This window comes from Sciurus vulgaris (genome assembly GCF_902686455.1).
Source record: "Sciurus vulgaris genome assembly, chromosome: 1".
Taxonomy (NCBI): Eukaryota; Metazoa; Chordata; class Mammalia; order Rodentia; family Sciuridae; genus Sciurus; species Sciurus vulgaris.
Window position 1 is genome coordinate 122,358,519 of NC_136461.1, and position 139,009 is coordinate 122,497,527.

A 139,009-nucleotide genomic window follows, 5' to 3' on the forward strand; every position below is an offset into this window, starting at 1 on the left:
TTTTGAATCCATTGAGGTCTGCATCCTGTCCTTTTGCACTTACACCCAACCTATCTCCAGCACTTTTAAAGTTTTTGTTTTGCTTTTTGAGAGGGTTTCACTTGAAAGAATGGACATTTTTTTAAGCTGTCTGAGGTTACCCTCCCAGTTATCTTAACTCCCTAAGGTCACCCTCCCAGTCATCTCAACTCCCTAAGGTCACCCTCCCAGGAATGGAAACAAAGCCCTTAAAGCTGTTCCAAGAAACAGCCCCAAACAGAGAATAAAAGGATAAATTGAGCCAGATAGCCAGATAGTGATCAAACAGAATGATTACCAGAAACTATTGACCAGAATCTACGCCCTATTGTAAAACATTGTGAAACATGTTGTATGTTATCAGCAAACCCAGACCCCCCTTTGAAATTTCCCGGCAGCTTTGTCCCCCCTTTTCCCCCTTTCATGTGTGACTCCTCCCGATGTGTGGTTTCTGCCTTTATAAACCTACAAGATTTTCTGCTAGGGACTCGACTCCTCGAGTTGGGTCCCAGCGCGCTGGAATAAACACCTCTTGCGGTTTGCATCAAGTGACGCCTCCTGCGGTTGATTGGGGTTGCCGTCCATCCATGGGACAGAGTTGGGGTTTCCTTTTTTGGGGGCCTTACATTTGGGGGCTCGTCCGGGATAAGATGGCCCCCCCTCATCCGCGGAGTCGACCTTGGAGGTAAGAAGGGGTACCCCGAAGTTGTCTGTCGTTGTCTTGTGTTTTGTTTTGTTAGTTGATCTGGTTCTGCGAGCGCGCTTTCGGTTTCGGTGGCAGCCGTTCGGTGACCCGTGAGGGTGGCCGAACAGTGGCCGGCAGACGTGCCTGGGGGGCCACAGGTTGCAGCCCTGGGGGACGCCCTAAGGGTGGAAGGAGAGCCAGGGACGCCTGGTAGTCTCCGTCGGTAAGGGCGCTGATGGGGTTCAATTGGTGGATCAGAGATTGGCGCCCGTCTGTATCTGGTTCTGTTGTGTGTTTGTAGCGGAGGTGGAGGAAGGGTTGGAACAACTGGGGGGTTCTCGGCCCGGGCTACTCTCGGGTGGACCCCAAAGGTTCCTTCTCTGGACTCCCGCTCCCAACAGCCCTGAAGGGTAACTTAGCAAAGTAGCTTCAGTCTCAAAAGTAATGAAAAATAAGGTCTCATAATTTTAACATCCAACCTGTCCTGATGAGATGGCTAAAATGCCTTAGACACAGAGTTTCTGTTAAAACCTGTTAGATCCTTCCAGATCTCAGTCAAGGCTTACATTGAAATATAAATAAAAGAAGCCTAAAGGCTCAGTAGGAGACCGGTCTCAAACCCAGGGAAAGAAAAGGTAAAAAGAGTCTTTAAAACTCCAGCAAAGTAAATTTTATGGTACTTTACTAAAGTAATTAACGGCCGTATGATTTTTTTCCAGGACTCTTGGTTTTTTTTAATTATATGTTTTTTTGAGCTCATGATTTTTTTGACCAGTTCTATTTTTTATTCAACTAGAGTTTTTGAACATCTGTTACACTGCAATGGAGATTCACCTATGAAGTTACAAGGGCTTGATTTTGTGTTATTTGTATGTTGTGCTGTCTGATGTCATGTTTTGTCTGTATCAAAACTGAGCGCTCCTAAAATTAAGATTTAAAAATGGATCCAGATACTTTTAATTCACGTGATTTAAAAAGGTTCAAATTGGGTAAACTAATAAGAGTAAAATGTCTTTGAAAATAACTTGCAAGTCTCTAGGTGGTCAAGCTAATAAAATATTGATGTTAATAAAATGTCTAATATCAATTGTTTCTAGGACTTTTCTTCAACAGGGAAGAGACAGCAAATACTGTTCAGGACACTTGTCTGATATCTTGGTTTTTACAGAATAAGTGAATTAGAGTTAACATGTATGGGATTACTCTAATGTGTTTGTAGAGACATCTGATTAATTTACAAAGTTAAAATGCTAATTGTTAAATAACATCGAGTACTTTTAACTCCTTGAATTCCATGGGGTATCATACTTAAACATTATTTGTGTTTTCATAGGTTGGTAAATAAAAGGGTTTAAACTTGCTTTGTGTCATCACTAAACTAAAAACAAGGTTACTAAGAGTTATGTCCTAACAAGTGCAATTCTATATACAAAGGGTCCCAAAAGTTTCAACTGTGTTTCAATTAGAGTACTATAAACAACAGAATATTTAATCTTATTAAAATAGAGTAATTTATCTAAATTCAGAAATTTCATAAGAGTTGTTTCAGAATGTGAACAAAAAGGGGACAACAAGTAGGAAAGAGAAAATAAAAGGTTCTGGGTATGGAAATATATTTAGTAAAAGGAAAAAGGAAATGTTTCTGGGTAAGAAAGTGCTTGTGTGATGAAATACATGAGGGTCTAAGTAAGTGCTAAGAAAGTCTATGTAAGTAAAGGGCAAGTTTCAACAAGTTTGTGTGTAACTAAGTTGGTTATATGTATGTGAGACAGCTAAAACTATTGAAGGTTTTTCCTAAGGTGAAATACTAACGTTCTGATATAAACCAAAGTTTAATCTATATGGTAGAATGACATGGTAAAATGACAAGGATTTGAAACACTAATTTACTCTTAACTTTGTGTCTATTAAGTTTTATTCTTTAGAACAATTAGTCTTAAAAATTGGGGTGTATACAATTATGATTAAACAACTATTATAGAGTATTGTACTTTGTTACAGAGTATACATTTCTCTTTAAAAACTCAATTTGGTAAGATAAAAGTGTCAAGGTATTTGTGAAATGGTCACTAGTTGTATATTAAATGTGTTCATATTTTTCAGGACCACAAGTTTTTAAAGCAACTAATTTATTAAGCTCTGCTATCCTCCAGATTAAACTTGTCTGTAATGGTAATCTTAATCTTATAAAGAGTAAATTTTATTGGGGATTTATTTCTATCATTTAATGTTCTATTATAGGACCTGCTATCAATAGGGTATGTGTAAAATTTGTTACTTTTTACACTGGGATAAAGAATTTCAAATGTAAATGTATTTCTAAACATTAGAGTCTGATTGTTTAAAGGTTAATATTGTGAAACATGAAAGAAACATGAAAACATTTTGCCATTTAATCACAAAAGGAAAGTTAAAAGCTCTCTCAGTGCAGGCCATTTAGCTCATCTCGTACGTAGAGTTCCTGACTCTCAAGCGGGAGGCCTGGGTTCGAGTCCCAGCACTCTCGGATTGTGGAAATAACAAAAGTTCTTTCAGCCTTTCTTTGATTCATGTTTTAGATACTATGTTAAATTGTGTTAATTATAAAGTTTATATAGACTCAGGAAACAGTATATGTAAACTACTTAATGATATTTAAGGAAGAAGCAAAGATCAACATCAGAATTAGAACACTTAAGATCTGTAAAGAGCCCTGCCTTACCTGAGATAAGGCTCTGCCTCCCACCTTACTGCATGTTAGAGTGACTCCAAAATAAGCCAGACTTCAGCTTATTTAAAGTTATAGTCAAAAGATTGGTTCTTGTTGTAAAAGTACTGTGATCTCAAATAGGGGATAGAATATAGTTCTCAATCAAAATTCAAGATAGCTATTATACAAGCTGAATATATTTTTACTCTTGCTAATTTCATTTTGTAAAACTGTTACCTGTTAATGTTTTGCAGAAGTAGCTGCTTCAAGAATATACAACCTAGGTAACTTGTGATAATAAGCCATCACCTATAGAATAGATAGTGGTAACTTCCAGTACTAATGCAGACTCCAGTTAGATAAAAGGGTAAATAACTGTAAAGTTATGGACATTAAAGTTAAAGCCCATTACTCTTAATTTATGACTGGTGAGACTGGCTTGCTGGATAATTAAGATCAAACTTAGAAATTGGAGTTAAATACAGAGGTCAAGAAAAGTCCATATTTGGGTCTTGCCCTCAACATTAGCCTGAACCCAGGGAATAAGAGAACTTCTCTAAGGAGCGTTGCAACTCTGGGTCACACAACCTCCCGATCAAGGAGATTGTTGACTAGAGGATGAAAAATCATCCAGTGCATCTGCTGCAGAGGAGGGTCATGGAAAAGGGGAAACATCCCTTGATGTTTCTAAAGGAAGTCACCCCATCAAGAGACCCTGCCTAACCAAAGTCACTGGTGGAGCTGAGGAGCCGCTCTTAAGTTCTGTACGAGTGACCCCTGTGGGACTCAGCTGACTCTTTAACAAGACAGGAACCAGGTCAATTTGACCAGCTTGATCTTAGACACCCAGCAAAACAGTTAAAACCAAAGTACAGCCATTCTTGGGCATTTAAAGGAAATAATAGTTAAATGTAACTTTAGATGTAGCCTGATAACTATCAGAGAAACTGCCAGAGTCAGAAGTTTTTAGTCAGTTTAAGGCCTGCAGACCTTCCTAAGCTACACAGGTAGACTTAATCTATGTTTGCCAGTATGATTATCTATTTCTAAGTAACAGAAGTATAGAGATCTCTACTAAACACAGGTTATACCAATAAAGGGATATTTTACAAAATCAGATGACATTAAGTAGCTTAACTATATTTTTTGGGGACATCTATGGCAATGTTAAAGTCCCCAAATAAAGGCCTTGTCCTCTCCAGCCTTTGCTAGGCCTAGTTATGGGAACAATTTCTCAGTTCTTCCACCTCCTGGTGAGAGATTAACTTCTGTCATTTTCATGATACTCAGTGGCATATTTCAGATGCTGCAACATTTACTTTGTGCTAATCTCATTTCAGTACTCATGTCTTTTTGTTCTTCTATCATAGAAGCAGCCACCCCCAGACGACTTTACAACCTGCTCTTCTCCAACCAGGCTTCTTCCTGGGACCCCTCGATTGACCCGATTTTTTAAAAAGAAGGAACTCCAAACTGCTTGCCCCTCGCTGCCCCCATTCAGCTTCGAAGCAGCCAGAATGACCGACGCCCCTTTTCATTTTCTTAACAAGCAGTTATGGGTTCCTAAAGCTAAAGGGGGGAATGAAGCCAGAATTGGGAATAGGTAGTTAGTGTAGAAATAGGGGATCGGGTCAAATCGAGGAAATGAAACCATGAGGTCATTTGCCTCTGCAAGTTGGAGACTGCCCCTGGAAGAATGGAATGTCAAGGATCTCCGGAGGCCATTGATTACCAAATTTACCTGCCTTTATCAAGGACTGTTTATCAAGGACTGAAAACAAGGGGCTGCTAATTGGTTGCCCGCCCCCTCGGCTCTTGCCTGCCTGAAATCGCCTAGTCACCTTCATCAGGGAAAGAATAAGTGCTGTACAGGTACTAATGCTTAGGCAACAATACCAGTCCCTCCGCCAAGGAAATAGCTTTGGAGAAGAGTATATAGAGACAGAAGTTCCATGATTAGAACTTACCAGAAAAGAAAATGGGGAAATGAAAGAATGGACATTTTTTTAAGCTGTCTGAGGTTACCCTCCCAGTTATCTTAACTCCCTAAGGTCACCCTCCCAGTCATCTCAACTCCCTAAGGTCACCCTCCCAGGAATGGAAACAAAGCCCTTAAAGCTGTTCCAAGAAACAGCCCCAAACAGAGAATAAAAGGATAAATTGAGCCAGATAGCCAGATAGTGATCAAACAGAATGATTACCAGAAACTATTGACCAGAATCTACGCCCTATTGTAAAACATTGTGAAACATGTTGTATGTTATCAGCAAACCCAGACCCCCCTTTGAAATTTCCCGGCAGCTTTGTCCCCCCTTTTCCCCCTTTCATGTGTGACTCCTCCCGATGTGTGGTTTCTGCCTTTATAAACCTACAAGATTTTCTGCTAGGGACTCGACTCCTCGAGTTGGGTCCCAGCGCGCTGGAATAAACACCTCTTGCGGTTTGCATCAAGTGACGCCTCCTGCGGTTGATTGGGGTTGCCGTCCATCCATGGGACAGAGTTGGGGTTTCCTTTTTTGGGGGCCTTACACACTAAATTGTCCAGGATGGCCTTGAACTTGAAATTCTCCTGCTTTAGCCTCCCAAGTAGCTGGAATTACAGGTGTGTGCCAGATCTGACGCCTTGTCATTTTTTCAAAATTACTTTTTAAATAATGTATAAAAATAACAAAATAAATAAAATGTTTATTTTTATTTTTGAGAGTCTTGCTAATTTGCTCAGGCTGGACTTGCTCAAACTTGGGATCCTCCTCCCTCAGCCTTTGGAGTAGCTGGGGTTATAGGCAGGCGGCATTGCATTCTTGTTAATTTTTTTAATGTACAAAACATTAACATGTTTCCAGAAGTCTTAACTAGACAAAATGATACAGAAAAGTGAGAATCCAACATGTATCTCTCTTTTTCTTTTTTGGTACCTGGGATTAAACCCAGGGGCACTTAACCACTGGAGTCACATTCCCAGCCCTTGTGTGTGTGTATGTGGAGACAGGGTCTCCCTAGTTACCTAAGGCCTCACTAAGTTGCTAAGGCTAGCTTTGAACTTGCAATCCCCCTGCCTCAGCCTCCCAAATCTCTGGGATTGCAGGCATGCACCACTGCACCCATTCCCTCTTTTCTTATCAAACAGGTTGCTTTGCTATTTTACCTTTAACAATATATCCTGGGAAATATTTCAAATTAGTTTGTAGAGACCTTCCTTGTTATTTTTACAGTTGTAGAGTATTTCGTTGAGAATATACCATAGTTTATTGAACTAATTTCCTGTGTTTGAAAATTTTTAGTTTCTAATATGTTGTAATTATAAATGTTGCAAGTAACTTTGTGCATATGCATACCAATATGCATATTGGTAGGGGTATATCTTTAGGGTAAATTCCTAGACATGAGATTGCCCAGGTAAAATGTTGAATGTGTGTGTACTTTTATTAAGATACTGCCAAATTGCCCTTCATCAGTTATATCTTTTTGTATTCCTTCCAACAATATGACAGTGCTTGTTTGTTTCCCCATAGCCTTGCCAATAGAGTGCATTGTCAAGCTTTTGAATTTTTGCCAATCAGATAGGTGATGTTATTTTTAACCCCATACTTAACTGCCAGCAAATCAGGCAAGTAACCTAGCATCATTGTTTAGATGCCAGAAGAATCTAGCTCCACCTGCAGGTAGTACATGTGATTGCAAGAAAAGTTCCCTTCACAGTATTGACTTTTACCTATTAAAATTCCTGCCACCTTTTTCCTAAATTAAAACAAAACCAGTATCCTAACACCTTTCTTTTGGATTGAACCACACTTCAAACTTGATGAAATTTCAAATAACTAGACATACCAACTTAATAAATATCTTTATGTTACCTGAATCAGAAGTTGTGCGGCTCTCAACCAAAACTGACACAGAAGCTGGTGGAAGAAAACAGTTTATTCAAAGCTGGTACAGAGGAAAATAGGAGACTTTTTCTGTTCCAAATCCCCATTTTATTTTTTTATACTGGGGATTGAACTCAAGGCCTTGTATATGCAGGGTAAATAGTTGGCCACTGAGCTACATCCCTAACCCTATTAAATCACCATCTTCAGGGGGCTCAGAGACACTGAAAGCTTTTATAAAAGAAAAGGGGGTACAGTTGCACCCAAAGCAGGAAATCCATGAGCCAGGTGGGGGGGTTATGTTTTTCAAGAATGCCTCCCACTCTTGAGTCTCTGTTCACTCCTCCTCACATCAAAGGAAACTTAGAATTTCTGGGGCCAGCATCTGCATGTTTGTTCTTTTTTTCTTTATTTGCAGTACTGGGGACTGAACCTGGGGACACTCCACTACTAAGTTGCATCCCCAGTCTTTTTTATGTTTTATTTTGAAACAAGTTCTCACTAAATTGCCCAGACTGGCCTTCAACTTGTGGTTCTCAGGCCTCTGTCTCTGGAATTGCTGGGATTACCAGCATGTACCATTGCACCTGTTTAGAGTCTTCATTTTTTGAAAACTGGACAGTTCTTTGTGTTGTTTGTTTTGTTGTACCAGGATTGACCCAGGGGCGCTTAACCACAGAGTCACATCCCCGACATCCCCGCCCTTTTTTTTTTTTTTAATTTTGAAACAGGGTCCTGCTAAATTGCTTTGTATGTTGCTAAATTGCTGAGGTTGACTTTGAACTTGTTTTTTTTTTTTCCTGCCTTAGTCTCCCAAGTCACTGGGATTACAGTTGTGTGCCACCTGTAATCAAACATCTTGTTTTTTGTTTTTAAATATGCCTAGGTGGGGCTCCCAACTTAAAAAAAAAAAAAAAAAAAAAAACTATACATCTTGTTGTACGTAAGACAAGCCAAATGGCCCTTTCTTGAGATTACAATAGCTTAAAATGATTTCAATTTGAAATACTCAATGTAATAATTTAGCATATTTTGAGATGGTATGCATGTCCCTAACTCCTTCAGTGATGAGGTTTAAATATTCAGGATTTGAAGGGGTAAGGATGTTGTTCCATGGTAGAGAACTACATTCTTATGCCCATGCTTATTTTCATTAGGCTTGCATACCAATAACAGGTGATAATGCTGGTGACAGAGAAGCACCTTAGTTATCTCAGCTTGTCTCATTCAGAGTTTGGGATTTGATACTTATTCTTTCTCATTTAATTATTGGTAGGATGAACACAAGACCCCTGCACTCAAGAAAGTTAGTGACAACAATTAAGGAGCCATAAGTAGTACCAGATGTATCCTTGAGGGCTATTGTATTGTTTTTACCACATTATTTGCTCTGAGAATCAACTAGAAAGAGAAACTGGTAGTGGTACACACCTGGAATCCCAACTACTAAGGAGATGATGCAGGAGGATTACAAGTTTGAGGCCAGCCTGGGCAACTCAGTGAGATCCTTATCTCAAAATAAAAAATAGAGAGGACTAGAGATAGATCGCCCCTGGAATCAATCCTCAATAAAAATAATTAAAAATTAAAATTAAAAAAAAAAATCTCTGGACTTATACAGAAAACCTGCCAACCTCTGCCTGTAATTTTTTTCCCCACCTATAATTTCCTGTTTGAAATTGACCATGAACAGCTTTTTTTGTGACATATTGCAATTTATATCAAAACCTCAGAGGATAGTTATAATCGCCATTTTTTAGATGAAAAAAATTGAGGCTGAGACAAAACTTTCTCACAGTCACAGAAGAGTCTGGAAATCTTCACACTGTGCAATATCTTCTCCCCAAGCCTCTGAGGACAACAGATTATGAATGACCGAATTCCCTCGGGTATCCATCCATTCATTCTGTCTCCCTTGAGGTCATCCATACTGTAACCTTCAAATATCTAGGTTGCAATTTCTCTTGCCACAACCCAACCCCTGCCATTTTTTGCAGTAGTAAGGACTGAACCCAGGGGTGCTCTACCACCAAGCTACATCCCCAGCCTTTATTTTTCATTTTGAGACAGGGCTTGATTAAATTGCTGAGGCTGGCCTTTAACTTGTGATTCTCTTTCCTCAGCCTACTGAATTGCTAGAATTACAGATGTGTGCCACCATGCCTGGTCTTTGACATTGATTCTTTCAGAAATTTCTGTGTAGCATAGTTTTAGGTCCCTTCCCATCCAGATAACACTGTGTAAACTTTTTTTTTTTTTTTTGCAGTGCTGGGGATTGAACCCAGGGCCTTGTGCTTGCAAGGCAAGCACTCTACCATCTGAGGTATCTCCCCAGCCCTCTAAACATATTTGGTTTTAGTCCTCTTAACATTCGACATCTAAGACAGATCACTATGCTCTACCTTGCTTTGACCAACATAGCTAGTGTCTTCATGGGATCTGCAGATTTAGGCCAGAGGAGGGAATAGTGGAAGAAAATTTAGTTTTTTTTTCCTTCTTTTTTTAGGGGGATGGGAGGGGGAAGTACTGGTAATGGACACCAGGGATGCTCTACCACTGAACTATAGCCGCCCCCCCCAATTTTGGGGGGTGGGCACCAGGGATTGAACCCAGGGACACTTATCCACTGAGCCACATCCCCAGCTTTTTTTCATATTTTATTTAAAGACTAGATCTTGCTGAGTTGCTTAGGCCTAAATTGCTGACACTGGTTTTGAACTCATGATCCTCCTGCCTCAGCCTCCCAAGCCACTGGGATTACAAGCCTATGCGACCTGGCCCAGCTCCAGCCTTTTTTTATATTTATTTTCAGACAGGGTCTCATCAATTTGCCTGGGCTAGTGTCAAGCTTGTGATCTTCCTGCATCAGCCTCCCTAGTAGTGGGGATTACAGGTATACAAGTTAGTCTTTTTGAATAGAGAGGAAAGTATGTTCCATCAGGCATATGACAGCTTATTAAAGTGGATGAATGAAGAAAAAGTACAATTTTTAGCTTTAAAAACAGCTGTAATTCTCAAGCTCCTCCAGTGCATTACCCCTTCCTCTCTGGTACTGTGAAAATCTGATGTCTAATGAAACATTTTTCTTATTCTCTAACTTACTAGGTACTATTTTTCACATATAGGGAAAGTAGGCATAGAAATGCTAAGAAACTTGTCAAAATTTACACCATTGTAGTAAACAAGTGGTAGCTCTGTGATTAATATACCATGGGAGGTGGGCACCATGGTGCATGTCTATAATTCTAGCAACTGGGGAGACTGAGGCAGGATCACAAGTTCAAGGCAAGTCCAGGCAACTTAGCGATGCCCTCAGCAACTGAGACACTATTTCAAAAGAAAAATAAAAAGGGCTGGGAATGTGGCTCAATGGTAAAGTGCTTCTGGGTTCAATCCCTGATACCAAATAAATAAATAAATATCTAAAAATAAAATGTTAACCACCCAGCTGTATGGAAAGAGACCCCTAATCTCAATTAACAAGACTATCAGGAAGATTTTGAATTTTGAAGGCCCTCGAAGAGTCACAATTCTCTTCTTAATGTAGAACTTCCAGATTTAAACAAACTTGACTTGAAAAATAAACATTTATTAGAAAAATAAGCTTTGACCTTCTAAAATGAAAGCAGACACGGTGTTTTCCAATTCTAAAGGGCTTTAGTAAGCTGGAGAGATAACTCATCACAAGTGGCTAAGTGAGGAAACATTCACCTCAAACCTACAGAGGCCACAAATCACCAGTTCTGTTGTGGTTTTTCCTCCATACTCCTCCCACCACATCCTCCAACCATGACAAAGAACTGAAACATACTTCAAAAATTTCATCTGTACTGAACTGTCTCATAATTTTTTATTATCTAATTGAATTTTATTTCCTCTGGAAAATTTTTTTATTGGCACATGACCCTTAACTAATGGTTTTATTTTCTTCTTTAGATCCTTAGTAGAAAATATAATTGTTAGAAGCTTTTACATAAGAAGACAGAATATGACAAAGTGACACTGTCCTCCAAAGATAGAAATAAGCAAAATCAAAACTAGGATACCTTCTTTGCCCTCTTGCTAGTTAATAAACAGATTGGGGGATTGTGATATTTGACAAAGAGAAATGGGGAGAAGGAAAGTGATGACCACCAGGCCGATCTTGCTCATTTCTGCTCCTGTCTCAAAATACCTTCTCTGAAACCCACTTGCTAAATAATGTAATAGTTACTACTTGAAGCTATTAGTGAAGAAGGGATTCTCCCAATGATCTGAGAAATCCCCTTTGGCAGTCTCTTTCCCTACAGTCTCAGGAAAGTACATAAATACCCAGTTGGGCAGGAGGCTGGACACTTTGTCCTCTTAGTTGGGCCAAGTACAACCCTCAAGCACAGTATCAGCTTCATCCTAGGTACCCTCCCACAAGAGAGGAAGTCCTGGCCATGGGATGCTCTGGAATGAAAATCGTAAATCCAGAAGCTCTTCCCTGAGTTAAGAACCAGGAAGGGGTAGCATACAGAGACAAGACGGGGCCCAAGGGACTGGCCCCAATGTGTTAGGAAGTAGGGTTTTGAGGCCATTTTCCTCTATGTACAAAGAAGGAGCCCAGGGACCCTCCAAGATCTAATTTCTCCCATCCCCAACAAAAAGAAGCTTTCATAAACCAAGTTTTTATTTCCAGTAACATCTGGTTAATACGAACACACAGAAGCACAATCTCACAGAGGAGCTAGATAGCCCTCCAACACATCTCTTGATTTCAGCATACAGCTTAGAACACACACACACACACACACACACACACACACTCAGCAAAGAGCCAAGACTAATACACATCCACGCCCTCACAGCTCTACAGACATCTTTAAAGGGTCTGTCCAGTTATTCCAGCTGAGGGAAGGGTGATGGCTTGCATAAACAGCTTTCTTTTGTTTCCATCAGTGATTTTTAAGTCTTTGCTCCAAGTCCCCTGAAAGTTCACTATGCCCTCCCACTTTCCTATAGACATAGTGTCAGTCTGCTTGTGTTCAGGAGGAGGATGCAGCAAGGAGGATCCCGGTGGCACTTTTCGTGGGAAGACAGAAGAGTGGGCTCCAGAGATGAAAGAGAATATCGTCATCAAACAACCACTTCAGTTGCTCTGCTCTCTTGTCCCCACTCCAGAGCAGGTGGCACCAGTTGTCATTATGGCAGGAGAAAGCCTAGGAATTAGGCTCAAGATCCTTATTCAAAGGCCATTACAAGCCAGGTAGTGATTTCAAATTCCTGTAAACCATGCCACTCTTGCTGTCTACTTAGAAAGGGAGGGTCAACAGAGGCATGCCCAGAATTCCTGCCTGCTCCCTGCCAGGGACAGGGAATTAAAAATTACACAAGTCTCAGGCCACTCAACAGTGGTAAGAAAGGTAGGGAAGACAGGAAAGAGGGAGGGCACATAGCTGACGTTATTAAAATCACATTCTAACTAAGATAAAAGTAGAGTGTCCTGTGGGGTCTAGAGGACTAATAAGGCATCCTGTGAAACTTGACACTAGGGACCAGAGTCTGGCAGCACCCGAGTAGGGCAAGCACAGAGGACAGGTGATGAGCCAGGCCAGGTCACACCAGGAATGACGAGGTCTGTTTGAATTCCCCCTAGGGAAATAAAGGATCTGGTCAATTCTATAGTCTTGTTTAGCTAATAAATTCCCAAACATATAAACACAGGCTTGGAACCCCTCTCCTCCCAGGCAGGCTTACTCACTTCACTTCGAGCAGCAGGCTGGCTGTAAATCACCTTCTTACTTGAAGTCCTGTGGACAAGGCAGAAGATGAAGACACTCAGTCCCCTAGGTGCTCATTAACCTCTCCTTGCCCATTTTAGAGGCCAGAACTGAAAACTTCACAGAAGCAGAGTGCTTGGTAGGGAGGTGTAGGTGGGCAGAGGGAGAAAGGACAAGCCCAGGGTGAACAGGGGTAGAAATATAGTTGTCAGTCAGGCTGGGGATGTAGTTCAGGGATAAAATGCTTGCCTACCAGCACCAAAAAAAAAAAAAGAAAAGAAAAGCAAAAGAAATTGAAAATCGAATTGTCTTCCCTCCAAGAGTTGGTCACCTCTACCTCCAACCCATCCCCCAAGCACATCTCAGCTTCAAACCACATGGAACAGCATCTCACTCACCCTTTCTTTGTTCCTGAAAGAGAAAAATACCATGAGTATTAGCAAGATAGAACACAGTATGGCATAAGAAGGTAGGGGACTATTACACTTTTTTTTTTTTTTCCGTGGTGCTAGGGATTGAACCCAGGGCCTTGTGCATGCAAGGCAAGCACTCTACCAACTGAGCTACATCCCCAGCCCCAGCACATAGGGGTGCAGTATCAGGGCTTGTACTTCAATGGTACCCACAAACCATGCCCTGGATTGGGGACAATGCAAAGGAGAATCTCTGAAAGCAAATACTTACTGTCAAAGTAGCCTCGAGTATAGGCAAACCAAATGCCAAAAATTAAGACTCCAAGGAGAATCAGTGTTACAAGGACAGCTGCTACAATGCCCCCCACATTCAGCTCCACTGTGAGATACAAATGAGAGGTCAGGCACATGGATGTTCAATCAAGGTACTGACAATGGCAGGACAGAGCAGCCCCCAGTCCCCAGTCCATGTTTTCACTCACCAGCTTCCATGCGTACAGTTTTTGACTTCATGGATGTCCCATACCCATTCCGTGCCTGACAAGTATATTCTCCAGTGTCAGAGCCCGACACAGGATCAAAGACCTAGAGGGAAGAAAATAAAATGGCTTCACCTTCCCCCCACTTTCCCCCAGTACAGGGACACTCCATCACTGAGCTACATCCACAGCTTTTTTTTGAGATAGGGTCTCACTAAGTTGCCCAGGCTGAGATCTTCCTGCCTTAGCCTCCTGAGTAGCTGGGATTACAGGAGTGTACCACCTCGCCTAGCTGGCTTCCTACTTGAAGAAATCAAGTAGTTATCTTTTATGTCTCCTGATCTTAACTCCAAGTTCACCTTGTTGCTTGTTCTTCCTCCCCACTATCAACAGTTCTATAACAGTGCCCTCCCTGCACATCTTCATTCCCACCCTATGCATACCAACTCCCCTGACTTCTGATTCAGAGTATAGGAAGAATTGATGAAGGCACGGTTGTTCTTGGGATCTGTAGGCATCTGTACCCCATCCTTGAACCAGGTATATTCAGAGGGCGGGGAACCATCTTGTTCTGAGCAGGTCAGCACTGCCCGGTTTCCGATGGTAGCAGAGGAGGGAATGTTGACTGTAGGTTTAGATGGAGGAACTGGGGAGAGAGAGAAGAAAAAAAGGCTCTGAAGTATATTGCAATGGTGCACACCTGTAATCCCAGCAACTCAGAAGGATGAGGCAAGAGGATCGTGTTCAAGGCCAGCCTCAGCAATTTTGTGAGACCCTGTCTCAAAATAAGAAGGGCTGGGGATGTGGCTTGGTGGTATAGCACACCGGTACTCAAACCTCATTACCACCATAAAAAATAATAAAGAAAGAAAAGAAATCATGTTTATCCAAGCCAGGCACATGCCTATAATCCCAGGGGAGGCTGAGGCAGAAGGATCTCAAGTTCAAAGCCAGCCTCAGCAACTTAGCAAGATGCTGTCTCAAAATAAAATATAAAAAAGGGCTGGGGATGTGGCTCAGTGGTTAAGAGCCCCTGAGTTCAATCCCCAGTACCAAAAAAAGAAAAGAAATTTATTATGCTTATCCAACCTGTGAATCCAAGTTAGGAATGAGCGATCAAAGAAAGAGGGGGAAAGGCACGGAACACAAGGGCTGGCTGCCTGAGTGCAATAGACCATGATGACACCCCCATCCAATTAGCTCTAGCTGCCCTCAGTTATGCCCCTAATTTCCACCTAATCCCTCATCCCTGCCCTTGTTAGCACTGACCCTGAATAACCCAAGCCACTGGCCCCTCACCATCTGTAGAGTCTGCTAAAGGTTAAGGGAAGCAATTGATTTCAGGCCCACGTGGAAGACACATACCAATCACAACAAGCTGGATGCTGTCCTCCCCATAATTGTTGCCACCTTCCTCAGAGACCATACAAGTATACATCCCATTGTCTTTTCGGGTCACATATTGGAAGGAGATGCCAGTTGGTGAGAAGGTGACACGGTCCTCATAGGAAGCTACCAGGAAAAGGAAGCAGAGGCAGAAAGACAGTGAACAGAGAGCTAAGAGACGCTGATGAAGCTGATACCCAAAGTATACAGGCACCTTCTTCCTCCTGAAAGAGGAATGGGAAGGCCATGGCATTGAGCCCCAGGGTATGCCCCACCCCTGGAATCCAGGCCCAGGTCAACTGTTCCACAAACTCAGTAATCAGGAAGGAGGTGGAACAACTCACCTGTGATCTTGCTGTTATAGCAAACCAAACTGGTGGTGTCACCTTGGACAAACTTCCACTCCACACGGGGAGAGGAGAAGCCAGAGTAGGAGCAGGGCAACTTGACCGCTGCAAGAGAGGATAAAAATCAGAGGGAGGAAGGAACAATGACACGTGGAGAAGGTGAATAACAGCCCCAAACCACAGTCTAGGCTAAATGTTCTACTGGCCCCCAGGGATCTCATACCTGTTCACTTTTACACCCTCCCTGCCCACCCTACGCAGCCCAGCTCCACTCACAGTTATTCTCAGGAACTCGAACTTCAGGTTCTGGTATGTGTACTGTACCCTTGCCCAGCACCAGGGGACCTGAAAAGGAAAGAGACAGGCCCCATCAGAAAGGGATGAACACCATGAAGAGGGAAGAACAGACCCAGTGGATGGGGTTGAGATCCTAAGGTGAAGGGAGATTCAAGCTCCTCCCAGCTCAGCTTCTGCTGCATCTTCTGACCAACATCCTAAATCCCTCTTTTGATTTCTGAGTGTGTGCATGCACACGTGTATGTTTATAGGTCAATACTTCTTCTATCAATGGAAATAAAGCACTCTTTCAAGTACAATTTCTTTCATTTTTTTTTTTTTTTTTTTATGGTTCCCTCTGTAACTCCCCATAATCTAATTAAATTCCCACTAGTCCAAGGGCAGTTTCCAGAATGACATTTCATGGTTCAGAGAAAGCTCCTCAAAGGATTGCAGCCACTTGTCAAGACAATCCTGGAAGGAAGCCAGAAAGCTGGAGGCAAGGGAGGGAGGGGGAAGGAGGAGCAATAATGAGGATAATAATAATACTTGACATTTGTAGAGCATTTGGTGCTTTTTAAAGTGTTTTCAGATATATTGCCATCGTTTGATCCTTGAAATAAGCATGATATATCAGCAGGACAAGTATTATTATCCCAATTTTACACAAGGAACTGAGACTACAAGAAATAAACGTGCCTAAGATCACACAGCCCATGCTGAGATGGGGCTAGGACTAGATCTGGGCTCAGATGACCTCATTAGAATCTCCTGCTTAACTAAATGGAGAAAGAAAAGGTGGTATAGGATACAAGTGGAAGAACTGAGGAATAAAGAAGCTAATTAATGGGGGGAGGTGGTCAGGGTTCACAGGAGGGGCACAAACTGCCACCTGTACAATGATCTTTGTTCATGTTTTCAAAGCTCAAATTTACCATCTATGCTTAGAGTCCTGTCTTCTTAGATAAATGCATAACAATGTACAACGTAAGCAGATCTGTTAGGTTCAGATAAATCTTTCTTTATCTATGGACATTCTTGCCCAAATCCCCAACCTTAGACATCACTGAAGGGTCTTTCTTGCTCTAAAGCTCCCTATGGGGTAGACTGAAGCCTCCTTAAAACCACAGCAAAACTCAACTTCTCTGTCCAATTTTGTTTCCTTCCCCTCTTTTCCATAGGTGTGAATCCTAAGAACACTCCTTAATAAATGTCTTAAATGATAATTGATATTTCAGAGTCAGCTCCCCAGGAACCCAACCTGGGACACCACCCAAAAAATAAGCAGCATCTAATTAAACTAAAAACTAGCCTCTGAAATAGACACACACTCACAACAAATGAATTCGATGGTTATTCCTGTCACTTCTGACTTTGGCTGAAGTTCCTATTTGAGGACACTGAGGTCACAAGATCTAAAACACATTAGTAATTACACAGATACATTGGGCTACAGGCATATTCCCACTTCTCCTCATTAATCCTGACTTCATTAGCTGCTCTGGACTTTTCTTCTGTTAAAAATACAGATTAGCTGGGTGCAGTGGCAAACACCTGTAATCCCTACAACTCAGGAGTCTAAGGCAAGAGGATCAAGAGTTCAAGGCCAGCCTCAACAACTTGGCAAAACCCTACGCAATTTAGTGAGACCCTGTATCGAGAAAAAAAAAAAAAAAAAAAAGGCAGGGGAGCAACTCAGGAGGCTGAAGGAGGATGATTGGAGGTTCGAAGCCAACCTGGGCAATTTAGCAAGATGCTATTTCAAAATCTGAAAAAAATAAAATAAAAAATGATGGGGATACAGCTCAGTAGCAGAGTGCTTCTCTAGCATGCACGAGGCTTTGGGTTCAACTCCCAGTAGCAACACAAAACAAAAAGACTGGGGATGTAGCTCTGTAGTAGAGGGCTAGTCCACTATGTATAAGACACTGGGTTTGATTTTTAGTATAGGGGATGTGGGGATTGACAGGGACCTCCACCTCAATGTTCACCCACCTTCCTCTGATGTGAGACTGCCTGTCTGCTGTGGCCCAACTGTGTCAATGCTCAAAAGTCTAATGTGCCTGCATATCACTTGAGGCAAGTCCAGCCTCATCACCATGCTTTTTGTATTCACCTCTTATTCCTGAACATGTCTCCAGAACCACATTGCCTGTGTTCAAATCCCAACTGTGTTACTGTATGACCTGGGCAAGCCACTTAGCCACTTTGAGCCTCGGTTTGCCCATCTGTAAAATGGGGATGATAACAGTTTCTACATCAAAGGTCTGTAGTGAGGGTTAAACAAACTAATAGAAATAAACTTAGAGCAGTGTCTCACCAACAGGAAGTGCCAAATATGTATTATGTCTTATTATCATCATCTAATCTATAGGCCCTTCCATATGTATTTCTAACTTAAATGTTTGTGTGTGTGTGTGTGTGTGTAGTTGTTGATGGACCTTTATTTTATTTATTTATTTACATATGGTTTTCAGAATCGAACCCAGTGCCTCACACATGCCAGTCAAGCACTCTACCACTGAGCCACAACCCCAGCCCCTTACAAAGTTTTCTTTAGCAAAACATATAAATAAGTAATAAACAGTGCCTGAAAAGTATTTACATGTTAGCCTGCTAAACCATATTTCTCCTATCATCTGAACTGCCTTGGGAAGGGTGACTTCTCTAGAACCTTCACAGATAGACCATCAGGGATAGGGGCTCTTCTTCAAGGAATCCCATCTAGATCAAGGCAGCCTATTTCTCTGCCCATTCTCCTCATCTATTTTATATTTTACCTGGCTTCACCAAAGCTCCCTCTTGCACTTAACCTTGGACCTATATTTTCCATACTATGTACACACATACAAATGTCCTATTAATGCATGTGGTAAACCAAGAAAGAAGGAAACTTTATCCTTTCCATTGTGAAGTTTGATTTACTTTCCATTGTGAAGTTTAAGTTCACGATGAGAAAAACCACAAAGTTAAAGGCATCAACAGGTTTTTTTTGGCATGTTTAGGTTTTGGGTATATGTATAGAAAATCCATCTTTCATTCCACTGCCAGATGAAGAGCTAACAGTTATTGACACTTAGTATATGCCAGAAACTGTTGTAAGCACAGGACACTTACTATCATTTAATCCTTTCAACAACCTTTAGAAGTGGGTAAGGGTATTATTATTATTACCCCTATTTCCTACATGGAGAAACAGAGGCCCAGAGCAGTTAAACTTGCTAAAGGCCAAATAGTTAGTAGTAGTAGAGATTCAAAACAGTGCAGTCCAGTTGCAAAGGCTGTCCTATACTATACTACACAACTTTCCTAACAATGCAAATCTGACTACTACAAGCTTTAGTAGTAATAGTAGTAGTAGTACTGGAAATTGAATCCAGGGGCACTCTACCACTGAGCTATATCCCCAGTTCCTTTTATATTTCATTTTGAGACAGGATTTTGCTAATTGCTCATGCTGACCTCAAACCTGTGATTCTTCTGCGTCAGCCTCCCCAAATCACTGGGATTACAGGAGTGCACCACTGTACCCAGCTTGCTTCAAGTTTTTGATGATTCCACACTGCCTATATTATAAAATCCAAATTTTTATGCACACTAAGAAAGTTCCAGCACTAATTGCCCTGTGATAAGCTTATCACTTTCCTCACTCACTATGCAGCTGTGATTTACCCTCTAGTAATACAAAACTATTTATACTTCCCAGCAAAGATTGGGCTGTTTTTCAGCCTCTACCTTTGCTCATGCTATTTCTACTATATGGAATGCCCTTTTCTTCTCTTCATCTGGCTGGCATATTTATCAACTTTTTTTTCTGGGAAATGATCTACCACACCTCAATCCTTACTATAGCCAGCTTAGGACTTCTTTCCGAGCCTTTCATTATTCCATGCAAAACACTGTCAAAGCACTTCCCACATTATATTGACATCATCTGTGTACTTGTGTCTCCCCTACCAGACAGTAAAGCCCCAGAGAGCAGAGACCACATGCTATTTATTATTCTGAGTACCCTTAGCATAATTCCTTGTACAAGATGACATTCAGTAAATGTTTGCTGAACGTTAGTTACTGAGCATTAAGAAATTAGGTCACAGTAGATCGTCAACTGTAATATCTACTTGTTAAAGTTGATTTTTGCAAGGTTAAGTTCAATTTTCAAACTGGCAGATAAGAGTATGACCAAGTGAAGAGGGGGAAAAACAAAACAAAAGAACAAACAAACAAGGGCCAGGGATATAGCTCAGTTGGTAGAGTGCTTGCCTCTCAAGCACAAGGCCCTGGGTTCAATCCCCAGCACCACAAAAACAAACAAACAAGCAAACAAAAAAACACCTTGATTCTGGACTTAAGCTTTAAAAAAATTTTAATACCAGCATAGTTTTTGGTTTTTTTCAGCACTAGGAATTACACTCAGGGACAGTTTAACCACTAAGTTAAACCTCCAATTCTTGTTATTTGAGACAGTGTCTCACTAAATTGCTGAGGTTGGCCTAGAATTTGGCAATCATCCTGTCTCAGCCTCCCAAGTGGCTGGTACTACAGGCATATGCACTTGCCCAGCATGTGTGAAGCACTGGATTCGATCCTCAGCACCACATAAAAATAAATAAATAAAATAAAGGTATTGTGTCCATCTACACTTTTAAAAAATTTTAAAAAAGAAGAAGAAGGCATGATGAATCTGGGCAAGGTGGCTCTTGCCTGTAATCCTAGTGACTCAGGAGACTGAGGCAGCAGTATCACAAATTTCTGGCCAGCCTGGGCAACTTATAGAGACCCTGTATCAAAATAAAAAAAAAGAAAAAGGTCTGGGGATGTAGATCAGTGAATTCCCTGTACCAAAATGAAAAACAAAAAAATCTGTAAGAATACACTCCAAACAATTATCTGAGAGATGAGAACATGGGCAACTTTTATTTCTGTCATAAGCAAGAATATATGTTAACTCATGTCTTAGTGTATCAAATATTGCAAAATTAATTATGGGAAGGAACCAGAATTTAGCAGCGTCATTAACAAAAGGCCATATAATGTCTTTTCTTAAAACTTTAATTTCTGCTGGGCATGGTGACACATGCTTGTAATCTCAGCAGCTCAGGAGGCTGAGGCAGGAGGATCATGAGTTCAAATCCAGCCTCAGCAAAAGTGAAAAAGCCCTAAGCAACTCAGTGAGACCCTGTTTCTAAATAAAATACAAAACAGGGCTGGAGATGTGGCTCAGTGGTCGAGTGCCCCTGAGTTCAATCTTTAGTAAAAAAAAAAAAAAAAAAAAAAAAAACTTTAACTTCTAATTTTGATTTATTACCTTTAAGGAAAAATTTTACATGTTTTTTTCTGTATGCCCAAGTGCCATATACAAATTTGGAAGAGCCAATGTAGTCATCTAGTCATTCATCCAGAGAGGTGACCTCTGCTCTCTTGCTCCACCAGCAGACATTTTGTGGGACTGGTAACTTTAAGAGTGTTACACTGAACTGGGAAATTTTTAAAAATGCAAACTAGTATTCTTTATAAATTATCACAAAGTTAGAGTAAGAAATTTAATAAAAAATTTATTTATTAAAAAAAGAATATAATTTAGAGAAAAGGGGTGAAGGAAAGAATTTAAAAAGAGGAAGTTAGCCAGGTACAAAGGTTAAAGCCTGTCATCTCAGCTATCTGGGAGGCTGAGATAGGAGACTGCAAGTTCAAGTCCAGCCTGGACAATTTAGTGAGATTCTGTCTCAAAATAAAAAATAGTAGTTTGGGGATATAGTTCAGCATAGAATACCCCAGGTTCAATTCCCAGTACCACAAAAAAAAGAAGGAAAAAAAAAAAAAAAAAAAAAAAAGGATATCTGACAGATCACAAGAAGGAACAAAGTCATAAAGGAAAGGCAAACACAATGGCCAAAAGGGGAGAGGAATGTAGCTCAGTGGTAGAGCCTTGCCTAGCATGCATAAGGCCCTGGCTTCAATGCATAGTATCACAAAAGTGGAGGCGGGGGAGAGGAGAGAACACAAAATATCCAAATATCCAAATAGTTGTACACCAGGAAGCAAATGTTCAAATAAACTTAAAAGTTTATTTGTGAAATAAGGTAATAGATAAGCAAGAACTGTGAGATGAATACATCATCAAGATCCTGGAGCATGTATGTGTGTCTGATAAATGTCAAGAAGAAAAAAGAAGGAAATCAGAGTACAGATAGTTTGGAGACTCTTTGATTGAGGACAAGGAGGTAGGTGGGTGAAACAGTACAAGGGTAGGAGGATGTGAATGAGAAAGTGAGCTTAAAGAAAAGAGGAAATGGGTCAAAATAAGCATAAGACATTGACAGAGAAATCAATCCCTACAGATTCTCATAAGAGATGTTTTCAAAAAACAGCTGGGAGTCAGTCATAGTGGCACACTCCTATAATACCAGCTACTTGGGAGGCTAATGCAGGAAGATCAAATTCAAGGCCAGCCTCCACAATTTAGCAAGACCTGTCTCAAAAAATTTTAAAAAGGGATGGGGGATGGGGTTCAAAGGTAAAATGTTCCCAAGTCCAATCCCTAGCACTACCAAAAAGAGAGAGAGAGAAAAAGAGAGAGGGTTGGTAGCATTTACCACCCTTTATCCTGAGGGGATACATTCCAAGACATTCCATGGATGCCTGAAGACATGGCTAGGACTGAACCCCATATAAACTATGTTTTTTCCTATACATACATATTTATGATACTTTATAAAGTAGAAACAAAAATTAGTAATAACTTAATAAAATAGAGCAATTATAACAATATACTGTAATCAAAGTTATTTAAAATTTGTGAATTATTTCTGGACTTTTCCATCTAATATTTTCAAACTGGCATGTAATCCAAGGTACTAGGGAGGTTGAAGCAGGAGAATCACAAGGAGGTCAGACTCAGCAACTTAGTTGAGACCCTAAAAATAAAAAATAAGAAGGGCTAGGGATTTACCTCAGTGGTAAAGTACCCTGGATTTAATTCACAGTACCAAAAAAAAAAAAAGTGAAATCAAGGATATAAGGAACTACTATATAAATCTGTAATGTTGCTATAATTCTTGGAAATCACCATGTATATGAATAATAATAAAGAATAATAAAACTTAGTACTTTCAAAAATGGTCATAATTATCTCCTCTTACGTGTTTTTCTTTGTGACCAAGGTAGAGTCTAAGTTCCTTCCCCTTGAATCTAAACAGGGTTCTGTGACTGCCAAGAGCAATGTTAGGAGTGAAATACTGCGATATATTAAAATTAGTGCTTCATATGCATTTTCTCATTAAATTCTCACAAAAACCTTTATAATCCCATTTTACAGATGGGAAAACCGAGGCTTAGAACAATTGCCTCAATTCACACGGATACAAATTGCAAGGTAGGAGTCTTGACTCAAGTCTGCCCAATTCTGAGGCTCCAAAACTATTTTACTATACTGCATTTTCACTGGGAAAGCAAGGAAACCCCATCCATTCTTCAAAGTTCTGTTCAAATATCCCTTGATCGATTATGCCTTTCCCCAATTAAAATTAGTCTCTTTTCCCAATCTCTAAGAATATAGTGTAGGAAAATAATCAAAGGTAGGTATAAAGTTTAATACGCACGGACAATTTAATGTTATTTAATACAGCAAAGAAGCAAAAGAAAAACCAAAAACTAGATGCCCTACAAAAGGTAAATAGTTAAATAATTTTTTTTTTTTTTTTAATTTCATGGATCAAATCCAGGGCTACTCTACCACTGAGCTACATCCCCAACCTATTTTCTTTTTTTCTTTTGAGACAGGGTCTCACTAAACTGCTTAGACTGGGCTAGAACTTGCAATCCTCTTGCCTCAGCCTCCTGAGCTGCTGGGATTACAGGAATGTACCACCGTGCCCATTTTACAGTTATGTAAATTATGGTGCATACAATAGATTATAGAATAAATATTATTATTTAAAGCATATTTTGCCATATATACTTTTGAAAGTGTGGGCATATAACATTAATTAATATTAGAATAAAACAAAGGGGCTGGGAAGATAGCTCAGTCGGTAGAGTGCTTGCCTTGTTAGTACAAGGCCCTGGGTTCAATCCCCAGCACCAAAAAAATAAAATAAAATAAAAAGAATAAAATGAAACAATGAAACACCAGTAATAAGTGTTTAGATAATAAAATTCCATGTGCTTATATTTTCTCCATAGTCCTTGGTATTTTCCTACATGAGTATGTATCCCTTTAACATGGGTTCTGGGTTGGGGGAACCTCTTTAAAAGGTTACTCCCTTCCCCTTATGCTTTGATGACAGCCCCTGGCACACTCTGCTCTGTATTCTTAGTCAATGTGCCTGTACTTCCCTGGGAACAGATAAGATCCTTTGCATCCTCCCCAGTTCCGATCTCTGTGCTTGCCTAGGGGAAATAGACCCTGAAATGCTCTGAAGCACTATTGGGATGAGAAGGTGGTCATAAATGTTGGAGACCTCTGGACACTGAACAGATACCATCTACAAGGATGCCTTGTACATGAAAGGGCCCAGTCACAACAGAAATGACACTTCCTTCCACTGCTTTACGAGGAAACCATTTGTTTCCTGTATGTAACCTGTTAATTATTAGAATGTTCCTGAAGTTGTTTTTGTATCATGAATTTGTTTGTACTAAGAAAAAAAAAGTAAGAAAGAAAAAGAAAATGAAGGAAGGAATAGAAGGGAAACTAGCCAACAGGTTTCTCTAAAAATGCATCCAAAGTTCCCATCTAGGTACATGAGTCTCAGAGGACCCTCCAGCTGTAAAGGAGCTAAAGCACCTTAAAGAAGCCACCAGCTATGGTGTACCCACAGTTTACTTAATATATGCTGTTACCATCACCTCCAGGCCCCTTAGATCTTCTTGACAGCAGGTGTTATACACCACCCCCCATCTCTAGCTAGCACAGTGCTCACAACAGAGTAAACACCAATGCTTGTTGGATTGACATTGCAATACAATTTGAACCTGGACCTAGGGCTTCCATCCCAGCTAGCCCTTTCTTCCCTACCACTAAACCCAGAGAGGCTGAACTAACTCCTGTAAGGACTAGCCATACTAGTAAAAACCAGGGGTAACACCCCACCAGAAAAGATCCACAGTTGGCAGGCTCTTCCTGAGGCTGGAGTGGAATAGATATGGAACACAGGGGCAAGAGGAAGGCTCTGTGAGCCCAACAACAGGCTGGGCTATATCTAAACAGCCATAGTTGGCTGCACTTTCAGTGACATGAATGAGCAGGCTAAAAAAAAAGGCAAAGGCAGTGGAAGAGAGAGCTTTCACTCCAAACTCCCTTCTGCCCTCTCTCGACAGATTTTCCAGTTCTACCTGCTTAGCTCCGCCTCCCCCACCACCCCATCTCCCCATTGCAAGAAAGGTCACGCCTGCCAGTCCAGGACTCACTCCAGGGGCCTGGCATCCACTTCCTGTCAGCCAGCTGTTTCCTCCTATCCCACCCCCACACTGTGAAACAAATAACACAAGTTGGACTTTAGACTGACACCCTGCTTATCAGGGAGTCCCAGGCAGATGGACTCTGGGTTTTCAATGCCTGGAAAACCCCAGTTTACATCCACTCACACTGTCTCCCACAACCACCTCATAATACTGAAACCTCTTCCTCAATCACATTCGCCCTTGTCATCCAGGTCTTTCCGAAGGCTCTGAAAAGGAAGCAGGTTTGAGTTTGGAGATTCCCAGGGGTCTCTCTTCAAAACTAACAGATGTGAAAAACAAGCCCCAATCATTTCCTAATCTATTACATGGAATGTGTGCAGCACTTCCATCTATCTCTAGGAGCGGGTCAGACAATTCTGTGTCTACAGAACAGAGCCTTGAACTCCAGCTGACTCTGGGGATGGAGTTGGGTGAATACTGATTGTCAAGGTTACAATCCCTATAATAGCAGTATAAAAACCTGCAGGATACACTAAGTAAAAAAAAGCAAGATGTAATCATATATACAGCACATTTCTTTTTGTGTAAGCAAAGGGACAAAAGACAAATAGGCATTTTTTTAAAATACATATTTATATACATGTACTTGCCTAACAAAAACAATGGTAAGATACATAAGAAACTTGGGGGGATGGTAATGAGGTGAATAACAGGGGGAAATGAGATGCCCCACCTCTTTGAATCTCAAACCCCAATAAACTAACCCATTCTAAATAATTTTGTTTGTCTATTTTATTTGTATTTTTTATTTTGCAGTACTAGGAATTGAATTCAGGGGTGCCTTACCACTGAGCTACATCCCCAGTCCCTAGCCCCCTTTTTTGAGACAGGTATTGCTAAATTGCTGAGAATGGCTTTAACTTGCAATCCTGCCTCAGTGTCCAAGTCACTGGAATTACTGGTATGTGCCACCGTGCTCAGTATTTTATATATACACATATATATGAGTTATAGTCCCAGCTTTAAATAATTTTTAAATCACAGTACCTCTACCTAGTGCTAGGCTGGAGACCCCAGACAAGCCCTAATCACAAAGGAGATAAAGAGAAACATCACAAGGTAAAAACATTCCAGAACCAAAAAAACTAACATACCAGAATCACAACACCACTCATTTCCTACTTCCAACTGACATTACTCATTAGTTTCTAGTTTGAAAGAACAATTTATTTTCTTAGAGTAGAAGGAGGGGAAAGTAGGAGTGACTCACTGATCTACAGTTAAGTCTGCCCCTGAATAGTAAAAAAAAACAAGTATTTACAAGAGCTTGAGTCAGAAACATCAGCAGGAAACATAAGGACTTGGGAGATTGACCCAGACACAGATCAGCAGTTCCACCCACCTGGAACACCTCAGTATGAACCCCACACTGGAATAAGGGGGAAAGGGCAGGAGAGTGGGGAGGACAGGATTCCATCCCAGGTGATTACACCAAAAGTTGATACATCGACTGGCCATGGCCACCCTACTAAGCAGAAATTCCTCTCCTGCCTGGGAGATAGCCTAACCTTTTCTAAGAACAGGTTCTCCGGGGAAAGGGAAATTGGTACTATGGATAACCAGTTTTATTTTTCCCAAGCCCAGCTCTCACAGTGTGTCTCCAGATCCCTGCCCCAGCAGTGTCAGGCCTTCCAAGTTCCCAGGTCAGTGTTAGGACTTCACTTTGACTTTCACTTCCCTGCTGTTTTGCCCTTTTTATTCCTTCCTGATAGCAGAGCCCACTATGAGGAACAGTCCTAGGAGGAGGGGAGAACACAGGAGTAACCCACATATGCTTCAAACACCCAGGAGAGCACAGACCAGTAACCAAAGAAAGATCCCCTAAATTTTTTACCAGGGGTTTAACCCAGGGCACAATACCATTGAGTCACATCCCCAGCCATTTTTATTTTTTATTTTGAGACAGGGTCTTGCTAAACTGCTTAGGTCTTCCCAAGTTGCTGAGGCTAGTCTGGAACTTGTGATCCTCCTGCCTTACCCTTTCCAATTGCTGGTATTACAGGTGTTTGACACCCCATCTGGCCATTCTCAATCCTTTAAAAACAATTTTTTTTTTTTTTTTTTTTTTTTTTTTTTTTAATTTTAGACAGGATCTAGTTCAGTTGCTGGCCTCAAACTTGCAATCAATCTGCCTCAGCCTCCTGAGTCACTGTGATTGCAGGTGTGCCCAGCCCCCCCCCCCACTCCCCTCCCCCCAGTACTGAGGATTGAACCCTAGGCCACTCTACTGCAGAGCTATAGCCCCAGCCCTTTTTATGTTAAGATAGGGCTTCACTGAGTTGCCCAGGCTGGTCTCAAACTTGCATGTCTCCCAAGTCATTGGGATTACAGGTGAACACCACTATGCCCAACTGAAAGAGCCCCTGTTTTCTGACTCTTGCCATTTGAAATCTCCTTGCTTCCTTTGAATGCTGGGGATAGCATTCTTTTATCCTTGCAAAACGCAAAGGGTATAATAACTGCTCAACAATAATCCCTTCATGTACAAGTAATGTAGCTATCATCCCCAATGATCCTCATGATGAGCATAAGACACACATTACTCCTTTTTACAGATGAGAAGACTGAGCTACTTAGCCTAAAGTCACAAACAAGGAAGAGGAGGAAATTAAGGTAGTACCCAAATGAGGTTACCTGGCTGTCATTTCCATCCTCATTTGCACAAACCAAATCACTTCCCTTGCCCAGGTCTACCTTGATTGAAGAATTGCAAGGTCTATTCCTCCATCCCCTGGACATGTTCCTTCCTGAGACTCACTGTCTCTCACTCAAGCTGATACAACATCACTCCAGGTTCATTTTGAATAGCTGTTTCTTATTCCCTGAAGACACTCTCAGCCAAAATAGTGCTATCACAATCCTTTCAGTGCCAATATGTGGTGATTGTGGACTACCCTAAATAATATAGGAAATTAGGAGAACAGAGAAGAAAGGAGCTCGAGGAAATTTATAAGCCTAAGAACTACTATCACTGACAAAAACTGTTACTAATAGTCACTGACCCAGAAGAAACTTCTGGATTTGGTTTGTACTTACACAGTGCAAGAGTTGGCAAGACTTAAGTTCTAAGTACCACACAGAATCACAAAATGGCCATTACTAGCATTTCTAAGATATGGACAGATATAAAATAGTAGAAGGAAAGGAAATTGAGGAAAAGGGGATATAAATGAGTATAATGAAAGAGAGAAGTGAGCCAGGAATAGTGCCACACATCTGCAATCCCAGTGGCTTGGGAGGCTAAGGCAGGAGGATCTCAAGTTCAAAACCAGCCTCACCAACTCAGCAAGGCCCTAAGCAACTTGATGAGACCCTGTCTCAAAATAAAAAATAAAAAAGGCTGGATGTGGCTCAGTGGTTAAACACCAATGGGTTAAATCTCCAGTACCCAAAAAAAAAAGAGAGAGAGAGAAAGAGAGAAATGGAGAAGTGAGACAAGAAGAACCTAGTGAGACAAGAAAGAGTAGATTCTCAAGCAGTATCCCAGATAGTTCTTGGGCCATGGGGTGCCTAAAATGTTGGATCCAGGAGTGGAATAAAGAGAAGCGAGTCAGGAGACTGGTTCCATTCCAATTTTCCACCCCTTATTAACCTGAAAAAATCATTTCCCCTCTTTTTAGACCTGTTTCCTTATCTGCACAATGGAGAGAATTACAATTGCCTCTGGTCCATTCCACCCTAAGGGTTTATATTTTTGTGATAAGGGACAAAGGAGTGGGTCTATCCATCTACAGCAGGAAATCTATTCCTGCTCTTCAAAAACTGAGCAAATGAATTTCCTTTATGACACCAATACCAATTTTAACAGTCTGTTTCTCTTTCATTTCCTAAAACATGAATTTCCAGGGTAAATACACTCATACAAAACACTGACATAATCACCCACACAAGTACATGCACAGACCCACAAGTATCAGACATAAGCATGCGCAAGGCCCTGAGATGATCCCTAGCACCACATTAAAAAAAAAAAAAAAAAAAAATCAGACAGATAAACATACAGATGCTGACACAGGTTCACTAAGGTACAAACCTCCTACTACACACTCAGCCCCACACCAACACACCTAGAGACAGAGGCCTGCCCCAGCAAGTGAGCCTCATTGTTCTTCAGGAAAGGGAGTTTACAAAGGAAACAAAAACTCTCATAACCGGCCAGAAGGCGGGCAAAGTTCTGGCCCTCTGAGAAGCCAGCCAAAGACACATCTTCCCCCTGGGAACAGTCACTTAGTCAACATTTATTAAGGATTCCTCGGTTGTTATTCCAGAAAGGGATTTTGAATACTGTGCTGTGCAAAATATAAGATTTTGATTTCATTTTCTGCTCAGACTCTACACCCACTTTTCCCAGAGCAACCATGGAATCCAAAGATTAGGAAGCGCTAGAGACCCGCTTCTGCAAAAGGCAGGGAAGGAGGCTTCTACCCCACCCACCTTCATTAGCCTTCCTCCAAGGGCCTTAAGGGAGCCAAGGGAATAAGGAGGTTAAAAGATTCATGGCTTCTCTTTCGTGGATGTTGGAAAGACAGGATGGCCCTTTCCAGGTGCGTGTGGAGGGGGATGGCTGGGTAGATGTATGTGGGAAGGGTGCCCGCGCCCTACTGCCCTCGCCATTAGGTGAGGGCTGGAAAGTGGAGCCAGCCTTCCCAGTTATTTTTGGTGTGTGGAGGAAAGGGCAGCTCCTACCCACTGTGTGACGGGAGGGGTCATCCACCGATGTGGGGGAAGGAAGCCAGCCACTCTCAAGAGGCGGGGGATGGGAAAGAGGGACGAGTCAGGGGTGGAAGAGAACTGGGAGGGTAAGGCAAAGAGGTTTCTGAACTCCACCCCTCCCCGCGGGCAAGAGGCGTGGGGAACGCCTTCCTCCAACCTCTGACCGACCCACTAATTCCTCCCGAAACTCTGGGAACTTACACAGGATCGCCGAGGTAAAGAGAAGCAATTGTTTTCTTCCGGCTTTCGCCTTTGTCCCCATCACGATTTAGGACCCCTACACAACAGCAGCAGCAAGAGCTCGGGAACACACAGCTTCGGGAACTGCAGCGCCGGGATAAACTCCAGCCGCCAGGTTGAGCCCCGCCCGGCCCTTCCCTCCACACCGGATTGGTCGGCGCCCCGCCCCTACACATTCTGATTGGTGAAGAGAGCCGCCGCTCCGTTGAGTGATTCACCGTCGCCAGGTGCAACGCCGCCCATTACTCCCCTCTGAAGACGCAAAGCTCCTTTCGCTGCTTCAGCTGCCTCTGATTGGCGGGGGAGACTGTCACGTAAGGCAACGAATTCCTCACCTGCTACAGGTAAAGGACCCCTGATTGGGCAGTGTTCCTCAAGTAGGGACTCTCTGAGTGGCTGGGTTCTTAGTTGAAGCTGGAGGATGAGAGCGTTACCTTTAAGGCGGAGGCAAGGGTAGTCGCTCACGGGTAGTCAAGAGAATGGCTTGTTTCGGATTTTTTTTTTTTCCCCATGTTTACATGAATGTAAATTGCTTCTTGCTGCAGAAACTTCGATCCCATTCCTCGGCAAATGAAGAACACATATTAATATGATAGTGGGGCGGGAGAGAACTGGGAAAGTGGAAAGATAACTTTGACAGCACTCCAGAACCGGGTTTCTCTGTTCACTCACATAGCGCATTCACTATGTGCTAGGCTTTGAGAGGGAAGAGAAAATAAAGGGTAAGGGAGCGCTCATCTCCAAATTGGAAAAAGCGGGATTACATTATCTCAAGAACATTAAGTAGGTAGATACACAAAACATACCCAGAGCCAGGCGCTGTTGGCGCACATCTGTAATCCCAGCGGTTTGGGAGGCTGAGGCAGGAGGACCACACGTTCAAAGCCAGCCTCAGCCACTCAGCGAGGCCCTAAGCAACTTAGCGAGACCCTGTTCCAAAATAAAATACAAAAAGGGCAGTCTTTCTCAGTGGTTAAGCGCCCTTAGGTTCAATTCCCGGTACTACTCCCCCATCCCCCCCAAAAAAAACATTATAGAAACTGATCTACACATGCTGTACACACATCTCTGTGACTGTGGATATGTGCTTTACACATATTTGATCTGTCAGCAGGACCTTACGTTTAAGAATCATTTAGCTTGTCATTGTGACTAATGGACTAATGACTGGGTGCTGACTAAGCCTCTTTCCCTGCCCCCAATACTGGGAATTGAACCCAGGGGCGCTTTTTCACTGATCCACACCCCCAGTCCTTTTTATTTTTATTTTGATACATTCTTGCTAAACTGTCCAGTCTAGCTTCCAATTTACGATCCTCCTGCCTCAACCTCCCACGTGACTGGGATTACAGACGTGTTCCTCCACACCCAGCTCTCCTAAACCTCCTTTTTTTTATAGATCATGTTGATTCCCAAACTTTCTATTAATATTTATATTGTTAAATCGTTTTTAGTTGAAATTCCTGCCCAGCAGTTTCACTATTTGTGGTTTCTGTCTTACAGTGATTTGATTTTTTTTTTTTTTACCATGTTAAGTATATCCCAGTTAGCGGCAGGGACAAGCTGAAAAACCTCATTGCAAGTGGAAAGTCCACACTTTTGTCTAAAAGATGGATTTAAAAAAAAAATTTTTTTTTAAACTTTTGCCTCTTTTATCTTTGCCACGTTTTACTTTTCATTTCTTTGTCCATATCTCTTGAGCCAGTTTCCACTTCTGGTTCCAACCAATTTAAAGCAATGTTTATCAAGCACCTACTGGGGTGCTGCAGGGAAATACAAATAAATAGAACCCACAATTTTTAACTTCATCACTTGCCATCTACTTCCAAGACCAATACAGGAAACAAAACAACATGTAACCCAAAGAGATACTTTGTGTTAGTAAATTATAACAAGTATTTGGGTGCCTGCCAAAAGCAAAGCTGTTCTTTACTCTGAAAGGAATTTAAAGTCTTTGGAAAAGAGATGAAGTTAAGTATAAAGAACAAAGAGCAGGACTGGAGATGTAGCTCAGGGTAAAACATTTTTCTAAGACCAGTGAAGTTCTGGGTTCTAATCCCTAGTACAGGAAAAAGGAAAAAAAAAAAAAAAATGTGAAAATGTGAAGGACCTTTCACATCCTGTACTTGAACTTTTCTTTTTTTTTTTGTCTGTTGTGGTGCTGGGGCTACAATCCAGGGCCTCACACATGCCAAACAAATGCTATACCACTGAACCATATCCCCAGCTTTCTATAGCTGCTTTTAAACTAAAATATATATTGTATTTATATTTATTCAATTTCATATTTGTTTTGAAAATGAAGTATTAAGACAAGTATACATGAAATGTTAATTATCAATATTAAATGGTAAAAAGTAAATACAATTAGTATACATTCCAGTTATTATTATATAAAACATTTGTGTACATATTTACAAACATAAAAGTAATTTTAGAGACTGCAAATAATTTGATATTCAAATAATTTGACATTCAAATTATTTTTCCATAAAGTTGCTTAAATGAATAAATTTTTAAATTTCATTGGTATTGATATTTGTTTTTTTTAGTCTTTCAAAAAAGTGAATTTTAAAAATACAGACTGTAGGGCTAGGGTTGTGGCTTAGCAGTAGAGCACTCGCCTAGCACGTATGAGGCACTGGGTTTGATCCTCAGCACCACATATAAATAAATTAAATAAAGGTATTGTGACCACCTACAACTATATTTTTAAAAAATACAGACTGGTGAGTTTGCAAGCAAAGAGTGTGACTATAGGATTTTGCTGAGAAGGGCAGCATAGCAAAGGAGCAGCAGCTGAAGGGACTGTTGGAAGAAGGCAGGGTAGGTATTTTTGCTTAGAAGAAAATATTTGTATTACTGATGGCAACAATTTAATAAAGAAGAATAAATTAATGATATGTTTTGAAACAGAGTAAGAAATTGCAGTACCAAGATCAAGCAGAAAAGAGATGAGCTCCAGTTAGCCTTAAAAGAGAACAGAAATGCCCACATGCCATAACATAAAGGAAGTAGGTCCTGTGATCAGTACCCTTGTTGGTGGGAAGATGTTGGAAATTCAGTCTAATTTCTTCTGTTCTCAGGAGAATATTAAGGGAAAGTTATCAGCTGACAATACAGAGGAAGAGGAAGTTTAGAAGATCTGAAGAGTGGGAAGAAGTGGAGACTGAAAAGGAACACTCTAGACCAGTGTATTAGAATTGGTGAGCAGTAGATGGGCATGGTAGCTACCTTGAGAAGCTGAGCTAGGAGATGCACATTCATTCAAGGCCAGCCTCAGTAATTTAGTGAGACTCTGGGGTTGGGGATTTGGCTCATTTGTAAAGTTCCCTTGGGTTCAATCCCCAGTACCAAAAAGAAAAAGTAAAGAACTGGTGGGTAGTGCTGACGATATAGCCCATCTCCGCGGGTACTTGCCTAGCATGCGGAAGGACCAGGGTTGGAATCCCCAGCACCACAGGATGGAAGAACAAAAAAAAAAAAAAAAAAAAAAAACCAAGAACTGGTGAGTAGTGTTGAGTTCCTACCAGATATCTTGAACACAAATTTAAAGAGCTACCAGTGTGAACTTTACACTAGCTGTTTGGTCACAAGGAGTAAGTGGTTAGTTGGACTTGATCATAGTTGGGAATTGTCTAAAATGGTGCTGGAGAGAGCAGCAAGGATGCTAACAAGATTTGCAAGGGAATGACTTTATCCTCTGTGTCTTTCTTTATGCTAATACAAGCAACTGTCAAGTATATATCCATGTTATATTACTCTTTCTTTACACAAAAGGTAGTATACTATATTGTTTGCACCTAACGATGTGCCTTGGAGATCTTTCTTGAGTACACCAAGAGCTTACTCATTCTTTTTTTTTTTAAACAACCACATAACATTCTATATTATGCTTACAATGTTTATTTAGCCAGTTTTAACTTATAAACACTTGTTACTTTCAATCTTTTGCTAACATAATAAAATAAAGACATATATTTCACACAAATGGTTATAACTTATTTGCAGAATAAATCTCCAGAAGTGTGAATGCTGAGTCAAAGAATACACTCATTTATTATTTTAATTCATATTGAAAAATTGCCCTCTCTAGGGGTTATACCATTTACATTTGCATAATCTATCAGCATGCCTCTTTTCCCACAATCTTGCCAAAAGACTGCTATCAAACATTAATTCTTTGCCAATCTGATAAATGGCAATTGATACCTCAGTTTGGTTTTAATTTGCATGTCTCATTATATGTGAGATAAACATCTTCCTAGGTTTAAGAACAATTTGTATTCTGGAAATTGTCTTTTCATAGGCTTTGCTCATTTATTTATTGGGATATATATGAGTCGGCTTATTGTCACTATACAAAATTTCTGATAGTCCTACTTCCACCTCCCTTCCCCTCCCCTATCCCCCTTGATGGGGCTTGAACCCAGGGGTGCTCTCCCAATGACCTTCATCCCAGCCCTTTTTCATCTTGATTTTTAAAAAATTTTAATAGAGGGAAAAGAGGGGTGGGAGGGGTGGGGGGGGAAGAAAAAGTAACAGAATAAATCAAACACTGTTACCCTATGTAAATGTATGATTACACAAATGGTATGCCTTTACTTCATGTACAAACAGAAACAACATGTATCCCATTCGTTTACAATAAAAATAAATTAAAAATAAAAATAAAAATTTTATTATTTACTTTTTTTTTTTTTTTTTAATTTATATGTGGTTCAGCTGAGGGCTGAACCCAGGGTCTCATACATGTCAGGCAAGTGCCCTGAGCCATAACCCCTTTCATTTTGATTTTGAGAGAGTCTGCCTAAGTTGCTCAGGCTGGTCTGAAATTTAAGATCCCCCTGCCTCTACTTCCAGAGTAGCTGAGGTTATAGGAGTGTGCCACTGTGGTGGTTTTGTTTTGTTTTGTTTTGTTTGTCTCCCCAGTGCTAGAGATGGAACCCAGGGGCTCATGCACTCTGCCACTGAGCTATATTCCCCACCCCAGTCCTAGGCTTTGTCCTTTTATTTATTTCTTCTTATTATTATTACTATTATTACTTTTTTTTTTTTTTTTTTTTTTTTTTTTTTTTTTTTTTTGGTACAGGCAATTGAACCCAGGGATGCTTAACCTCTGAACCACATCCCCAGCCCTTTTTTAAAATTTTGAGATAGGGTCTCACTAAATTGCTTAGGCTAGCCTTGAACTTGCAATCCTTTTTCCTCAGCCTCCTGAGCCACTGGAATTACAAGTGTGGGTCACTGTGCCTGGCTGACTTCCTCCTTTTATAATAGCCTTCTCCCCAGAATTACCAAGGGGTCACAGGATAAATACTATAATTACTTTAATTCCCTTTGAGGGCCCCCAAGTGAACCCAGGCTCTTAAAGGCCCACCGAACCTCCCAATACTGACACACTGTTGACCAAGTCTCCAACACATAGACCTTTGGGTGGCTCCCAAACCATAATCAAACCAAAGTTGTCTTTTTCTTATCTATTTGTATCTGTTCTTTGTATGTTCAAGGAATTAACCCTCCATGTGTGCTGAGTTAAATTTTTTCTCTAGTTTGCTGTTTGTCTTTTGACTTAAGTGGTATATTTGTGGGAGCACCTGCCTGTGTTTGCATGCATCATGAAGAATGCTTTGGGCTTGTTTGTTTTGTACATTTTGTACAAATGTTTTCACCAGTTAAAGGTAATGAAAGAATTCCTGGTAGTTTCCATTCATTTAATATTTGATCCATTTGAAATTTATCTTGTAGCTGGGATAGTGGCACAAGCCTGCAATCCCAGCAACTCAGGAGCTGAGGCGGGAGGCTCTCAAGTTCCAGGCCAGCCTGAATAACTTAGCAAGTCTCAAAATGGGGGGAAAATTTTAAGGACAAAATCAGAAAAAAAAATTTTTTTTGGCTGCATATATATTAAATGAGAATGCTATGGAGATTAGCATGGCCCCTGCACAAGGACACACAAATTCACGAAGTGTTCCATGTTACAAAAATAAAAAGAAGAAATTTATCCCATATATCATATGGGGTATAGAACCCATCTACCTATTCATTCAGGGATATTTGTTTGTTCATTGTTTTGTCTTTTTTTTTTCTCTCTCTCTCTCTCTAATACTGGGGATTCAACCCAGGGATGCTCTACCACTGAGCCCCATTCCCAGCCCTTTTAATTTTGTATTTTGAAACAGGGTCCTGCTAAATTGCCCAGGCTAGACTTGAACTTCCAATCATCCAGCCTCACCCTTCTTGAGTTGCTGGGATTACAGGTGTGTACTACCCCATTTTGTTCATGTTGTCACTGTTGTTTGGTACAAGGGATTTAACTCAGGTGTGCTTAACCACTTACCCACATCCCCAGCATTTTTTATTTTGAGACAGGGTCTCACTAAGATGCTGAGACTGGACTCAAACTTGCCACCCTCCTGCCTCAACCTCCCAAGTTGCTGGGATTACTGTGTATCACCATGCCCAGCTTTTATTTTAAGACAGCGTCTCACTAAATTACCCAGGCTGGCCTTAAACTTTCTTTCTTTCTTTTTTTTTTTTTTTTTTTTTTTTGTTGTTGTTGTTGTTGTTGTTAGTACTGGGGATTGAGCCCAGGGGGACTTAACAGTGAGCCGTGAGCCGTATTCCCAGCCCACACACACACACACACAGATATATTTAGAGACAGGGTCCCACTGAATTGCTTAGGGCCTCATTAAGTTTCTGAGGCTGGCTTTGAACTTGAGATCCTTCTGCCTCAGGCTGCTAAGTCACTGGGATTACAGGCATGTGCCACTACACCTGGCTTGACCTCAAACTTTCAATCCTCCTGCTTCAGTCACCCCAGTAACTGAGATTAAAAGGGTGAGCCACTGTGCCCATCTTGATTTTTCTTGATAAGTATATTTCATAGGTATGCAAAATGATGATAATGATGAATTGTGCTTAGACTCTAAACTGGATTAGAAGGAAAATAAGGGGATGAAGAAAGTAATAAACATTGAAAGGTGGGGCATGATGGAACATGCCTATAATTCCAACTACGTGGGAGTCTAAAGCAGAATTGCAGATTCAAGGCCAACCATGGCAACTTAACCAGACCCCATCTCAAAATAAAAATTAAAAATGGGCTGGGGATATAGCTCAGTTGTAGAGTACTTGCATGAAGTACTTACATGCATGAAGGCTTGGGTTCATTCCCCAGTAAAATAAATAAATAAATTGTTTTATTTTATTGGTACCAGAGATTGAACCCAGGGACACTTAACCACTGAGCCACATCCCCAGCCCTTTTTGTATTCTATTTAGAAACAGGGTCCCACTGAGTGCTCAAGGCCTCGCTAAATTGCTGAAGTTGGCTTTGAACTTGCGATCGATCCTCCTTCCTCTGCTTCCCAAGCCACTGGAATTACAGGCGTGCACCACCACACCGGGCTTAAATAGTGAAATTTTTTTCAACTTTTTTTGATTGTAGATGGACACAATACCTTTATTTTATTTATTCTTTTTAGTTGTCAATGGATCTTTTTTTCAATTTTATTTTTTTATATGTGGCGCTGATTATCAAACCCAGAGCCTCATACATGCCAGGCAAGTGCTCTACCACTGAGCCACAGCTCCAGACCCTTAAATAGTGAATTTTTGATAAAGCAAATTAATTAGAGACAAATGAAGGAATACAATAGGAATAAAAATACTGGTGGAATGGGTAACCTGGAGATTTCTCATTAGGAAATACCAACAGGTCTAGTTTCTGAGAATTTTTCCATTTTCTTGACTGATATTCTCCATGAGTTCAACCTAAATTTTCTTTGGATTTTAAAAATCTGCTTTCCTATAGTCTACTTCTTGTGTCTAACTGTGCCTAGTGAATTCTCCCAACTCATTCAGTTAATATGAATTTAAGAGGCATGATCTACTATTCCCCATGTAAATACTAACCAAAATGAAGCTGGTATAGTTGTTCTAATATAAGACAAAATAAATATTAAGGAAGCATCACTAGAAATAAAGGACAGCTGGGTGCAGTGATGCACACCTATAATCCCAGCAATTTGGGAGGCTGAGGCAGGAGGATTGCAAATTCATGCAGAATTGCAAATTAAAGGGTGGCCTGTGCAATTTAGCAAGCTTCAAAATAAAGAGGGTTGGGGATGTAGCTCAGTGGTAGAGCAACCCTGGGTTTAATCCCCAGTATCACAAAAAAGTGGGGGAAGGGATACATTGAGAAAAGGATCTACCCAGGAGGAAGCACAACAAATCTAAATTTGTATATGTCTAATAACAATCAAATAACATAGCCTCATAGCATCTATAAAGTAAAACTGACAGAACTAACTAAAAAGAGAAATAAAATTCCAGTCACAGTGAGAGATTTAAATATGCCTCTTGCTTCTCTTGGTTGGCACTCGGGAGGCTGAGGCAGGAGGATCACAAGTTTGAAGCCAGCTTCAGCAATGGATGGAAGTAAGGAAAGAGAGAGAGAGAGAAAGGGAAAGGGAAAGGGAAAGGAAAGAGGGAGGAAGAAGGAAGGAAGGAGAAGGAGGAAGGGAGGGAGGAGAAAAGAAAAGAGAAGAAAAGAAAAAGAGGGGCGCTGGGGAGATAACTCAGTTGGTAGAGTGCTTGCCTTGCAAGCATAAGGCACTGGGTTCGATCCCCAGCACCAAAAAAAAAAAAAAAAAAAGAAAAAGAAAAAGAAGGCTGGGGATGTGGCTCAGTGGTTAAGTGCTCCTGGGTTCATTCCCTGGTACCAAAAATTAATTAATTAATTAATTAATTAAGCAAGTCAGCCTCTCTGAGCCAGGCATTGTGGCACAAGTCTTATAATTCCTGCTACTCAGGAGGCTAAGGCAGGAAGATCACAAGTTGGAGACCAACATGGGAAGTTTTTTGAGACCATGTCTCAAAACTAAAATAAAGTAAGGCCACGGGATATAGTTCAGTGGTAGAGTGCCCCTGGGTTCAATTCCCAGTACTGAGGGGAAAAAAAAGGACAAAAATGCCTTCTTGAGTAACTGGTAGACCAAAAATCAGTATAAATTTGAATGACAAATATAAAATACCTTAAATTGCAAAAATATAAACCCTCTTTTCAAGTGTTCATGGACCATTTACAAAAAATGGCCACAAATCAAGTCTCAACACTGTTTTTTATTGCAAGGGATTAAGTTCAGGGCCTTGTACATGCTAACCAAGCACTCTACCACTGAGCTACATCCCCAGCTCTTTTTTAAATTTGTATTTCAGGACAGGGTCTCAAAAAATTACCGAGGCTGACCTTGAACTTTTGATTCTCCTGCCTCAGTTTCCTGAGTAGCAGAGATTACAGGTGTGTGCCATTGTGACAAGTTATGTTTTGTTAGACATAGTTTACTTTTATTATATCATACTTTTCCACTACCAATCATATGCTCTGTTCCATCAAATTTCATTGATATTTATGCTACTGCATTTACCTTTCTGTTTATTATATATACGCTTATATAGATATCTATAAATCCATATGTTCTATATGATATGTATTAAACTCTTACAACAATCTAAGGAAATCTCTCTCTCTCTCTCTCTCTCTCTCTCTCTCTCTCTCTCTCTCTCTCTCGGTACTAGGGATTAAATTGAACTCAGAAGTTCTTTTACTACTGAGCTACATCCTAGGCCTTTTATTTTATTTTATTTTTGAGACAGGGTCTTGCTAAGTTGCTAAGGGTCTCACAAAGTTGCTGAAGCTAACCTCAAACTTGCGATCCTCCTGCCTCAGCTTCCAAGGTAGCTGAGATTATAGGCATACTCCACAACATCCAGCTAAGTCTAACAAGTTCCATTTTACAAATAAGAATAGTGGAAGTTTAAATAGTTTAAAGTACCAGAAGCCGCCTCAGTTGTGCTAAACCAGAACTGAGATTCAGAACTCTCTCAGAACCTTTAGTCTTTCCATAGTAACATGCTGGCACTCCTGAGTACCATTTTCAAGTTTTCACCTCACGTTTTCCCTTGGGAATTACTAAATGCCTCACTAAAAATTCATCTATGAGTATCTCATGTGTGAGAGGTTCTGGTTTCATTGTTGGCCATAACAATAAAATAAAAAAACTCTCTACTTAAAGAGCTCAGTCTAGAGGAGAATGCAAATTATAATATAGTGCAATAAATACTACACTAGAGGTATGTGCTTTATCTACTGTCCTGCATCTTGTGTTCTTCATGGAATCCAGTTATATAATTTTATCTGATATTTTTCTCCCTTCTCCTTGAGTTTAAAAGCCCTCTTGATGAGACCAGCAAATCTCCTGCCAAATACATTCTTCTAATTCTTGTGAAAGTCAGAGGGTACTAAAGACTGGAAGTTTCCCAAACAGAGGAAATGGTGAGCAAAGTTCTGGTCTAGAAAGGAGGAAGGTCTACTTAAGAACAAAAAGATTCCTGAAGCCCTGGTTTTAATCCCTAGCAACATGTGCGCGCACGCGCGCGCGCACACCCACACACACACACACACACACACACACACACAGTCTCTGAAAACCAGCCCGAGCCAGCGTGATGGTGCATACCTGTAATCCTACCTACTGGGGAAGATGAAGTAGGAGGATCGCCAAGTTTGAGGCCAGCCTGGGCAATTTAGCAAGACCCTGTCTCAAAAAATCAAAAGGGCTGGGGATGTAGCTCAGTATAGTGTACTCCTAGATTCAAATCCCAGTACTGGAAAAAAAAAAAAAAAAAATCCTTATGGGAGTGGGCACTGGAGGGCAAGTTTGAAAAGGAAGGGCGAAGTCAGATCTAGACTACAGATTGCTCAAAAGGCCAGGCTGAGACACGTGCTCCAGTCACTAGGCAAAGAAGATCTATTGTATATTATCAATTCTTACTGATAAGATAAAAATGTTATTTTAAGATTGGCTAGGCAGCGATGCCTCAGAAAGACTGAAATTAGAAGGTTCTGAAGGTCAGGAGGCTAATAAAGCTCAACAAACAACTACTGAAAATGCACATTCAAGGCACTAGAAGTAAGAAAACGAAAGCCAGTCCCTACTTTTGAGGCACCCAGCCAATTAGGAGGGGAAAAACAAACAAACAAAAATGTAAAGTTGGGCACAGTGGCACACATCTATAATCCCAGCTACTTGTGTAGCTGAGGAAGGAGGATTGCAAGTTGGAGCCCAGCCTGAACAATTTAGCAAGACTGTCTCAAAAAATTAAAAGGGCTGGAAATGAAGTTCAGCAGTAGAGCATCCCTAGGTTCAATTCTCAGTACTCAAAAAAAAAAAAAAAAAAAGTACAATACATGCATATGGTAAACACAAACCTGGTATAAAGTAGGATGAAAAGGGGAAGTCCAATTTAGCATGAAAAGGAAGGCAGAAGATGGCAAGTTAAGTGCATATAGCTGGTAAGCCCTAGTGCCTGAACTTCACCTGCTGAAATAGTTAGCTATGAGGAAAGGGAAAGAGAACTTTAAAGGTAATGGACTGGAACTGCCTGTTAGGGTTATTAACCAAACAGTTAATGAGGGAGAAAGAGGAATGTTCTTTTAACAATGATCAAACCAGAGGGCATGGTTATGTAGTAAGCCAGGTCACTTTACTTCTAGGATTCTAACTCTCAACTGTAAAACAGAAAGAAGCAAGACAGATGTTGGCAGGCCAGGAAGGGTGCTAGAAAACTCATTTATAGTGATAGAAAGTGGTTGCCTTAGAAAGGGAGAGACTGACTGGAAAGGGCACCTAGAAAAATCCTGGGGATTTCAGTGTTCTAAGTCTTATTTAGGGAAGTGGTTACAAGGGAACATACCCCAACTCAATGAACTAAACACTTAAGAATTGTGCATTTTATTGTAGGTAAATTATGTCTCAGTGAATAATAGTAATAAGGAAATGCTATAATCTATCACAAATACTGAAGGAGGGGAAAAAAGAAACTAGAACAAAGACTCAAAGACAGAAATTAGACCCCAGGAGAAACTTCCCAACCTGTATGAAAAGCGAAAGAATTTGGTTATTTGAGGAAAAAATAAGTGACACCTACTATTTGCCAGACCCTTTCAACTTTATCTTCAGACCCAACAATGTCTGGCTAAACTCAGATCACCTCAGGGAGAAAGTAGGATAGCTCTGTGGCCTAGAAGTGGGGGAGCCCAGATGAATGGAAGATTTTATATTGTGGACTGTGAGATAAAAGATGTAGGAAGGCTGGCTATAGTCCAGAAAGCAGAAGGGAAGAGGAAAAGTAGGTGAGGAAAAAAAGCAAGGAATTTAAGAAATGTAGGAAGGAATTTTCTCAGGAAGTTGAAAAAACAGAAAATTAAATCCATTTCTGACCCAACCTTCTCTTTCACAGATAAAAGAATAAAATTTTAAAATATCAAACTTAAGGAAGAAAAACTCTGCCATTAAAAGGTCTCAAGGAGCCAGGCACAGTGGCACCTGTCTATAATCCCAGCTACTCAGGCAGCTGAGGCAGGAGGATTGCAGCCTTAGCAATTTAGTGAAATCCTGTATCAAAATTAAAAATAAATAAAAGGACTGCAGATGTAATGCAGTGGTAAAGACCCCCTGGGTTCAATCCCCAGTACCAAAACAAAAAACAAAGTCTCAAAGGATATACATCAAACTATGCATCATACTAAAGAGAAGTTATATATCTACTGCATCATGTTGAATTTAGTGTCAATAAGTATTTGCCATTTCTTTTTTTTCTTTTAATTTTTTTTAGATGTTGATGGACCTTTATTTATCATTTATATGTGGTACCAAGAATCAAACCCAGTGCCTCACACATGCTAGGCAAGCACTCTACCACTGAGCCATAACTCCAGCTCCTTAGTTTTTTGTAATCAACTAAATTTTGCTAAATTTAGTTGGAATCAGAAAACAGTAATGACAAAAACAGGGAAGTGTTCAGGATGGCACAGGAAGGGCTCCTCATATTTGTAACATGTATGTGACTCATAACAGGGATGAAGGCTATCATCAATTCCCTTACCCAAAGGTCTCAAATTGCCTTTCATTTTCCCAACCCTATGACAAAGTCTGAGGAAAGTGAGGTTGGGGCTCAGGAACTGTAGGTCTAGAGCAATGTAGGCAAACATTTCTGTAAAGGGCTAGAGTAAAAAATTAGGCATTGAAGGACATATAGTTTGTCAGTATTCTGCCAGTTTTGCACAAAAGTAGCCATAAAAAATACATAAAGGAATGATCACAGCAACATGGACAGTTGGAGCTAGACCTCTGGCCTAGAGCAGTGATACTTATTTCTGACTGCATGTTAGATTCAACAGAGGGACTAAAAAAAAATTCACAAATGCCCAGGTCCTACTTCACCCACATAATCTGGGGTTGGGCCCAATTTTTTTTTTTTTTTTTTTTTTAATATGAGGGTTTGCTGTGTAACCCAGGCTGGCCCTGCTGGGCTTACTGCCTCAGGCTCCTGATAGGGTGGGATGTAGGTACATGCTACTACCCCTAGACCAAGCTTTTTTTTTTTTTTTTTTTTTTTTTTAAAGCTGCTAGGCCAGTTGTATCTTGAAAACAACTGTTCTAGAAGAATTATAGTTACCCAGGGAACTGGGAATTTGGGGGTGAGGCTGGATAAATAAATGCTGAATTGAGTTGTAGATTAATATTAGAGATGTTTTCTTTTTCTTTCTTTTTTGCCATACTGTACTAGGGACTGAACCCAGGGACACTCTTTTTCAATTTTTTTTTCAATTTCTTTTTTTAACTACAGGATCTCACTAAATTGCCTATTGGCTTTGAACTTGCAGTCCTCCTGCCTTAGCCTCTCAAGTAGTTGATATTATAGGTATGTACCACCACACCCAGCTAGACTCATTTTCTGCCTGCCTAACAAATTAAGTACTTCCAATACTTGATTAAATGCTCTTTATTGATGTTTTGTGTGCAAAGCACTGTAAGGAGTTGCCTAGCCCAGCAAATCAGCTCCTTCATCATCCTTTGTTAAGGTGGAAGGAGAGATAATAAGGGTTCTGCCTAACCCTCTTTCTCGAACCATTCCTTATATGCCCCAGCATAGTTTCGAGCCCTGTGGAAACAAACAGGGGTGAGGGAAGGACAGGTCCAGTAAGCAGTCTGCAATCACTTCCCAGCTAGCAAGCCACACCTTGCCAATGCCCATACCCTGTGTATCCAAGGCGCCGGGCCAGCTGTGTGGCCTGGAAGCCCCGTTTGCCCATTTGACAGAAGAAAACAAGATTCTCATCTTCTTGCTTTGGTTTCTCAGCGCGGTACAATGCTTGGAATGCAGCTGGCTCCATCTGCAGGGCACTTTCCAACTCGGACACTGGGAGAGGAGTACATTGGATAAATGGAAAGCCAGTTGTGACACTCTTAGTGTCAGAAATAATGACCCTCTCGGGGTCAGAAATCGGGCCTGAAATAGCTGGTCCTGGCGGTGGAACAAATCTCCAGGGGCCCAAAAACAACATATGGTGGCCACCTCCCACCCTGTCAAAGTCAAGAAACAGCTTACCCTTCAGGAAGTCTGCCAAATGACCTGTGAATGCGAGTCACTTCCTGAGTCCTGGCGGGGCAGCCAGGAGGAGCAGGCAGACTCGGGCATCTAGCTTCAAGGAGGTCAAGCATATAGAACCTGTCTGCCCCTCTCCTTACCCCCTGCTATCCCCTCAAACTGGATAGGCCAGTTCCGCTGCCAGGATCCGCCTCCAACCAGCCCTTCTCTATGGGAAGCTGAGGGCTAGCTTGAAATGTAGGATCCCCCTCATCCCGCCTGTAATCATGCTTTCCCCACGCCTTTCTGAGGTCCCATTAGCCAAGACCCTTCCGGACTGTCTCCTCCAATCCCATACCCGGGATGTTGACTGCCCCTGGGATGGTCCCCGCTGCAGCCTCCTCCCGAGATCTCACATCGAAGAGCCGGGCCCGACCTGATGTTAGGAGTGAACGGAGTTCAGGGAGCGAGACTGTGGACGCTGAAGAAGAGGGCAAATGGACCTTCAGAGGGGAGACTATAAACAAGGGTGCAACTGTACCCCCACCACTAGCAGCATCCTAACCGGGTGGGGATGCGCATGAGGACCTCTTGGGTCATGCCCCTTTACTCCTCCCTCCACATACACCTGCACCCTGGGGGTCTCACACATTCCCAGGGCCACAAGTAGGACAGGACATCCCAGGTCTCCCTCACAGGTACCTCCAGCCATGGTGCGGACAGCGATTGTGAGTCGCAGGAATGCCGCCCAGGCCCGCCCCCTTGCCGTGGGTAGCATCTCTCCCTCCCTTCCTTCCAGAGCCCAGACCGGAACCGGAAGCAAAGGCACCGCCTCCTGCACTGTCGGCCTCAGCACCTGTTGCCTCTCAACATCCCACTGGAGAAATCCTTGCTATTGCCAGGGTGGACCGGAAATGACACCAAGTCTGGCACACGTACCAGAACTCAGGGTAATGAGTACAGGAATGGCACCCCACCCTAAAGTTGGCACAGCCCTTATTGGTCAAAGGGTAATGTGCCCCCTCCCAACTTGGGGCCCACAAAAGGAGGAAAAAGAGACAACTGTGGCTCCGAACAATTTTATCTTTAAAAAACAAAAAAAAGGAAAGAAAGAAAAGGGGGGAAAACACCCCCACAAAAGGAAAGGCCCCAAGTGGGCCCCTGCCTGTTATTCTCCCTGGCTTTAGAGACTTCTACATAGACAGGCCTTAGCTGCTTGCTGGCCAGTTTCTTTGTAGGACAGTGGACACTGCTAAGCATCCTTCCCCGACTTCTTCATTAAGCCTGTTTCCCAGAGTTGCAAGACCACATCTGAACCTCAGTTCCAGGGAAAGGAAGAACCAATGGAAGCGCCAGAGTCCTGGGGCAAGCCAGAGTATTACCTGTCAGCAGACCCTCTGCTGAGTACTCTAAGCAAGCACAGGGCAAGCCCCCCCAGTTTAGTGTGTCCAGTATCCAGCACATGGAGACAGCACATGCATTGTGCAAGAGGAGCGCGAGGACCCAGGGGCTGCATGGTAAGGGTAGGCAAGGCTGTCAGTGCATGTCCACAATGTGTGTTTCACACCACTGCAGGCTGCCACACCACAGGGCCTCAGTTCAAAGACATCTTCTGAACTCCCCAGAGTCCCATGCCAAAAGTGGGCAGTGAAGGAAAGGGGCACGGAATAAGCTGTCACTCCTGGGCTATTTGCAGCTCTGGGGCCCAAAGCCCCTGAATCCCCATAGTTAGTTGCTGTCATTCTTGATGACGACCTCTAATCCATGGTGCCGCAACTGAGCTCGTAGCAGCAGATTCTTGTTTTTAAGATCTTCCACCTAACATAGAAAGAAGGCAGTCAAGGGAATGGGTAGAAAAGTTGGCCCTACCAAGCCCCTGAACTTAATCAGATGTCCATTGGTGAGGAGGAAAATATGAAGTGCCTTCAATGGAGAATTAAGTAGGGAGTCAGAGGCTATAGGTGTCCAGGGGGCAAACCTGGGATCAGGAGTCTGACCTGCTGTCGAAGCACATCATTGTCCAGCTGTAGTTGATCTAACCCCTGCAGTTCTTCAGACAACCGGTGGTTACTCTGACGAAGCTCCTGGATATAATCACATGCTTTGGATAGAATTCCACCTTTACTCTGCAAGACAAAGTCAACAAAATGAGGACTTAGGATTTAGGATATCTAGCTCTATGCTTTCCAAAACAACATTCACACTTTGGACTTCATATTCCCCTAATTATGGTGATATAACATTTCCCATGGACATAGGGACCTCAGAAAAAGATATGAAGAGTAAACATGAATGAAAAGAAATGAAAAATGTGTGCCCCATGCTCTACTATTTCTGGAAATAATACCAAGAGACAGAATTCAAGCCTCCCAACCACTACCAGGGTCCTTCCATGACCTGGCCAGACTTGGTGCTCTCCATTGAGCAGTCTGGGATGATCTTGGACAGCTGCACAATCCAGTTGTTGATCTTGTCTCGGCGGCGGCGCTCCACTGTGGGCCAAAGTGGAAGAAAAAGAGACTCAGTGAACACTCACCATGAGCCCAAGGGTAAAATACCAACCCCTCTTCCCCTCAGAAAAGACCAGACACACTAAACTAGAGCACTTGCCTTGTACTTGCTTAGAGTGCCCAAAAGAGGGTGTGATGGGTGATGCCCTGGCTTGCCCCAGGACTCTGGCACTTCCACTGGTCCCTTCTTTCCCTGGAAAGTCCCTGGCCTTATTAGACAAGTCCCTGGCTTCACATCTGGAGCGTAGGACCTACCTTCATTATGCTGAGCTCTGCGTTTCTCATCCCGGGTTGTACGGGGAGCTTCTGACTTCCTGACAACAGAACAGGATGGTCAGAGTGAGGCAAAGACAAAAAATTTAAAAATAAGATTGAGTTTGGGGTAAGGACTTATACAAGATAAAGTGGATATTAAGACTCTTCATGGTAACTGAGAAGAAACAAGGGTCACTCACGGGGAATAAGGGTGGGTCCTGGGGGCAATTGAGCGCTGGCTTCCTCCCTGCAATACTTCTTGTGGTGACATCATCACAAAGAATTGACCTGTGAAGATGCAGAGCAGGTTCTGCCAGGACTTGGGACTAGGAAGTTTGCCAAGGCCCTGGGACCCTTCTCTGAAAAGAACATGCTCCTTTCTGCTAGTAGGCCAGCCCCAGATTTCCTATCTACCCAGGACTTAGTCATTACTAAGGGTCATGAATAAAGGTCCACTGCCCCCAGCCATGTCCCCCAGCTTCTCCTGGCCCTTCTATCTAGTGTCCTTATACAATATCTCACCAGTGCCGGGAGGGGTTGCCTGCCCCAGTAGTGCCTCTGAGCCCTGGGTAGTAACGACAGCAGCTGTACTCCCCGATGTGGTGCCCCCTGCCCCATCACCCACGGCAGTGCTGGGAAAGTAAGTATAATGTGTCTCAGCAGCTGTCCCCTCTGTGTCAACTGCATCATCACTCGTGAAAGCACCCTGGATCACCGCCTGGGAAGGGGAGCAAGAGAACAGAGTCCAGTGACAATCAGATATTTCTTCCCACTGTACCACTCTGTAGCTTTTATCCCTTGAAGAGGGAAGGAGAAACATCTAGAAAGGGAAAGCCTACTGCCTTCGGTCAAAGCAGCCTCACTGTTCCTGGTTTCACCTCCAACCTATTAGTTCCCTTCTTCCTTTAGTTGCTTAGAGATCTAGCCCATCCCCAGCCCATACCCCTGTACCTGGGTCATGGATTGAGTGGCAGGGTAGCCACTAATGGCTCCAGTGCCCTCAGTCTGGCCATCCAGCTGCCCCTCAGACACCTGGATCACCCTGTACATCACCTAGAAACAGACAGAAAGCGGGAAGGGTAGGAAGGGAAGACAGAAGAATAAGCACTTGGAATCCCAGGGTACTTCATAAAGCTTCCCTTGGACAGAGTCCCAAAACAAGAGCCCTTCAGAGACAGATTCAGCCATCCTCCCTTCTTTCTCTGTGTTGAGGTTTCAGCAAACCCCTTTCCTATAAAAATATCTACTCCAAACCTTCAATTAGCCCCCTACCACTACCCCATCAAGAGTTCACATTTTCACCTCCTCCTCCAAGTCAGGTCTCCCCAAGATGTTTGTTTACCTCCCTCAACCCCAACCCCAACACCTGCAGCCACCTGGCCCCTCCCTTACCTGGCCCCCATTCTCAGTTCGGAAGACGTACTTGACGTTGGGGTCAGGGAAGGTGGCAGCTGACTGGATGCTAGCGATAGCCACACTGGTTGGGTCCTCCCCAGTAGCCACTGCACCTGAATTAAAAGAAGGAAAGTCTATGAGTTAACTGCCTTTCTCCCTATTCCATTTGAATGTCCTTTGGAAGAAAGACAGTATACATGTAAGATAGACTAGTGGGGGCCGAAGGGAGGCCATGATGGGTCCTTGGTCTTGGTCCTGGTTTTAACACTCACCTTCCTGAATCTGCACTGTCCCCTCTTCCGTTTCGGCTGTTTTCTGCTGCCTGTTTGTGGTGAAAGGACAAAGGGAAGAAGTGATTAGAAGCTCAGTGGCCCACTAACATATGACTCCAAAACTCATTGGCATTCCCAGTAGATGGGTTAGGTTAGAGTACAATAAGTTATTCTAAGTGTTTACTATGTACACATACTAGCTAAGCACTTAACATGCATGCTTTTATTTAATACTAAGAAGAGCACTATGAGGTAGGTACCCCTACTTCCATTTTATTTATGGGGAAACCAAATCACACCACTGGTAGGTGATGGAGCTGGGACCTGAATCCAGGTCAGTCTGACCACCAGAGTCAGTGCTCTTAGATATTTTGTATTCTCCCAGACCACCTGTCTCTCATCCCAGACCCTACCTCTTCTTCACTCACCCCTTCATCTCTCTGTGAGTGAGTACATCCGAGGAGCTGGTCCTTTTTTGGAGGTCTTCGTATCTCCCTGAGTGCTAAGTCCTGGTAGATATCACAAAATTCACAGTGAGTCCAGGACACTGAACAGCTTGCCTAATTTTAGATCCTCAAAGACAAAGTCAGGAAAATAACCCAGTCATCGACAAGGGACAACTGACTCCCCCATTCTGATGCTGAGGACTAGACTGCACTGATTGAAAAAGGAACTCTACAAATAGTGTTCTTCAGGGCTGGGGATATAGCTCAGCTGGTTGAGTGCTTGCCTTGCAAGCACATAGACCCTGGGTTCAAATCCCCAGCACTGCAAATAGTGTTCTTCACTCCTCCATTATCACTCCAACTCCTGGTTGAGAGGGGATAATAATTCTGGAAAACTAAAAAATAATGTATTTTGAATGGATTATTATTAAAGCTATTATGATCTGCCATAACAGCAGCTTCATGTGGATTAGGTAGGGATTAGACTCAGAAAACAGAGTTGCCAGGTGCAGTTGTCCATGCCTATAGTCCCAGCAACTCAGGAGGCTGAGGCAGGAAGATTGCAAGTTCAAACTTGCGATCTAAGGCCAGCCTCAGCGAATTAGAGAGGAGCTAAGCAACTGAGTGAGACTCTGTCTCAAGATAAAAAATTGAAAGGGCTGGGGACATAGCTTGGTGGTAAAGTGTCCCTGGGTTTGATCGCCAGTACAAAAAATAAAATATATATAAAAAATAAAAATACATAGGGTCATGGATGCTGATGCTTCTTCCAGCTTGCAGACAGATAGGACAGCAAGAAATTTGAAATTTAGGAAATAAAACCTGAAGCCACTTGCCCTTTAAAAACCATCCCTAACTACAAAACCTAGACATGGGCCAGGTGTGGTGGCACAGGTCTGTAATTCCAGTGGCCCGGGGAGGTTAAGGCAGGAGGATTGAGAGTTCAAAGTCGGCCTCAACAACTTAGTGGGGCCCTAAGCAACTTAGTGAGACCCTGTCTAAATAAAATATAAAAAGTGCTGGGGATGTGGCTCAGGGGTGAAGTGCCCATGGATTCAATCCCCAGTACCAAAAAACTAACAAATAAACCTAGACATGGGCCAGGCATGGTGGCATACAACTGTAATCACAGCCACGAGTAAAGATGAGGAAGGAGGAAAACAAGTTGGAGATCAGTGTTAGAAACTTAGCAAGATCCTGTCTCAATATAAAAAATAAAAAGGACTGGGATAGCCAGGCATGGTGATATATCCCCAGCAACTCGGAAGGCTGAGGCAGGAGGATCACCAAATTCAAGGACAGCCTCATTAACTTAGTGAGGCCCTAAGCAACTTAGAACTTGTCTCAAAAAAAAAAAAAAAAAAAAAAAAAAAAGAAAGAAAGAAAGAAAGAAAAGAAAAGAAAAGAAAAGAAAAGAAAGAGGCTGAGGATGTAACTCAGTGGTAAAGCACCCCTGGGTTCAATCCCCAGCACCCCCACCCCCCAAAAAAATAAGCGAATAAAAACCTATACTTGGTCCTTTGGATCCATTCTATTAACAGAGTTCTTATTTAGGGGTGTCCAGATTTGGAGCATCTGTTAGAGATCCTAAAGCCCAAGTGTATCATATCCAAATCTCTGTTTTATTCATCAAGCCTTCCAGTAGTGCAACACAGTTGCTAAAATGTTGCTATGACAACTCCATATCAACTGAGCCTCAGCAAGAAGGGAAAAAACCCAAGGCTCAGGATTCCGAAGGAGAAAAGACAATGGGAGAGGAATCCATCTATAAGGTGCCTGCTTTAGGAGCCTGACACCCAGCCAGAGGACAGGAAAAACAAAGGGCTATGCAGACAGATGCCTCCAACAACAGCTACACAGTACAAAGAAGAAAAATAATCCCAACACGAAAGGGGCAAGATTTTTGTAAATTCTCTATCCCCAAGATCCTCCAACCTTTCCTATCCCAGGAAAACCTTTAGCGTATAAAAAGCTCGCGTCCAAGGAAAGGAGTAACAACAACAAAAAGGAACTGAAAGTGAAACTATTTGTAAGAAGTAAAGCTGCAAGGAGATCCCAGTCCCTAAAGGGAAGTAGCACAAGTGTTTTGGGACCACCTACGTCCAACCTCAAAACTGGGGAGGAAGTACCTACCCCTCTCAAGGCTTGCTGCGCTGACTGCAGGAGCAGGTAATGAAAGAGAGGGCAGAGCACTTTAATCGCCTACAGCTGTCAGCCAGAGGCAGCCTCGGAGGACACAGCAATGGGGTCGGGCAACTTATTCAAATCTTAGTTGGACATCCGGAAGCATTTCCTGAGCGTTAAGAATATGTGATACGGAAATCGGCAGCAAAGGATGTTGCGGCTTGCACGCTCAGGCAAGGAGGGCCCGGCAAGAGCCCTTGCTAAGTGTACACACAAAAGGGAGTGAGAGAGAATCCCGAAAGATTTCAGGAGCCTGGACCCCGCCAGAAAACGAGTCGTTTCCCTGAAGGCCCACCAACCAGTGGGCGCTTACGAAGCTGACCACCTTCCGAGCGCAAGCCGGGGAGCCCGCGCAATGACACCGCCAGATCCGCGGCGCTCGCCAGGCTACCCAGCTGCTCCGCAGTAGTGGCAGGAAAGGGCGCCGGGGACTCGGGGGCCAGGCACCCGCAGCTGCGGCTCCCAGATGGACAGCGCAGGAGGGCGGGGACGTGCGCGCTCGGGGCGGGGAGCAATTCGGCCCACAAAGCAGGATAGGAGATAAAAGAACCAAGCACGGTCCCCTCCCCCAAAACAAAGGCTTCCTCCCCAGAGGTTCCCTAACCTGAAAAACCGAAAGAAAACCAAAACCGCCCCGCCCTGCCGGTCCACCCCATCTCTAGGCTCTTGCCGGGTCCTGCACTCACCCGCCAAGGCCGCTTCAGCTGCCGATTTCTCCCGACAGTGTTCTCGCTCTCCGGACTCGGGTAGCTCCATAGACAGCTGCTCATGCGCACTCCCAGCTTGTGGCCATGTTGGTGAGGGGCGGAAGTGTCTCCTCAACCCGCCCAGCCTACTCATAGCCCCAGTGCCGCCCCACTTCCGTTCCCTCCATCTTGATGAGGGCTGAAGCCTGCGTAGGTGTGTAGTGTCCGAAAGAAGCAATGTCATGGAGGATGTCGCTGAAATCCTAGCGCCTTTGGGCAAGAATTGAAGGAAATTAACTAACTTAGACTTCCAACTTTGTGCTAGGCAGGAACTTTTTAGTTAGAGTGAAAGGGAGTGAGGTGGGTCAGCTGAGACCAAGGGAAGAACGTCGGAGGGAGGCGCCATCTTTAACAGGGGTTATTTGGGAGGCCATCTTGGATCAGGGCATCATTTTGAAGGGTTTCCACCCGGAGTTGAGGATATGTCAGGACATATGTAAACCAACCATACTCTTGTATTAGCGTCAGCAGTTCCTCACTCAGACACTCTAGGGTTTCGAGTTTTTCTGAGGTTCACTCTGAGAATTATCTTGATTCCCATTCCTCTCATTCAAGGTATACTCTTCCTGGATTTGGAGTTGTGTGGTATAATGGGAAGAATACACTCAGAGAGAACAGACAAACCTGGTCTCCAACCCTTCTCTGCCACTTGTTGCCTGAGATCTTTGGCAAGTGTTTTGGTGTAAAATAAACTTTAGCTTTGATGCCGGTGATGAGACTCAATCAGGGCTGGGTCGGTTTCCCCAGATGCTGAAGATTGAACACCTGAGAAACACTGAGGTGAGTTTTATTTAAAGAATAGAACAGAGATATCCCCCAGAGAAGGGGTCCCAGAGCTTGGTGTCCTGCACCTTTCACATATTTTAGAATTCCTTTGTTCTCATGGCCTCTCTTCCACCTATCCTGCGTAAGTGACTAGTGACCAGAGTTTGGGCCTTAGGTGGAGTGATCCTGGGCGGGAAAGGAAGGGAGCAACCCAGGGGGCGTTCCTTCATTCCTTAACAGTTGTTACAAGGGAGCAACAATTCCCTAGAGGCAGGTCACCTTGACAACAAGTGGAGGAGGGGGAAACGTTCTTAAAGTATTAACATTTTAATTCTTCCTGAATCAGCCCCCATCTTTCTGACCCAATCATTTATTGCCTACACTGACTGTCTTTTTGTCCCCCAGCCTCAGTTTCTATTTCTGTAAAATGGAGCTGCTAATACCAACTTTACAGAATTGTTATGTGGATTAAATAAAATTCAGGGAAATATTTTTATGCACACACATCTAACCGAGTTCCTGACATAAAATGAATTATGTAAATGTAAGTTTTTCTTCCCCATTTCCTGATCACCACGAACCCAGCTCTAGTTTCTAGCCACAGGTCTCCATGACAACAACTGAGGAAGAGCACCCAAACAAGAAAAAAGAGAGACATTTGACCAAATATGTGAAAATGTATTTATCACCCATGATTTTAATAAAATAGAGTCCCCACACTCTTTAAATGTAAAAATACAATTTTTATTCTGAGACCTTCACCCTTGCTAAAGCCTGTATGAACAAGTAGTCCCTGGGCCTGTGTGACAACTTTCCCCTTTTCTAAAATGGAAGAAAGTTATTCCAAAGGAAAAAGGAGAGGTCAGAGAGATTTTTACAGGACTGTCTCTTCAAGGTGATTAGAGCCACAGAGTGGGGTTCAATCCCTCCAGCAAACATTAAGGACATCAGAGAGCGACTTGGATGTCTTCCTCCTACTGAAGTCAAGAGAATTAGGAGGTATCCAAGGGTCCAGGAACAAAACAGGGATGGGCAATTCTAGAAGTGTTTGTGTGTGGAAGGTTCTGACCTGGCCTTGTGTTCCCTGCCTCTACATGGGGCTTCCGTGAACAGAACTTCACAACCTCAGAGAAGGGCAGTCACTTAACTGGAATCCCCCCTTCATTCTTCACTTTTAAGAAGCTTCTAAGTTTTCTCCACGCCCTATATTTCGTTTGGTCAGTGGACACACTTCACCAGAGCAGGATCTTACTTTCTTAAGACTCTTCTAAGAGATAGTGCTTTGTGTCTGAGACAAGCTCAGGTAAAATCATTAAGGCAGTGCCTCCCATAGTTGTCAAATAGAGTAGTTGGAGGGCAAAAGCCTATGATAAGTGGGGTACTACAGCTGCTCAACCTGCAGCAGAGACAGTTAGTGAGGGATGCCAGAGATTCAAGATTACCGGTCTCCTTTGTCCAGTGGTCTGATTCTAATCACAGTCCTTTACCTTTTCCAGGGTTAGCCTGTGCTTCAAATGCATATGATCGACGCTGGAGGGATGTAAAGGGGACAGGGGTCTGGGGTTCTCTAGGGGGCAGACTAAACCGAGTTGGGGGCCCAGACCCTTCTGAGCCTTCAGGTGGGAGTTCTAGGCAGCTAAGGGGCCGAGGAGAATGGTCTGAGACCAAGCTACAGGGGGAGGGTCTCGGGATGATGCTGTAGTCCCCACCCCCAGTACAAGTCTGGGTCCGTCGAATTCCTTGAGCCTCAGTCCTCTGGCGGTCCCGGGCCAGGGCCACCGCAGCATCAAAGGAAAGACTGCCCCCATTCCTCCAAGAGGATCGGGAAGCTCGAGACCCCCAAGCCCTTTCCCCCAGTGTCCCATCAAGCCGACCAGGTCTTGGACATGGGTTTGCAGGTGCCACATGGATCTTGCTACACATTGCACTGGGTGTCTTGGCGAACTGTGGTTTGGGGGGCACTACAGGCACAGAGCGGACCTGTTGGACCTGAACCAGAGTAGAAGCCAGGCGCATGCCCACACCTCCAACTGAGTTTAAGGCACAGGGACACACATCACAGCCTTCTGAGCAGGGTTGTCCCTGAGGTTCCATCCCCTCTGTCAGGAGTGGCTGTGAGGCTGCCTGTTCCATCTCAGAAGACTGGGCATTGCTCTCTTTGGTACTGCAAACAACCAGAGATTCTATACCTGGCCCTTCAAAGAGGGTTCTCTCTTCTAAATGGTCACCTCCATCCTTCTGTTCTCCCTCAGCCTCTCCATCCCCACTGTCCCACTCCCTAATAGCCTCCCCATCTCCACCATCAACTGCTGCTTCTGGGCTTCTGTTATCTTCGCCATGTCCTTGGTTTTCTCTTACCTTGTGATTCTCATTCTCCCTCTGTCCTTTGACCTCATCCTCTCTGCCTCTTTCAGCCTCTTGTTTGTGTACAACTTCCCAGCTCCCCTCAGAAACGAGGTGTTCCTGGGCTCCATCTTCTGAGTCCCTTCTAGCTTCTACTGGGGCTCCTTTTCTTTTGTGCTCAGCCTCTTCTACCTCAATTTCTGTTTTCTTCTCTTTGTCTTTATCTTGTTCTTCTCTTCGTACCTCCACACCCTTAGCTTCCTCAGTACTTTCAACCTCTTTCTGACCTTCAGAATTCTTTCCCTTGATCTCTGTCTCTTCCCCACTCCCTTCTTCCAAAATCATCATCACCTCTTGGCTTCCATCAGCCTTCTCTTCTTCCTCATCAGTTTTTCCAACCCCCATCTCAGTCTCTGGACTCTCTTCAGCCTCTTCCCTGATGCCAAATATGCTTCCAGGCTCAGCCTCCTTGTCTTCCCCAATTTTGCAGCATGCCTGCTCTTCTCTAGCCTTTCTAGAATCTTGTCTTCCACACCCTGCTGCCTCTTCCTCCAGATTCCCTGCACCCTCCCAGTTTTGGGGATTAGGCTCCAGAAGAGGACTTAGGTCATCATAAGCACTCAGAAAGACTTCCTCCCCATTTTCCTCTTCCAGTTCAGGCCTGGAGTCAGAAGAATCCAGGGAACAGCAACTGGGAGCCAGGACATACTGTGCCTCATCCAGAGACAGGTCATCCAGGGGTGGCTCCACAGAGAATTCCTCCACCTGTAGGCACAACATTGTGGCTCAGGACCAGGCAGCCCTGTTCACCCTCTGAACTCCATACCATCCCCAATCCCAATATGGCTCCTCCTTACCTGAGGCCCAACTCCCAGGAGCTCCTCCAGGTAGCCCATCCCAGGGTCGTCCTCCCCAGGGGAGAAGGCTGCTCCTGCTGCTCCTGCCTTGGCCACCTCCCCATCCTCCGCCCCCACCCACTCAGGCTCTGAGCTGCTTGAGTCCTCTAGGAAGGAGAAGGAATCTTGCACCTCCTGGGACAGAGAGTCCTCCAGGGCAGGAGTCATGTCCACTGGGCCCGAGTCAGTCAGGGGACCTGGGGCTGGACTTGCCTCCAACTTCTCATCTGTTGAGGGAGAGGTAGACCCAGAAATTCAAAAATCAAGAACAGCCCAGGCCCTTTCCAATGTGGGTCCTCCTAGCATTGATATAATAGGAGCCCTAAACTCTCAATGAAAACACTTCACAGTATCTATGACCAGTATCCCTAACTACTGGGATATTGGCTTATAGCTACCTTTATTAAGCCCTTATCAGGTGCCAACCACTGTGCTTTGTTTTGCAACATGTTGTCTTACTTTCTCTACAAAATAGTTACGTAGGGTATTGTCCTCTTTTACATATGATGAAACTGAGACTCAGAGATTAAGCAATTTGTGTAAGGTCACATAGCTAACAAGTGGTATGGCAGAAATTTGAATCCACATCTACTTAACTCTATAGCCCATGTCCTTACCCTCTCCTATGCTGCCTCAGGACTTCTCAGTGATACTGGAGTCAGAGCAAGAATCAGATCCCAGCTCTGTCTTTTGCTACCTAAATCATTAACAAATTGCTTAACCTTAGTCTCAGGTATCACCACTAAGGATAACAACAATATATACATATGTTTGAGAAGTGAAAGGAGTTAATGTCTGCAAAGTACCTAACATGACTGTAATACATAAGGCATCCATAAATGTTAACAATTAATATTAATGTTTTATGATCATTTCCTTCATTTATCATATATTTCTGTACTTCTACTTAGAAATTCCTGAAACAGGTCTCCATTCTTGGATATATCAGTGTTTGGAGGTTTCCAGGGATACCCTGTACATGGATTTCTCACAACTTGATAATATTATAAATTTCCTAACTCCAAATCCAGAGAGGTAGCCAAAGGCAACCAATCTAAGGGCTGAGGCCTCTGCTCTTTTCCAGGGTGAATCCTAAGTATCAGAACTTCATAAAGTTTTAGTTCCCTTTCTGTTCCTGGGAAATACCTGGGTCCTCACCTGGGGGTCCAGGACCAAGGCCAGGTCCAGGGCCAGGACCAGAGGCAGGGCTTGGCCGGGGCTGTAGGGCAGGGCACTCAAGACCACGGGTGAGCCTGGTCAAGGATACATTAGATATGATGTTTGGAGGCACGTTGAGGATAGAGGTGATATGCAGCGGGAGGTTGACGTTGTAGGGGTCTGAGATGTGGACACCAACACAGCGCTCTGCGCGGCTGCTGCCCCCAGCCCGAATGGCTGACCGTCCAGCTCGTGGTGTGCCCGGCTCAGAGTTTGTGCCACCCATTGCCTCTGCCTCGGGCTCCTGTTCACCCTCTACTGTCTCAGTAGAGTCGTTCTCCAAGCTCTCAGGCAGCAGTGGGCTTGGCCGGGGACTGCTGGGAACCACCAGCCCCTCTGGTTCTGTGAAGGAGAGAGAGGGCCAGGTAGGCAACAGCCTCAGCTTCAAGGAGCCTAGATACTTCTGGAAGGCTCTGGAGAATGCTCTGCTTTCTTGGGCTTCAAGAGGAGGACAATCTGGCAGATACTAGGCCCAGCTTCCATTAGCCACTACTGCAAACCTTCCACTCAGCCAGTGAGTCAAAGGTCGCCCCATCTAAATATACTTAGGAACCTGCAGATAACAGTCACTGGTCATCACTAACATACACACACACACACACACACACACACACACACACACACACTTTACATGGTCCCTTCATGTACGCTCATGAACACATCCACAGATTAAACAATAAACTCGCCATGTAAACTTGACATCTATCACTATACAGGCACTCACTAAATATTTTTAGAATTATTGAACACAGTTGGCCACATTTATAGACACAAACAGGCCTGTGCTTCTGCTCACACAGCACACACAAGTACACCCACAGGAATGCACAACCACACTCACCATCACTGGCCCCAGCTGCAGCACTCAGTGAATCCATGCTCTTGGCTGGCCGCAGTGTCCCCTTATTAGATTTGTCCTCTGCAAGACAGGGACATGCATAGAGCCAGAGCCTCACACACTCTTGATAGAGCTCCCTCCAAATCCCCAGACTCACCCCTGTCCTCAGTTCCCCGTGGAAGTTTACGCTTTGTATCATGGCCAGAGCGACCCAGATTGAAGATAGACCTCCACTTCCTGACTTTCAAAGATCCCTTCCTCCTGAAGATAATGGAGACATAATCAGAAGTAGGAGCCCGGTGACCAGTACAGAGGAGGAGGACCCAGGAAGAAGGCCTTACTTGTGTTCTGCTATCTCAATGATAGTGTGGTAGGGCCGAATCTGTGGGGGTCCATCACCAGCCTGTAGGATGCTCGGCAGGTGGTAGGGTAGAGACCTGGGCATGAGATCCTCAGGGCTGCCTGATGTCCGGGCCCCTGGAAGTGATTGCCATCCACTGTCCACTTCACCACCTAGGAAAAGAAAAGGAATTGGGCAGCCAAGAAGAAAGCCAAGAGAGACCTCAGGTACCCAACCCTTCATCTCCCCTCACCAACTATCAGGGTAGGGATATATTCAGAGCCCCCTAAAGATAGTCCTTCCATGTCTAGATATTCAAGAGGGAGCCAGAATGGTGGTTCAGAGGTCAAACTATGTCCTAGGCTGACAACAGAAGAGGGTTGCTCAAGTCCTAACTGCACTATTTTCTCTTCAGAATCCTCTCCATCTGACCATCACCAGTATTTCTCTATGAGATTCATTTTTCCCACCTGCAAAATGGGAAAACTGAACTAGTTGATCTTCAATGCTTTCAATAATTCTGACATGACTCACTAGACAGAGAATGGTGATGTGTGGTGGACAGGAAGGACACTGACCAGAAAGGGCAGCACCCCCGAAGAGCTGGTCCACATGCGTGAGGATGAACTCGACAACGATGGACTGTACCCGCACCTCCATGAAGGCTGCTGTCCCATTGAAACCTGAGGCTTCTATGTCCTTAGACCTATGAAGATGTGGAGTTATTCTTCCCCTAATGCCACCATATTTTACCATCCAGATTTCTCCCTGAAATATCTTATACTCCCTCCCTTTGTTGCCCTTAACCCCATCTCCATCTCTCTTAAGCCATACAGTGATTCAAGCATCAAATGTCATTTCCTCCAGGAAGCCTTCTTAGACACCCTTCTCAAAAATAATGTCTACTCTTCCTTATTTCTTTTTTTCCTTCCTTCCTTGTTTCTCTCTCTCTCTCTCTCTCTCTCTCTCTCTCTCTCTCTCTCTCTCTCTCTCTCTCTCTCTCTCTCTCTCCCCCCTCCCTTCTCTCTTTCTTCTCTTTCTCTTCCAGTACCAGGGATTGTACCTGGGGGTATTCTACCACTGAACTACGTCCCCAGCCCTTTATATTTTTTTATTTTGAGATAGGGTCTTGCTAAATTACTAAATTGCCCAGTCTAACCTCGAACTGTCAATCTCCAGTTCAGTCTCCCAAGTAGCTGAGATTACAGGCCTATGCCACCATACCCAGCCTTAATCTTACTTTCTTTGAATACTTCCTTGCTTGTGATACAAGGCAGACTACAGGAAATACTGTAATTCATAATGCCTTGTACCATAGTGATAAGCAGACCAATTCTCCAATAGACTATAACATTTTTGCTCAACAAACATTCGGCAAGGACCTATCATGTTTCAGTTCCTGAGTCCAGCGATATTGTATCAGAAAACACAGACACAAAGATATTGCCATTATGGACTTGATTTCAGAAAAGGGGCTTATATGAGTGAGACCCATCCCACTCGATGTAATTTTGTGTATGTGTGTGTGTTACCAGGTATTGAACCCAAAGGAGCTTAATCAATGAGCTATGTCCCTAGCCCCTTTTATTTTTATTTTGAGACAGGGTCTTGCTAGTTGCTTAGAGCCTCGCTAAGTTGCTGAGTCTGGCTTTTGAACTTATATCTTTCTGCCTCAGCCTCCTGAGCTACGGGGAGCATGTGCCATGACACCCACCCACCCAATGTAATTCTGATTTTTCCTTTCTCATTGGGCTTCATGAGACTCCACACCCTTCTCTACGCACACAGCCACCCCAAAGTTAATCTCTCCCAGGAACTCCACATGCTATTCACACATGTTCCCACCTCAGCAGGTTTGGAGCCCATACAATGGCCAGGTTGCGGGCGTGCATATTGGTCTGGGCACTGAACGAAGCCATGTGCACCAAGTGCCGCATAAGAAACTCCAGTGTCCTGCAGAAAGAGGGGTAGGGATCACATAGGGAACCCAGAGCAGGGCTCCAGCTGGCACCTGGGAGCTGGGAGGGACAAATCAAGGCTCTAGTAGAGAGAAAGATTAGACTGTAAGGGGCAAGTCAGGACCCTGGGTGCCAGGGGTGGAGACCCACATACCTGCAGTTTGGGACAGGGAGTTCTCGAAGAACCTCTAGAATCTTGACCAAGCGCTCAGGCTCTAATTGCACTGCCACAGCCTCCTGATTTGGGGAGAAGGGTGGAAGAAACAAGAGTCAGTGACTCAGCAAGCCAAACTCAGGAATAAGTTGTGCTGTACTTCCCACTGCCCCCACCCTGATTTTCCGAGGCACCTCAACATACTAGAAAGAGCTCAGAATTTGAGGTCCACAAAAGAGCAATCTTGGTTATGCCACTTAATAGTTTTAAGACCTTTGGGGACCACTACTGCTGCCTGCCTCAGCATTCTCATCAGTAAAACTCTAGCATGGGGATACTTCCATGGTCCTATGCTGTGTGTGCCCCAAGGACCATAGAGTTGTCCTGGTATTCAGGAATGCCCACATCCACCCAGTCTATCCTGTGTGAAATGAGCAGGGTGCTTTTCGGCACAATAAAGTGCAACTTATTTTTAAAATTACTTGATTCAGGAATCTGTTTTTAACATGTGTATTCTCATTCAAAAGATGTTCCACATACAATTGCAATTAGTGGGGGGGGGCATCCCTGAAGAAGTTTTGACTTCTAGAAAGTGTTCTTTTGCTCCTAAGTATAGGGAAGCTCTGGTGTAGGTGCTTTCCAAGGGTCTTCCAGTTCTGACAATATGGCCTCTACCTCCCCAAGTCTTACCACAAAGCTGTGTGCTGTCTACAGGCCTCAGGGGAAGGACACAGGGGAGAATGCAGAGAATGCAGAGAAGAGGGATGGGGAGGGCAGAAGTAGCAGGGGTTTGGAGATTTGAAAAGGAAGTATCTTTGCCTCAATAACGTTTTGCTGTGGTCTCTCATTCAGGATCACTAAGACTCTGGTTGGCTCGTGACACACCTGGGATGTCAAAGTTAAAGCAGATGTCCCTGAGCATTGTATTCCACCCACCCTCTGCTTCCCAACTCACAGCAAACTTGTCATAGAGCCGGTAAGTAAGCAGAGGATCTGGCAATTCTCTGAAATAGGCCTTGCACAAGGAGGAGACACAGTGAATGTCCTGGAGATACACATCCCGCCGCAAATCTGGCTTCCGTTCTGCTTCAAACTCCTGCCTGGGGAGATGCAGAGTAGTCAGGAGTGGTAGGGATTAGGGGGAAAGTGGGGAGAGGGGGAAGCTGTAGAGGTGGGCTCCAGACAGGGTCATGGGTCAATATGTGTGAGACAAGGAGTAAGAAAGTTGGGGAGCAGCGAGTATGAGGCATTGCATCTGTTGATGTATAGATGGGATGTGAGGACAGGTATGTGGGTGGATAAGTGGATTTGTACATGAACAGAGACAGCCAGATGTCACAGTAGGTGTGAGTAGCAATGTAGGGGTATGTAGGAGTCAGTAGATGTGGGTAGTGGACTTCTGGTTAAAAATGTGTGCTTCTGGTTCAAAATGGATAGATGCAACTCTTAGAAACATGCAAATTTACATGAACTTGGTTGGATTAACCCTGAATAGTTGCTTTGATATGACATCAAAAGCACAAGCTACCAAAGAAAGAACTAGATGGATAAAATATTAAAATGAAAAACTTTTTCTTTACCTTTTTTTTTTTTTTTTTTTTTTTTTTGCAGTGCTAGAGATTGAACCCAAGACCTTGTGCTTGACAGGCAGGGACTCTACCAACTGAGCTATATCCTCAGTCCCACAAAATGAAAAACTTTTGTTTATCAAAGAACACTATCAAGAAAGTGAAAACTGGGTACCATCAACAGCACTGGGAAAAAAAAAAAAAAAGTGGAGGCAATTCACAGATAGAAGAAAATATTTACAAATCTTGTATCTGATAAGGGTCTAGTATGCAAAACATATAAAAAATGCTTTTTATGGCTCAGTGATTTTTGTTTTGTTTTGTTCTGGGGATTGAACCCAGGGGCAGTTTACCACTGAGCTACATCCCCCAGTTCTCTTTATTTTTTATTTTGAGACAGAGTCTCACCAAGCCCAGGCTGGCCTTGAACTTACAAGCCTCCTGCCTCAGCCTGCTGAGTTGCTGCGATTACAGACATGTACGACTGAGACTTATCAATGATTTTTTTTTTTAAACTCAAAGCTAGTCATGGTGATGCACAGCTGTAATCCCAGTGATTCAGGAGGCTAAGACAGGAAAATCACAAGTTCAAAATCAGTCTGGGCAATTTAGAAAGACTGTGTCTCAAAATTTGTAAAAAATTAATTAATTAAAAGGGCTAGGATGACCTCAGTGGTAGAGTGCCCCTGGATTCAATCTATAGTACCATTCCCCAAAATTAATTTATAAAAATTAATTAATTAGCTGAAGTTGGGCACGTTGGTACATGCCTGTAGTCCCAGCTACTCAGGAGGCCAAGGTAGTAAGATTGCAAGTTCAAGGCCAGTCTGTGCAATTCAGTGAGACCCTCTTTCAAAATAAAAGATAAAAAGGGCTGGGGAACTAATTAGAACAAAAAAAGAAAGAAAAACATTTTTTTTAAAAAAATGGCTGGGACATCAATGTTCATAGCTGCTCAATTCACAATAGCCAGACTGTGGAATCAACCTAGATGTCCTTCAATTGATGAATGGATAAAGAAACTGTGGTATATATGTATACAATGGAATATTACTCAGCTATAAAGAATAATAAAATTATGGCATTTGCAGGCAAATGGATGAAATTGGAGAATATTATGCTAAGTGAGATAAGCCAATCTCAAAAAACCAAAGGAAGAATGATCTCGCTGATAAGCGGATGATGACACATAATGGGGGAGGGGGGGAGGGGGGCAAGAATGGAGGAAGAAGGGACTGTATAGAGAGAAAAGAGGGGTGGGAGGGGTGGGGGGGAAGAAAAAAAATGGCTGGGGAGGGCTGGGATTGTGGCTCAGTGGTAGAGCGCTTGCCTAGCACATGTGAGGCACTGGATCCAGTCCTCAGTATCACAATAAATTAATAAATAAATAAATAAAATAAAGTTATTAATTTAAAAGAAAAAAAAAAACAGACTGGGGACCTGGGTTTAACCCCTAGTACCACACAAAAATAAATAAGCAAACAAACAAATAAAAAAAAACAATAACCCAATTAAGTCAAAGGTTTGGCATAGTCATTTCTCCAAAGAAGAAATATAAATGACCACTAAGCATGTGAAAAGACATCAACATCGTTAGCTACTAGGAAAATACAAATATACATCACAGTGATCATACCCGCCAGAATGGCTATAATCAAAAAGACACAGTAAAAAATGTTGACAGGGATGTAGAGAAATTGGAACTTTTGTACTTTGTTGGTGAGAATGTAAAATAATACAGCTGCTATGGAAAACAGTTACTTCAACATATATGAGTGTACATTTTTCCCCACTTTCTTGCCAACATTTATTGTTGTTTGTATTCTTGATACTTGCCATTCTGACTGGGTGAGATGAAATCTTAGAATAGATTCATACATTGCTGGTGGGACTGTAAATTGGTGTAACCACTACGGAAAGCGGTAGGGAGATTCCTCAGAAAATTTGGAATGGAACCATCATTTGACTTAGATATCCCACTTCTTGGTTTATAAAAAAGACTTAAAATCAGCATATTACAGTGAACCAGCCATATCAATGTTTACAGCAGCTCAATTCACAATAGCTAAGCTATGGAACCAACCTAGGTGCTCTTCAACAGAGGAATGGATTAAAAAATATGATCTATATATATACCACTGAGCTACATTCACAGCCCTTTTTATTTTTTATTTTGAGACAGAGTCTCACTAAGTTGCCCAGGTTGATTTGGAACATGCGATCTTCCTGCCTCTGGATCCCAAGTCATAGGGATTACAGGTATGCATCATGGTACCCAGCTGAAATGTACCTTTTTAAATGACAAATTTGATGATATGTGAATTATATCTAGTCTTTTTTTTCTTTTAGTTGTATGTGGACCCAATACCTTTATTTTATTTATTTATATGTGATGCTGAGGATCAAACCCAGTGCCTCACATGTGCTAGATAAGCACTCTATGACTGAGCCACAACCCCAGTCCCTCTAAATTTTTTTAAAAGGTTGAGTGGGCATATATGGGAATTGTATATGTATGTGGAAGTGTAGATTGTGTGTGTGTGTGTGTGTGTGTCTGTGTGTGTGTGTTAGAGCTTCTCCCTATAACAGTACCTAGCATTTATGCTTTCTTCTCCCAACTCTACTTCACCCCTCTTTTCTGCTCTCCCCAGAAGCTCCTACCAGGGGCTCTGGCTCCTTGGCCTCCTGGCCTCAGAACCCTTTTACTTTTTCTGACTCACCGGAGTTTCTGGATGTTGGAGGAGACTCCTGAGAGACGGTAGATCCCATCCACCACTCCATACTCCTCCACAAATTCTGCACAGCTCTTTAACACCTGAGGTACTGGGGACAGACATAGGCAGAGAAAGAAAAATGAGAAAGTATGAAAGTACAATTGTAATCCCAGTTACTCAGGAGGCAGAGGCAGGAGTATCGAAAGTTTCAGGGCAGCCTAGACAACTTAGCAAGATCCTGTCTCAAAATAAAAATAAAAAGGGCCGGAGATATAGCCCAGTGGTAAAAAAAAAACCCTTGGATTCAATTCCCAGTACTAAATAAATAAATAAAAGTATGAGAGGCCAGAGATTATAGGGGTTGGGGAGGGCGTCCTAAGAAACAGAAACATCAAGGAAGAGGTTTTGGGGAAATTAAAGGCAAAGCTCATGTAGTAAAAACTTGTCAGAAAGATCCTTACAGTCTTCAACTCCAGCCTGCCAACCTCTCTACAGTCCCCAGTCCACTGGTCCCAGAATCTCAGTATAAACCCCTCCAGTGAAGGGGAGTTCACCACCTCTCCACATTGCCCATTCCTTTCATTTCTACCCCTTTTGAATTGAAATTCACATTTTGAATTGAAATTCTCTCTCTGTAATTAAGAGAATTTTTAAAGGGGCAGCAATCTGGTTAGTAGGGGAAGGAAAGCAAAAAGGACATTAGTTGTTCCAAACAAAATGGAACAGAGCTGAGGGAGATTGTTGTTGTTTATCTGTCTGTCTATCTATCTATCTATCTATCAACCTACCTATCATTTATCTATTTTTGAAGACCAGATCTCACTATGTTGCCCAGGCTGGCCTCAAACTCCTAGACTCAAGCCATCCTTCTGCCTAAGCCTCCCAAGTAGCTGGAACTACCACCATGAACCAGCTTGATGGAGATTGTTCTGAAGCATCTCTATGATAAGAAAGTTCAGGGTTATTAGTACTGTAATAGGAAAGTACATGAAATAGTGGCTACACTTCTAATAGGAGAGAAGCAACTGTGTGTCAAGTAATGCTCTGATTCATATGTGTGCTATCACTTGGTCTTGTGAAGTAGGCCTTTTAGTCCCTGTTTTACAGATAAGAAAACTGAGGATCAAAGAAGTAACCAGGACCCAGAAGCACCCAGATAAAGCCAGGATTCAAATCCAAAACTACCAAAAGTTGAATTTTCTCTCCTGACCCTGTCGCTGAACTATAACTCCTTAAGGAAAAAAGCTAAGTGCGATCCATCTTTGTATCCCTCATATTATCTGGCATGGTGTCAGACATGATAGGTCTTCAAAAGCCTTTTGTCAAATCCAAATTCCACAAGACTATCTAGTTATCTTTTCAAAGCACTTCTCTGCTTTTGCCACACATGTACCCTGTCCCACCCAACTCAAATACCCATTGCTTACCTTAGAGATACAGAATAAAATATAAACTCCTTAGCCTGGTATGTAAGAACTTTCACAAACCAGACCCAGTCACCTCTCCATTCTCAGATCCAGCGACAAACCCTATGATCCAGCCCTTTGATAGTAAATGAAAAAGTCTTGGTACTTACTCACTGCTTATGGTTTAAATGTGGTTTGTCCTTCAGAGGTTCTTATGCTAACTTTGTCCCCACTGTTGTGATGTTGAGGTGGTGGAACATTTAAGAGGCGGAGCTAGCAGATGGTCATTAAATCATGGGGCATCAACTGTCGTGAATGGATCAATACTGTATCTTGGGAGTCGGTTGAGTCTTGTGTGACTGGTTTAGTTCTCAAGAGAGCAGGTTGTTATAAGCAAGGCCACCCCATACACTTGGCCCCTTCTGCTTGCAGCTAGTTCTCTTTCCACTTCTCCATCATATTGTGACACAGCTACGGGGCCTTTGCCAAGACACTGGCACCATGCTGTTTGAACCTTCCAGCCATCATAATCATAAGACAAATGGACCTTTTTACTTTATAAGTTACCCATCCCAGGTATTTTGTTATAGTAATACAAAATTGACAAAGACACTTGCTATTCTCTCTCTGGAAACATCCTCCCCTATGACTCTGCCCAGCAAACATCAATGTATTTTTCAAAACACATCTCAAACATCACCTCCTAGCCAACTTCACAGGGGCACATGCATATAGTCCCAGCTATTCAGGAAGCTAAGGAGAATCACTTGGGCCCATAAATTTGGGGTCAGCCTAGGCACTATAACAAGACCCTATCTCAGAAACAAACAGGCCTGGGGGGTGTAGCTCAATGGTAGAGCACTAACACATGTGGAGCACTGAGTTTAATCCCTAGCACCACAAAAGAAAACAAAACATCACCTCTAATTCTGAACTGTTTGCTTATATCTATACTATAGTTCCCGCAGTCCTTTGCTTATATCTGTATTATAGTGCCTATTGTACTTTATTATAATTAGTTTTTGTTTATTTGTTTATTTGGATCTGCACATCCTCGCCAATGGAGCATCTTCTCAGCATCTAGCACAGTAATGAACAGAGCAGGTACTCAATAAATGCTTGTTAAATGACTCAGTGAATTAATCAGTTATAAGAATCATTAGCATCCCTTGGAAACTTAAGAAAGAATATTGCCTATGACAAAAAAATTTGATCCTATTAACTAGGACTCATTATAGAAATCTTTCTAATTTGTCACTTGTCAGAAAAGAAAAAAAAAAAAAAAAGTAAAACTGTGTTTCTCCTAACCCACCTATTCTTTTTTTCTTATGGGCCTTGCAAGTCTTCAAACATGAGGAAGCTCAGAACCCACCTATAAGAACCATAGAGAACCTTCTGATACATATTTCTATGTACTGATCTTGTTTTCCCTTCAGTCCAAATGCTTCAGTTATTTGTCCTATGTTTTTGTAGTGTTGGGTTTTGGAAGTCATTTGAAGCTCTTTGTGGAACAAAGTATGATAGAACTATGGAATGAAGGAAACAGTCAATAAATCCATCAACCACTATCTTTCAACTCTCCTCACATGACCTGGTCTACAGATCCTTCAATCTCCTTCCCATCACAGCCAGGGATTGGGTGTGACAAGGGAATCATCTAGGGTACAAAATTTAAGGAAGTGCTCACCCAAGACAGTGCCAATGCCAATAGTGGTCCTGCATGGTCCTGAGAGTGAACACCACCTTAAGAATGAGACACCTGAGGCACCTGGAGGACCCCAAGAGTGGAGTGCTCCCTTCCTTATGTGCCTTCATCACTTCTCCTGCCTCACTGCAGTACTGTCCCTATCGTTCACCATCCATGCCTTGGGGATATGTTCCCATTTGCTAGGATTCCCCTGACCTCAGGTTCTCAGTGTGAATGCAGGGATGAGTGGGCCCTCCTTTTGGAGTCTAATACTGCACCAATTCTTTGGTCACCAGAAGTATTTATGAATTACTTTTAATTACTCTACTATCACCTAAATCCCCAGGTCCTTCTCACATTGACGTTGACCAAACTAGATCTTCCCCATCCTGTTCTTTGACTTTGAACCTCCAGAGAACTCCCCCAAGGAAAGCATGCAGGAGACTAAGGAGTAGAATGGGGATGTAGCTCAGTGGTAGAGTGCTTGCCTAGCTTGCAGGGTGTCCTGGGTTCAATCCCCAGCACAAAAAAAAAAAAAAAAAAAAAGGAAGAAACTAAGGAGTTATGAGCCATAGAGGATATGGGTCAGGAGATGAGGGAGGAGATACAGGGCCAGAGAGATGAGGGACTTGCGGAGATAGTGATCAGCGATGAGGTCAGAGATAGAAGTTAGAGATAAGGTTGGGGTGATTAAGTCAAAGGGATGGAGATATCAAGGATATGGGAGTGGTGTCAAAAAAGGGGGCCTGAAGTTTAGGGACCTGGCAAATCTGAAATCTGAACAAGGTACCAAAGAGATAAAAATTAGGAAAAGGAAAAACTCAATGCATATAGAAGTTGGGGGAGAAAGAGCCCATTTGGAGGCAAAGAACTGAGAGAGGGCTGAGATGGGGCCAAGTTATAAGGGTGGGAGGAAACCAAGACCATCAGAGAGCAGATCAATTCCCAGAAGCAGATCTCCCTGGTTTGGGCTATCATTTTCTTGATGGGTCTTGGATTGAGAAGCCATTGCCAGCTTCCTTCTGTCCTTCCACTTTTCACCTCTGTACATCAGGAAGAGTTGGGGGAGTGGGAGGGGCTTCTACTACTTCTCTGATGCCCAAGATCTCTCTACTCTTGGGCTCAGATGAGGTTCTGGTGAAGTGCTTCTCACCTGCTCTGGAATTCACCTGAGATCAGGATCCAGCCACCAGATATTTATCCCCTCTGGAGAGCTGCTCTTTACCTGCTGGGAATGCAGATGGAGGCCTGTAGGGTTACAAGAATGGGATCTGGGCTGTCTGTGGGTTCAGTGTTTCAAGAACACTGATGGTGATTGTGCCTGGGACATGAGCAGGTGACTGACACCCCTAGAGACCAGAATCCTTAGGTCCCACGTGGAAACCTGAGGTTTGCCTAGGAGCGAGGTAGCTCAGGGCCTGAGAAGAATACCCAGGAGGGAGAATTCCAGGGCTCCACTTCTGACAGAACTTCTGACAGTGTTGGTGATGGGAACCACAGGAAAGGGCATTGGCAGGATAAGGAGACTGTACTGAGAGTTTGCAGAGAGCTGGAAGAACATCATCCCTAATTACATTATGAGGTTTTTGGTCAAGAATCATCACTATAGAGAGGAATGCTTGCAAAGGAGTAAGATCTGCACTGGGAGGTTTGCAGCATCCACTCTGACCAGTGAGAAGAGGAAGGTGCAGAGAAGCAGGCCTCAGCTGTTTAATACTCCTCCTTGGGGCCTGGGCTTTCCCTTAACCAAGGCTAAGTGTGGATGGGGGCCCTTTGGGGAGGAGAAAAGAGGAAGGAGGTATCTGGGGATGCAAGGGCGGGGCTAAGAGCAGGAAATGAGCTGGGAACCACCATCATCCTCCCTCAACTGCAGAGGCCACAGCCAAAGCAAAGAAGGGGACAAAGAGGAAATGACAGATTGGGGTGGGGTGGGGTGGGGTGGGGTGCAGTAGCGGGGAAAAATTGTGCCCCTCTCTGTAAAGAGCTTGGTGTGCCAAAAACAAGCCAGGCTGGGCAACTGTATATCTGGGTTTATTTTCAAATCAAATTAAGAAATGGTTTTAAGTGGCTACTTCCTGCCAGGCACAGTGGTGAGCCCAGTGTTACCCCTGGGCCTGCTGACTTCCAAACCTACTCCAAGGAAACTTAGAGAAGTAGCTGGGTAAGCTCCTCTGACGGTCCCTGCACCTACCCTCCTTTGCAACTTTCACCCCAGCTTCAAAGCAGTTCTGAAGCTAAGTCTCTCACTTTTCCCGTGTTCCTCATTTCAGCAACTTCTCCCCTTGTCCTCCACCTTGAACCCGTTTCTCCTTTGCACAGGAAGAACCAGAGAACTACAAAGACTAAAAAAGGAGTCCCCCCAAAAAGGTGGTCATTCCCACCCCATACCCTTCTGTAGCCCAACAGTATTTCAAAAGACCAAGTCCTTGTCCCTAGGTGCTCTTCTCCAACTAGGAGGTCCTCATCCTCCTCAAGTGCTCTCCTCATACTCTCTGTGGGCCTTTCTCCTGTCTCCTTTCATTCAGACTCCAAACCATCCACTGTCCCTTCAGTCACTCCTCTTCTGTCCCTGTCCTGTCCCTAGTTGCCATCCTCTCATCGTTGTTTTGTCCACCTCTCCTGAGTTTCCAAACTCTCTGTCCTCTCCCGTCACTGCTCCTTCGGTGCTCATGTTCTCATCCTCCCTGAAAGTTACACCAGGGCGTCACTTTGACTTCTCTACATCACATTTCCTGTCTTGCCTGCTCATAGGCATCTTGGGTGGTGACCCTGGGCTGCCACCCCTTCTCTAGGAGCTCCCAGAAACTGCTTCTGCCCCTCAGACCAGCTCAGACTGGAGAATCTTGGTGCCTGTCCACCCAACCCACCCACCCACACTCCAGGTTGGCCTCCTTACCCTCCTGGCCTGAGTGCTGCAGGTGCTCCTGCAAGTCGCACCCAAACACTCGCTCCTTTGAACTGCCCTTCTTCTTTCCTTTCTGTCGAGACTTCATGGCCGGAGGGCTCTGGCCCAGCCACCTCTCTCCCCCAAGACCTTGGCCCTACCAGTCCCCCATGGGATCCCAGATGGCCACTGGATTTGGCCCAGCCCCAGGGGGGCAGGGCTCCAAACTGGGGGTGGAGGGTGGCCTGGGCAACGGGCAGTAGCTCTTGCCCCTGGATCCCCAGTCACAAGGAAGTGGCTGTGGAAGGGGAAGTTGCCGGGACCCTGGCACAAAGCTGTGTCTCGTGGCCCAGCCAGGCACTCGCCCTTCTCGCCCTGAGCAGCTCTGGGGTGGGGGGGCGGGGGGGCGGTGGCAGGAAGCTATGCAGCTCCTCAAACCCGCTTCCTGTTAGAGCATCTTTGCAACCACAGGGCCCAGGGTGGGGGAGGTAGCTGACACTCACATCCTCACCCATTGCTGGAACTTCACCCATTGGTCAATGAGAGGTGATGTCAGGATCCTGGGGTGGGGTGATGGTGACTGGGCCATGAGCAGGTGATTGACACCCCTAGAGACAAGAATCCTTGGGTCCCACGTGGAAACCTGAGGTTTGCCTTGGAGCAAGATAGCTCAGGGCCTGAGAAGTATACCCAGGAGAATTCAGGGGCTCCACTTCTGATAGGCCTATCACCTCAGCCAAGCCACATTATTTCTCTGAGCCTTGACTTTCACACATATGATAATAAAGGGCACAGACTAGATGATCTTTAAATTATCCTTTTATCTCTAAGTCTGTGGAATTCATTTAACTTGGGTTTTAATTTCTTTAGCTGTTAAAAGGGTACACGGCTGTCTCTTTTACACCGCTGTTGTTTTAAATCTCCAATACAATTAAGGTTTTCAAACTAAGACACCAACTCTCCCAGAGGGGTTCTTAGCTTTACTTTCCTATCTGGGGACTCTCGGAGATGGTTGCAGGCCTTGTGTAAGTCATTCTCTGCCCTTTCCCTCCCAGCTACAGGTATCCAGGCTCCTGCCCTACTTGGTACTGAGAAAGAGAGCAAGCAATCAGGGCTTTTATGATTCAAGGGGAAAGACAGGAATCAGACAGAACAGGTTTTTTCTGTTTATTTTAAAACAGAATATTTTATGTACAAATATGCACATATTTACATAAAATGTACAAATTAGGATATCAGATCTTTGGGGTCTACAAAGTCCTGGGCCAACTGGGCTAAGAGGGGCTGGTATTCTCTCCTTTGGTCCAGAAATCCAGCAGAGTTCAGGTCACACAGGCATTAGTTCTCAGTATATTCTCTCTTTTCTCTTCTCTTCTCTTCTCTTCTCTTCTCTTCTCTTCTCTTCTCTTCTCTTCTCTTCTCTTCTCTTCTCTTCTCTTCTCTCTCTCTCTCTCTCTCTCTCTCTCTCTCTCTCTCTCTCTCTCTCTCTCTCTTTTTCCAATGCTAAAGACTGAACCCAGGGTGTTGGGCATGCTAAGCAAGCTACTCTACCACTGAGTCACATTCCTAGCCTTAAATCTTGATATTCTGGTTTGAGGCCAAATAAAAATATACATCTAACCCCAAGTCCCACTCAGAAAAACTACCAAAAGAGCCCTGAATCAATGACCCAGAAACCCCTGGGGAAAGGAGACAGTCTTACCCCTGGCACCTCCTTCCCCTTACCTGAACATCCACCCTCTCCTGTATATATGAACTACCCTCTCTCCCCTACACCAGGATGGAACCAGGAGCCCTTGTCACTAAGGGACCACAAACAACTATGAATACAACAAAAAACAAAATGGGGCTAGGGGAAAAGGTGAGGGGCCGCTGTAGTCAAGGAGACTATCTTGTCCTCCCTTAGCCAGTAGCCACTGGGCTCACATCCCAGTTCCAGATGCCACCAGCCATTAGGTTCCCTCTGGAGGGGCTGCCTAGGTGAAGAAGCCTTAGAAGCACTTTTCGTAATCACAGAAATTAACCCACTGAGTGGGGCCTGAGTGAGGTCCAGCTTTATTGAATTCCTAAGTAGGCTGGCCTCCTAGTAAGCAATCCCAGTAACAAACATGCAAATAAACAAAGAATTTTGTTTTTTTTTTTTCTCTCAATCTCTCTTAAGGAAGCTGGAGTAGTACTCTGAAAGCTCCCTGTGAGTTTATTTACATAAAGTATGTACATGCAGCAGGCCCACAGGCCACCACAGGCCACCAGAGGGCAGAGGGCTTCTTCCGTAATAGTTCAAACCTCTGGCAGACCCCTGGATAGCTGCTTCACACTTGCCCCATAGCTCCCAAGTGGTGGGAACCCAGCTCCCCCACTTCAGAGGCCAGATTCCAGCTCTAGCTATGCCCTCCACCTGTCACCTCCAACCTCTGCATCATTAATACTGCTCTGGGGTCTGAGGAAAATACCTGCATTTGCAGGCAGAGGTCACACACAGTCACACCACACATAAAGCCAAACCTTCACATCATTCCCCACACAGCCACCCAAATCCTGTGGCACACACACCACTGTCCACTTGGACTCCTAACATGATAGCACAACACAAACCATGGACAATCATCCGTCTACTCACAGTGAACTCTCACACAAACACAAACACACATACACACGGTGACCTGTACACACAATGGGAGGGACTCAACCAGTGGAGCCCTCCCAATAAACAGAAGGGTTGGAGGAAAACGGAGCAGTCAGTGGGGTGGGGAGCATCTTCCTCAAGAGATATGGGCATATAAGGAGGACCCCCCCCCCCCCAGATGAGTTAAAATCCCCCATGTCAGCAGAAGGAGCCAGGCCTAGAGGAGGGAGGCAGACCTGGGTCAGACCAGGTGCCCCCGCCCATTGATATAGATGCCATTGCCCGTGGGCTTGGCCCGCAGGGTCCCATTCTCCTGAACAAAATGGTTCATCGCCTGTTTGATGCCTTCATCTCGATCTTCATCTTCCTCTACTCGTGCAGAGCCTGGAGACAGCAATTCCGTCTGTGTTTCAATCTCCCGCACTGTGGTCAGTGTGGAGTAACTGCGGCCCTCTGGCTCTTCACTCTGGAGACCAAGGGCAGAGGTCAAATCAGGAAGCAAAGCAGGGCAGCCAGATACTATGGGGGATGGTTGGGTCACGATGGGGTAAGAGGTCAGGCAAAGCAGGGGTAATGGCTGTCCCACAGGCATAGGGGCTCAGAGATCAGGGCCAGGAATGAATGTTAGGCATGGGGAAGGGGAGAGGGAGAATGAAGGCACAACAGAGATTTGGGGGTGGGCCACATAGGAGCCAGGGCTAAGGTGCGAGGGACTTGTAAGGGGACTGCTGACGCACCACATTCGGGGCCAGGAAAGGGGCCTGAGGAGAGTGGTGGGAACACCGGTCGGTGGGGCCGGGGGCCTCACCATCACAGAGCAGCTACTGTTGTCCTTGAGACTATCAGGGTGGCCCTCGGCTCTCAGCCCTACACTCTCCTCCGGCTGCAGGGCCCAGACATGGGGGAGGAGTTAAAAGAGCTCAGCCTCCTCTCCTCAGCCTTTTCACCACCTGTCCTCCACCAGTCTCCTCCCTAATCACCTTTCCCCCAGCCCCACAGGTCCATTCTCTCTCTGACACATCCTCATTCCCCCACTGCCAGCCAGCCTCACCCTGGACCCAGCACTGATGGTAGAGTCCCAGAGCAACCCCCAGGCCAGTGGTGAAAGGGGCCTTCCAAGGAGTCTTCCCAGTTTCAAAGCAGTGACACCCCCCAACCTCACTCACAGCCCAACCCCTGCTAAGTCACAGCCAGACCTGGTGGAGGACTGTGCCCCTGGTCTGCATAGAGACTCAGACACAAGCAAGCCCAGTGTGGCCACACCTTATGTATACACCCCACTTTGGCACACACCTGGCTCCTGGGGTCCGTATGATGAGAATGTAGCCTCCGAATGGAGTTCTCCCTGGTCAGGGTCAGCTCCTCCTCACTGGGAAAGACACCTCCTTGTCAGGAACTGAGGGTAGCTGCAGGCCTCCCAAGGCAAGCCTAGCCTAGGGTGTCTACGTGAGACAGGGCTGCAGGGTATGGGTGCCGTGACAGCCCTGCAAGTATGAGTGTGTGGCTGCAGGTGGCAGTGTAGCTGCAGAGCATGTGTGCCTGTGCCTGAGCAAGTGCACATAGTTGGTGCTACCCAGGCATATGTCTCTGATCTTCACTCAGGCTGTACGGCTCCCACCATCCAGCTGTGGTCCAGGCCCCAAGCCCCTCTCACCTCCTAAAAGACTCTGTCTACCTCTGGTCCATAAGCTCCCCAGATGTCTGGCTACTCAGTCTCTTCTTTTCCCTCTGTTCTGGCCCACCTCCTGCTTGCTTCCTTTTCTTTCCCCTCTTAGTTCTACCTACCACCAGGGAAAGCCAGTACTCACTATTTCTGGGTCATCTGCTGGGCCTTGCGCCGATGATATCGGGACATGAGTATCACCACCACCACCAGAAGGCAGAACAAGAGGGCGGCGATTACACCCACCACCACCACGGACGCTGACACTAGATCCACCTGTTTCCCTGGGTCCTGAGGGTCTGCTGGAGACAGGCCATTTTCTGAAGGGCATGCCCAGATCCTTGAACCACCCTGGCCCCATTGCCACACCACACCACCCTCATATACTACCATAATTACCCACTCAGCTAGACCCTCTGCAAAAACCATCCAGTCCCCCCAAACAAATACTTTCCCAATTCCTTCTTTTTGTCTTACTTCCTGTTTTCATCCCGCAACCCTCCCCTTGCCCTGGGCCCAGGTCCTTTGTCCCTGTTCTCCAACCACTCCCACCCCCATCCTTACCAAGAATATCCACAGTGACCTGAGAATCCCTCGAGGAAAGCTCATTGCTAACGTGGCAGACATAGATGCCACTATGCTCAGTGGTCAGTGGCGGAAAGCCAAGAGTGTCCCCTTCTGCTCGTACCCCACTGGGCAGAGGCCCATCCAGCCTGGAGGATAGGAAAGCTGAAGGGTGCCTGCTGGGGCGAGCTGAGGCTGCCACCACCCAACGTGTCCAGGCAGCTCTCCACCCCCCTCCCCCATGACGTCACCCAGATCTGCCGGCTGTTCCCACGGTGTCCCGCCCTCCCCTAGGCAGGTCTAGGCAGAGGCCCCTTCTCCCTGCTGCTCAACCTGACCCGGGCATCCCACACACACATTTGGGGAAGATCCACACGCGTGCCATCCCGCATTCTCCCACAGGCGTCAAGTCATCAAACACTGGGTACCAGGCACACATACTGTAAAGTCCACACCACAGGACACTCCACTCCTAGTTGGGCTCAGAGGTACTTGGAAAATGTGACTATGTGCTCCAACACCTGCGATGATGCATGGTGGGTACATAAACCTAGTGCCAGGTACAAGGCATGTATCGCTCATATGCCCCCGTGAGAACATGTCTGTCGTGGTATCACACATGTGTGCACCCTAACTCTTTCTGATTTTCTGGACATCTCAGACCCTGGAAAAGAGCCAAGGACTCTTGAGGGAACTGGTGAAAGTGGGAGAGTGTTTTTGAGGTACTGGCAATATTGTGGCAATGACAGGAATGAGTGTAACATTAACATTAACAGGAATTGGTGTAACATTAGTTACAGTCAGCTGTCTTTTTTGTCTCATGCACTTTATGCCTCACCTAAATTTATAAAATATTAATATTTAATACTATGGGATTGTGTGTGTGTGTTTTCCAGTGCTGGGGATAGAATACAGTATCTCATACATACTAGGCAAGTGTTCTACCACTGAGCTACATCCCTAGCCCTAATACTATGCTGTATTTCACAATTTAAAAGTTAAGAGAAAAAAAGCCAAGAATGTATCCACTTTATTTCCTTCCAATGACCATGTATTCTAGATGCCCTGGGGCAAGCCAATAATATTTGGTGATTTTTTTTTTTTTTTTTTTTTTTTTTTTGTGGAGAGGGGGTACCTGGGATCGAACTCAGGGGCACTCAACCACTAAGCCACATCCCCAGTCCTATTTTGCATATTTATTTAGAGACAGGGTCTCGCTGAGTTGCTTAGTGCTTTGCTTTTGCTGAAGCTGGTTTTGAACTTGAGACCCTCCTGCCTCAGCCTCCTGAGCCTCTGGGATTAAAAGTATGTACCACCATGCCTGGCTCCATGCATATTCTTGTATTGGTCTGCACATGTGCCCTAACTTATCTTGAGTTTGAATATATGATCCCAGCCCATAATGAGCACATCCTGGCCCTGAGAGGGGAGGATCTTAAACCCAAGCTTAGCCCTCTCAAACACCCAGGCTCTTACCGTGTCCAGTTGTATGAGGGAGGAGGCTGCCCTTCACTCAGGCACTTGAGCATAGCTCCTTCTCTGCCAACATGCCACAGCTTTTGGTCCTCAAGGCCCCTCACAGAGGCCTCAGCAAGGACTGGAATGGGAGGTGGGTGGAGAAAGCATGGGAATTATGCCTTTAATCATGTGGTTCCTTGAACAGCCCCACCCCCTGTCCCATCCTGCCTGGAACAGTCTCCCCCTGCTCTTCTCCATCCTACTTATCTGCTGCCAAATCTAGCTGCACTCCACCTGGTCGACAGATCCTGACCACATGGTTCCCTCTCCTAAGCTCAGTCTATATTGGTTTACCTGCATCATGAGCCTATAAATCCCTCAGGTGTCACACTTTTTCTGGATCTCCCTTGGGTGCCTAGCACAGTGCTACTCATTTGCTCAATAAATGCTGTTAGATTCTTTGAAGGTTTAACAATATTACAATCCTAAAATCATAAAATTCATCCCTTCCTTTCTTTCTTTTTTAGTACTGAGGCTTGAACTCAAGGGTGCTCTTCCACTGAACTACATTCTCAGTCCTTTTTTATTTTTTATTTTGAGATGGGTCTTGCTAAGTTGCAGAGGCTGTCCTCAAACTTGTGATCCTCCTGCCTCAGCCTCTGGAGTTGCTATTAGCACAGACATGTGCCCCTGTGCCTGGTTCAATCATTTCTTTAACAAATATTTTTTGAGGACATACTTTGTGCCAAATGTTAGAACAGTTTGAGCTGAAAATGGTCCCTCCCACCTCTGCCCAGAGGCTTGAAGTCTACGGCTGCTAATACAGTCTCTGCTGTTTCCTGAGCTTTCCTATACTCTGAACTCTGAGTGAGATACTTTGCTTCATGGTTGCTAATTTTCATCAAAATCCTATAAAGTTGATATAATTATACTCATTTCACTGATGAAGAAAATGAAGCCTAACAAGATTAAATAACAGCTGGTAAATAGCAGAACAAGAAGAGTTTGTCCCAAATCTGCCTCCAAAACCTAAAATGTATATTTTGCAAAGTGCTTTCAATTCCATGTTTATATTTTATTCTCCCAACAAAGCTGTGAAGCAAGGCAATCTCCTCTGTAAAGATAAGGACACTGAAGTTCAGAGAGGTCTCAGTGATTGACCAAGGTCATCTGGCATTGGACTCCAGGTCTTTTACCTTTTGACTCTCTCACACATTATAGCCAGGCTGGACAGTCTGGAGGGACTTGGGGGTCTCACAGTGTCTCACCAACCCTTTTGTAACCCATGAGGCCTGTCTACCCAAGCATCTAAGTACTCACAAGCCACTTGAAGGGTGTGGGTGATCCTTTGGTCCTGGAGCAAGCCAGGGTGAGACACCACGCAGGTAAGTGGCTGCCCATTCATGCTACGGCTGGGCACCAGATGGAACTCTGAAGTGACAGCAGCAGAGCGAGAGTGCGTGAAGGAGCGGCTGGATGGTGTGCCTTTGACCTCTGTGTCCCAGGACACTTGTGGGGCTGGGCTGCCTTCAGCTGTGCAGGAGGCTGCCAATGTCAGGCCCTGGCCCTCTTCTAGCGGTGGACCAGGAATCAGTGAGGGCAGGGGAGGCACTGTGGATGGGTGAAGGCAGAGTTCATGGGTCTGTACAAGCCTTCTCAGGAAGCCCCAGCCCCAGCCCATCCCATTTCAGTCTTGCACAATTGCAAACTTTAAGCTGCCTTCTCTCTCTTTTTTCCTTCTTCTTCTTTTTTTTTTTTTTTTTTTTCTTTTCTTCCCTGACCCCCACCCCAAGTACAGGGGATTGAACCTAGGGGTGCTCTAGCACTGAACTACATCCCCAGTCCCTTTTTAATTTTTTTTTAAATTTAAGTTGACCAGGCTGGCCTTGAACTCATAATCCCCCTACCCCAGTCTCCCAACTCATTGGAATTATAGGTACATGCCACCACACCTAGCTCTCTATATTTTCTCTTATTTCACTAACAAATACACCAGATAAGTGGTAGAATTTTAAATGACTCTGTATGTTTCTCCATTGTTTGAATTTTTTACAATGAGATGGGTAATTTTTTAAACAAAAACAACGAAGTAATTTTAAAACTAACTAGATATTATCTATCTAATAATAATAATAGCCACCATTTAGTAAGCACTTACTATGTGTCACTTATTATGTTAAACACTTTATAAGTGTTATCTCATTTAATTCTGTCAACCAACCAGTGAGATAGGTATTATCATCCTTATTTTTCAGGTGAGGAAACTAAAGCTCAGATGACCTGGAGACTTACTCCTGGTCATCAGCTCTTAGGTTACAAAGTTTAGATTCACACTCAGATTTTCTACTCCAAGGTTGGAGTTACTAAATTCTACGTGGATAAAAGAAAAACTGTATAAGGACCTTTAATTTTAGCTTCAAAATATTAGCAACCCAAGCATAGAATAGGAAAGATTTAATCTGTCCATAGGTCCAGGTTGACCACAAGTGTCCAAATAGTGAATTAAAAAGCAATTGTGCTATCAGACCACATTCACTGAAGGTTCTTACTGGTTATGCATGGCCATAACATAGCTGGGTCTCTTGTTCACATCTAGGCCTCACATTTTAAAACCATGGAGCCCAGGATGGCAAGGGAGGCTTTGAATCAGTGTCTTTGGTGAAACTGTGGCAGAAACCAGTAAGTGTAGCTTGGAGAAGAGCAGATTTGAGTGGAGCTTAACAAAGGTCCTCAATTCCTTGAAAAACCAGGTGTTAAATTGCTCTAGCAGGCAAAAGTAACACAGAGGGAAATTTCAGGAAGGAAGAACTTCCTGAAAAAATGGATTCTTCCCCAGCTTTGGGAATCATTTGGCAAGAATTTCTGGATTGGGTGGAGGGATAAACAGGATGGTTCTCCCTCACTCCAGAGGATCCTACCTTTTATTCCTGTTCTGCCTCTGCCCTATCCATCACTGGTCCCCACTCCCTGGTAGAGGGGATTGAGTCCAGGGTCCCTCTACATCCCCAGCCCTTTTATTTTTAATTTTGAGTCAGGTCTCACTAAATTGCTTAGATTGGCCTCAAACTTTCAATCCTTCTGCCTCGGTCTTCCAAGTCGTTTAGGATTATAGGTCTGGTCACCAAGCCCAGTCCCATCTGTCTTTGTATTCCCATCTCTGCTCCTGCCTCCAGTTTCTCCCCTCCATGACCCTGAGTGTGGGGTCCTGGTGCCTCTGCACACACATAGCAACCCCCGACCATGCCCAGCCAGAACCCCTTACCCAGCACTCGGAGCCGCAGCCGTGCCTGGAAGCTGCCGGCAGGGAAGGTGCTGAACCGACACTCGTATTCGCCCTCATCCGCTTGCACTGCGTTGCGCAGGAGGACTGAGCCATCTAGGGGGTCCCTTGGGGGCGGTGGTTGTTCCACGCGACCCTCGTAGGCTGAGCCCATGTGTAGCCCATATTTGGAGTTCAGGAGTGCCAGCTCCTGGGCGCCCTCGTTCGCGTCCACCCGAGCCCATGCCACCTGCTCCACCTGCTCGTCCGGATCCCCTCGGTAGAAGCAGGGTAGCTTTGCGTCCTGGCCCAGCACAACAGTCACCAAATCCGTGGTCTCCAGCACACCCGCGGGACACTGGCCTGCAGGGGGCAGACAGGAGCAAACAGGATTAGGGGTGCAGCCAGAGTCAGGGGAACACATTCCTAATGATAATGACAGCCAAAGCAGCAGGAACTCCTGGAGCATTTTATGCTTAGGAAGCACTTTCAGTTCATTACCTCATTAGATCCACAAAACATTCCCAAGAGGTAGGCGTTATTATCGCCATTTAACAGATGAGGAAACTGAGACCCAGAGAGAGGAAGTGACTTGCCTAAGGCCACACAGACAATTTATGGAAGACTCACACCCTCTTGCAGCCTAGGATTGTATCCTGAGCAATTGCAAAGTGGGAGGCTTTAATAGGAACGGAGACCCAGCCCCTGCCTCTGCCCTTGGGGAGCTCATAGTCCTCAGGGAAATGGAATTTGTGCACACAGAAACAGGGAAAGCCACCAACGAACTTTCACAGGAGGCTCAACCTACCAACAGGGTAAAAGTGAATGCTTTCAGGAAGCATGGTGGAGAGCCAAGGCAGGGTCCAGAACCGTTGGTGTCTGGGGTGGAGCAGGTAGGGTGGGAAGGGTTCATCCAGGGAGACCCTTTGGAATTTTTTTTCATGGCTTGAAGATGAGAAACCTGGATTCCCAGAGAGAAGGAGGTATTCCATGTGGGAGGAATGGCATGAACCAAGACTCAGAGGCAAAACTGAGCAAGTCACCAAAGACAGGGCCCAGGTCAGAGGCCCAGAGAGATGAGGTCAGGACAGATACACAGCAATAGGGTCAAACTGGTGAGCCAGAATTAGGACCAGAGATGAAGGACTAGTGTGCACATTGATGGGTAGCAGTATGAAGCACTTGGAGAGGACTTCGGAATCAGATATCCATCATACAAACTTGCAAATAAAGATCTATTCCCAGGGCTGGGGAGATAGCTCAGTCGGTAGAGTGCTTGCCTTGTAAGCACAAGGCCCTGGGTTTGATCCCCAGCACCCAAAAAAAAAAAAAAGATCCATTCCCTACCCACATGAAACCATAGGTCTGTTCAGGAAGAAGAGATACTAATGGAAACATGCCATGATGGTTTCTGATTTGGTGCCCAGTGGTGTGTTGCAGGCCATTTGTATGATGGGGCAGTCACTGTGGGCCTGAGTCATGTGGGAGGGCCTCCCGCATGAACTGCATAGGATTAGCAGGGGAAGACACCTAGAAAGGCATTCTAAGTAAAGGATCAAGGTGAGTGAAGAGGTAGTGGCAAGGCTGGCTGGTTCAGGAAGCAGAGAGGAGAGGACCCAACCTAAGTTAGGGTGTGTGTGTCTTGATCAGGAGTGGAAAATATGGCTGGGGTAGGGTGGGGCTAAATCTCCCAAAACCTTCCATGCCAGGCAAAGGAATTCAAATTTGGTCAAGAGTAGATGGGGAGTCACTGAAGGTTCCTTCACCCATAAGTGGTGCAAGGAAAGTGGTGATGTGCACTTGGAGCAGAGAGTAGGCAAACTGAAGACAGCTGCTGCCCTAGCATGATGTTGCTGGGGCAAGGAAAAGCGGACAGTTCCTGGGGCGAAATTTGACAGGGATTTGATCATTGACTAAAAAGAGAAATGAAGGAGAGGAAAGACTCAAGACAACTGAATTTCCAGAATGAATAACTTATGAAAGAGGCAGGGCCTGGAGAAGCTCATGGTTGGGAAGAAATAAATGTGTGAGTTGTGGAATGAAACATCAAGGGCTGGCTGGGTCAGAGCAGAAGGGTGCTCTGGTGTGGCAAGAGCTCCTTAACTTAGATGTATATTCCAGCAACTCCCAACAAGTTATAGTCCCTGCTTCTGCCCAGCACCCCACACCCTGTTGATCCTCACCTTTGCTCATACTGTACCCCTGCCTGGAATGCCCTCCTCCCTGTGTCTGGTAGCTCCTACTCATCATTGTCTGGAGGACTCCTACTCATGCTTTAAGACTCTGCTTAGGCATCACTTCCTCCTGGAGTCCTCCCTCCCCAACTGTACATCAGGCAGCCTTGGATGCCCTTCCTCTATACTACCCCTAATATTTTGCTTTTGCCCCTGTCATAACACTTTATCCTATAGATTGCATTTTCTGTTTTCTTGTCTGCCTCCCCCACCAGATTGAGCCTCCACACGGCAGAAACTGGATCACACATCACATATGGAAATATATTTTCTGATTTTGTGTTTGGTGGTCTTCATGCCTGCCACATATTTGGTGCTCAATGAAAATTTATTGACTGACCAACTGGATGAATGAGTGAGTGGGAAAATGGATGAGTAAGAGAGAAAGACAGAAAAGGAAAGGGTAGGATGAGGAGGAATGTACAGTCCTTGGTTGGTTCCTGCAAGGAGGGCATTGACATGGCAAACTTGGGGTGAAGGCAGGATAGGCTGGCTATTTGGGTTCACTGCCACAGGGAACACTGCTGGACAAGACAGGAAAAAAGAAGAGAGGCAGACATGGAGGGAGGGAGTGAAGCACTGAGTGGACCAGAGGGTTCCAATGAGGCAGAGGAAGGGTCCTATGGTCCTGCTGGCAGGAGTAGAGGGAGGAAAGATTCTGCTGGGAGTTGGGAGGGCCCAGACCAGACGGGATAGACTTGCAGGGCCAGATACCAGGGCCCTGACCTGCCTAAGCTGATGTAGGTCCCACCCAGCCTAGTCTGGGAGTCCAGCTAACCACCTGCACCCCTCCCAGGCACCTCCTTTCTGGAGCTGGAGAGAGTAGGACTGCAAAAGAAGAACTGGGGGCAGGCTTGGGATAGAGGCTCCCCAGCATACTCTCTGCTTCAAATACTGGTAGCCATGTAGGTCACAGGGATCCCAAGACCTGCCCTATTGAAACACTCAATGTTTTTTTCTTTTCTTTTTTTTTTTTTTTTTTTTTGCGTCTCTGGGGAGAGAACCCAGGGCCTTGTGCTTGCAAGGCAAGCACTCTACCAACTGAGCTATCTCCCCAGCCCACACTCAATGTTTTCTAAAGACCATTTCTGGGACAATGTCAGATGGCATATATCCTTCCCACCCCATAACTGCCAATCATCTGTCCCCTCTTCACTATAAATCTCTCATATTTTCCCTCAAAAAATTACCTTCTAGGGTACAGTACATACATAAGGCCCAGTCCTCCGTGTCCCTTGGACCTGTGAGTCCAGGATCTCCACCCCCAAGGAACAAGTTCAAGTTTTGCAGAATGAAAACACAATGAAACCAGAAAGTCTCTCTGAACTCTCCTGCAGCACCCATTCTCCCATGATCCTAATTCCACTATTTAATAGGAACATCTCAGGCTGAGGCAACTCCCTCCTCCAATTGCCTTCTGTTCATCCCCTAAGCTTCAAGAGAAGAGAAAAGAGAACTTAGGCCCTAGAGTCCTTGTCCTGGGCTTAATGGACCCAGAAGCCCAGGCTCCCAGGCCAGGGCAGGCCAGAACTGCCTCCTCCTCTTCCCCACCCAGTGCCTGCCCGGCGTCAGCATGATGATGTCACCAGACCTAAGGAGACACACCGCCTGCCTGGTGAGGTCACCCTGCGGGCATGTGGTAGCCAGGCCAGGCCAAGCCCACAGACCCTTCTGCTGCAAATTGTTTGCTGAGGCTAGTGGACTCTAGCTAGCTGGGCACTCCTCCCCTTGACCCTCCCCTCCCTGCCTCCCAGGAGCACCAGGACGCTGGTCAGGAGCCTTGGTGACTCAGAAGCCGCCACACAGCAGCAGGCCTAGCCACAGCCACCACCACCTTGCGCAAGGAAGAGAACAGGCCCAACTGGCCAGACGGGATCCCTGCCCTCAGCCTCCCCCACCCCTGGCCAGGCCCCTTCGGGCCTCTTTGGGGCCCTGCCCTTTGTGTACCCCGCCCGCTCCCAGACAGGCCCTCCATTCCTGGCTTGGGCTGGCTGACTGTACCCCACGTTTTGCCTAGGTCCCAACTTTCCTTTCTGTGTGAGGCCTCTGATTGAAGGGGAAACTGAGGCTGGTACCTCACATACTCAACCATAGCAGCATCTTTGGGGAAGAGATCTTTTCTTTATGAGAGGCCTACATTTATCAATATCCTCTGCTGGAACATATAGGGTTACACATAGGGTCTTAGAGGTGGGTCTATGAGAAAGAGGAAATTAAGTATGTGTTTTTGTTTTTTCTTTTCAATACTGGAGATTGAACCCAGGGGCGCTCTACCACTGAGCTACACCCCAATCCTTTTTTATTTGAGACAGGGTCTCTCAAAGTTGCCCAGGCTGACCTCAAACTTACACTTCTACTTCAGCCTCCTGAGTCATTGGGATTATAGCACGCACCACTGCACTTAACTCAGTATGAGTCTTTTGTGTCTGAATATATGGCCTGACCAATCTTTCTATAGAGTTTGCACACCTGTGAAGTTATCTCCTTTCATAAATTTGGGGGTATTTCACACATATATATGTTCATGTCTTATCTTCAAGGGATTATATGTACCTACTTTTCTATGCCCAGAGGGAAGAGTTATGCATTCATGTGCAAGCAAACATGTGCATGCACCATTACATGTGTGTCTCACACCCTCTGTATGCATGGCATGTTTTCTTGTCCTGTGGAACTCTGCACACATAGTAAATATTTTGATGTTGCTTATCTTGGCTTTCACATGTCTGTCTCAGTTGCCCTTGGTCAGTGGTGTGTGATTCTGAGCTTTTCCCTGTGTAACCTGTCTCAAGTGTTGCCCCCCAGCATCCCTTAACCTAAGACTTGAGGATGTATTCCTCTCAGGTTCAAGCTGAAAGTACTCAGAGATGAGGTCACTGCCCCTCTAGGTATTGGGAAATTACCACCAAGCCTTCCCAACAGAACAAAACAAAAGCTCCCTCTCCCTTGTTCCTCAGGTTCCTACTAAAGGGATTCTCACTCTTGTCACCCCCTGGGTGCCCCCAGTACCTCTGGCCCACCAATGAGGCCTCTCCCTGGGAATCTCTTGTCAGGGCTCTGCTGTTGCCACCACCTGAAAAACCAGCTCCAGCTCTAGGCCTGGAGTAACGGCTGTCTAGTGTGGGTTTGGTGAGAAGGGGGGAGATCTGCCTGAGGCTAGAGGGAGGGGTCCAAACTGTCTAGGGTCTCATTCTTCTTTGTTAACTCTTCCCTCCCCTAACCCCACAACAACAGCTTCACCAGAGAGAGCTGGAATATGTGGGTGAGTTAGTAAGAAAAGACCTGTGAGAGAAGTACCAAAGCCCCCCATCCAGGATAGGTGATATAAACAATCCAGCAAGCCACTCTTGGTCCCCCCCCCCCCCCCCCCCCCCCCCCCCCGCATAACCTTGGCCTTGGAGTGCTAAGGAACTTCGAAAACCAGAAGACTCCCGCCCCTTCATCTACCTCCCTCCTTACCCCCATTGTCCTAAGCCCCCTGGCTTAGTGAGAGCTTCCCAACCCCGGGCAAAGTGCCCACCTGCAGATTAGTGTCTGGGGAGGGGGGCACACCAATCACAGAGAGAGAGGAGAACAATGGGGGAGGAAAGGCCTTGAGGCAGCTGTCTCTGGCCCAGACACAGCTCCCAGCACAGATAAGTCCCCTAAACCCCCCCGGAGCCAGAGTCTGAGCCCTGCTGCGTCACCTACAGCCACACTGTGGGTGGGAGACCCAGAATTCAGCTTGTCTCAAACTCCTGAGATCCTTGCCCCCCACCTCTTTCCCCTCCCAACAGTGGCCAGCTCTGCCCCACCCCAACTCACAACCTCAATCCCAGCTCCCAGGACACACCAGTTTTAGAGGAAGTGAAGGGCAGTCAGAAAACTATGGGAAAAGTTCCTGAGGCTGGATGCTCCCGGTGCTGCCTGTTCCAGTAAAAGGGATCCTATCGCAACCACCCTCCCCATAGCCTTCTTCCAGGAGACACAATGGATGGTTCCCCATTTTTAATTTCTCGTTTTAAATTGTTGTAGTTCTAAGTTCGAGGCTAGCCTCAGCAACTTAACAAAACCTCAGCAACTTAATGAGACCCCCATCTCCAAATAAAAAATAAAAAGAACTGGGATACAGTTCAATGGTAAAGCAAACCTGGGTTAAATCTCCAGTACAAAAATAAATAAATAAATAAAGATTTCTGTTACCAGATCTATACCCCAAGTCCCCAAGTCTCCATTTTTCCCTTTCCTCCTCACTCAAGCTTCCCAATTTAACCTCCATCCCTTCTCTCTGCCAGACTTTGTGGTCGGTACAAGGACAAGTTCTGGAGGCCAGAAAGCCCAGGTATTTGCTCCTTGCTGGGTTTACTCTACACAGCAGTTGATCCCCATTCACATTGCCCAGGGGACCCCAGGATTCTGAGGCTGGAAGCTGGAAGATGGAACCATGGATTCTAAGCTCCTCGACACCATTTCTGTGACTGGGGTCTTCTTAGCCCAGCCCTCTTAAACACTAGGGTGGAACCAAGGTCAACAGGGTCAAGGGCTTCCCTGGGATTCTCCCAGTTCTTGCCACTTGGGCGGAGAAGCAAGTTTTCCTTTTGGGCTTCTCTGTGTTTGGGTAGGTCCTACAGAAAAGGGCCTGCCCCCCTCTGTAAACAGGAGTAGAAAAGCAGAGATGGGGCACCTCCCTTTCTAGGAAACTAACAGAGAACTCAACCTATCCCTCTGAAGGCAGGCCTCAGAATTCAAAGAACCATTCATTCTCTGGTCCTACAGGACCCACTTGGTCCAGACAAAAAGGTGGGGACCAGGAGCCTATTGAGGGGTATCTCCCAGATTTGGGCCCCTCAGCACCAGGGCAGGATATGGGGGAAGGAGGAGGGAGGGAACCTCACCCGGAAACTCATCCCATTAAGGAGAGACAAAGAGCTGTGGTGTTGGAGGCGCCTCCCAAACCTGGGCTCCTCTCCCTGTCAGGGGTGGGGCAGAGCCCTGGGGCTCAGAGCTCTAAAGGCCCAGGGGTGGGGGGGCACAAATTTGCAGTAAAGGCTAGGAAAAGTAGTGTCCTAGGGAAAGGTCCTCTAGTAGAGATGCAGCAAGGACCCTTTGCCCCTTCTATTTTCAAATCAGACTTAGCAACTCTTCCAAAACCCCAGCATCCCCAACCCTCCAGCCAGAGGAACAATCACAGAGTCATTGTATTTCCAAACTGGAATATCTACAGAGACCATTCAGCCCTAGCTCTTGGCCCACTGAATTTGAATAGTTGCTCAAAGTTCCTCAGCAGATTGATAGCAGAAATGGTATCGGTACCCAAGGCTTCTGACTTTCCATTCCAAGGATTATTCAGAAACCTGAAGCACTCCAGGCTCTTAGGGCCACTAAGGAGATGTCAACAATAAAAGAGGCAGAATGGGGATGACAATGGAGATGGGAACACCTGCTTTCAGTCTAGGAATAGAGGGGCTGAGTCATCAGCCCTGAGAGCAACCTTTAACCCTGAGCAGGTATAGAAGCAGCAGCAGAGTGGTCTCAAGTACCAGCTTCCTGGGTGACCTTGGAGCCAGGCTTTCCTCTTAAACAGCAGCTCACATCCAGTCACTGCGTGAAGTCAGGGGAAATTTCCCAACTAAATAGGGTTCTCTTTGCTCCCCTTCCCTGGGCTTCTCTTTGAAAGAACATGAAGCTTTGCACCATGGAAAAGGAAGGTAGGGATCATGTCTGATTCACCACTTCATCTAGTACCTCAGCTATACCTAGTATACACTCAATTGTACTATTCTCTAGTGAATGAGGAGTCAGGAGACCAAGATACTAACCCTGGTTATATTTCTAACACTGAGTAATCTTGTAGATCTCACTTGCCTATCTATTTTTCTCAGTTTTCCCATCTGTAAAATGAGGGAGTTGGAGTGGTAGATCTCTTTGATCCTTTCCAAGTTCTGAGACAGCATGACTCCATTCTTTAGGTGTGGGTAGATCCTATAGGAAAGTGCCTGCTAGGTTCCCTGGCCCCAGCAACGAGGCCCCACCCTCTTGCCTGAGCAAGTGAGAAGGGTTGTCTGGAAGTTGAGAATTAAGACACAAGGAAGGGGGCAGCAAGGGTTGGAGCTTAGTATTCTGAGATTGGAGGCTGGGCCAATGACCTTTCCATTATAAGACCAAACCCAGAGCAACCCCCCTACCAATTCAGCTATCCAGGCCTTAGCCTCCCCCAGAGAACATCAGTTGGACCTGGGAATGGGAATCATAGGCAGAGGCTTTTGGACAACTGAGACTCCCTCAGTACTACTCTTAGGGCTGAGGATCCAACTGCCCTCTCCAGATAGGGTCCCATCTTCCCAAGGAAAAGATTTCTCAGTTACCCCTTACCCTAGGAACAGTCTATGGTATCCTGATGTGCACATACATACACTCTCTCCCACTCTGAAGATCATAAACTCTTATAATTTATATCATCTGCATGTATATTACATTTGTATGCTGTGAAAAGCAGCATAAGGCATCTAACTAAGAAAATGGGGGCACAGGAAATGAACAAAAGGAGACTACACCCTATCTAGAAGGTCCCCTATCCTAGAACCCCAACCCTTTAAACAGCCACTGTTGTCACCCTGGCACTAACAGTATGTGTGTCCAGAGAAAGAGAGGGGCCAGAAAGAGAGGCTATCTCATCTTCTCCCCCAACAGACACCCCAGTCCTGGTGCCCTAGAATATCATGGAGATAAGAGAAGGAGAAAGAAATGCTCCATCTACTCTCTGGACCTCAGGCTTCCTGTGCCTGATGATTGCTGAGACCAGCTAAGCCCTGAGTCAGCCCCAGCTTTGGAGGGTAGGTCAAAGTGCCTCCAGAAAGCCCTGGAGTGATCAGGGTCCTCACCATTTCCATCTCCCTGCCCACCTACACTGAGTCACCGTATCTATTCCCCTAGACACAGCTCAGGCCTAGGTAAGGTTTTGGCAGAGGTAATCAGGGACCCCAGACACAGTGACCTCACCAGGAGACAGAGAGTTACATTGGTTTTTCTGGGGGCATTGCTGGCAGCTGGGGATGGGTTCTCCTGCCCCAAGTACAAGGAAAGAGAATGTATATGTGCATGCATGTGTTTGTGTGTGTGTACCTGAGCCAGAAATAAGAGCCCTGATGGGTCAGGTAAGTCCTACCTGTAAATGATGCCAGGAACAGCAGCAACAGCCAAGCTTCAGGCCCCCACATCTCGGCTCCCAGGGACAGGGGCATTGGTTGAAAGGCAGACCTGCCCAGCGATTTTGAAGTTCCACCGAGTTCTCCCTGGGAGCCGGGTCTAGAGCTGGATAAGGCACACAACCCAGAAGGCAGGAAGCTACAAAATCCCCAGGCACTGAAGTACCTGCCTATCCCACTTGGGTCTCCACTAGGGGACCCAGCCCCCTTCTACCCACCTAGCCGTGGTACCCCTGAGAAGCCGTAATCGGGAGCTCAGCGCTCCCCCAGAGCTGCTTCCCACGCCGTGGCCAACAACGATGGCAGAAACCTGGGAACCTGCTCAGCAGGTCAGAACAGGTGCGTCTCCGGGGGCTGGGCCTGGCACGGAGACTCAGCAGCCACCGCCCCCAGGGCCTGGGCTAGCTAATGGGCGCCAGGGAGGAAGGATAGGAGGGAAGAACCTCGGTGGGGGCGGTGGGGTCCCATCTTCAGCTCCGGGCTTTACCTTCGAGTGCGGGGAAGGGACTGCGAAGGGAGGGACTAGGGTGGGGGCACAGACCCAGCCAGGATGAATAGGGGCAAGGCCCTTGTGGTTGAGAAGGAAACCAAGCATCTCACACCCCAGGCAGGCTTGCTGACTGCTGGGGGCAGTTCCCCAAGCTGACAGTTCTCCAAATTGGGCAGTTCCCAAAATTGACAGTTCCCCAAACTCCTCGGGGGGCTCAGCTTTGAAGCCACAGAAACAAAGAAGGCCAGATCAGAGAAGGAGCCTGTCTTGCTAGCCCATGTACTTCATTCTTCAGATGAGAAAACAGGGCCAGAGAAGGGAAGGAACTTGGCAGAAGACACATAACTTAGTATCATGTTTTGCTGAGACACCTTTATCTAATTTGCCCACCCTGAGAGCTAGTTGTGATGGCACCATGCCTATAATCCTAGTGACTTGGAAGACTGAGGCAGGAGGATTCAAAGTTTGAGGCCAGCTTGAGAAACTTGGTGAGACCCTGTCTCAAAATTTAAAAAGGACTGGAGATTTAACTCAATGATAAAGTAACCTGAGTTCAATTCCTGGGGAAGAGTGGGTAGAGAGAGGGATCCCAGAGAAAAAACTTCAGTGGTCCCACTCCTATATGAGAGAAGCCAAGGCACTGACCAAAGAATTAGCTGTAAAGATTCCTGTCTTTCCTCTCAGGGCCCTTTCTCAGTTTTAATACCTTGTGACTAGGCTAAGAGTTTCAAATGTATATCAGCACAACTTGAGAGGAAATTGTAAAATACTCTCTCTATGATCATTTTCCCTTTTTTTCTTTTCTTTTCTTTTTTTTTTTTTTTTTTTTTTTTTTTTTTTGGTGATACTGAGGACTAAACTCAGAGGCATTCTTACCAACTGAGCTACCTCCCCTCAGGTCTTTTTATTTTTATTTTGAGACAGGGTCTTGCTAAATTGTCCAGATTGGCCTTGAACTTTTAATCCTCCTGCATCAACCTCCAAGTAATTGGGATACAGACATGCACCACCATGCCTGGCCATTTTTCCTGTTTTACCCCATGGTCATGGGGAAAGACACACGTCTGGACTTGACAAGGACAATTGTGATTTCAAACACTCTGTCCCTGTCCTCTGATAAGTATACTTATACTTGTCTGACCATGTGTTTACATTTTGGATGTAAAAAAGTGACCACCATGTGAAACAAAACTTTACTGACTTACCTGGGATAGCCAGAGGAAAGGGGCATATTCTGAAAACTTAGTGAAGAGGAGAGGCAAGATCTTTGGCAGACTGGGACTAAAAATTATATATACATAAATATATAAACATATATGTATTTATACACACATATATATATACATTTTTTAACTGGTAAATAAAGACCTAGACACGGAAGAAGAAAAAAATGTGGGTTAAAATCTTGCAGAAGGGTCCTTCTGTCTGGAGAGGGGCAGGAAGGAGGAACCAAGAAGCAGTAAGGAAAAGGAGTCATTTCATGTAGAATATTTACTACCACAAACCCACCAACTCTATCTGTCAAAAAATTTTTTTTGAGGGGAGGGAGGATGGAACCCAGGGCCTTGCTCCTGGAAGCACTCAACTACTGAGCTACACCCCTAGACCCTTACCTGTCAAATCTTATTCATCTCTCAAAACTAACCTTAAATGCCACATCTCCCATGAAGTCTTCTCAGTTCCTCCCACCCAAAATTAATCTTTCTCTCTTCTACTCTTTCTCATCCTCTGCTAGTCCCTTTATTATAGCTTATGTACTCATAATTTGTGCACATCTTATCTCCTGAACTAAATTGTAAGCTTTAGTTCAAGAAACATTGATTGAAGTCTGCTGTGTGCCAGGGATTCGGTAAATATGTTAAACGAGGGGACAGGATGAGAGTTGTAGTTTGTGAACTCCTTGAAAGTCAAGCCTGTTTTATAATCTTGTCTCAGTCATCCACACCAGGACAGTTCACAGCACCTAATGGAAACTGAGTACATCTTTGTTAAAGGCATGCATTTCTGAATAAATAAATGTCAGTATAGAGAAGGTGGTGAGGTCGAGTCAGTAACTGGAGATCCCACCTCACCATAGTTACCATCCTGAACCTGGGTTGTGAGCTGGACTTTAACCCTGCCTCTGGACTATGACCCCATCTCTGGCTCTGGATCCTAGCTCTCAGCAGTGACCATAGTAGTGATATCTTTTTCAAGGGCTATTTTCTGAAGGTTAGGATAAGATTCAAGGGTCAGGCTGGATGCCAAACCTCCCCAGTTTCTATCTCCACCTTGGCAAACCCCTTCCCCTCTTCAGGACTCAAGTACCCACCTGTGCCAGGGGAACAACCCCGCCCCGATGCTGCTTTGAGATCCAGTGTGGCAGGGGTGGAGTAGAGCCAGGGGGAATGGGAGGGGGAGCATCCTGTGTTATAATTATAATTATCACACTTTGGATCCTATCACATGCTTCAGAGGAGTTCCTTTCCTTCCCACGGATTCACCCCTCCAGGTACAGGAAACCATAGGAGAAACTGAGGTATGGGATGAGAAAGCAGTTAAATCACAAGTTGGGTATCCAGTCTCCTTCAGGCTTTCCATTCACAATATATCCCTTCTTCCAAAGTGCTACCAGTCAGGATGTCTCAGCCCCTGATTGGGACCCTCAATCACTTATCCCCAACTCTTGCCATATGGAGCACTGAAGAGAAGCAGAACTTTCCAGAAGTGGTATTAAGGTAAGGGTCAGGTCCAAGTAAACACCAGAGGAAACCTTGATTTGGGGAAAGGATGCTGCCAGACCTGAGAGGACCACCAGAGTCAAATAGCACTCATGACTTTGAGGTGGGTGGGGATCTCTCTTTCTTCGTCTCACATATATCTATCTCCAAGTCTCTTTATCCCCTCACTCCCTCAATCCTACACATCTCACAAGAACCATGCTCCTGGAGAATATGCCTCATACTTAGGCTTTTCTTACCATCTTCTGGAATGAAGACTGGGGAAGGCATATTCCAAGGCAGACACTAGAAGAAAATATCAATTGGGGAAGATTTTCAAAACCAATGCCTGGCCAGGCATGGTAACACCTACCTATAATCCTACCAACTTGGAATGCCAAATAGGAGGATCACAAGTTCAAAGCCTGCCTAGATAACTTAGTGAGACTATGTCTCAAAATAAAAGATAAAAAGGACTAGGTAGGTATCTCAGTGGTAGAGTGTTCCACGGTTCAGTTCCCATTGCCAAAAAAGCAATGCCTGGTATCCTGGGTCCAATTCTTTCTTCTACATTGAATCCCCATTTCTCTCATGCCTCACTACCTGACCTCCTACCACCCATGTACTGGGCCCTAGGAATGCGAACAGTTCAAGCCACAGTGGCATCTTTAGCATTTGTATTTGTGCATGGCATCACTGCAAGTGTACCTTCACGCATACCTTCATTCAACAAACATTTAGTGAGTACCTTTGTGTCAGGTTCAAGGGAGGTGGTGACAGACACATATGACACAAGGGACCTGCTCTCAATAAGGAGAAAACAGAGACATAAACAACCATAACACACTATATCCCTCCATTGTATCTCTATGTGTTCATGCCATGCACATACATGGGGCTGTCTCTGTGCACACAACTGGATGTTCATTATCTACATGTGTCCAAGCATCCACTTAAACCAATCTCTGTCTCCATAACAGGCTGCACGCCTAAGCCAAACTGGTTGGAGTGGGTTGAGCTGAAATTTTTGTTTGTGTCAGTGGGACTTGAGGTGAGTCAGGGAGGGATGAGGATGGGTGGAGAGGTGTGGGGGAGAAGAAAAGTGAGAGTGAGGGTCAGATTGAGTGAGTGGGGGAGGGAAGGCATGGGTCAAGGTGAGAAGGGGTGGGAGTGGGGTGGCAAGAGGATGGATTGGGGGTAAAAGTAGATGAAATCATTCCTTAATGAGCAGTATTCTGTTTTTCTGCAGTGAGATCCCAGGTTAGAAGAGTCAGAGACTTGGGGGAGACCCTTGGACTTTGGGAGAAAAAAGAGTGAATAATAAATCAGAATGTGAGTAGGTAGAAGCACGGGTGTGGATGAAATGTTTTCAGTCCATTTCTGTTCAGTTTTATCTCTCATTGTGATCTGCTCATTCCTTTGGTTTCTGCATGGTTTGTACAGAAAAGTGTTGGGGAACTGAATGACATGGTAAAAGATTATTGATAATGGCACTTGATCCCATCCCCAGGACTGAGAACACTGCAGGTAGTAACTTCAAATCTACTTCTTCAGTTCCTCCCTAGGATGTTCCCTGTCCATGGAGGTATAGGGAGAGACCCCCATACAGAACACAGGGCCTCTAGCCCCTTTTTCTCCACTGAAACACCATTGCTCCCCTCCAACTGGAGCTTTACTGTGTCCAATATTAGGATGGTGGCATATTGTTTTCCAGGATATTTCATTAACAGTTGCCATGTGTTGTGTTGCTCTTTTCTGTCAATTCTGCAAGTCTTTTGGTTCTCTAATACCCAGCCTTATCCTTTAACAACGACCGCATTTCCTGGTTGCCTGACAACATACTTCTGAACTTGGGGGGCTGAGTTTGCTTATTCCTTGAGGGCTCTAATGCTGGGGTGAGTCACCAGGGGAAGAGGGAACTGAACACAAGGCACATTTTGGTTCTGTTCTCAACAGGCTCATTTGTGTGCAAAGCTTCTCCTCTTACTCTCACCAAACTTCAATAAAGACACTACCGCAAAATCAGGGAGCAAACATGGGTTAAGAGACAAATGTCTATATTATTTAACCCTGTGTCTCTGAATGGATTGGTTGTTTTTAGCACTGAGGATTGAACCCAGGGCACTTTATCATTGAGCTATATCCCCAGTCCTTTCTATTTTTTCATTTTGAGATAAGGTCTCACTAAGTTACCAAGGCTAGCCCCAAACTTGTGATCCTTCTGCCTCAGACTCCCAAGTTGCTGAGATTACAGGTATGTGCCACTGTGCCCCACTGCTGGCACTTTTAGAAGGTTCTTGGAATAGGCCTTGGTTGGTAACGAATGAGAGTAGGAGCCCTCCTGGAAACCAGAGTCTTCTAAGTGGTGACATTGGCAGCAGAAGATGCAGCAGCAGAGAAAGGGCAAAAGCAAAGGTTAGGGGGTCCTGAGAATCTGGTGAGAGAATGGATTTCAGTAAGGGTCTCAGTTGTACTTCCCTGCATTTTCTCCCTGTCCCCAACCATGCAAAGAGGCTGCTCCAAGAAGCCTACCTATTGTACATTATAGAAGTAGCCCTCCAAAATCAAACTGGCCTACAGAGTCTGCACCACCAGAGACATCTTCAGGTGACACCAGTCCTCTGGAGCTACTCACACCCTAGTGTCCAAACACCCAGCTTGGATGCTAAGGTGTGGTTCCTCTCTGAACCAAAGATGGCCACTTCCTGGCAACTCCTGTTGCAAAACTCACCAGGCCCAGTGGCACATAACCTGTAATCCCAGCGGCTCAGGTGAGTGAAGCAGGAGAATCTCAGGTTCAAAGCCAGCCTCAGCAATTGAGCAAGGCCCTAAGCAATTTAGCGAGACCCTGTCCCAAAATAAAAAATAAAAAATGAGTAGGGGATGTGGCTCAGTAGTAAAAGCACTCTTGGATTTAATCCCCAGTTTAAAAAAAAGAAAAAGAAGGAGGAGGAGGAGAAGGAAGAAGAAGAAATAACCATCTCAGTTTCCCTAGGGGAGCACATTAGAGACCCTACAATCAAACTCCACCCTTGGACCAGGCACCAAGACAATATGACAGTTGCACAGCAGAGTATGGGGTTGTGGATCAAGAAAGAGACTATGAGGGGCTAGGGAGATAGCTCAGTGGTTAAGGGCTTGCCTTGCAAGCACAAGGCCCAGGGTTCGATCCCCAGCACCGCAAAAAAAAAAAAAAAAAAAAAGAGACTATGACCTGGGTCTCATGGTACATGCCAGTCATTCATGCAACTCAGGGGGCTGAGGCAGGAGGATCACAAGGTTGAGGCCAGCCTGGCCTCAAAGATCCTCTCTCAAAATAAATAAAATAAAATAAAATAAAAAGTTCTGGGAATCCTTGCCAGTCTGTTTCCCTCCTTGGGTCCAGGACTCCACCCACTAAGGTGTTCTATGGGGAAGTCCTAGTCCCTGTAAAAGGTCCTACATATTGAAGGTCACTCAAATCCTCATCAATAATCCAAGTCTTATGACTATGCCCAGGGACTCCCAAACTGATACTATAATTCTAGTATGCAGACAGAAGGAAGTCCGGCCATTCCTGGAAAGTTCCAAAACCCTGCAAGAAAGTCAGATGACTGGCTCTGCTCAGTGAAGAAAAAAGTGCAGCATCCCAGAGAAAGAAACACAAGAATAAACAGTGAGAGACAGAAGGAAACTTAGAAAGATACATTAAAAAAGAAAAAAATAAATAAACTTGACGTGGTGGCACATGCCTATAATCTCAGTACCTCAGGAGGTTAAGGCAGGAAGATCAAAAGTTTGAGGGTATTCTGGGAAATTTAGGAAGACCCTTACTCAAAATAAAAAGGACTGATGATGTGGCTTATTGGTAGAGTGACCTTGCTTCAATTCCCAGTACAGAAACAATTAATTAAAATTAAAAATGTATCACAAACACTCTTGGTGTTATTGAAGATGAGATATGTAAAGATACAAAGTGGTTGAGACAAAATCTGAAACAGAGCAAGATCTGAAGAGTAATTTCTGAAAGCTACTTCCCACTGCTGGGATCACTTAGATATTTCCCTCTTCTGCCCTCAGTTCCCACCACTCAATAATGATCCAATGCCACTATCCTACTCAACATCGCCAAGTCCCTCAATAGTACAAGTTCCTTCCCATTCTTATCTTCCCTTTCCATCATTCTCTAACTTGCCTGATTTCCACTCCCTTCCACCCCAGTCTACTTACAATTCCACATTTTAGATTCTTTCTAGCTCATGTCCCATCAAAGAAGTTCTCAAAATCTGGCCTCTTGCAATCTCTTTTCCTGGTCATTCTTCTGTCCTTCTGTTACTCTGGCTGAGCTGAGAGTAAAAAGCCAGAATTGCAGCCAGGAACTCACGTGGCCAGAATGAACTATGGGGAAAATGTAGAAGGGTCAGAGGATAATAGAGGAAGAGCCAGAGAGAGGGCCTGAAGGATGGGACAGCTTGGGAGATGTGGGCATAGGGAATTGTGGGAGTCTTCAGTGTGATTAAGACCCCTTGGTACAAGTGTTGGCTTTCTGTGTATACTGAACAATGTTGAAAACCAAAGATGATTCCAAGGTCAGAAAATGGGATAAAGAGAGGGAGAAAAAACTTTGTGAAAGTTTGAGACAAGGAAGCCTGGGTTTGGACAGGGACAGATATCTAAGGCTGGATAACTGGTCTCTAGGGATCCCAGCTTACTAGAGACAGCTGAACGAAGCAGAACATACTCATAGGATCATATCCAGGTTAGATGTTCCGCCCCTACCCCCAACTCCCAGACAGCGCTTTCCCTCTCTCTCCTCTCATGTTTACCCTTCACTTTATCTTAATTCCCTTTCAGCTTGTGTATCACTGACAGGGTCATTATTGACCACTTCAGAAGCTGTCCTGGTTGTAAGTATGTGTCATACAAATGCAGACTGGCTGGGTTTGTTTGGGTTTTTGTTGTTGTTGTTGTTGTTTCTCTCTCTCCCTCTTCCCCCTCCTCTCACCCTGGCTCCTTTTTTCTTTCCTGCCTTCTCCAAAACATGAGCTTGATTCAGTCTAAGCAGGTAGAAGTCCTGGAAAGTTCCTCTCCCTGAGTCTGGAATTGGCATAGCAGTGAACGGACTACCTGTCACTGGAGGAGACAGAGAACTGGAGGGGGTATAGCCAAGGAGTATGTGGTTCAGGCTCCATGTTCAACCAAGTGAAATGTTTTACTACGAAGGACTCAGAATTGGAGTCAGAAACACAAAACTATGAGAAAGAAGCTGGAAAGGCCTCTGAGGTAGAGAGTTCCTATTTTTCTTCAGGAGAGGCAGAAAATAACACTAGCAGAACAAAAAAGATGGGCACAAGCAAGAGCCTAAAATGGGCATACAGGCCAATAAAGTTTAGGCAAAATGACCCCACCATCCAGGAAGTTCCTTGCCTAATTCTAGAAGTGAGTCAATTCTGATTCCAGTGGTTGGGAGGTGAGCCATGAGAAGCTTTAGGGAGAAGGCTGACTTTCAGATTTCAACAAAGGACATTAGAAGTTAATTTTGTGTGGCTTAGTTGTTGAGTTTTTTGGTTTTTGTTTATTTTTTTTTTTTCTTTTTTTTTTTTTTTGCAGTGCTAGGGATCAAACTCAGGGCCATGAGGCTATATAAGTGCTCTACCTCTGAGCTACATTCTCAGTCTTTTTTTTTTTTTTTTTTTTTTAATTTGAGAGAGGGTCTCACTGGTTTCCCCAGTCTGGCCTCAAACTTACTTGCAATCCTCCTGCCTGAGTAGCTGGGATTACAGGGTTGCACCATAATGTCTGGCGTGTGTGTGTGTGTGTGTGTGTGTGTATGTTTGCAGGTGCGGTCCTGGGTCCTGGGTCCTGGGTATTTAACCCAGAAATGTTTTACCACTGAGCTACATCCTCAGGTCTTTCTATTTTGAGACAGGGTCTTACCAAGTTGCTTAGAGCCTCACTAAATTGCTGAGGCCAGCCTTGAACTTGTGATTCTCCTTCCTCCGTCCTCTGAGTCGCTAGGATTACAGGTATGTGACACCTTGCCCAGCCTTGTTGCTTTTTAAAGAGATTTTTAGCATAATCTTGGAAAACCGAAGATCCTTCCTGACAGACATAGGGGAAACCTGTTGTTGGCTGGACAGAAACTCTTGAGATTGTTGACTCTTAGCTTTATGATCAGATGGGAAACAGGTCTTGGTAATCTTCTGGTCTGTGCCTTCCTACCCATACCCTCTCTATGCTGTTTTCTCTGAGGACCAAGAGTTGGGATCAGGAGGGAAACAGTCCTGCTACACTGTCAGCCCACTGAATTTACATGTCCATCCCCACTGAAGCCTTGGTGTGTGTGTGTGTGTGTGTGTCTGTCTGTCTGTCTCTCTTTCTCTCTGTCTCTATCGCTCTCTCTCTCTTTAGCTTCTCTCTCTGTGTAGTTTTTTTTTTTTTTTTTTTTTTTTTTTTGTAGTACTAGGGATTGAACACAGGGGTCCTTTGCCACTGAGCTACATCCTCAGTTCTTTTAATTTTTTATTTTGAGACAGTCTCACTAAGTTGCCCAGGCTGACCTGGAACTTGCAATCCTTCTACCTCAGCTTTCTGAGTTACTGATATCATGGATGTGTGCCACCATGTCCTAGTGCCTTGCCCACTCTCTATGGCCTCAATTTCTCTGGCATAATGGGAAGCAAGTTGATGGGTAGAAACTGAAGGCAAAAGTAGAAGCCATAATTCCTACTTACAGCCTAACCCTGGGGCGGAAACAGATCCTATTTCTGTCCACCCCAGCTGGGCTAGTAAATATGTCTGCATTTTCTCCCACAACTGAAACTAGTCAGTTTAGATCTGGGCCTCTTTATTCTTCACTGGGTCCTGCAGAGACAGAGTTAAGGAGTTTTGGAACCTACCTTGAATAAAAGGAAGATATCAGGGAGGGGCAGGTGTCTTTTTCTCACACCTCCTCTACTTCACCCCCACCCATCTTCTAAGGATGGGCAGCTTCTTCTGCCCTGGATCTTATCAGGAGAAACTCCCTGCCCTTAATCCTGAGTTCCAAATGCACAATGCCTCAGTTTGTGATGTTGAAGTTGATGAGACAAGATGAAATAAAAAGTTATTCTTCCTAGGACTTTGTAATTGAAAAGTGGTGTACGCCTCAAGTATGCCTAAGGGATTTTCCCTCCTGGACCCCAACTAAACCAAGCAACCCCACCCCCCCTGCGCGAGCGCGCGCACACACATCCACACACACACATACACCACACCACACACTATTCATTCCTTCCCTCCTCAACATTATACCCTGAGAGACTGGGTTCTACTACCCTCTAGTGGCCAGAGCTTAAAGGACTCTCGCACCCAATCAGGACCTTCAAGGACTTTACCACGGAATTGTCTAGAAAACACCTGAGAGACAAACCAACGTGGCATTTCATAAATGAGAAAGCTGAAGAGCCCTAGAGAGTTGGGAATCTCTGGGACTACAGCCCACTCTCGTGACTCACAGGTACAACGCTCGGTACAGTTTCACTTCTTCACCCTCTGACACGTTATAGCTTCCTGTCTCATCCCTAGGAAATTAGTCCAAATTGGAAACACTAAAGCCAAAAGGACCCGGTCCCTCTACGTCTCCGTGGCTCTACACCCGAAACTCAGGTGTCATTTCAAGTAAACTGAGATAACAGGGTTCTTCAGAGGAGTTGGATACTCCCTGACTTTTTGAGGTTAACAATCTTTCAGGATTTTGATTGACAAAGCACATCTCCTGTCGCCGGCGCGATACTACTGTATCTTTCCTGGTAGTTACCCAGGTCTCCTGTCTCCATGGTAACCGGGGCTTTGCGACCTTCGGTTTACAGCGGTCGTGCTGCTGCCACTGCAGTGGTTGCTAAGCGACCGCGGAGAGAAGGCACCAACTTGAAGTGGGGACCTAGGCCGATGTCCTAGAGGGAAGGATCCCAGGGAGGCCCACGGAAGGCAAAGTGCCTGACCTCACATGTAGAGGTGCGGTACAGGGCGCAGGCCCCGCTGCTCTCTCGGTCTTATCGCCACCATGGCGGTGGCGATGCCCGGGAGTGGGGTGGGGGTCTCAGGCTGGACCTGGCGGCCGGTGGCTCGGAACGCGCTTCTGGCTCGGGCCTTCCATTCATGCACCGAACTGCGGGGACGGTTCTATCTGGTGGGGGGTCTTCTAACAGGAGGAGCGAGAGAGCCCAGCAGTGACACGGTGGTCTTCGATCCGACTGGGGGCCAGGCTGTGCGACTGGGAGCTAGGGACAGCCCCCTGCGCAGTCACCACGACGCGGCAAACGTGGGCGGGCGTTGGCTATGTGTGGTGGGCGGCTGGGACGGGTCGAGACGCCTGGCCACAGTAGCGGTGCTGGACACAGAGCTTGGAGTGTGGGAAGCGTGGGCGGCGACCCCTGGCAACTGCCCCCCTGCTGGCCTCAGTAGTCACACCTGCACTCGCCTCTCGGATCGGGAACTGAGAGTGACCGGCCGAGAGGGTGGTACCCACACTCAGCGACGATATGGAAGCATCTATACCTTAAAGCTGAACCCGAGTGCCCGCACTTATTGGTATGGTATTCCCCTGCCCAAAACCTTTCACCTCCACTCTGGGAAAGCAAAAACTAAACTTCTCAGGCAAATAATCCGTATACTCGCCCTTCCACTCACTTTCCGGGATTCTACCATTTCTGAAATAGCTGAACCCTCTATATTACTCTAGATCTATCCTAGGCTTCCTTTCCATCCTCGGCAAGGGTAGTTGGGAAATGGCAGTAAATGTACATTTTCCAGAAAACCCCACTCAGACCTGAATTTCTGCATATCCACAGCTACAAAGAAGAAGACTGCCACACAGTCTCCCGCTCAGGTCACAGTGCTGCCCTGCTTCAAATTCCTGGGCCCCACGCTGGTCATCAGTTATTGCTCTTTGGGGGTTGCAACTCAGCTGAACCAGAAGTAGCTGGGAAATGGAGTCATGGGAAGATTAAGGTATTATGGGCTCACACCTTAAGGGGTTAAAATCATGAGGCCTAAATCCCTAGAGTCCTTTCTTTCTTCCTCAAGGAGGAACCTCCTGTTGCCCCTCGTTTGATGGAACAGCTTGCAAGGCTTGTGAGCAAGGGACAAGGGTCCAGCCAAGGGCCCCCTGAACTGCGTCATCACTCATGTTCTGTGGTGGGGCCTTTTGCTGTGCTGTTTGGTGGAGAAACTCTGACCAGAGCTAGAGACACCGTCTGCAATGACCTCTACATCTATGATACTCGTGAGCCAAACTAATAGCTAAAGGGAAGTGGGGGGGAGGTGGGAAGACAGGAGAATCTAAATACTACAGAAAGAGTATGGAGTAATGGGTAGAGAGGAGGAATTTGTTGACAAGGAGTACACATAATATTTGTGGGTCTACTGAGGCTCACAAATCAAGTGTGGAAAAAAATAATGGACAAGCACTTGGTTGTGTTGAATCCTGTGGGGCATGGTGGTACCCACCTATAATTTCAGCTACTCAGGAAGTTAAGGCAAGAGGATCAAAAATTCCAGGCCAGTCTTGGAAACTTAGTGAGGCCTTATCTCAAAATGCAAAGGGCTGGGTGTGAGGCTTATCTCGAAATAAAAAGCTCAGTGGTAAATCACCCCTGGGTCAAATTTCAAGTATGCCAAAAAAGAGTCCCAAGGGGGACAAAGTACATCTACCTCAGTAACCACCCTCTGCCCCTACCCAACAGGCAAGTCTCCTTCTCTGTGGTTCCACTTCCCATGTGCAGACCGTGGGCTGAAACGAGTGGGTCATCGCACCTGCCTTTGGAATGATCAGCTTTACCTGGTTGGGGGTTTCGGTGAGGATGGCAGGACTGCTAGCCCAGAGGTTTGCATCCTAGACCTCTTTATTTAAAAAATAGTGCCAAAACATACTGCCAAGACTTTGGTTGCAAACCCATAAAGTATTATCACTAGTTACCTGCCTCATTTTAAATGCTTATTAAATTTCAATTGAGAGTCAACATTTGTCTCTAAATCTTTTTTTTTGGAAGGGCAGTAAGTAAGTAGACACATCTTTATTTGCAAGGGAAAGGACAAAAGTCTGGGTCTATTCTGAGGTTGAACCATTCACCTGATGGAAACAAAACCCACAAATCATACTGTCCCTTGCCCTTAAGCAATTTTCACCCCTAATTGGGAGAAAGTTCCAAGCTACAGCTAAACATTCTGACCAAAACATTTAATTAACAAAAAAATATTACAATAGCCGAGAAAATAATAATAACAATAAAGAGATCAGAAGTGGGAGTCAGGGTAGAAAAAAATGTAGCGGTCTTGGTCCCTAGGAGACCAACACTCCAGCTGAGCTTGTCTTGGCCCCAGCCCCTTCTGAGTTCTCCTTGTTTGTTGGTTTCTCATCTTCCCCCATGAGACGAATGTTGTGCTTTTCCCGGAATTCATTCAGTTCTTTTCCTTTTGCCTGAAGCTGCTGTGTCAGTGTCTCGATGATCTTCTGTATCTAGAGGGCAAGCATCAGAATTTTATAAGAATTTTAGGTCTCCCTTTGCCCTACCCAGAATGGACCACAGTTAGGGAAGTGAAAGAGAGACACTTCTAACCTCACCCTTTAACTGAGTGTTAACAGTGGAGCCTAGACACTAAAGTGACCCCCTTCTCAAACACAGTAGTTTACAGACCTTAATGTTCATGAGAATCACCTGAGCTACTTATCTTTTAAAAAGTCACATCACTCCCAAGGCTCTGATTCAGGGGGTCCAGAAAGTTCCATTTTAAACTAGTTAGTTGTTCAGAGGATTTTGATACAAGTGTCCGTGGACTACACTGTGAGAAACAGTGCTCTAATCCCCCATCTAACTCAACCACATGAAAGAGTCCATGGAAAGGGCATAAAGCCAGCAACTCCTCTTGTCTAAGGACTTGGACTTAGGGTAAATATCCTAACAAGCTATTTATAACATCTTTAACATGAGTTTCTGTGCAGATTTTCTGTCGCCATTCCCTAAATTCCTAGGTCCCCCCTTCTTCCTTATCCATTTGTTACCCAAAGCTACTACGTAGGGATTCCTGCTCACCTGTTCCTTGTTATTCTCCAAGGCAGGCAGCACCTCTTTGACAGTCCGCTCCACCAGGACGCCTCCAACCATGCGGTAGCACTTGCGGGTTTCATCTACTTCCTTCAGTGTATCAATCACTAGGCTGAAGAAAGAGGAGGAGACAGGATCTCAGAATTCAGACCCACTCTACTGTAACCCTCCCTCACAAGATGGCCCATTTGATTGTTCTATTATTTGCTTCTCCCCGACTTTTTCACCTGTGCTCATTCAACTCCATCTCCAGCTCAGCTGCTTTGGATGCCAGACCCCTCTGTTCCTGCCGAAGGCGGTTGAAGCCAGCAATTACCTAGGGTGTGTGAGAGAGAGAAAAAGATGAGAGGGGAGGCAGTAGAAAAGGCAGAGAGTAAAAACAGCTGGCAGGTTTTACTCAGGTGCTATGGTGGATACCTACCTTGGAAATGGAGAACAAAAGTTTGCAATCTCTTACTTTAGTCTGTCTGGAATTCCACTACACACTTTCTGAGAGCTGACCATGTGTGAGGTTATTTGCTAGGTACTAAGAGAACAGATTTGGACTTTGGCTTCTTGCAATTTTTAGTGTGAAGCAGAAGGCAATTTATAATATAAGGCTGGGGGGTTGGGAATGTAGTTCAGTGGTAGAGCATTTACCTGGGAGTGGGGAATGGTGATGGAGAGCCACTGGAGTACTTAACAGGGAAGTCTAGACTTGCAGGTAAGAAAGGCTATCAGAAAGGGCCTTTTTTTTTTTGTACCGGGATTGAATTCAGGGGCACTAACAACCACTGAGCCACATCCCCAGCCCTTTTTTGTATTTTATTTAGAGACAGGGTCTCACTGGGTTGCTTAGGACCTTGCTAAGTTGCCAAGGCTGGCTTTTGAACTCTCAATCCTCCTGCCTCAGTCTCCTGAGCCACTGGGATTACAGGCTTCCACCAGGCCTGTCTGGAAGGGGCCTTTTAATGAGTAGCTCTGGAACCAGGAGCAGTAGCACACACCTATAATCCCAGCAGCTCAGGAGGCTGAGGCAGGAGGACTGCAGGTCTGAAAGCAGCTTCAGCAATTTAGTGAGACTGTAAACAACTTAGTGAGACCCTGTCTCAAAATTAAAAAATTCTGAAAAAGGGCTGGGGATGTGGCTCAGTGGATAAGTGCTCAGTGGTTCGATCCCTGGTACCAAAAAGAAAAAAAAAAAGTAGCTTGGGAATAGGGGTATAGCTCAGTGGTAGAGGGCATACTTAGCAAGGTGCAAGGCCACAGGTTCAAGACCCAGCACCAAGAATTAGAGTAACTCTTACTTGAGTATGCACAACATCCCATCCATTGATGTATTTAATAACATATGTCCAGAAGAGTAGGCCATTTGGTGCTAGAAGAACTTCCATAATTGATAAGTCATGGTATCTTCTTGGATGGAATTTTTGTTTCTTGCTTTAAGAAATAGTTCTGGGAATTCCTCCTCCTTAATTTGGTGGGGTTCTCACGGGGCCAATAATCACAGGACTCTTGCCCCTTGACCACAGTGACAGTGAATTATCTATGCCACACTCTCTAGAGAGATCTGAATTTTGGGCAGAGACAAACAGGTACAAAAGGTAACCTAGAGGTTCTAGAGAGATGACTCTTCACTCCTATTTCTGGGTTCCTCAAAGTGGCCCTCATTTTTGAACTTTGGTCTTTTGGCCTTTCATTTTATTTGGCTCAATTCTGTGAGCTACCTACCCACCATTCTTCAAAAACACACACAAGGAGCTGGGGTTGTGTCTCAGTGGTAGGGTGCTCGCCTAGCACACGTGAGGCCCTGGGTTAAATCCTCAACACCACATAAAAATTAAATAAAGGTATTATGTCCACCTACAACAACAACAGCAACACACACACACACACACACACACACACACACACACACACACATATATAAAGCATATATATATATATATATATATATATATAAAACAAAAAAAACACACATAACACAGGAGTTGGCCAGAGTTCGTTTTTGTAGTCTATAAAACCCTAACTGACACAAGCTGCCCAAGAATGTCTTAACTGAAACCTGAAGGATGAGAAATTGGGACAGTAGGATGTGGAGAAAGGAAAAGGAAAACAAGGGCACAAGAATTAACATATGTAAATGCCCAGGGAAGTGATTTCTACCTGCTCCTAGTTCTTAATTCCCCAGAAACTGAACAGAGGAAAAAAAAAAAAAAAAAAAAGTGTAAAAATTGGACTGGGTTCTAAGACCAAAACCACCATCACTTCCAGTATGGGGGTCTATGACTGTGTTTGGAATGAAGTACCAGATGCAAAGTAGAAAATGCAATATTGTGTACAATGAGTCAAAATGCAGCCTGTAAAAAATAAAAAATTAAAAAAAATAAAGATAACAATGCTCCATTAATAATACTATTAGTGAAAAGGGCTTTATAACCCCAACACCACCACCAGTTCTCTTTTGTCCTTAGGGACTGGCTGGTAAGGGCAGAATTTTAATCTTAACACAAATCTTTTAAAAATTCTATTTTTCTCTTTCCATAACAACCATTTTCTAAAGTTAAATGTATTGCCTTTCCTGTGTTTTATTTGAAATAAACAGACTCATGGGCCTACATATTCATATTCTTTTTGTTAAGCAGTGGGCAGCACACCAAGCAGTTTCTTTACCTAGAACCTCTCATGTAAGATCCTGAAGGTCTCTCCCTAAGAATCATCCTCAAGCTTTTTTTTTTTTTTTTTTCCTCTCAAAGTACTGGGTATGCAAGGGCTTATACATGCTAGACAAACACTCAACTGCTGAGCTACAGCCCCAGTCTTTATTTTTAATTTTGAGACAGGGTCTCACTAAGTTGCTGAGGTTGTCCTCCAACCTGGGATTCTTCTACCTCCCCCTCCTGGGCAGCTGAGATTATAGGCACACACCAAAATGCTGGGCTCCTTATGCTTTTGTTATAGCTGAACACAACTCCATGGTGTCCCTTTCCCCCTGGGAAGATGTGGGTTATTCCTAGGCTATTCTCATTACACAAGACCTTGCATTAATTATGTCATGTGCGGCTCTTCTCATATTTTTGCTACTGTGTTTTGAAGGGTGATTCCTAGTAGTGGGGATGTTGGGTAAAAGGTAAGCATATCTGTACATGGACTGGAGAGTTCCAAATTCCCTCATAGGAGCTGTACCTTTTACATTCCCACCAGTGTGAGAGCACTTTGATGTCATAGCTCACCAAAAGAGCATGTGGTCATATTTTTAAAAAATTTTCCCAGTTTTAATTTGCAATTCTCTAACTGTAGGTAGAAGTGCCATTTGTATTTCTTTTGTTCCATGAACTGTTTTGTAAAGCCCATTTTTGGTTCTAAAAAGTTGGCCTTGGGGGCTGCAAATATAACTCAGTTGGTAGAGTGCTTGCTTTGCAAGCATGAGACCCTGGGTTCAATCCCCAGCACCGCAAAAACATTGGTTTTTTTCATTTTTTTTAAACATCTTCATATATTAAGAATATTAAATTTTTGTTACAAATAGTTTTCCTAGGTTTTGACTTACTTTGCATGTTACATTTTGCCACACAAAATTTTTTCTTCTCTTGAGGTTTTCTGTAATCAAATTTAATTTTGTTTTCCTTTTTGGTTTCTGGATTTTAATTCACAAGGAATTTCTCCTCCCCACACCACCCCCACCAACTCATAGACCTTAAAGGAACTTACTCATGCTTTCTTTTAAAACTTGTATGTATGGGCTGGGGAGATAGCTCAGTCAGTAGAGTGCTTGCCTTGCAAGCACAAAGCCCTGGGTTTGATCCCCAGCACCGCAAAAAAATAAATAAATCTTGTATGTTTTTTGTTTTTATATTTAAATCTTTATCCACTTGGAACTTATTTATGTGTGATTAGACAAAAAGGTTAATTTTTCTGCATACCGCTAATTCCATTTGTTAAAACTTCCACCTATTCCCCAAGGTTTGAACTGTTGCCTTTATCAAAGACTAACTTTGGCATTTCTATTTGAGTCTTTCTTCGGATCTCCTATTGTGTTTCATGGGTCTGTCTGTATATATGTGCCAAGTGCCCAAACATTTGTAATAAGGGTTTATTTTAAAAGTAGGAAAGCTAGCCCCATGTTCTTGCCAACCTCTCCAGGGTTTTCCCAGCTATTCCTTTTTTTTTTTTTTCTTTTTTTTTTTTTGCGGTGCTGGGGATCAAACCCAGGGCCTTGTGCTTGCAAGGCAAGCACTCTACCAACTGAGCTATCTCCCCAGTCCCCAGCTATTCTTCTGAACTCACTTTATAATTGGTCAGAATCTGCTTAAAAAAAAAAAAAAAAAATTCTGATGGCACTGTACTGATATTAAATTTATAAATAGGTCTTACAGATAATTACAAGAAAACATGTTATTTGTTGTGTTGAAGAGTCTTTTATTAAATCTTTTATTTGATTTTCAATTGTAAAAAAAAGAGAGAGAGAGATGCAATATGGAAAGAAAATGGGAGGGGAGGGAGGTTTAGGAGGAAAAAAAGAAGAAAAACACAGCTCAGATACAAAAGATCAGGTTTCAAGTTCTACTTCTGCCAATTCTATCATTCTCCCCCCACCCCCCCCACTCCCCACACACCTAGTACTAGGAAATGAACCCAGGGGTGCTCTACCATGGAGTTACATCCCCAACCCTTTTTATTTTGAGACAGGGTCTTGTTAAGTTGCCCAGGGGGGCCTGGAACTTTCAATACTCCTGTCTCAGCCTCCCAAGTCACTGGGATTACAAGCAAGCACCACCATGCCTAGTTTCACCTCTGCAAAATGTTGGTAAACATTTAATTCTATGATTCCCAGTGTTGGTTATGTTAGAACCGCCCGGAGAGCATTTTAAAAACATGAACACTCAGAGCTTCAGAACAATCAGTGAGGGCAAGGTCCAAAGGTGCAAGCCTTAGTATTCTTTTTTTTTTTTAAGCATGATATAAAAGGAAATCAAAGGGTTCTCCTAGGATCATGGTCAATTCTGAAGGTCAGGCAGGCTGTGCAACATAGCTGTATATATTTGCATATGTCTTCTCCTTTTTTCTCTTAACTGATAAAAAAAGCAACTGCAAAAACCAAAAAGATTTCCCAAATAATTTAATGGGCAGCCAGAACCAAGAACCATTGGGTTAACCTCTTTGAGTCTTTGTTTTCCTGGAAAATGTGGATAATGACAACTACTTCATAAGGTTGTTGAACCAGGTAAACCAATGGGTGTGAAAAGAGTTTTGTAAACAATTACATTAACTACTATTATGGCTTTCTCCCCAAATCCTGAAGTGTGCCCTCAAACACATCCATTCATCTCTCTTATATCCATTAAAATCTCCAGAGTCTTATTACCATGTATACTTTTTTTTTTTTTCCTTCACAGTACTGGGAACTGAACCTAGGGTGGCTACCATTGACCTATATTCTCAGCCTTTTTATTTTTTGAGACAGGGTCTCACTAAATTGCTGAGGCTGGCATTAAACATGTAATTCTTGTGCCTCGGCCTGTGGAGTTGCTGGGATTACAGAAGTATGCCATCACATCTGGCAAACCCTGTCTCTTTACTGGGGTCCCTTATCCCTAAATCTATATTTTTGTAATTTACATGTATGAACAATTTTCTACAGGACAAGCATTTCTTATTTTTTAAGGGCTGCATAACATTTACACCCAATTAATATATTTTAAAAAACTGCTTTTAGATTCCTGTGTTGAGACATTTAGGTTGTTTCCATTTTTCCTATAATAAATAACACCAGTGTTAAATATCTTTGAACCAACACTATAAAAATCTTTACAGTCATTTTGCTTGAATCACATTCCCAAAAGTGAAATTAATGAGTCAAAAAGTTGTTAACGTTATTACAGCATCTACTGAATGTTGACAGACCACTCTCCAGGATGACCAGAGTAATTTATAGTGTTACCAGCAATGTTATGATTGTTCCTGCTTACTCGATACACTAATGGTAGGTAGTTTTTATTATTTTTGTCAATTTAATAACTTTTAGAATGGGATCTTAACTCCAGAAATACTGGAATCATCCTCGACTCACTATCCACATCCAATTCATCTCTAAGTTACTCCTGTCTGCTAACTACCTCAAATCCATCCTCTTCTATGACACCTGTACTACTGTGGCCTCTTGAGTTCTACACTGCCTCCAGATTTGTTCCCTTCAACACATTCCCCATGCTGTGACAAAAGTGACCTAAAATATAAATCTAACTGCATTACTCCCATGCCTAAAACCTTCAATAGTTCCTGGTGCTCCAAGGATAAAACCCAAACTCCTGAACATGGTGAACAAGTCCCACGAAGACCTGCTTACCTCTTCCAATCAGTCCGTCCCTCCCTTAATTAAGCACTCTTACTGTCTTAAACCAGCAGTTTTCCTAATCATTTGTCTTCAGGCATTTGTTTAGAATCTTCACCATACCATGCAATTTTCTAAACCTCTCTCATTCCTTATTTCTCTGCCTAAGTCTAATTCTCTCTTCAGGTTTCAACTCAAAATCTTTTAGGAAGCATTTCTGGTTAACCTTATTCCCATATGTTAACTTCTTCTACATGCACACATATACATATCCATTGCTTCCTTAATTTTTTAAAAAAATTTTTAGTTGTCAATGGACCTTTGTTATTTATTTATATGAGGTGTTGAGAATCAAACCCAGTGCCTCACACATTCTAGGCAAGTCCTCTACCACTGAACTACAATCCCAGCCTTAAATCCTTCCTTAAATTTCTGACAGAAAATCTTTTCTATTTATATTGTATTTTCCACCATTCCATTCTTTACTGTTATCTTCTTTCAAATTTTCAAATATACAAATGAAACATTTTTATATACCCATCTTTTCTATAATCCTAAAATAAACTGCCTTCTATAGTGTGGACAATACAGGAATACCTATTATGTACCAGACACTATTCAAGATTCTTTGTCTCATTTATTTCTGAAAAACAAAAACAGGGCTGGGAGTGTGGCTCAGTGGCAAAGCACATGCCTAGCATGTGTGAGTTCATGGGTTTGATTCACAGCACTGCTCCCTACCCCCCAAAAATGATTAACGAATGTGTTTCAATTTATAAGGCAGGAGACCAAGGCTGTGGGGTAAGGAGAAGTAGTTAAGATAACATAGTACACAACTGGGACTTGTACCCATGTTTGTCTAAGAATCCATTTTTATTCAATATATATCACTCCTGGCTTGCCATATATTAATCTCTTATAAAATTATTTCCATTTGATTTATTTATTGTTTTTATTCAATACCATATATTTTTTGTTGTTGTCATTTTGCAACAACTGGGGATTAAACCCAGTGGCCCTTTACTACTAAGCTACATCTTCAGACCTTTTAATTTTTTATCCTAAAGCAGGCCTTGAACTTGTGATACTCCTACCTCAGCCTCCCAAATAGTTGGGATTACAGGCATGTACCATAATACCCAACTAATACCATATAGTTTCAATAAATTAAGGAAAAACCTACAATCATTATTACCTTTTCTCCAAAATGGACTTAAGTCTTCTTTCTTACATGACATTTACTCTTAATGAGTTAGATGGAAGAACAGGATAGAGAATTATGACTGAATGTAACTGGAAAAGATTTCCTAGGATTTTAACTGCCTTTACTGTCATTAACTGCCTTTTTTTCAGTTTAACTGCCCCCTTTTATGACAACTGCATTGACTCTCTGTAGAAGAAAACTTTTTTGACCTTACTACTGTGTCAAATAATGGTACTCATACCTTCCTCTTTATTTAAAAAAAAGATTTGGTGGTGAGGTTTGGGTTCTGGAGATTTAACACAGTGGCACTTTACCACTGAGCTACATCCCCAGTCCTTTTTCTTTTTTATTTTGAGGCAGGGTCTCACTAAGTTGCTGAGGCTGGCTTTGAACTTTCTTTCAATCCTCCTGCTTTTAGCCTCCTAAGTTACTAGGATTACTAGAATTACAGGTGTGAGCCATTGCTCCTGGCGTCAGTTGGTATTCTTTCTTTTTTTTTCCTTAACAGTGGTGGGGATCAAACACAGAGGCTCACACAAATTAGGCAAGTACTCTATCTGAGCTACAGGAAGGAGCTTGTGGGTCAGATAGAAAAGTGTCCAAAGTCTAACCATGAACAGACTACTTCTTTTCTAAATTTATTTCTTCACCAATAAAATAAGAGATCACATCTGTCTCATGCAGTGTTGTGAGAATTAAATAATTACATCAAAGACTTAACAACAATATACAGCATATAACAAACTGTCAACAAATAGCCACTATTATTACTATTATCTCCACTTAAATGTAGCACAGATATCTTAAGTTCAGGTTGTTCAAAGCTGAATAAATCATCTTTTACCCCATTTTAAACTATTTCTCTTCTTGTCTCCTCCATTTCTACTAATGACACCACCCTGGTTTCACCTCTGAACACGCGGATGCCAGTGTTATGGTTTGGATCTGAAATGTTCTCCTAAAGCTCATGAAGACTTGGCCCATGATGCAGCCATGTTCAGAAGTGGGGCCTCAGGATGTGATTAGATCATGAGGACTCTGACCTTATCGATGGATTATTCATAGCTAAATGGGCTCTTGGGAGGTGATGGCAACTTTAGGAGGTAGGGTCTAATTGGAGAAAGAAGGTCACCTGGTATACGCCCTTGAAGGGTATATTTTGTCCCTGGTGTATATGTCTCTGTGTGTGTGTGTGTGTCTGTCTCACTCTCTCTCTCTCTCCCTCTCCCTCCCACACACTCCTCACCATGATGTTCTGCTTTACAACAGGTCCAGAAACAACAGAGCCAAGTGACCATGGACTAAAACCTCTGAAACTATAAGCCTAAATAAATCTTTCTTCCTTTTAAATTATTTATCTCAGGTACTTTTGCTGCACCCATGGAAAGCTGAGTAACGTAGTCGTAAACTGCCAAACTTTAATTACACTTACCTTAGCAATTTCTTTTTTTAAAATATATATACACACACATATATATATATTTAGTTGTTGATGGACCTTTACTTTATACATTTATTTATATTCAGTGCTAAGAATCGAACCCAGTGCCTCACACATGCTAGGCAAGTGCTTACCACTGAGCCACAATCCCAGCCCACCTTAGTAATTTTGCTTAGGCTCTTTGACATCACCCTAGTTTAGATTTCTATTTTAGTCTGAACTACTGCAATAGTTTTCTAAAGGATCTCCTTATTTTTGAACTCCGCAAATCCATTCTACACACCACTGATAATTTAATCTTCCTAACACCTGGATGACATAGAAAAATATTCATGATAAATTATTAGGCCTAAAACACAGATTAGAAAATGATACATACTGTATAATCATAATTTTCTAAAACAATATATGTAAAAAATATATGCCCTCCTGTTATGGTTTAAATATGTTTTTCCCCTCCAAAACTCATGCTGAACTTGGGCATGCCTAGTGAAGTAGCAATGTTGGGAGGTGGGGCCGTTAAGAAGTGATTGGGGAACAAGTTCATTAACTTGACAGCAGTTTATTACAATGGCAGGCTGCCCTCATGTTTTCTCTTTTCATGCTTGCTTTTCCAGTCACCACCCACCCTGTTATGACACCCCTGCCAAATGCCTGTACTATCCCCTTGGATAAATCCAAACCTAAGCCAAAATAAATCTCTTTCTTTTATAAATTACTCAGTCATAGGTATTCTGTTATAGCAACAAACAGAAAACAGAGTAAAACAAAAATTGGTACAAAGATAGAAAATGTTGAAGTGGCTTTGAAACTAGAGAAGAGGTAAAAACTGGTGGTGCTGGGAATTGAACCCAGGACCTATGTGTATGCTAGGCAAGCACTCTACCAACTGAGCTATACCCCCAGCTCCCAAAGCTAGAATTTTTGAAGTGACTGTTTTATGAAATATGACTGTATTGCCTTGACCAGAGTATTAAGGGCAATTCTGGTGAGAGCTCAGAAGACAAGATGCATAGAGAAGCCTGGAATACTGGTAGAAATATAGACAGCAAAGACCATTCTGATACAGTCTGAGAGAGAAATGAGAAATATCTTACTGGAAACCGGAATAAAGGCCATCCTTATTAAAAAGTAGCAAAGAACTTGGCTGCAATGTATCCATGCACTAGGACTTGCTGGAAAGTAAAACTTAAACATGATGAACTGGATATCTGAATAAAGAGCTAAGCAGCAAAACATTCAGGCTGTTACATGGCTACTTTTAACTGCGTGCAGTAAGCTGTGAGAGGAAAGCAATAACCTACAGGCAGACTTTATAATTAAAAGGGAAGCAGAGTGTAAAAATTTAGAAAACTCAGCCTGGCTATGCACAAAGTAAAAAAAAGCATGCAAAAGCGTGGCCAAGCAATCATTCACTAAAGAAATTAGCACAGCTAGAAGGGAGCCAGATGCTATTCATAAGGACAATAGCAATAAGGCTCTGAAGGCATTTCAGAGCTCTCCCCTGACAGGCTCAGAATGTTGGGATCCTGAAGGAGAGAAATGTCCTGCATTATCTTCGGCCTCTGCTCCCCACATCCCAGCATGCTCCAACCAAGGTTCAGAAAGCTTCAGGTGCAATTTGTACTGCATCTCCAGAGGCCGCAAGCAGTAAGCCTTGGCAGCACCCATGTTATAGTACCAACACTGCATGTATGTAGAATGAAAGAACTGTGGAAGCATGGCTTCTTCCACCTAATCGCAAAGGGTCAGTGGACTGTTAGGGGGGCCAAACAGAAACCTGCTTCAAGGGCACAGCTGCCAAAGAACTGCCACTTGGGCAATGCCTAGTGAAGTTGTGGAAACAGCCAGGATCGCTGAACAGTAGAACCATTGTCAATGTGCGGTGTCTGCCTGGGAAAACTGCAGACAACTGTGCAACTCCAACCCAAGAAAGCTGAATCACGGACAGAGTCAATCAAGTCATTGAGGCAAGGCTGCCTGACACTTTTTGCCCTTGTCCTCCACCTCCCCAGCATTTAAAGAAGTTGGTATGGGGAATGAAAAAATATTATGGAATCTTAAGACTTGGATTTCTGATTTGTTTGCGGCCTGCTACCCCTTCCTTCTGGACTATTTTTTTCTCCCTTTTGGAATGGGAACATCTACCCATACCTGTCTTACCATGTATTTTGGAAGTAAACAGCTTGTTTTCAATTCTTAGATTCACAAATGAGACTGTACTTTTAAGTTGGTGATGGAACAAGTTAAGACTTTCAGGACTCTTGGGACAGAACAACTGCATTTTTATTTTTACTGGAAGTACTAGGGATTGAACCCAGGACTGCTTCACTACTGTGCTATATCCCCAGCCCTTTTTATTTTGAGACAGGATATTGCTAGGTTGCTAAAGCTGGTCACCAATGGTGATCCTCCTGCCTCAGCCTCCAGAGTTGCTGGAATTACAGGTGTGCCCAGCTGAAATGACTGTATTTTGTGCTGTAAAGAAAAGGTCATGATAATCCCAGCAGTTCAGGACGCTGAGGCAGGAAGATCTGAAGTCAGAGTCCGGTCTTTGCACCTCAGTGAGACCTTGTCTCAATATAAAATATAAAAAGGGCCTGGGGGATTTAGCTAGTGGCAAAGCTGCCGCAGGTTCAATCCCCCAATATCTCCCCCAACACACACACACACACACACACACACACACACACACACACGCAGCAATGAGTTTCATCAATCCAGCAGGGCGCCGTAGTGCACACCCGTAATCTCAGCAGTTTGGGAGGCTGAGGTATGAGGATCATGAGTTCAAAGCCAGCCTCAGCAACTCAGTAACACTCTGTCTCTACATAAATACAAAAAAGGACTGGAGATGTGGCTCAGTGGTTAAGCGTCCCCATGTTCAATCCCTGGTACCAAAAAAAAAGAAGAAAGAAAAAGAAAAAGAAAAATCAAATCCAGAGCTCAGCTGAAATAGCTCTAATATAATCATGGTTTAAGTGGGGTGTGTGTGCCTGTGTGTGTGTGTGTGTGTGTGTGTGTGAGATTCTCAAGCCTCTCAATTAAAAGCCCTATTCTTCCAGTAACTGACCTTGGGTAAGTTAACCAAAGCCTCTAAAATTCAAAAGTCTTCCTTTAAATGGCATTAATAAATAAAAGAAGATAAAACAAGTGAAATTCCTTGCATAATGTGTTAGTTTACTCCACCTTCTTTGTATGGGATGTGTCTCAATTTGCAACACTGATAAAAAAATATATATACTCAGTGTTCCCTCCGGAACACAAAAGCCAGAGAACTTTAATAAAGAAACATCCTCAGAACCCCATTATCACATTTCATCAGTCTCCTTTGAAGAGCTTTTCTCCACCATCCCTTAAATAATGATCCAACCTTGTTCCACTTCTTTTTTCACAGAAAATAATGGTTCTCAATTATAACTGTTATGGTTTGGATATTAGGTGTCCTCCAAAAGCTCATGTGTGAAACAATGCAAGAAGCTTCAGAGGTGAAATGATTGGGTTATGAGAGTTTTAATCCAAATAGTGATTAATCCCCTCATAGGGATTAACTGAGTGGCAACTGAAGGTATGTAGAGTGTGCTTGGAAGAGGTGGGGCGCTAGGGGAGTGAGTGCCTTTAGGATATGTATTTTGTATTTGGCAAGTGGTGCTTTCTGCTTTCTAGTAAGATGTCTTGAGTCCCTTCCCTCTACCACACTCTTTAGCCATTGATGTTTGGCCTGACCTTGAGCCTGGAGGAATGGAGACAGCTGAGACCTCTAAAACTGTGAGCCCCCAAATAAACTTTTCCTCCTCTAAAATCGTTCTTGTTTGTTCTTTTAGAGTGATAGCAGCAAAAAAGCTGACTAAAACAACCACCATATAAATTCAATCCCTTATCATAACTACAACTTTCTGTTGTAGTTATGTAGTTATACATAAAAGTGCCTATTTGAATGGTGGAGCACAACTGTAATCCAAAAGACTCTGGAGGCCAAGACTGGAAGATCAGATTTGAGACCAGTCTCAGCAACTCAGAGGCCCTAAGCAACTTAGAGACTCTTGTCTCAAAAAATAAAAGAGCAGGACTGGGGAGATAGCTCAGTCAGTAGAGTGCTTGCCTTGTAAGCATGAGGCCCTGGGTTCGATCCCCAGGACCCAAAAAAATAAAATAAAATAAAAGAGCTGGGGATGTTGCTCAGTGGTAAAACATCCCTGGGTTGAATCCACAGTACAAAACAAACAAAAACAATGTCTACTAAATATCTTGCAAGAAACAAGAAACCCAAACTCAAAATCCTAAAATAAATGTGACTTTCTCCCCAAACCCATTCATTTTCCTACCTCCCCATTATACACCAAAGACAGAAATTTAAGACACATTCTATATTTCCTCTCTCATCCCTTTTTCTCCATATTCAAGTCTTGCAATTCATCTCAAATTTTAAGCACTTGCATTCCAAACATGCCAGGCAGTTTCATGCTTTGGTGCTTTGAACAAATTTTTACCTCTATCTAGAAAATCTTTCACTTCTTTTTTTGCCTAACTTTTCTCATCATTTAGAATTAAGCTGAATAAATTTCTTCTCTAAAAAATAAAAGCTAACTAGCATTTATTAAATACACACTGTACTTTAATCACTGTGCAAAAACCACATGAATAATTGCCCAATCTCTAAATATGCTAAGAGGGTATTATATTTATAGAAATAAGGAAGGCTGAGAAGTAACTCATGGGAGATAGTATATAAGTATTAAATAGTAGGAATGGAATTCAAACCAAGGTTTATCTGACCCCAGTGTATAAAAATGCTCTTAGTATCCCAATATACTACAGTTTCTTTTTTTTTTTTCCCACCCACCTACCAAATCTCATAACCTCGATCAGTTGGGGTCTTTCCTCTAACTGTCATAAACAGGCAAGTCTTTGGGCACAACACGTAAATTCTTATTATTTGGCTTATCTTTCCTCAAATAAGTCTGTGAGCAATTTTAAGACAAGGTGTGTATCACCACCTGTTTCCTTGTAGCCATAGTGGTCTAGGAAATGGTAGGCCCTCAAAAAGTACTAGATCCCTTCTCCCCGCAAATTGCACAGCACTTTACTTCTACCTCATATTCACATTTTGCATGTCTTATTTACCCCACCAGAGTACGGTATTTGGTAAGGACAGTTTTAAAAATCTTTAAGCAGATACATTGCCTTTATTAATTGTTCAACAAATAATAAATGAACCTATAATTAAAATAAATATCATTTACCTGCTTTCATTTCTACGTAGAATTCTTCTCGCTCTGATTAAACACGAGCCCCGCTATTAGCAAACCGCGATTCCCAAGCCACAAAAGGCTTTCTGATTAATTTACCAGACATTTCCCTACATTAAGAACTACGAGAAAAATCCAGCCCAGATTAGAAAAAGATGTCTGGTGTTTAAAGACAGTCAATATAGTACTAACTCCGGAATCAAAATAGTATATAGAACACCAATCTGTTCGAGTATGTAAGTCACGTGGCTCTGCGGAGTGCCGGCGGTTGTCAACGTGGTTTCAGTGTCACGTAAAAGACTATACAATTAGTCAGTTAACCCTCTGAAATTCATTAAGAGCTGACATGCCCAAATATATCCTATTTAGGGTGCTGAGGAGAGATAAGGAAAACGACAATCTATCTCCTAAACCTGGCTTCTTCCCAGATCCTGAATCTTAGCGCTTTCTCCTCCACCCCCCCGATTCACCCAGCACCCCCAGGGGGAGTGACTCTCACCTACCCACCCGCCTACTCTGTCCCTAGAGATTTGGCTAGCTTCTTCGAGGACCCTCCCCTGTCTGGGTGGCCACGCAAAAGTCGGAATGGCGTAAAGGCTAGCATAAGCCACAGACACCCTCACGCTCATCGACTCCAGACACAGCCGGGTACCTTCCTTTGCGCTATCGGCTTCTCACCTGCTCGGCCGACACCGCCCCCTTCCCCGCGCTGCTCCCGCTGCTCTTGCCGGCGCGACCGCTGCTCTCCGCCATCTTCGTAGCCTACTGGGTTTCCGGCTTGCGCAGCTCAGCCCCCGCCTTGCGTCACATCCGGCCTTGGAGTTACCGCCCACTCGCCCGGGTGCTGCGGGCTGGCTTCGGGTCGGATCCTGCGAATGATTTTGGCTTTACCTTCATGTAGGACCTACTCCCTGTGCCGACCGCTGCAGTGAATTCCACCTGCGGTGCTTTCTCTTGTGCAACCGAGATTTCTGCCCCAAGGAGAGGCTGGGAAGGACGCGCTAAGTAGGGGGCGGGGGGCGCAGGTCGGGAGATCTGATCCTTTGCCCCGTGCCCACCTCGGTGTGGGCGGGGGGCACTAAGGAGGGTGAAATTCCCTTCGGAGGTTCCGGGTTTAAGAGGGAGAATATGCTTTGAGACAGTAAAGCTGTGCAAGGCTTGGGAAAACTAGAAGTTTCCCCGAGATGACTTTTGAACTGCGGAAACGTTTGGCAGAGGAAAAGGCTTCAGTTTAATGTGAGATCCCTGGAAGTTGAGTTATTCAAGCGCTGATCGAAAAACACTCCTCGATCTTCCCACTTTACGATCCCTTTCCATAGCCCGTAATTACTTACAGTAAAAAGTGTTTTTGAAGACGAGTGATTTTTTTTTTAGTGGCAGGGCCCTGATCCTCCCTCACAGTATGTATGAAGGGTTGACGTCAGGGAATCCTAGAAATGTATTCCGCGAAGGAGAGTTTGTTGGTGTCCTGATTTTTCATCTTCCTCAGGCTGGGCTTCATCACCAGGCCTCATCACCAGCTCCTGTCCCTTCTGTGTCCTGGACTCCGGATACCTCGACTCTCAGGACTTTGTGCCCAACCCAGGTAACATGTTTTGTTGTGTCATTACTGCCTGGCACATAGTAGATGCTCAAGTTCAGTTTGTTAATAGTGGGGAGATGGAGGTGTCAGAAATCCACAGCACATTCGACTGGGGAGCCCCCTTAACCCTGGGTTAGTATGCCCTATGAGAGCAGAATCAAAACGAAGTCAAGCCTGTTGGGGTGGTGCACACCTGTAATAGCAGCGGTTCGGGAGGCTGAGGCAGGAGGATGGCAAGTTCAAAGCGAGACTCAGAGCCGGACACGGTGGCGCAGGTCTGTAATCCCAGCGGCTCTGGAGGCTGAGGCAGGAGGATCGTGAGTTCAAAACCAGCCTCAGTAACAGCGAGGCACTAAGCAACTCAGTGAGACCCTGTCTGTAAATAAAATACAAAAAAGGTCTGGGAATGTGGCTCTGTGGTTGAGTGCCCCTGAATTCAATCCCTAGTACAAAAAAAAAAAAAAAAAGAGAAAGCAAGCAAGCCAGCCAGCCTCAGCAATTTACTGAGACCCTATCTCAAAATAAAATATGAAAAGGGTTGGGGATATGGCCCAGTGGTTAAATGCCCCTCCGTTCAATCCCTGGTACCAAAAAAATAAAAAATAAAAATAAAAATAAAAAAAAAGAAGAAAGAAAAAAAAAGAAAAAGGAAGTCAAGCTTTCCTGCCTCCCCACTTCAATCCTTAAACTTGTTTCCCCTCATGTTAGGAAATCTGATCCTGCCTGTGCCATTTACAGGCCCAGACCCATGGCTATCTCCTCTTCCTCCTGGGAATTGCCCCTGGTGGCTGTGTGCCAGGTAACATCCACACCAGATAAGCAACAAAACTTTAAAACATGTGCTGAGCTGGTTCGAGAGGCTGCCAGACTGGGTGCTTGCCTGGCTTTCCTGCCTGAGGCATTTGACTTCATTGCACGAGACACTGCAGAGACACTACGCCTGTCTGAGCCTTTGGGTGGGAACCTTCTAGGAGAATACACCCAGCTTGCCAGGTATCAGGGAAATGGGGAGGGAGAAGTGGAATCTTCATTGGGCAGTGTTCTTGGATTGCCAGATATGAGAGTAGAGCCTTGAGAAGAGTTGTCAGTGTCCCCTCCCCCCAGGGAATGTGGACTCTGGCTGTCCTTGGGTGGCCTCCATGAGCGCAGCCAAGACTGGGAGCAAACTCAGAAAATCTACAATTGTCATGTGCTTCTGAACAGCAAGGGTGAGACCTCATAAACCTTTAGCCTGCCTCTTCCCAGGCTCTTCTATCTAAACTCAGATTCTTCAAAATTGTTTCTCAATTCTATTTCCTTGACTGAAGATTTTAGGGATGCTCGTACTTATATTCTTAAGATTATAAACTATCTCCTTGGGAGGAAAGGAGCTAAACTGGGCATTGAGAATTTTTTCTTCCTCTTACTATAGGATCAATAGTGGCCACCTACAGGAAGACGCATCTGTGTGATGTAGATATTCCAGGACAGGAGCCTATGCATGAAAGCAATTTTACCATACCTGGGCCCAGTCTTGAGTCACCTATTAGCACACCAGCAGGCAAGGTGAGAGTCATGAGGTGGAAGTGGGAGAGGAAGAAGAGGGGAACAGGAATACATTGAAGTAGTAATAGTGTATAGAAAGCCCTGAAGAGTGGGGTAATGGAGGTACTGTGACAAAAAGGACAGGGAGGCTAAGTATTCTCTATTTCATTTCAGATTGGTCTAGCTATCTGCTATGACATGCGGTTCCCAGAACTCTCTCTGGCATTGGCTCACGCTGGAGCAGAAATACTTACCTACCCTTCAGCTTTTGGATCTGTTACAGGCCCTGCACATTGGGAGGTAAGAGGACACCTCTTCAAAACAGTAGGGCTTTTTATTTTGGGGGGACCAGGGGATTGAAACCAGGGTTGCTTAACCATTGAGCTCCATCCCCAACCCATTTCTTTTTGAGACTGGGTCTTTTTTTTTTTTTTTTTTTTGTACCAGAGATTGAGCCCAGGGGTGCTTAACCATGCTTAACCACTGAGCCACATCCTCAGCCCTTTTTATTTTTTGAGACAGGGTCTTACTAGGTTGCTTACAACCTTCCTAAGTTGGTGAGACTGTCTTCAAACCTACAGTCCTCCTGCCTCAGCTTCCTGAGCACCTGGGATTACAGGCGTGCGTCATCATGTCCAGTGAAACTAGGTCTTTCTAAGTTGCTTAGGGCCTTGCTGATTTGCTGAGTTTTTAACTTGGGATCCTCCTGCTTCAGCCTCCCAAGTTTCTGGGATTACAGGTGTGCACCACTACACCTAGCAAAGGCCTTTTAGCCTCATTCTCCTCCTTTAGCCTAAACAGTGGAAAGATTTTTCTTCCCCTTCTCACCTAGTGGGAAAATTCATTTCCCAGATAGTTCTCTCACATTATCATACAGTTAATTTGGTAAATCATCACTAGGCAATTATCAGAATGGTTATGATGGGCACAGCACAGTAGCACATTCCTGTGATCCCAACTGCTCAGGAGGCTAAAGCAGGAGGATTGTAAGTCTGAGGCCAGTCTCCACAACTTAACAGGATCCCATCTCAAAATTTTAAAAGGCTGGGGTTGCACTCAGTGGTAAATCACCCTTGGATTCAGTCCCCAGTATAAAAAAAATGGTTATAATGGGTAGTAGATTGGCCTGTAATGTCCATTTCTTATCACTTCCCTAGTAGCTGCTACACGTACTTAATACACATCTCATCCTCAGGTATTGCTGCGGGCCCGTGCCATTGAAACCCAGTGCTACGTTGTGGCAGCTGCACAGTGTGGACGCCACCATGAGAAGAGAAGTAGTTATGGCCACAGCATGGTGGTAGACCCCTGGGGAACAGTGGTGGCTCGTTGCTCTGAAGGGCCAGGACTCTGCCTTGCCAGAATTGACCTCAACTTTCTGCAACAGTTGCGCCAACATCTGCCTGTGTTCCAGCATCGCAGGCCTGACCTGTATGGCAATTTGGGTCACCCACAGTTTTAAGGCTTTGATTTCCATGAGTTGAGACAGATAGAGACACAGACACACGAACCCCACCCCAACACATTGTGAGATGATACCACTGTGATTTGTCAGCAGGATCCAAGCATAGCTCCCTTCACTTGGGGAACCTTGACTCTCAATGGAACACAGACTCAACTTCTTGGGAAAGAAGAAACTTTCACCTGAGCTCAGATTTCAGTTCCAGAAAAGTGGAATTTTATATAGTCACTGTTTATTTCATGAAAACTGAAATTATGCTGAGGACTGAGCAGCACTGGCATTGAAAAAAATATAATAATCATAAAGTCTGTGTCTGGACATCTCCTTTAGGAGCTGGAAGGGGAGGTGGTATTATACCTACTGGACTAGGCTTGAGTTCTAGACTTCCTGGCTCATTCAGCTCGCCTCTCTACCTAAAAAAAAGTGCAACACTCAGTGCATATCCCAGCCCCATTCTCCCAAGCATGGGAGTGGGAATAAGGGTAGAGGAATGGGAAGGAAAAATGAGGAATTTACTTTCTCCTAAGGTGCCCTTTGCCCAAGCCAGAAAAAAAGCAAAGGGGAAAAGGGCTGCAGGGTATGTTATTTATTTTCACTTGAACATGGAAGGAAAATTATCACACTCCCCCTTCCCCTTTCCAGGGGGAGTGTATTTTAATCAGCAGCCTCTTCTCTATCCACCTTGTGTATGTTGTGTACACATATATCACAGTTGAGAGGGGTGATCAGGCTGACCCAATCCTCTTATCTGTTACTCCCTTGAAGAGGATTTGACAAAGGGGAAAAAGGAAGGAGCCACACCAGGCAGCAGTTTCAAGCCATGGAATGGAGAAAAGGCAGAGAGGAGCAGCACCAGAGGCCAGGAGAGAGTGGAAAGGGCCACAGTTTCTTCTTTTTTTAAAAAAATTCTATAATTTGGAAGAGGGTGGTGATTAAGTTCCAAAATATACTTCAGAGTCCCACCTTCTACATAGCTCCCTTACTCGCAGCCCTTTGGTTTTTCAGACAAAATTTAAGAGCCCTCATGAAGCCAGAAGTATTGATAACCCCTCAGTGCACCCAAAAGCAGTGTTCACTTCAATCCCTTACAAAGACTGTTCTATAGACTTCGCATCTCCCTTTACGTTTGTCTTACGGCTCAGTGGTAAGGTGACTGTAGAGACACACATTAGGGGGTAGGTGAAAACAGGAAACAAAGGGGAAGCCCAGGCACATGGGTGCAGGGAGGGGTGGGGAATACCACTTCCATTTTCCTTTGTCTTTTAAAAAAAAAAAAAAAAAAAGCAGGGGTGTGATTGGTTGGAAGGGTAGAGAACAAACCCCAGAACAGTATGTAAGCTCCAGAGGTGGGTGGTGGGAACAGTCCCCAAGAAGTAAGAAGGGGAAAAGGTCAGGGCAATGCTTGCAGCATCAAGTTCCTCAGGAGTTTCTGTCGTCCCAGCTCATAGTCCTCCTCATCCACATTGACCAGCAGCTTGATGGCTTCATGGCCCACAGCTTGCTTGAGGGAGTCTGTGATGAAGACACCTTTAAGTGCCTCTAGTAATGAGCCATTGATGTAGTCGCGCCAGAATGCGTCGAGGTAGGTGAGCTCAGAGAATTTGATGTCACAGATGATGGAGCCCAGGTCCCGGGACTTGAGGATGGTGTTGGCCTGGTTAAAGCGTTCAAACTGGCGCTCAAGTGGGTCCTGCTTGTTAGAGAAGACATTGCCCTGCAGAGCAGTCTCGTGCTGGCAGTATTCAGCCCGAACCCGTAGTCTGATGTCTGAGAAAGAAGATACAGATCAGAAGATACAAATGAGTTAGGAGTTTACAACCTAAGTTTGAAAAGCTGAAAGGGGCAAAGTAGGGAATATCACCTGACAGCTTCTCTACCTACTCCCCGGGATGAGTTCTTTTCTATGCATCTCTGAAATTCTTGTCTGAATACAGGTTCCCTTAAATGGTACATGCCCAGGTCAGCATCAGTTCCCATCACTCACAAACAGCAACATGCTTATAGGAAATACTTTTCTAATTAACAGGCACAAAAGTTCATTTTAATTATCTTGATTTGGTTCATCCTACAATAAGGGTGTCATATCAGCATATCTTTGATCTGTTAAATAAAAAGTTAAAATATACCCTGCCACAAAAATAAGGAGTTCTTCCACAGATAAAATCACTCAGTCTCACTTTCTGTCAACAAAGTGAACCTTGCAGCTGGGCATGGTGGCACACACCTGTAATCCCAGTGACTTAGGATGACTGCAAGTTCAATTGCCAGCCTAGGCAACTCAGCGAGACCCTATTGCAAAAAATGAAAAGAGCTGGGCACGTAGTTCACTGGTAGAATACCCCTGGGTTTGATCCCCCGTACCAGGGGGAGAAAAAAGTAAGCCTTGCATTGAATAACACTATCTTCCCTCAAGTCTACTCCACCTCTAGAACCCTTGAACTTCCTCACCACATGTCTGCTTTTCCTTAGGATCAGGTGTCACTGACTTCCGGCGTTTGCGCTGACTCCCAAGTGTGGCTCTCCCTCGGGCTGGCCGCTTGCTACACATCTGAGGACCTGAAGTGGGGCAGCACACCACAGGATAGTGGGGAGGCACTGACAAGAAAGTAAAAGGGAACAAAGAACAATAAGGTAAAGGCAGAAATGTAAACACTACTCTTGGAATGCTGAAGGAATCGTATAGACTTAACACTACCTGAAAGGAGGATACATGACAGCAACACAAGACCAAGGTGAAACATTTTACAGCTCACCTGAATTTTCATGGGAATAGATGTGGGGAGGGACAGCAGTCTTTCATTTAAGTTGGCAAAGCCAGGAATTTGAAGGGATCAGTGTCCTCTTGCTTGATTATAGAATCAGGAGTAATACCTTCTCACCTGTTTTAGGGGGCTGGGGAGGCCTCGGATCTGGATCACTGAGGGTTCTGGGGGTCACATAGCGAATTGATGTCTCCTCCAGATACTTGTCCACAAGATCAGGGCACACTGTAGGGAAAGAAGAAATCATTCAGGAAAAAATACAACCCTCCCTTCTCCCAATAGGCCTCAAAATGGATTCTCCTAGGAACTCCTGAAGGTCAAGGCCTCTTTGACTCCTATGCTGTTCACTGCTGGTCTTCTACAACTCTTCCTGAATCCACTGCCCCCCTACCCCCAAACAAACCCTTACCAGCCCGTCTCCTCTTGAGGGTGACGTAGGGCAGCAGGTCATGGCGAGTGATGATGCGCAGCAGCTGCAGCACCTGGCGGAAGTTACTCTCATCACAGCGGCCCTGGCGCTCCAGTGCCAATAAGAAATCACGTCCATTTCTGATGAGTCCACGTTCATGGTCATCAATCACATCAACAAAGAGGAAGGAAAGTACACGCACATCTCTGTGCGTCAGGTGGGTGCCCACGATGTCAAACATGCGGTGTAGACTATATAGCCCGTGTTCCTGCTCACCATGTTCTTCTGGCCACACCTGGCTTGCCCGCCTCTTTAAGCCCGCCATGCTGGGGGCTCAGGAACACAATGCTTTCCAGAATCCCTGCTCAACAGCTGTGATCCCCAGTGTACTGTAAGGATAGGGCAAGAACCTGTGAGCCACTCAATAGCAGAAACTAGTTTTATATTCCCAGTGCCTAACATGATTTCTGGCACAGTATACTGCTTAATATATGTTTATTAACTATTTTTAAAATGTTTATTAAAAATAAACCCTAGCTGGGTATGGTGGTGCACACCTGTGATCCCAGCTATTCGAGAGACTGAGGCAGGAGGATGACAAATTCCAGGCCATTCTGGGCAACTTGGAGAGATCCAGACTCAAAAAATAAAAAGGTAGGGGAAGATGAAGTTCAGTGGCAGAGCACCCCTGGGTTCAATTCCAATTAAAAAAAAAAAAAAAAAGAAGAAGAAAGAAGAAAAAAAATAAATCCCTAGAGTTTTCCATACTCAACAGACGATGCTGAGCCCAGATCTTACTGGAGAAATAGTCACTTCCCCTAAGACTGTCATATGCAATTTTAATACTACATGTTCAGCAAGAGTTACTATTACATAGTACCCTGAATGTTCCTCTTGCCCCCAAAATACCGTTTTGGGTCCCTTGAAAACTCTACTTTCCCCTCTCCCCAATCAGTTCACTTTTTGAACACAGGCAAAATCTATAAGTAGAGAATTCAACTCAATTCTAATACAGAAACTGCATAGGATGAATTTAGGGATTGACAATAGATAAACTGAAAATGTCTAGTTATAACTAGTTTAAATTCATATTGTTTCACTAACAAGCTATGTAGCTGTATGACTTTAGGTAAGTCTTTTTTTATTTATTGATATTTTGTGGTGCTGGGGATTGAACCCAGGGCCTTGTGCTTGTGAGACAAGCACTCTACCAACTGAGCTATATCCCCAACCCTAGGCAAGTAACTTATGAGAAAGTCTCAGCGCCTTCATCCTTAAAACGAAGATGAAAAAAAACCTCCTCAGAGGGCAGGGGCTGTAGCTCAGTGGTAGAGAGCTTGCCTCGCACATGCGAGGCACTGGATTCAAACTTCCGCACCACATAAAAATAATAAAGATATTGTGTCTATCTACATCTAAAAAATGTTTAAAAAAAACCAACATCCTCCTCAGAGTTGTTACCAATCCAATGAGAAAGTAAATGCAAAATCACTCTGAAAATCTTATATTCCCTTGATCTTTACATCATATGATATACCCACTTCTTTTTTTGCTATGAAGGATTTAACCCAGGGGTGCTTTACCACTAAGCCTCATCCCCAACCTGTGTGTACCACCATGCCCAGCCTGGATATACCAACTTCTAACTTCTCATGGATGTCATTTACCAAACCACAGCAAACAAACAATCACAGCCCTATGTTCATTACATAATTTGGCATTTGATTCACAAAGTTCATCCATCATCCTGGGTGATGTCAATGACCCAGTCTTTTACCAATCTTCCAGTCTAACAACTTTCACCTCCACTCTAGTCACTTCATACTTTCTACACTACCAGAAGGTACCACCCAATACTGTTCCACCCATGACCACAACCTCCAATCACCCAATCAACTTCAATTTTAAATTCCTACTGAGGCAATTTCTATTTTTTTTTTTTTTTTTTTTTTGGTACCAGTGTTTGAATTTCGGGGCACTTAACCACTGAGCCATATCCCCAGTCTTTTTTTTTATTTTGGGACAGGGTCTTGCTAAGTTGCTGAGGCTGGGCTTGAATTTATGATCCTTCTCAGCCTTCCAAGTCACTCAGATTACAGGCATGCACCACCTCATCCAGTTACTTCTAAATATTTCTTAAATTCCCCCTACCTTTTCACTTCTGCTACCACTGCCATAGTTCAGATTCCAGTGGTCTCTCACCTGGACTACTGCCTCTTTTAAAAAAGTTCTCCCTATCACTATCTTTTTTTTTTTCTTTCCAGTGCTGGGGATCAAACGTATGGCCTTGTACATGTTAGGCAAGTGCTCACTCAGCCACACTTTCAGATCCCCAACATCAAACGTAACCAACCTAAATCCATTGAGTTAGCTATCTAAAATGCACAACTGACTACATTAAGTAGGAAACTACTTAAGACTCATCTACAGCCTTCTCCCTACCAATAGGAACCCTCCACAAATTCCTTTTACAATCCTTCAAGATCAGGCTGACTTTTCCAACCTCATCTCCCACCACATTTCATTCCTCCTACCCCATGTACTGGGGATCAAACCAGGGCCTCCAGCATGCTAGACAAGTGAGTTACATACCCAGTTTTTTTGTTTTTTATTTTTTCTTTTTTTTCCCAAGGTTGGCCTTGAGCTTGTGATTCTCCTGCCTCAGTCTCCTGGGTAGCTGGGATTATAGGCATACACCACCTCACCCATGCCCCATGCCCAGCCCATAAATATATATATATTTGTGTTTGTGTGTGTGTGTGTGTGTGTGTCTCTCTCTCTCTCTCTCTCTCATTACTGGGGATTTAACTCAGGAGCACTTCACTACTGAGCCACATCCCCAACCTTTTTATTTTTTTTATTTTGAGACAGGGTCTTGCTAAATTGCCAAGATTGGTCTCAAACTTGTGATCCTCCTGCCTTGGCCTCCCAAGTCACTGAGATTACAGCACCCAGACCCACTTTTTTTCTTAATCAGTTTTATTTTCCAACATTATCTATTTTATAGTTCATATATATTATGCAATTCATTCTCTACACCTTTCTTCAGGCTATTCACTTTGCCTGAATGCCCCTTGCCCTTCATTCCACACCCCCATAACCACTCTTTTTCAGATCGCTAACTCCTACTCCTACTGTGAAAGTCAGCTCAGATGCCATCTTCAAACTGCATTCTCTACACCTGCAAGCTCAGCTAAATAGTCCTCTACAGTGCTCTTATGGAACAATATGCATATTTCCTTTAAATCAGCGTATTAAAATGATTTGTGCATTTATTATCTCTTTAGATCCTGAGCAATAAATGGAGAGAGACTAAGTAAAATTCATCTTTATTTCTCTAGTGCCTAGCAGAGAACAGAATCTGGCATTTGTTGAAGCAAACTGTTGTTGAACTGAACTGAATCTAATCTCAAAGAGATCAGCACAAGCAACACCAGTTAAGAAACAAACTCACAAATGTCCAAGAGTGAAAGAACCCCATTAAAAATAGACATGCATAACTCAGTTACCATGCAGACAGAGCTGGCACACAGAACTGCCTCTCGGCCAGAGAAATACCCACATCATACCACATCCCCTTCTCAACAATAAGATAGGCTGTTCTGTCAATTTTACATGCCAAAAAACTGAGGCTAAACTAGAAAAGAGAATGAAGGCCTGAGAGTATAGTTCAGCAGTAGGGTACATGCAAAGTATAAGAGGGGCCAGGCATGGTGGTGCATATCTGTAGTCCAAGCAATTGGGGAGACTGAGGAAGGAGGATTTCATGTTCAAAGTCAGCCTCAGCAATTCAGCAAGACCCTGTCTCAAAATGAAATCAAAAAGGGCTGGAGATGTAGCTCAGTAATTAAGCACCCTGATTTTAATCTTCAGTACAAAAAAAAAAAAAAAAAAAGAGAGAGAGAGAAGAGGCCCTGGGTTTGATCCCCAGGACCAAAAAAGAAAGAAAAAATGATAAGCTACTTCAAAAGAGCCAAGCCAATGAGGAATCAAAAGCAGAAGAGTTAGTAGGACCTGGTCCCTCTCAGTAAACCAAAGATGGAACCGGAGAGAGCCTTATAACCCCTTGAGAAAAGGAAGGCCCACCCTGGAATCAACTGCAGACCATGGATGGGTTCTGACATATAGAAAGGAAAAATATCTCATATATAGTTTGGAAAGCCCAGATGCTCCACCCAAAACATGGGAAACAGCTGGGAAAATAACTATTCAACTACAGACCAATTTTCCTTGTCTCTTCCTCTCTTTTTCACCTGATGCTATCACTAGGTACAAATGGAAGTGCTGTAGAAAAATAACTGCTTGCTCAGAGCAGGCAATAGGAGAAAACTGAGCCTCCTAAGAGCCCATGAAACTTCTCCAAGTTCCCTATCCCACCTGTTCCCTTGGGGCAGCTGTTGATTATGAGAATCCCAGAGAAAGAAGATGGATAGGTTTCACATTGAGCCAATCAGAAGAGCAAGTTGCTCCAGAGTTCCCTAATTCAAAGTGCCCTTAAACCACAAGAAATGGAAAAATAGTGTCCCCACATATTCTGCCACTGGAAAACGAAGCAAAATATGGGAAAACAGTATGGTCCTAATCATGCTTAATGAATGCAACTCTACAATAGGCCTCAATCCCCTGAGTGTTAACTCTACATCTGATAGGGGAGAAAATAGCCACTTTTAAGTTCTTGTTCCTGGGCTAAATCAGTCAAGGTACCAGGAATCATCAGAACTTCTAGGTCAGTGGTTCTCAACCAGGGGCAAAATCGGCACCACCTGGGAGACATCTGGTAATACCTGGAGATACATCTGGAGACATATTTGATTGTCATGTGTAGGGAACCAGCATGCAATCAGACCAAGGATGCTGCTAAATATCCCCTAATACATAGGACAGTTCCCTACAACAAAGAATTATCTGGCTCAAAATGTCAATAATCCATCTTTTCCTGGTGGAGCACGATGAATGGTCAAAAGAATGCACATCAATTTCCACACTAGACCTGGGGAAGGAAGCTGTTAGGTTCCCCCTAAAGCAAACCTATTAAACAATATTCCAGAATAAAAGAAAAGTCAGTCAAACGTAGGCTCATTTAACTCATAAATCCAACTAGCACAAAGGAGCCTCTTTCCTGCTGTTGTCATTCAGGTGAACTGCAGGTGATAATGCTCTACTCCTTTCGGCCCCATCCCAGAGGTCTACTCTGACCTAGTTCAATCTAGAGTTCTATGTGAAAAGAGAAATACCAGCTGGCACACACCTGTAATCCTGAGGCTGAGGCAGGAAGATTCCAACTTCCAGATAAGCCTTAGCAACTCAGTGAAGCTCTGAACAACTTAGTGAGACCCTGCCTCAAAATAAAAAATCAAATTTGGCTGGGGATATAACTCAGTGATAAAGTGCCCTTGGGTTCAATTCCTAGTAAAAAAGGGAGAAAGGGAGGGAGAGGGGGGTGGGAGGGAGGGAGAGAGGGAGAGGGAGAGGGAGAGGGAGAGGGAGAGAGGGAGAGAGGGAGAGAGGGAGGGGGGGGAGGGAGGGAGAGGGAGAGAAAGATATCATCCTCTTCAAGACAGGCACAAAAGATCTTACCTCAGGGTCATTTTTAAAGTCCTGAAACTAGACCAGTAGCAGACCCTTCCTGGTTAAGTTGCTGATCAGACCTATATTGCTTATTCAATGAAGCAAAACTAGCAGAAATAAAAGTTTCCCAAGGCCATGTCCTTGGGAAAAATGTCAGGAGACTGGCATGCAGGCTAGTAGACATCCCTCCCCACTTAATTATCATCTGGGATTTTGAGTTAACTCACTCAGCAACTCAGAAGGGGGTTATAGGAATCTATTCAGCTTCAGGATTAAAAGAATGTGATCAACTTCCTCTTAAATCAAAATATACTCAGTTTTCTACGGCAGTGAAGCAAGGGAGCTCAGCTTAAAATATACAGCTCCTAAATGATAGTGGTGAGGAGAATATTCCCCTCCAAACAGAGAATCAGAAAGAACTTAAACCTTGGTATCTGAAACACTGCCACATGGATCCCACTGGCTGGGAAACTAACATGAGTCCCCCCACTACAGTTTCCCAAGAATAATTCTTTTTTCTTTTTTAACCATATATGTTATTTACCAAGAATAATTCTTTATTCTGATAAATTGCTAAATTTCCCAAAGTTTGTGTATGTTTTTCTTTAGAAAGGTTCAAGTCTGTATGTATCTACAGGATTTCCCTCCTGATGGGTCACATTCTGTTGGGTTTCCAGGTCCAAGCACACTAGTCTCATCCCATCCAGGGTGATAGCTGTACCTTTTGAGGTATTCTGACTTTCTCAGAAGTCCTGAGAGGAAGAACATGTGGAAGAAGTAAAACAGTAGTGTCTTAATAATGAAAATGGCAGTCTAGTTTCTTCCCAACAGGGATGACAGATGTAATTTCACAGATATTTTACTCTCTCAAAAGCCCTTAGGGAAAAGTCGTGTAGAAGAACTAAAGAGTGATATCTTGAAGCTTGGAGTGAAATCTACATGGAAAATATTAAAGATGGCAAAGAGTACATAGTTTTCTTGCTGATGGGACTACAAAAATGTAACCAAATATCTGGAAGTCAGGTTACATAGTATATATTCAAAAGAAGATTCCATGAACTCTGAACAGCTGGAAGAGAAAGTAAGCTTTACCAAGCAAGGAAAGTGCCTCAGGAACCCTCAAGGGGCAACATTTAGCAGACAAAGTACTAGACCACAGCTTTCCATATGTTAAAAACGCATTGTCCCAAGCTGACCAAGAAGACTAAATAATAAACCAAAACTGGGGGGGCTTGTCTCAAGATACCTAATTTCCCCTCTCTTTTTCCTCCTATACTCCAGTTAGCTGAAGAGACAGTGACTGGAACAGATTTCAATGTACTGTTGGGTGAATGAAAATTCATTTTCCCTGGCATCTACCCCACAATTGGGATCAACCCCAATACACTTCTTATGGCATTTTCATTGTTTGAGAACAATAAAAAGTTCTAGACTTACCTCTGCAAGAAACTTAATTTCCGAAGTCTCTTCCTAGCACAAGTTTCAAAGTCAGCAGAAAAACAAAAACAAATGGGGGGGGGGGGAGAGTCAAATTTCAAGCTTTATTTTGAAATCTTGAAGGCCAATAGAGTTAGTCAATCTCAGTCACAAAAATTCAGAGAAGCCTAAAGCCATTTCAATCAAATTGATCCACTCCTAGATAAAGAAGAGAACTAACCCATAACAAAATCCCCAGTGTTCTCTACTAGTCAAGTCACAAAATAAACACCAACTTCAAGAATTCCCAGTCCCAATGGCTCATGGCAAATACAAATTCAAAAACTTCTGGGAAAACGATTATTGTGCTCTGATAACTTCTCACCTTCCTCCTCAATACCTTATACCATCTATTTTGTTACAATATTAATGCTAATTTTCATCTTTAGAGAACTGGGAAGAGAAAGTGGTTACAGCACAAAAAAAAAAAAAAAAGCACTTTCTTCCCATCATTTAACAGTCCACAACTAGCCTCCAAATTCTATTTTCCCATTGCCTTTAACTAGCACAGAAGAAAATATTCACTGAGGTAGCATCCACTCACACACATACATTTCAGCAGAGATCTTGTTTTGTTTTGATGTATGCCCACTGACCCCCCTCCCTTCTAGCATTTAAACACCAAAAGAAGGGTCTGGAAAATAAAGGGCTCCTTTAATTGGCCTGACTGCCTAGATGCCAGCCTTCTGTTTTACTCCTCGGACTTTCAGAGCCTCCACCTTAGCATGCAGGGCTTCAATACAGCCATATCTATTTCCCTATTCTTGTATTGCTAATTGCTAAAAACTAGAAAAGTCCCTTACTCCTCCGCACTCACCAGCAGTTTCCCCATTTTTCCTTCTTTTTGTAACCAGGAAAAACAAGGGAACAATAAGATATGAAGACTTTAGGAAAGCAAATCCAGTTGAACCCTCACTCAACCCCAGTTCTCCAAACCCACATGACCATTCCCTTCTGCCTTTCCCACCCTATTAAAAGCTAAGGGCCTGGCAATTAGAATTGGATGCAACTGATGCTGCTTAACGATGCACTCTTCTTCCTCTCCACAGGGGAAAGGGAAACCCACCCCCAACCTCTATCACCCGGGCAGCTACACTGTCCTCCCATTCCAGTCCCCTTCCTCCCAAACTTTCCTCCTAGTCTCTCACTTTTTTCGCTACCTCGGCACACCGACACTCTCTCCATTCCCCAAATTTTCGTTCTCTCCTTTTCCTCCCAAATTCTCCTCTAGGCCCTTCCCCCTTCCACTTCCAATTTAACACTTTCAAAACCTCCCTCTACAAAGCCTCAAAAGTCCAATTCTCACCTCCCACCTCCTCTCAACAGCCCTCACAAGAGTGCAGACCTCCCTCCAACCACATGCCACAAGCCCCCTTTCCTTTCAAACCCTCAGCCTCTCCCTCCAGCTCCTATACCCCTTTCTATCAGGCCAGATCGCGGCTCCACTCCCCACCTCGGCCTCTCTAATACCCCTGGCCTGGCCCAGCCTGGGCCCTTGTTTACGCCCCGCCCCATGTTCCCACTCCTGCGCCTCGACCCCTGCCCTCTCCCACAGTTGCCATCTCCCCTGCACGCCCCCCTCGGCTGCTCCCCTCCCCCACCTTGTAGCGTCCCGTCACCTCCCTCTCTGGAGGTTCTCAGGCTGGACGTCGCCACCGCCTCCCCCTCCACTTTCCTTCCCCAAGCCCTCAGCGGCCCCGCCCGGCCCCGCCCCGTCCCGCTCGACTCCCCCTCCCCACTCCGGCCGCCCCTCCGCCTCACTCTCGGCTCAGGTTCGGCGCCGCCATGTTGGATCCATCCGCGCCGCTCTCACGGGCTCGTCTCACGGCGCCGCATCCGGGCTCCAGTCACCGCCGCCGCCGCCGCGGGCGTGGGGGAGGGGAGAGACGGGCGGGGGTGGTTGCATCCTGAACAGCGCCTCCCGGAACCTGGCCGGTTAGTGGCGGCTTCGAGATCATAGTGAGGCATGAGCCAGAGTAGCCATACTAGGTCAGGGCAGCCTGGCAGAGGCATTAAGCGGGAAGTAGATAGCTTCACGTTGGGAGGAGAGAATAGAGACTGGCAGCCATCTTACTTTGGGGCAAGCTGGCAACACAGGTTTTTCTTGACGACGGTTTCAGGGCGGTAGTGAAGGGTGGGGAACGGTAGCATTTTTGAGTATGGACACATTGGTGGCGCCAGAGCTGACTGGCTTGAATTTCGAGACCCAGAGAAAGACTGGGACTGGCAGCCATGACAAATAAGGGCGGAATAGCACGGGTGTTGGATTGCCTCGTGAACTTGGGTGAAGGTTCAAGATCTGGATTTGACCTTTGCTCTGAGCTTCCTGGTCACCCGGACGTTCTGTAAACCCGGACCTGTAACAGAAAGCGCTGCCCAGAAGCGCTCTTGGAATTCGTTCTTTCATCATTTGCCTTTTGAATGCCCGCTTCCTGTGAGGAAGTATCGCCTGAGCCGAATGGTGAAAGGACTGTTGGGAATTGATTGAGGCAGGCGGGCAGCGTCGGGGGGAGGTGGCGCAGGTACGTTCTGCAGCTGCCTACAGCCTGCTAGGGCTAAAGAAAGAAGCTGTAAGGCCTGTGAGAAAGGGAGGGACTAGATTACGCAAGGCCTTGTAAATTGAGTTTGTCCTAAGGGCGAAGAAGAAACTTTGAAGGGTCTGTGTGGAGTGGGTGAGCGTTTTGCATTTTAGAAAGATCACTGCTTGGGGCTGGGGAGATAGCTCAGTCGGTAGAGTGCTTGCCGTGCAAGCACAAGGCCCTGGGTTCGATTCCCCAGCACCTAAAAAAAAAAAAAAAAAAAAAAGAAAAGAAAGAAAGAAAGATGATCACTGCTTGCCTGTGTGGGAATGATGACTGGAGTCTGCAGTCCTACCTACTCGGGAAGCTGAGGCAGAAGGATCCCTTAAGCCCAGGAGTTGAAAGCCATCCTGAGTTTTAAAAAGGTGGGCTAGGAGGTGCTAGGGTGTAGGCGCTTAGCATATGTGAGGCTTTGGGTTCAAGCCTCATCGGAAAGAAAGAAACGCATTGCGAACGATGGGGTGGAGGAGGCAAAATTAGAGGTGACCGGAACAATTGTGAAACTCTTTTAACCATGGAAGAGATGATGGTAGTGTGTCCTAAAGAAGGGAGAGTGTGGCTAAGGAGACATATATTGGATTAGGGGATATGAATATACCGACTTGAGCAACTGGATAAAAATGATTCCATTTTCTTTTTAGTCTTATCATGTCTGCCAGGTCCAGTCTTTCAGTGAGTCTAGAATAACTTCTAACGTGCCTGTGGGATATCCATTAGACCCAAAAGGTTTGAGGTGTGTTTGTGTGCATACAGATAGCTGTTGGAGCCACGGAAGTGAATAAGATAGCCTAGAGAGAATACATATATTTGAGGGATATGTTGAGGGAAGGAAGCTGAAGAGAGGACACTGAGAAGGGGCAAACATAGGAAAAGAAGAAAACTAGAAGAGTGTCTAGCAATCTTGTCAGTGTGTTAAAAGTAACAAAAATATTAATAATAACAAAAGTAATAAGTAAGGGAGTGTGGTGTTCACCTTAATCACAGCAATTTGGGAAGCTGAGGCAGGAGGATCACAAGTTGAAGACCCTATCTTTAAATAAATAAAAAGGGCTGGGGTGTAGCTCAGTAAGAGAACACCCTTGGGTTAAATCTCCAGTTCTATCACCAAAAAAGAAAAAAATAAATCAGTAAGAGGTAAATTGTGTGCATTGGATTAGTAAATAGAAAGCTATTTTATAGATATGTGGGGTACAGACAAGATTGAACTGGGAAGACACAACATATAAATAGTTTTTTCATGGTATTGACTGTGAAAAGTAGGGTAGCTGTAGGATGTTGCATGAAGAATAATTCCAGAGATAAAGGACTTTTAGGTAACCTGTGGGACAGCTAGATGGAAATGTCCTAAGAGCAGTTGAATATATAGATCTAAAACTTAGCAGAAAAAATATGCCATGAGGGGATGGCAGAGAGCAAATAGAGGAGAAAATAGCCCATTGACACTTGGATTACAAAATTCACCATTGAGTTGGATTTATAATTCAGTGGTAGAATATTTGCCTAGCATACATGAAGCCCTGGGTTTGATCCCTAGCAATAGGAGGGAAAAAATTAGCTGAGAGGAGTGGGTCTGGGAGAAATAAGAGTTATACTTTTGGTTTTATTTAGTATTTATTTTTGTGATTTTGGGAATTGAACCCAGGGGCATTCTACCACTGAGGTACATCTCCAGCCCTTCTTATTTTTTATTTTGAGTTCTGCTAAGTTGCCCAGGCTGTCCTCAAATTTGCAATACTTCTCCCTCAATCTTTCCAGTAGTAGGAATTACTGGTGTATGCCACCATACCAGCTATACTTTTCATTTTACCTTCAGTAAAGATCCATCTTTACTAGTAGAATTTTTTTTTCTGTGTACATACATTATTATTATTATTTTTTTTTTTTTAAGAAAATTACTTTTCAAAAACTCCAGTGAGGGGCCAGAGTTGTAGCTCAGTGGTAGAGGGCTGGCATAGCACGTGTGAAGCACTGGGTTTGATCCTCGGCACCACATAAAAACAAAGATGTGTGTCCACCTACAACTTAAAAAAAAAAAAAAAAACTCCAGTGATGTAATCAGAAATTCTGAAACATAAACATTTTTTTTTAAAAATGTTTTTCAGCTGTAGATGGACACAGTACCTTTATTTTACTTATTTATTTTTATGTGGTTCTGAGGATCGAACCCAGTGCCTCACACATGCCAGGCAAGCGCTCAACCACTGATCTACAGCCCTAGTCCCAACATCAACATTTTAATGGTAGTTGAAGCCATAGATTTGGATAAGCTCCCCAAAGAACAGCAGAGGGCTAAAAGGAATATTCTGAGGAATTCTAACCCTTAAAGGCATAAGTAGAAAAACTCTTGGAGAATCTTTGAAAAGGAATGGTGAAATCATGCATGGTGGCAAATGCTTGTAAACCCAGCAACTTGGGAAACAGGCAGGAGGATCACAGATTTTGAGGCCAGCCTCAGCAGTTTATTGACACTGTCTCAAAATAGAATGTGGCTCAGTGGTAGAGTGTCTCCATGGTTCAATCTCCAGTACTAGTACTAGCGGGGGGGGGGGGGGGGGGGGGTGGTATAAAAAAGAAATAGCAAATAAGGAAAAACAAAAACTGGAAGTGGAAATTGTCAAAAAGTGTCATATGTCCTGCAAAGAGGCACTTAATAGGGAAGGAGTTTTTAGCTCCAGACCCAAGTTTCTTGAAAGATCTTCACAAGAGTCAAATCCAGATCTAAAACTCCCCAAGAATCACTGGGCAATCCAGCCTCCTTGCTGTTCCACCCTTATCCATCATGTCTGCCAGGTCTAGTCTTTCAGTGAGTCTTGAAGTTGACACCAACTGGATATGACACCACAGATCTTGCCACATTCACGAAT

The 139,009-nt window shown here is 44.2% G+C and overlaps 9 protein-coding genes and 2 long non-coding RNA genes across 35 annotated transcripts in view; 3 read left to right on the plus strand and 8 right to left on the minus strand.

Annotated features, from left to right (window-relative positions):
• LOC306642994 overlaps positions 1-6,035 on the minus strand; it is a 7,623-nt gene extending 1,588 nt beyond the window's left edge. Inside the window, exons 1-2 of the long non-coding RNA XR_013758769.1 lie at positions 5,924-6,035; positions 1-100 (exon numbers count right to left, since the gene is read on the minus strand). The exon at positions 1-100 is cut by the window's left edge and continues 1,588 nt beyond it. This is a non-coding gene — a long non-coding RNA (uncharacterized lncRNA). The remainder of the gene's footprint in view (positions 101-5,923) is intronic.
• A 5,859-nt stretch (positions 6,036-11,894) lies between these two features.
• On the minus strand, positions 11,895-30,434 carry F11R (F11 receptor). Its single transcript, XM_079108846.1, has 10 exons — positions 30,283-30,434; positions 15,904-15,972; positions 15,625-15,732; positions 15,260-15,406; positions 14,338-14,540; positions 13,898-14,000; positions 13,687-13,794; positions 13,401-13,413; positions 12,984-13,032; positions 11,895-12,874 (listed from the first exon to the last, which is right to left on the minus strand). The coding sequence occupies exons 1-10, from the start codon at positions 30,341-30,343 to the stop codon at positions 12,839-12,841; spliced, it is 897 nt and encodes a 298-aa protein (XP_078964972.1). The 5' UTR covers positions 30,344-30,434; the 3' UTR covers positions 11,895-12,838.
• Positions 30,435-30,547: 113 nt separating this feature from the next.
• Positions 30,548-46,384, plus strand: LOC306642991. The gene is made up of 2 exons (XR_013758768.1): positions 30,548-30,665; positions 45,560-46,384. It is a non-coding gene; the product is annotated as an uncharacterized lncRNA (long non-coding RNA).
• TSTD1 (thiosulfate sulfurtransferase like domain containing 1) lies at positions 44,161-45,606 on the minus strand. Its single transcript, XM_079108766.1, has 4 exons — positions 45,463-45,606; positions 45,119-45,241; positions 44,430-44,592; positions 44,161-44,334 (listed from the first exon to the last, which is right to left on the minus strand). The coding sequence occupies exons 1-4, from the start codon at positions 45,536-45,538 to the stop codon at positions 44,283-44,285; spliced, it is 414 nt and encodes a 137-aa protein (XP_078964892.1). The 5' UTR covers positions 45,539-45,606; the 3' UTR covers positions 44,161-44,282.
• USF1 (upstream transcription factor 1) lies at positions 45,824-52,647 on the minus strand. Of its 4 annotated transcripts, none has more exons than XM_079108616.1 (11): positions 52,509-52,647; positions 49,621-49,701; positions 49,193-49,242; positions 48,918-49,033; positions 48,477-48,578; positions 48,048-48,243; positions 47,726-47,813; positions 47,526-47,584; positions 47,158-47,252; positions 46,758-46,886; positions 45,824-46,578 (listed from the first exon to the last, which is right to left on the minus strand). In XM_079108616.1, exons 2-11 carry the CDS (start codon positions 49,626-49,628, stop codon positions 46,489-46,491), a joined length of 933 nt encoding a protein of 310 aa, XP_078964742.1. In that variant the 5' UTR covers positions 49,629-49,701; positions 52,509-52,647; the 3' UTR covers positions 45,824-46,488. The 4 variants fall into 4 exon arrangements, with proteins under 4 accessions (XP_078964742.1, XP_078964745.1, XP_078964743.1 ...); XM_079108619.1 differs by having other exon boundaries at positions 48,949-49,033; positions 49,606-49,701; XM_079108617.1 differs by lacking the exon at positions 52,509-52,647 and adding an exon at positions 51,772-52,439.
• Positions 52,648-54,055: 1,408 nt separating this feature from the next.
• Positions 54,056-71,733, minus strand: ARHGAP30 (Rho GTPase activating protein 30). 5 transcript variants are annotated; one of them, XM_079108223.1, is made up of 13 exons: positions 71,352-71,733; positions 65,369-65,471; positions 62,036-62,180; positions 61,081-61,163; positions 60,814-60,921; positions 59,547-59,674; positions 58,970-59,141; positions 58,786-58,889; positions 58,632-58,709; positions 57,731-58,132; positions 56,534-56,799; positions 55,692-56,441; positions 54,056-55,322 (listed from the first exon to the last, which is right to left on the minus strand). In XM_079108223.1, the coding sequence occupies exons 1-13, from the start codon at positions 71,446-71,448 to the stop codon at positions 54,807-54,809; spliced, it is 2,952 nt and encodes a 983-aa protein (XP_078964349.1). In that variant the 5' UTR covers positions 71,449-71,733; the 3' UTR covers positions 54,056-54,806. The 5 variants fall into 5 exon arrangements, with proteins under 5 accessions (XP_078964349.1, XP_078964348.1, XP_078964346.1 ...); XM_079108222.1 differs by having other exon boundaries at positions 54,056-56,441; positions 56,705-56,799; XM_079108220.1 differs by having other exon boundaries at positions 54,056-56,441.
• A 749-nt stretch (positions 71,734-72,482) lies between these two features.
• Positions 72,483-90,787, minus strand: NECTIN4 (nectin cell adhesion molecule 4). Of its 8 annotated transcripts, none has more exons than XM_079131710.1 (10): positions 90,288-90,779; positions 81,718-81,870; positions 80,913-81,272; positions 78,971-79,261; positions 77,669-77,789; positions 76,193-76,341; positions 75,774-75,930; positions 75,259-75,334; positions 74,774-74,848; positions 72,483-74,431 (listed from the first exon to the last, which is right to left on the minus strand). In XM_079131710.1, exons 1-10 carry the CDS (start codon positions 90,361-90,363, stop codon positions 74,207-74,209), a joined length of 1,683 nt encoding a protein of 560 aa, XP_078987836.1. In that variant the 5' UTR covers positions 90,364-90,779; the 3' UTR covers positions 72,483-74,206. The 8 variants fall into 8 exon arrangements, with proteins under 8 accessions (XP_078987836.1, XP_078987837.1, XP_078987838.1 ...); XM_079131711.1 differs by having other exon boundaries at positions 75,774-75,927; positions 90,288-90,769; XM_079131715.1 differs by having other exon boundaries at positions 74,294-74,431; positions 74,703-74,848; positions 90,288-90,787.
• Positions 90,788-101,360: 10,573 nt separating this feature from the next.
• Positions 101,361-103,496, plus strand: KLHDC9 (kelch domain containing 9). The gene is made up of 4 exons (XM_079108453.1): positions 101,361-102,066; positions 102,327-102,486; positions 102,562-102,760; positions 103,221-103,496. Exons 1-4 carry the CDS (start codon positions 101,540-101,542, stop codon positions 103,385-103,387), a joined length of 1,053 nt encoding a protein of 350 aa, XP_078964579.1. The 5' UTR covers positions 101,361-101,539; the 3' UTR covers positions 103,388-103,496.
• A 203-nt stretch (positions 103,497-103,699) lies between these two features.
• On the minus strand, positions 103,700-119,610 carry PFDN2 (prefoldin subunit 2). The gene is made up of 4 exons (XM_079108754.1): positions 119,462-119,610; positions 104,807-104,895; positions 104,568-104,691; positions 103,700-103,993 (listed from the first exon to the last, which is right to left on the minus strand). The coding sequence occupies exons 1-4, from the start codon at positions 119,534-119,536 to the stop codon at positions 103,817-103,819; spliced, it is 465 nt and encodes a 154-aa protein (XP_078964880.1). The 5' UTR covers positions 119,537-119,610; the 3' UTR covers positions 103,700-103,816.
• NIT1 (nitrilase 1) lies at positions 119,586-123,661 on the plus strand. Of its 8 annotated transcripts, none has more exons than XM_079108464.1 (7): positions 119,586-119,680; positions 120,273-120,368; positions 121,074-121,358; positions 121,470-121,573; positions 121,777-121,910; positions 122,064-122,189; positions 123,085-123,661. In XM_079108464.1, coding segments are annotated over exons 1-7 (1,014 nt in total). In that variant the 5' UTR covers positions 119,586-119,678; the 3' UTR covers positions 123,352-123,661. The 8 variants fall into 8 exon arrangements, with proteins under 8 accessions (XP_078964590.1, XP_078964591.1, XP_078964595.1 ...); XM_079108465.1 differs by having other exon boundaries at positions 121,104-121,358; XM_079108469.1 differs by having other exon boundaries at positions 119,593-119,727.
• A 261-nt stretch (positions 123,662-123,922) lies between these two features.
• DEDD (death effector domain containing) lies at positions 123,923-135,626 on the minus strand. 4 transcript variants are annotated; one of them, XM_079108582.1, is made up of 6 exons: positions 135,328-135,626; positions 133,528-133,560; positions 126,523-126,911; positions 126,231-126,338; positions 125,800-125,946; positions 123,923-125,118 (listed from the first exon to the last, which is right to left on the minus strand). In XM_079108582.1, the coding sequence occupies exons 3-6, from the start codon at positions 126,845-126,847 to the stop codon at positions 124,742-124,744; spliced, it is 957 nt and encodes a 318-aa protein (XP_078964708.1). In that variant the 5' UTR covers positions 126,848-126,911; positions 133,528-133,560; positions 135,328-135,626; the 3' UTR covers positions 123,923-124,741. The 4 variants fall into 4 exon arrangements, with proteins under 4 accessions (XP_078964708.1, XP_078964709.1, XP_078964707.1 ...); XM_079108583.1 differs by lacking the exon at positions 135,328-135,626 and adding an exon at positions 135,168-135,237; XM_079108581.1 differs by lacking the exon at positions 133,528-133,560 and having other exon boundaries at positions 135,328-135,625.
• Positions 135,627-139,009: the final 3,383 nt, after the last annotated feature.

Coding starts and splice junctions, on each gene's coding strand:
- USF1 (XM_079108616.1), bottom strand. Junction 47,253..47,525: donor CAGAGCTCAGCATAATGAAG/GTAGGTCCTACG, acceptor TTTGGCCCACAG/TGGAGCGCCGCCGCCGAGAC. Junction 46,579..46,757: donor ATGATGTGCTTCGACAGCAG/GTCAGACTCCTG, acceptor TTTCTATGTTAG/GTGGAAGATCTTAAAAACAA.
- TSTD1 (XM_079108766.1), bottom strand. CDS start 45,538: ATGCTACCCACGGCAAGGGGGCGGGCCTGGGCGGCATTCCTGCGACTC. Junction 45,242..45,462: donor TGTCCGCACCATGGCTGGAG/GTACCTGTGAGG, acceptor CCTCTTCTTCAG/CGTCCACAGTCTCGCTCCCT. Junction 44,335..44,429: donor CGGCGCCTTGGATACACAGG/GTATGGGCATTG, acceptor TTGTTTCCACAG/GGCTCGAAACTATGCTGGGG.
- KLHDC9 (XM_079108453.1), top strand. CDS start 101,540: ATGGCGGTGGCGATGCCCGGGAGTGGGGTGGGGGTCTCAGGCTGGACC. Junction 102,067..102,326: donor CCGAGTGCCCGCACTTATTG/GTATGGTATTCC, acceptor GCATATCCACAG/CTACAAAGAAGAAGACTGCC. Junction 102,761..103,220: donor CCTCTACATCTATGATACTC/GTGAGCCAAACT, acceptor CCTACCCAACAG/GCAAGTCTCCTTCTCTGTGG.
- F11R (XM_079108846.1), bottom strand. CDS start 30,343: ATGGGGACAAAGGCGAAAGCCGGAAGAAAACAATTGCTTCTCTTTACC. Junction 14,541..15,259: donor CATCCAGCTTGTTGTGATTG/GTATGTGTCTTC, acceptor CTCTCTCCCCAG/TTCCTCCATCTAAACCTACA. Junction 14,001..14,337: donor ATCAGAAGTCAGGGGAGTTG/GTATGCATAGGG, acceptor TCTTCCCTCTAG/GTCTTTGATCCTGTGTCGGG.
- NECTIN4 (XM_079131710.1), bottom strand. CDS start 90,363: ATGCCCCTGTCCCTGGGAGCCGAGATGTGGGGGCCTGAAGCTTGGCTG. Junction 77,790..78,970: donor CCACACCCTTCAAGTGGCTT/GTGAGTACTTAG, acceptor CTCCCATTCCAG/TCCTTGCTGAGGCCTCTGTG. Junction 76,342..77,668: donor CCCTCATACAACTGGACACG/GTAAGAGCCTGG, acceptor CCTATCCTCCAG/GCTGGATGGGCCTCTGCCCA.
- PFDN2 (XM_079108754.1), bottom strand. CDS start 119,536: ATGGCGGAGAGCAGCGGTCGCGCCGGCAAGAGCAGCGGGAGCAGCGCG. Junction 104,896..119,461: donor GGGCGGTGTCGGCCGAGCAG/GTGAGAAGCCGA, acceptor CACACACCCTAG/GTAATTGCTGGCTTCAACCG. Junction 104,692..104,806: donor ATGGAGTTGAATGAGCACAG/GTGAAAAAGTCG, acceptor CTCTTTCTTCAG/CCTAGTGATTGATACACTGA.
- DEDD (XM_079108582.1), bottom strand. CDS start 126,847: ATGGCGGGCTTAAAGAGGCGGGCAAGCCAGGTGTGGCCAGAAGAACAT. Junction 126,339..126,522: donor CCTCAAGAGGAGACGGGCTG/GTAAGGGTTTGT, acceptor CTTTCCCTACAG/TGTGCCCTGATCTTGTGGAC. Junction 125,119..125,799: donor TAAGGAAAAGCAGACATGTG/GTGAGGAAGTTC, acceptor CTTCTTTCTCAG/ACATCAGACTACGGGTTCGG.
- NIT1 (XM_079108464.1), top strand. Junction 120,369..121,073: donor GGACTTTGTGCCCAACCCAG/GTAACATGTTTT, acceptor CCCTCATGTTAG/GAAATCTGATCCTGCCTGTG. Junction 121,911..122,063: donor TTAGCACACCAGCAGGCAAG/GTGAGAGTCATG, acceptor ATTTCATTTCAG/ATTGGTCTAGCTATCTGCTA.
- ARHGAP30 (XM_079108220.1), bottom strand. CDS start 71,448: ATGAAGTCTCGACAGAAAGGAAAGAAGAAGGGCAGTTCAAAGGAGCGA. Junction 60,922..61,080: donor CTCCCTGTCCCAAACTGCAG/GTATGTGGGTCT, acceptor CTCTTTCTGCAG/GACACTGGAGTTTCTTATGC. Junction 58,710..58,785: donor ACGGGGAACTGAGGACAGGG/GTGAGTCTGGGG, acceptor CCTGTCTTGCAG/AGGACAAATCTAATAAGGGG.